The 144,179-nt window shown below is 46.3% G+C and overlaps 4 protein-coding genes across 13 annotated transcripts in view; 3 read left to right on the plus strand and 1 right to left on the minus strand.

Moving 5' to 3' along the window:
• Window positions 1-2,498: 2,498 nt before the first annotated feature.
• LOC115204536 (glutamine--fructose-6-phosphate aminotransferase [isomerizing] 2) lies at window positions 2,499-24,937 on the plus strand. Of its 2 annotated transcripts, XR_003880380.1 has the most exons (20): window positions 2,499-2,615; window positions 4,481-4,588; window positions 5,206-5,310; window positions 7,188-7,313; window positions 8,483-8,541; window positions 9,208-9,342; window positions 10,588-10,649; window positions 12,810-12,892; window positions 13,506-13,623; window positions 13,847-14,010; window positions 14,646-14,741; window positions 14,958-15,055; window positions 21,066-21,186; window positions 21,282-21,439; window positions 21,659-21,773; window positions 21,981-22,108; window positions 22,997-23,164; window positions 23,358-23,519; window positions 23,677-23,780; window positions 23,817-24,937. XR_003880380.1 is itself a non-coding variant. In XM_029770192.1 (19 exons), the coding sequence occupies exons 1-19, from the start codon at window positions 2,609-2,611 to the stop codon at window positions 23,719-23,721; spliced, it is 2,058 nt and encodes a 685-aa protein (XP_029626052.1). In that variant the 5' UTR covers window positions 2,499-2,608; the 3' UTR covers window positions 23,722-24,937. The 2 variants fall into 2 exon arrangements, 1 of the variants encoding a protein (XP_029626052.1); XM_029770192.1 differs by having other exon boundaries at window positions 23,677-24,937.
• Window positions 24,938-27,486: 2,549 nt separating this feature from the next.
• LOC115204538 (mitogen-activated protein kinase 9) lies at window positions 27,487-71,232 on the plus strand. Of its 2 annotated transcripts, XM_029770197.1 has the most exons (12): window positions 27,487-27,712; window positions 29,559-29,715; window positions 29,931-30,060; window positions 30,256-30,314; window positions 37,010-37,148; window positions 41,108-41,273; window positions 41,481-41,552; window positions 41,974-42,156; window positions 42,377-42,501; window positions 44,900-44,963; window positions 69,728-69,799; window positions 70,164-70,303. In XM_029770197.1, the coding sequence occupies exons 2-12, from the start codon at window positions 29,600-29,602 to the stop codon at window positions 70,301-70,303; spliced, it is 1,266 nt and encodes a 421-aa protein (XP_029626057.1). In that variant the 5' UTR covers window positions 27,487-27,712; window positions 29,559-29,599. The 2 variants fall into 2 exon arrangements, with proteins under 2 accessions (XP_029626057.1, XP_029626058.1); XM_029770198.1 differs by lacking the exon at window positions 27,487-27,712 and having other exon boundaries at window positions 29,600-29,715; window positions 70,164-71,232.
• Window positions 71,233-72,901: 1,669 nt separating this feature from the next.
• On the minus strand, window positions 72,902-82,697 carry LOC115204537 (rho GTPase-activating protein 24). Of its 3 annotated transcripts, XM_029770195.1 has the most exons (8): window positions 82,507-82,697; window positions 81,982-82,189; window positions 81,582-81,714; window positions 81,319-81,392; window positions 77,714-77,835; window positions 76,189-77,257; window positions 75,233-75,434; window positions 72,902-75,180 (listed from the first exon to the last, which is right to left on the minus strand). In XM_029770195.1, the coding sequence occupies exons 1-8, from the start codon at window positions 82,598-82,600 to the stop codon at window positions 75,160-75,162; spliced, it is 1,923 nt and encodes a 640-aa protein (XP_029626055.1). In that variant the 5' UTR covers window positions 82,601-82,697; the 3' UTR covers window positions 72,902-75,159. The 3 variants fall into 3 exon arrangements, with proteins under 3 accessions (XP_029626055.1, XP_029626056.1, XP_029626054.1); XM_029770196.1 differs by having other exon boundaries at window positions 72,902-75,434; window positions 81,582-81,711; XM_029770194.1 differs by having other exon boundaries at window positions 72,902-75,434.
• A 30,128-nt stretch (window positions 82,698-112,825) lies between these two features.
• Window positions 112,826-144,179, plus strand: part of LOC115204539 (collagen alpha-1(XXIII) chain) — a 90,764-nt gene continuing 59,410 nt past the window's right edge. For all 6 annotated transcript variants that reach the window (XM_029770200.1, XM_029770199.1, XM_029770203.1 and 3 more), the window contains exons 1-2: window positions 112,826-113,359; window positions 115,593-115,662. In XM_029770200.1, the coding sequence (XP_029626060.1) occupies window positions 113,081-113,359; window positions 115,593-115,662 (349 nt within the window). In that variant the 5' untranslated portion in view covers window positions 112,826-113,080. The remainder of the gene's footprint in view (window positions 113,360-115,592; window positions 115,663-144,179) is intronic.

A 144,179-nucleotide genomic window follows, 5' to 3' on the forward strand; every position in this document is an offset into this window, starting at 1 on the left:
CACACTCAACAACACACTCATCAACACACTCATCAACACACTCAACAACACACTCAACAACACACTCACACAACACACTCAACAACACACTCACCAACACACTCACCAACACACTCACACAACACACTCACCAACACACTCACCAACACACTCAACAACACACTCAACAACACACTCAACAACACTCAACAACACTCAACAACACACTCACCAACACACTCAACAACACACTCAACACACTCAACAACACACTCAACAACACACTCAACAACACACTCACACCAACACACTCACACAACACACTCACCAACACACTCAACAACACACTCAACAACACACTCACCAACACACTCAACAACACACTCACCAACACACTCAACAACACACTCACCAACACACTCACCAACACACTCACCAACACACTCAACAACACACTCACCAACACACTCAACAACACACTCACCAACACACTCAACAACACACTCACCAACACACTCAACAACACACTCACCAACACACTCAACAACACACTCACCAACACACTCAACAACACACTCACCAACACACTCAACAACACACTCAACAACACACTCAACAACACACTCACCAACACACTCACACAACACACTCTCACACAACACACTCAACAACACACTCAACAACACACGCAACACACTCAACACACTCATCAAATCAAATCAAATCAAATTTATTTATATAGCCCTTCGTACTCATCAACACACTCACACAACAACACACTCAACAACACACTCACACAACACACTCAACAACACACTCACCAACACACTCAACAACACACTCACCAACACACTCAACAACACACTCAACAACACAATCAACAACACACTCAACACACTCAACAACACAATCAACAACACACTCAACAACACACTCACACAACACACTCTCACACTCAACAACACACTCACCAACACATTGACACATCCAGATGAACACATGTACAGGATCTACTCACAGCCACAGCATCAGTTGGTCTAGCTGGCCGCACCATCCCACATAGACATGTCCACAAGAGGCAGAGGTGCTCTTCTGCATGACTACTGATGACGGGGTTGTCCCCTGGTCTACACTGGACTAGGGTGGGGAGCTTTGTGTAAAATCAAACAATGACAACTCTATGCTATATCCTCCTGGACCACATTAAAATGTTATTGGACACACTGATGACTATGCATTACCATGAAACTCATGAAACATTTAAAACCATTAGAATAACGTCTGCCATAGGGAATATATCCATTAAAAACAAATGGTCCATCTTTGAAAGCTATGTATCATTTTGTCTGTGTAAATGAGTAAGAAACAAAATATACATATTGCATTATTGTTGTGCTTTGATGTCTTAAACTCTGACACTCCCATCATCCCATCATTTGTCTAATATCTCATATATTCTCTTGAGGAGTACTTTACCTTGATGAGAATAAACTCTTTGGTGAAATTATGATACTCCAGATCCGGCTATTAGGAAAAGTATCCTGTATCATGTGTGTGTGGTTTGGTTTGACTATTCTTGTGGGGACCAGAAGTCCTCACAAGGATAACAAAACAAGGAGAATTTTGTTATGGGTTAGATTTAGTTTCAGGGTTAGTGTTAGGGGTTAAGATTAGGGTTGGGTTATGGGTTAGGGAAAATAGGATTTTGAATGGGAATACATTTTTCTGTCCCCACAAGGATAGTAAAACCAATGTGTGTGTGTGTGTGTGTGTGTGTGTGTACTTGTTTTCCTACATTATCAGGACCCCAATGTCCTCACATTTCAACCGAATGTAGTGAAAATGTAGGAAAACAATAGCTTTTTTGAAAAGTCAGGACTTTTGTCAGGTCCTGAATTTGTTCAAATGCTATTTTAAGCTTAAGGGTTGGGGTTTTGGGGGTAGGGTTAGGTTAAGGGTTAGGTATTTAGGGAAAATAGGAATGATAATGGTCAAATATGTTTACACTCCAGATAGTCCAGAAATATGTCCAATTGGATGTTTTGGTGCCTATAGGGCAATTCAGACCTTAATACTGATAAATGAGTTTGTTTCCTATGATCGTGTTTTGTATTTCTGTTTTGCATTGTGTATTTGTATTTGATGTGTATATTTTTGTAATTACAAGGCTCATCTGTAAAAGAGACCTTGGTCTCAGCATGAACCCCTGTCAAAATAAAGGTTAAAGTGGCAATATGTAATTTGTTAGTCGGCCCAAATTCACATAAAATTGTTAGTTATAGATCTATCATTCTACTTGAAAGCAAGTCTAAGAAACGGTAGATATGTTCTATGTGTACTATTTCTATGCTTCCAGTTATTACGTTTTTGTTTTTGTGTCTATTACTTTTGGTTTTGTACACCAGCTTCAAACAGCTGAAAATACAATATTTCTGTTTATGGGAAATATATTTCACAGCGGCTTAGAGGGTACAATGATCCCCCCCAAACAAGTTGTCAAGGAAACAGGGGGCGGGGTACTGGGTTCCTACACGCCTTCACTTTAAAAGTTGTAGCCCGACATCTCTGAATATCTTCCACAACATCCAAGACAGTTTTCACTTGAAAGACTACGGTATTCTGTTGGACCATGTGTGGTAAGGCAAATATGTACTATTTCGTGACTATTATGATTATTAGCTAGATAACTTCTTAGCAAATAGCAGTAACTAACACAGCTGGCTAGCTCGCGGATGGGATACAGGTTTATGTCAAATTGACGTCTAAAGTAATGTTTTGTTGTTGTATTTTAGCTAACGCTAACTCTTTTCCTAACCTTAACCTGTTTCTTTATAACCCGCTACGTTAATTACCCTAACCTCCTGCGTAAGTTCTCCTACCCTGCTATGAAAAGTCCATTTTTTTAATGATCAATTCTGACATGAGAGTATCATCTCGACGTTCTCCTCGGGATACAGACCGTGGCCACATTAACAGTTATGCCCACGACCTCATAATGTATATAATAGATCTTTATAATTGTACTGCCATTAAAATGCATATTCATTGGTATTTGTGGAAGTTTCTGCACGCATTTGCATTACTGACCTATGTCGTTTTGTGTCATACTAAACATGACTAACATTACTAACCTTTACATTACTAACCTCAACATTACTAAAAAAAATAATTAGATAATTCACTAATGTTTGGCTATTGAAAGTTAGAAAATACAGTGTGGCATCCCGTATGTAAAACTCGACCGACCACACCTGGACTGCTCTGTTAAACACAGAGCTTTGCATATAGCAGTTAGACCTGGGTCTCTGAAAGGAGCTCATTTTCACGGATGAAACAGCTGCCGTCAAACTGCTACAGACGTTGGAAATACAGTGAGCTCCAAAGGTATTGGGACACTGACACAGTTTTTGTGTTGTTTTGGCTCTGTACTCCAGCACTTTGGATTTGAAAGGATACAATGACGATGAGGTTAAAGAGCAGACTGTCAGCATTAATATGAGGGTATAGTCATCCATGTCGGGTGAATCGTTTAGAAATTACAGCCATTTCTGTAAATAGTCCTCCCATTTTAAGGGACCAAAAGTATTGGGACAAATTCACGTACACTGTATGTGTATTAAAGTAGCCGAAAGATTAGTATTTGGTCACATATTCCTAGCACATAATGATTACATCAAGCTTGACTCTACAAACTTGTTGGATGCATTTGTTGTTTGTTTAGGTTGTGTTTTCAGATGATTATGTGCCCAATAGAAATTAATGGTAAGTAATATGGATGCTACCATGATTACAGATAATCCTGAATGAATGGTGAATAATGATGAGTGAGAAAGTTACAAAGTTACAAATATCATACCCCCAAGACATGCTAACCTCTCACCATTACCATAACAGTTGAGGTTAGCATTTTTTTGGTGGTGGTGGTGGGGGGGATTATAATTGTGCGTCTAACTTTCTCACTCATCATTATTCACAATTTATTAAGGATTATTCATAATCATGGTAGCATCCACATTAATTTAGAAGTGTTTAGAAACATTCTATTCTTATTCACAATAAAAGTGACTCCAAATGACACAATACATTATTTACCATTCATTTCTATTAGGCAACAAATGAATCTGAAACAATCAAAACAAACGGTTCACCCGATATGGATGAAAATACCCTCCAATTAAAGCTGACAGTCTGCACTTTAACCTCATAGTCATTGCATCGTTTCAAATCATCCAAAGTGCTGGAGTACAGAGCCAAAACAACACAAAATGTGTCACTGTCCCAATATTTTTGGAGCTCACTGTAGATCCAGCCCACTGACTCTTCATACCAACCCATTCAATGTAGCAAAGATGCAACCCCATGTATAATATAATGGTTTGAGTCTAAGACATGTAATGTGGGATACTGGCCGTTGTGAATCATGTTAGTTTGTTATTTCTTGAATATAACACTTTTGTGCTTGTTGAAAAATAAAACAACTTGTCCCTTTTATTTCTTGCAGGAATTTTTGCCTACCTGAACTACAGAGTGCCACGGACAAGGAAGGAGATCTTTGACACGCTGGTAAAGGGACTGCAGAGACTTGAGTACAGGGGATATGACTCTGCAGGTAAAAAAAAACATCATGTTATGGTCTTAGGTCTTATTTGATCTCAATCATAGACGAGAGACAGTCTCCCTGAGGCCAAGGAAGATATCTTGTCTCCACATAGCCTCTTGATAAAGTCCAACAGGACACTATGGTTCAGGGTTGTAATAATCTCAGTTAACCCAGAACTAAATTATTGTGTAATTTGATGAGATGCTCATGTTTACATAGTCTGCCCACCAGTGTTGTGTTCGAGACCACCTAAAGCGAAATTCTGACAAGCGCGACAAAGTTAGAAGATATTTTTCAATGAAAGTAAAGGACCTTAATGTTACTAGTGAAGTAGGAAGCCCAGGTTTCAATAGGCAATAAGTTATGAATGGGTTATGAGGGAGTGTGGATATTTGGCCTGGCGAAGTGGTTTTATGAGCTGATAATTATTACATTTTTTTTGCTTAGCTGGCCTCGGGAAGACATTATGAGTTCTCATTGTTCGAGACCGAGTCAAGACCGAGTAAAAATGTATCTGACACAGAGACAAGGCTGAGACACTCACTATGTGGTCTATATTACAACACTGCCATCCCAAGAGATTATGGTTGTAATAGATTCATTTTTTTTCTGCGTTTGGCTTTCAGGTGTCGGAGTGGATGGCCCTAGGAGAAATGACAATGGTGACAAGGTCAACATTTGCCTGATCAAGAAGAGGGGGAAGGTCAAGGCTCTGGATGAGGAGCTCTACAGTAGGCTGAACTCTCTACTCTCCCTCACTACACTCCTACATTAAGCTGAACTCTACTCTCCCTCGCTACTCTCCTACATTAAGCTGAATTCTCTACTCTCCCTCGCTAAACTCCTACATTAAACATTAAGCTGAACTCTCTACTCTCCCTCGCTACTCTCCTACATTAAGCTGAATTCTCTACTCTCCCTCGCTACTCTCCTACATTAAGCTGAACTCTACTCTCCCTCACTACACTCCTACATTAAGCTGAATTCTCTAGTCTCCCTCGCTACTCTCCTACATTAAGCTGAACTCTCTACTCTCCCTCGCTACACTCCTACATTAAGCTGAACTCTCTACTCTCCCTCGCTACTCTCCTACATTAAGCTGAACTCTACTCTCCCTCGTTACACTCCTACATTAAGCTGAACTCTCTACTCTCCCTCGCTACACTCCTACATTAAGCTGAACTCTCTACTCTCCCTCGCTACACTCCTACATTAAGCTGAACTCTACTCTCCTACATTAAACATTAAGCTGAACTCTCTACTCTCCCTTGCTACTCTCCTACATTAAGCTGAACTCTCTACTCTCCCTCGCTACTCTCCTACATTAAGCTGAACTCTCTACTCTCCCTCGCTACTCTCCTACATTAAGCTGAACTCTACTCTCCTACATTAAACATTAAGCTGAACTCTCTACTCTCCCTTGCTACTCTCCTACATTAAGCTGAACTCTACTCTCCCTCGCTACTCTCCTACATTAAGCTGAACTCTCTACTCTCCCTCGCTACTCTCCTACATTAAACATTAAGCTGAATTCTCTACTCTCCCTCGCTACTCTCCTACATTAAGCTGAATTCTCTACTCTCCCTCGCTACTCTCCTACATTAAGCTGAACTCTCTACTCTCCCTTGCTACTCTCCTACATTAAGCTGAATTCTCTACTCTCCCTCGCTACTCTCCTACATTAAGCTGAATTCTCTACTCTCCCTCACTACTCTCCTACATTAAGCTGAATTCTCTACTCTCCCTCGCTACTCTCCTACATTAAGCTGAACTCTCTACTCTCCCTCGCTACACTCCTACATTAAGCTGAATTCTCTACTCTCCCTCGCTACTCTCCTACATTAAACATTAAGCTGAATTCTCTACTCTCCCTTGCTACTCTCCTACATTAAACATTAAGCTGAATTCTCTACTCTCCCTCGCTACTCTCCTATATTAAGCTGAACTCTCTACTCTCCCTCGCTACTCTCCTACATTAAGCTGAACTCTCTACTCTCCCTCGCTACACTCCTACATTAAGCTGAATTCTCTACTCTCCCTCGCTACTCTCCTACATTAAGCTGAATTCTCTACTCTCCCTCACTACTCTCCTACATTAAGCTGAATTCTCTACTCTCCCTCACTACTCTCCTACATTAAGCTGAATTCTCTACTCTCCCTCGCTACACTCCTACATTAAGCTGAATTCTCTACTCTCCCTCGCTACTCTCCTACATTAAGCTGAATTCTCTACTCTCCCTCGCTACTCTCCTACATTAAACATTAAGCTGAATTCTCTACTCTCCCTTGCTACTCTCCTACATTAAACATTAAGCTGAATTCTCTACTCTCCCTCGCTACTCTCCTATATTAAGCTGAACTCTCTACTCTCCCTCGCTACTCTCCTACAGTGGGGGAAAAAAGTATTTGATCCCCTGCTGATTTTGTACGTTTGCCCACTTACAAAGAAATGATCAGTCTATAATTTTAATGGTAGGTTTATTTGTACAGTGAGAGACAGAATAACAACAAAAAAATCCAGAAAAACGCATGTCAAAAATGTTATAAAAGGATTTTGACACACACATATTGATGTTTTAGTCTGATCGTTGATTGTGTGTGTGATCAGAGAATGACTCCATTGACCTGGACATTGAGCTGGACACACACTTTGGCATTGCTCACACCCGCTGGGCGACACATGGAGAGCCCAACGCTGTCAACTGCCATCCACACCGCTCCGACAAGAACAACGGTAAGAACACACTCGTACTGTAGGATCCCACATTAGATGGTGAGAATTGCTGAAGCAATGTTAGTACAGTATTAAGCGGTTTGTAAACACACTATAATGCAGTCATTCACTAAATACAAGAGAACCTTGGTACAATATAATGTGTCCCCATAGGCTTTACATTGCAGCCCCTGAAAGAGCATCTTGAAAACAGTCATCTGCTTTACCATTTAGAGGTTGTTAACTGGCCCCTGTTGTTGCCTTCATTTAATGGGCCCTGTTTTCCTTAAGGAAGAGAAACTCCGGAAAGCAGATGAAAACTTTAAAGAGAAAGGTGTCAGGGGTCATTTTTGCTAGATAATGAGATGGCTTAACGCCATGCTGTCTGATGTATTGCCTGGTGTCCTAGCCTGCCTGAGCTTTCTCCTGAGGCCTATGCAGATATGCTTGAGTTCACCTTAGAGAGTAGCTCCATCATGATAGTAAATCATAAAGGAACCAGGATGTTCTCCTATGACAGGGATCATCAACTAGATTCAGCCGCAGACTAATTTTTATTTTTTAAGTATTTTTTCTATTGAGTGGATGGTTGGGTGGCCAGAACATAATAATTTGTAGACCGCAAATTGACCGCAAGAAGCTTAAACAGATATAATATTTGACTAATACATAATAATTTGAATCCTTGCTTACATTTGTATAGGATCACGTGTCTCTCTATAATGGGTGGGAATACTTAGATTTCCAAAATTAAAATCACTTGGAGCTGATTTCCTGGTCCAATAATGGAAATAATAATAATAATATATTGGCTCAGAAAACTATTGGCCAAATAAAACCACCCGTGGGCTGCCAGTTGTGGAACCCTGGCCTAGGACATAAAACAAGAGAGACTGTGACCTTAAATACAAGCATGTTTGTGCTTCTGCATGTACATTGCTTGCTCTTTGAGGTTTTAGCCTGGGTATCTGTAAAGCACTTTGTGACAAGTGCTGACGTAAAAAGCTTTATGAAATAAAATTGATTGATTGTTTGAAAGACTAGTTAGAGCAGAGTAGATATTTACTTACAATAATTACACTGTAGCTATTAACCCATGTTTGACACAAGATAATGTTACGCTGTCACAGAGGAATAGGTATTCTGTGAATGCCAAATATTTGACATGTGATCTCTGTTCTTCACCTTAGAATTTGTTGTGATCCACAATGGCATCATCACTAACTACAAGGAGCTCAGGAAATACCTGGTAAGTTGTGAGAACACACAAGGCATTCCAATTTGGACATTTATTTACACACCTTGAACACATTATTGCTACTAGACCTTTGTGCACGGGTATACAGCTCTGTACAGACGTCATAAACCAGAAGAAGTGTCGTTTTACAAGTGTAAAGACCACACAGACACGCCCTTAGGCCGTTGGTCAGTAGGCCCAATAGAGATCATGTATGTGGGGTTTGTTTGTAGACGTTAGCTAATGTTATTTAATGAAAGGACAGTATTCTATTTCTGTAGCGTGGATGTATAAAGGTGTTGACGTAGAAATGGAATCGATAGAACTGGCCTCCCCATTCAAGTCAATGGTGGCATAATGGGTGGACTGGCAGCCATTGCGAGTGTACCCATTAGTTTACCAGTGAAATTACCAGGGTCTATCTACTTCACTTGCTTTGGCAATGTTAACATATGTTTCCCATACCAATAAATCCCCTTGAATTGAATTGTCTTGTCTTTGCCATTCATGGATGCGTTATGTCAGGGTCTGCATTGCTATTTCATTAGCCAGACTGAGCTAATAACTGAGACTGACAGTTAGGCTACATCTCTTATTTTTGTTGAGAGAAATCTTGTCTGTTTTGAAGGTTGTTGTGTCTGTAACTAACAGCAGTGTTTTTTTGTATACTGCCGTCAGAAATCCAAGGGGTACAAGTTTGAGTCAGAGACGGACACCGAGGTCATCCCCAAGCTGATTAAATATGTCTATGACAACAGCGAGAACGATTATGTGTCCTTCTCCACCCTGGTGGAGCGCGTCATCCAGCAGCTGGTAAGCCTCATGGAGGGGTGTGGGTTCTTCTGGGAAAATCTCACTATATGACCACACACAATTAACAGTCCTGTCTGCATGTGGTCTGGTAGTTGATTATGTTGTGACAAACAAACTGAATTCATTTAGGATATGTCAGCTGGGGTTGTATGTTGCAATGTCCGTCCGTCCGTCCGTCCGCCCCCCCCCCCCCCCCCCTCCGTCTGGCTTGTTTTACTGTTTCCCTTTAACCACATCGCATAATCAACAGCAGTTGTCCGTATGTAGCAGCTAACCTAATGCCCTCCACAACCTGAAAGGAAAAGGTTTTTAGGGTCTAAAAGTCCTGCTGTGTTCAGTGTGCTGGGATCTGGTTGAGTCTGGTTTTAGAAGTGGCCCTGAAAGATGACCTAATATCCTGAATATCAGCCCACCCCACCCAACTACCCCAGAAGAAAACGAAGACCTCACTCTGTAGCTTCAATAAAAGAAGGGGAAAGTTGAACAACGAGATTAGCTCTTGGCATAATTGAAAACAGACTGAATCATAAGCTGTGTGTGTGTGTGTGTGTGTGTGTTTATTTGTTTTACATTTCTCCTCCCCTCTCAGTTTGGCCAATGAGAGAGCTCAGGGCTAGGGAGCAGAGTAGTGCTTCCACAGAGAGGCCTCTTATTCCTCCTACAGCCTGAGTGCGTGGAGCTCAGGTTCTCTGCTTCCCAGCGTACCCCATCTATCACCCTGCCTCTCAGCGTACCCCATCTCCTCACCTTACTGGGCCCCTGGGCTGGGGTTTAGGCGAGGGATAGAGGGAGGAGGGATGGAGGAGGGAGCATAGTGGCTGGGCTGGGGTTTAGGCAGGGGATAGAGGGAGGAGGGATGGAGGAGGGAGCATAGTGGCTGGGCTGGGGTTTAGGCAGGGGATAGAGGGAGGAGGGATGGAGGAGGGAGCATAGTGGCTGGGCTGGGGTTTACGCAGGGGATAGAGGGTTCAGCTGATTTGCCATAGTTTCCTATCTTTTTGTCCTCTATCGCTTTCCTTTGACTGATGTCTATTGGGTTTAGCCCGTCTAGGGACTGATGTCAGACATGAGTGCAGGCTATGAAGTTTAAACATTATAGTGCATCTGACTTTTGTTGATGACTCATTGTGTCAATATCATCCTGTCCTAAATGAGATCATATTGGATGTGAATTCACTGAGGTCTACAGGATGTAATTTCTGACACTGCTAACTTGCTGTACTCCTTTTGTCTCTTCTCTCCAAGGAAGGGGCTTTTGCTCTGGTTTTCAAAAGCATCCACTTCCCGGGGGAAGCTATAGCCACCAGGTCAGTATGATCCCTCTGACATTTCTCTACTCGGCCACATCACTTCTTTCTCACACGTTCGCCCTGCCTACCAGAACACTTTACCTTCCATTATAGATTGACCCCCTGCCTGACCTCTAACCCTGTTGATGATCTCAAGGGTTGCATAATATCCTGTAGAACTCTCACTAAGCACAAAGTTCCATGAAAGTTCAAGTGGAAGCCCCTGAATCAGGGAATCTGATCCTGTTTCAAAGAGTTCGGTCACCACATGCCCACTATAATGCAATGTTCTGGTTTAGGTGAAACGGTAAAGCCAGGTATGAACAAATCAGCTGAACCCTCTATGTAAGAAACCAATACAAGTTTTGTCATCCTTTTTATCAGCATAATGTTAACTGTAAAAGTGGCACATTACGCACAGTAAGCAACACTGTTCACTGTGTGTCTGCCTGTGTGTGTGCAATTTAGTGGTTGTGTGTGTTTTGTGTTAGTTAAGATTTCTCCTCCCCTCTCAGTTTTCAAATGAGATCGCTCAATGGGCTAGGGACCAGAGAGGAGCTTTTCCAGAGAGGGTTTGTAACGGGCGTCGTAAGGATTGGACCAAGGTGCAGCGGGAACGTGTATACTCATCTTCTTTAATTATTGAAAAGAAGGAAAAAAAAACACGTATACAAAACAACGAACGACACTAACAGTCCTGTCAGGTGCATAGACACAAAACAGGAGACAACTACCCACAAATCCCATAGAAAAAACACCCCTCTTAAATAAGACCTTCAATTAGAAGCAACGAGGAGCAGCTGCTTCCAATTGAAGGTCAACCCCATTAACTAAACATAGAAATAGAAAGACTAGAACTAACATAGAAAAACACTAACCTAGAACATAGACCAAAAAACCCCGGATCACATAAAACAAACACCCCTCTTACATAAGTACATAGCCCAACAAACCCCAAACCACATAAAACAAACACCCCCTGCCACATCCTGACCAAACTACAATAACAAATAACCCCTTTACTGGTCAGGACGTGACGGGGTTCTTATGCCTCTTTCAGCCTGAGTGGGCTAGGGACCAGAGTGGAGCTTTTCCAGAGAGGGTTCTTATGCCTCTTTCAGCCTGAGTGGGCTAGGGACCAGAGTGGAGCTTTTCCAGAGAGGGTTCTTATGTCTCTTTCAGCCTGAGTGGGCTAGGGACCAGAGTAGAGCTTTTCCAGAGAGGGTTCTTATGCCTCTTTCAGCCTGAGTGGGCTAGGGACCAGAGTGGAGCTTTTCCAGAGAGGGTTCTTATGTCTCTTTCAGCCTGAGTGGGCTAGGGACCAGAGTGGAGCTTTTCCAGAGAGGGTTCTTATCCACTGAGTGTAGTTTGCTGTCTCTTGTCAGAGTTGCTTTCCAGGGGAAAGAATGGTTACAATTAAGTCATTCTACAAGTGTTTGTAGTTCCTCACCCCCTCTATCCAACAATGCCCTCCTTCATGGTATTGTTGCTTGATATTGGCCTCCTTTCCTTCCAGTTCTCTGCTGCCAATGACTGGAACGAATTGCAAAAATCACTGAAGCTGGTCTTATATCTCCCTCTCTAACTTTAAGCATCAGAATTTCTGCAGGCCCACGCCACTGGTCTAACCATAAATATTTCAGGGTATTATAATGAACAAAACAAGTGATTGTACAAGACCAAATTGAGTGATGTTTGTGGTGTGTGGGATGCTGTTGGCCTGTCTTTATAGCTGAGTGAACGGATGTGGTCTACTCTGTGTGGGAGAAAGTGGAGGGTGTGTTATGACTGCCTTTGTCTATTCTAAGAGGGCTGGTCTCAGACAGCGGTTTGATTTGGCCCAAAAAAATGTAGGTCTAGTTCATACCAGTTTCTCACATTGGCTCACTCGCTCATTCCAGCCTCAGCCTCTAACGGCCTCTGTCATCCTCTCTCACTCTCTCATTCCAGCCTCAGCCTCTAACAGCCTGTCATCCTCTCTCACTCTCTCATTCCAGCCTCAGCCTCTAACGGCCTCTGTCATCCTCTCTCATTCTCTCATTCCAGCCTCAGTCTCTAACGGCCTCTGTCATCCTCTCTCACTCCAGCCTCAGCCTCTAACGGCCTCTGTCATCCTCTCTCACTCTCTCATTCCAGCCTCAGTCTCTAACGGCCTCTGTCACTGTCATCCTGCCTTAGGAGAGGAAGTCCTCTGCTGATTGGCGTGAGGAGCAAGTATGAGCTGTCTATGGAACAGATTCCTATTCAGTACAACAGTACTGGTGAGTCCCTCATTGCCTTCTCTCTCTGGGTGCCTCTGGAAACTAGACCAGCTGTTGGCAGACAACTCTTGATGGTGGCAAACTGATACTTTTAGTCCTGGTGTTTTTAAGTATTCTCCTTTATAATTTGTAATACCCCTGTTGTGTATTGTAGCTGTAATGAGCATGTGGAGTTGTAGGTTGGGATTTGTGACCAGAGTTGCTTGTGCAATCTCGTCTGTATAGGTAAAGTGCTGTTTGTCATCAAGCATTGTCATCAAGCTTGACATTTTTATGAATTTATGTCAACTTCAGCTCTCAACTTTCTTGTGCTTGGAACCATGCTTTTGATAAATATGTTTTCATTTAGCTGAAAATAAACATGACTGATTTGAAATTAAGTGTAATATTAAGGAGGTGAAAAGGGAAACTTACCATAGACAAAATGTTAAGAACACACTTTCACCTTTTGGGTGAGCCTAAATAATATCTGTCTGTAATGTTTAGTGTCAATTACATTTCAAAAGGATTAGTAATGAGTTATGTTATAAGCTGTTATACAACGGAAGTTCCTTCTGGAAAAATACATTCTGTTCTATTATGTTCTGTCTGCATGACCCCGTCTACTTTCCAGGTCACTTTATAGAAGGCATCCAGCAGAGGAACTTCAGGAACAGGGTGGACAGCACCGTAGCCTTGCACTCAGTCAGTGACAGGAAGGCAGTGGAGTTCTACTTTGCATCTGATGCCAGGTGAGAGCCACGAGAACATGAATCTCCCCTCAACTGGATAACTAACCCCAGATGTAATTCATGTAGCTCTTCCAGTTCAATACTGATGGTGTTCTACACTCCTATCTACTGGCCGTCAACTGTCATTACATGTACTGTATATTACTGCCATGTTCCTTACACACTCTTATGGGAAAAAAACGGAGAAAACAACATATCTCTGTCCTTCCTGCTTCACCCCTAGTGCCGTCATTGAACACACCAACAAGGTAATCTACCTGCGGGATGATGACATAGCAGCGGTGGCCCAGGGCAAGCTGTCCCTGCACCGTATGAGCCGCTGTGCCGGGGAGGACCCTAACCGGGCCATCCAGACCCTACAGATGGAGCTGCAGCAGATCATGAAAGGTCAGGGGTCATCACAACACACAGTCACACACTGATAACAAGAGCCATGTATTTAGAGAGTTGGAACTTTGAGGTTTCTGATGCATTGACATGACACTACAACATTCTATGGCAGCCATTTTAGTGGCCCGTTAACATGACATGGGGATTATTTAAACTATGGAACGGATTGACTAGAATTAGAACCATATTAGACATTCTAAAAGTTATCCCCACCCCTCTAAATACATGTCTCTGCTGATAACCATTCAGTGTACAGTAGATACGGCCAGGGTTATGCAGAGGTGCTGGGATAGTTAGAATTATTAAGCACTTAATAGCTATGTGCAGTTTTCAGAAATGAGTCAGAGCCTGATGCAGTCTTCTTTCACTTGGGGTCTGTCTGTATTCCTGGGTGATCTGTTATTGGGGTTGGTGTTGATGCATAACATGGATGTTTATATGTAGATATTCTTATTCATCCCTTTACATTTGTGTGTATTTGTGTGTGTATAAGGTAGTTGTTGTGAATTGGTTAGATTTTACTGCATAGTCGGAACTAGAAGCACAAGCTTTTTTCTACACTCGCATTAACATCTGCTAACCATGTGTATGTGACCAATAAAATTTGATTTGATTTGGATGTTGACTCACAGGGAACTTCAAAGCCTTCATGCAGAAGGAGATTTTTGAGCAGCCAGAGTCTGTCTTCAACACCATGAGAGGAAGGATCTGTTTTGACACCAACACAGGTATGGCATAGCCTGAAATCCACTCAATGTACTCCGTGTGATGCTAAACATGACGACGAGTGGCAAGGAGTGGAATGATAACTCAAACAGACTGGTACCCAGGCTAGGAATGGCACACACAGTACCCCAAACAGAAAACTTTAGAAATAGATCCGCAGCTGAAGATCAGAAAGGCATCTTGTTGTTTTGTGTCAGAGATGTGCTTTTGATCACCAGTGGTCCTGGGGGGGCTGAAAGACCATCTGAAGGAGATCAGGCGCTGCAGACGCCTCATCCTGATTGGCTGTGGGACCAGTTTCCATGCTGGAGTAGCGGTGAGTGCTAAACGGGTCGGGGGGGGGGGCAATTTGATAGACATTTTGCTGTAGACTGAGTAGGAGATTCACTAATTGACACTTGTGTGGGTGGAACGAGAAAGGTCCTGTATGGGTCCTGGTCCTGTATTGCTCAGTTGGAGCGGGACACTAATCCGGATACATATTAGAAACCTTTCGACGAGCCATCAAATATGCAAAGCATCAATACAGGACTAAGATCGAATCTAATTTCCTGCAATAATGTGTTATCATTTACACACTGTGTCACGTTTATTTTGTCTTAGTATGCCTCTTTCAGACATTTACATTTACATTTAAGTCATTTAGCAGATGCTCTTATCCAGAGCGACTTACAAATTGGTGCATTCACCTTATGATATCCAGTGGAACAACCACTTTACAATAGTGCATCTAAATCTTTTAAGGGGGGGGGGGTTAGAAGGACTACTTTATCCTATCCTAGGTATTCCTTAAAGAGGTGGGGTTTCAGGTGTCTCCGGAAGGTGGTGATTGACTCCGCTGTCCAGGCGTCGTGAGGGAGCTTGTTCCACCATTGGGGTGCCAGAGCAGCGAACAGTTTTGACTGGGCTGAGCGGGAACTGTGCTTCCTCAGAGGTAGGGAGGCGAGCAGGCCAGAGGTGGATGAACGCAGTGCCCTTGTTTGGGTGTAGGGCCTGATCAGAGCCTGAAGGTACGGAGGTGCCGTTCCCCTCACAGCTCCGTAGGCAAGCACCATGGTCTTGTAGCGGATGCGAGCTTCAACTGGAAGCCAGTGGAGAGAGCGGAGGAGCGGGGTGACGTGAGAGAACTTGGGAAGGTTGAACACCAGACGGGCTGCGGCGTTCTGGATGAGTTGTAGGGGTTTAATGGCACAGGCAGGGAGCCCATCCAACAGCGAGTTGCAGTAATCCAGACGGGAGATGACAAGTGCCTGGATTAGGACCTGCGCCGCTTCCTGTGTGAGGCAGGGTCGTACTCTGCGAATGTTGTAGAGCATGAACCTACAGGATCGGGTCACCGCCTTGATGTTAGTGGAGAACGACAGGGTGTTGTCCAGGGTCACGCCAAGGTTCTTAGCACTCTGGGAGGAGGACACAATGGAGTTGTCAACCGTGATGGCGAGATCATGGAACGGGCAGTCCTTCCCTGGGAGGAAGAGCAGCTCCGTCTTGCCGAGGTTCAGCTTGAGGTGGTGATCCGTCATCCACACTGATATGTCTGCCAGACATGCAGAGATGCGATTCGCCACCTGGTTATCAGAAGGGGGAAAGGAGAAGATTAATTGTGTGTCGTCTGCATAGCAATGATAGGAGAGACCATGTGAGGATATGACAGAGCCAAGTGACTTGGTGTATAGCGAGAATAGGAGAGGGCCTAGAACAGAGCCCTGGGGGACACCAGTGGTGAGAGCACGTGGTGCGGAGACAGATTCTCGCCACGCCACCTGGTAGGAGCGACCTGTCAGGTAGGGCGCAATCCAAGCGTGGGCTGCGCCGGAGATGCCCAACTCGGAGAGGGTGGAGAGGAGCATCTGATGGTTCACAGTATCAAAGGCAGCCAATAGGTCTAGAAGAATGAGAGCAGAGGAGAGAGAGTTAGCTTTAGCAGTGCGGAGCGCCTCCGTGACACAGAGAAGAGCAGTCTCAGTTGAATGACCAGTCTTGAAACCTGACTGATTTGGATCAAGAAGGTCATTCTGAGAGAGATAGCAGGAGAGCTGGCCAAGGACAGCACGTTCAAGAGTTTTGGAGAGAAAAGAAAGAAGGGATACTGGTCTGTAGTTGTTGACATCAGAGGGATCGAGTGTAGGTTTTTTCAGAAGGGGTGCAACTCTCGCTCTCTTGAAGACGGAAGGGACGTAGCCAGCGGTCAAGGATGAGTTGATGAGCGAGGTGAGGTAAGGGAGAAAGTCTCCGGAAATGGTCTGGAGAAGAGAGGAGGGGATAGGGTCAAGCGGGCAGGTTGTTGGGCGGCCGGCCGTCACAAGACGCGAGATTTCATCTGGAGAGAGAGGGGAGAAAGAAGTCAAAGCACAGGGTAGGGCAGTGTGAGCAGGACCAACGGTGTCGTTTGACTTAGCAAACGAGGCTCGGATGTCGTTGACCTTCTTTTCAAAATGGTTGACGAAGTCATCCGCAGAGAGGGAGGAGGGGGGGAGGGGGAGGAGGATTCAGGAGGGAGGAGAAGGTGGCAAAGAGCTTCCTAGGGTTAGAAGCAGATGCTTGGAATTTAGAGTGGTAGACAGTGGCTTTAGCAGCAGAGACAGAAGAGGAAAATGTAGAGAGGAGGGAGTGAAAGGATGCCAGGTCCGCAGGGAGGCGAGTTTTCCTCCATTTCCGCTCGGCTGCCCGGAGCCCTGTTCTGTGAGCTCACAATGAGTCGTCGAGCCACGGAGCAGGAAGGGAGGACCGAGCCGGCCTGGAGGATAGGGGACATAGAGAGTCAAAGGATGCAGAAAGGGAGGAGAGGAGGGTTGAGGAGGCAGAATCAGGAGATAGGTTGGAGAAAGTTTGGGCAGAGGGAAGAGATGATAGGATGGAAGAGGAGAGAGTAGCGGGGGAGAGAGAGCGAAGGTTGGGACGGCGCAATACCATCCGAGTAGGGGCAGAGTGAGAAGTGTTGGATGAGAGCGAGAGGGAAAAGGATACAAGGTAGTGGTCGGAGACTTGGAGCGGAGTTGCAATGAGATTAGTGGAAGAACAGCATCTAGTAAAGATGAGGTCAAGCGTATTTTGCCTGCCTTGTGAGTAGGGGGGGAAGGTGAGAGGGTGAGGTCAAAAGAGGAGAGGAGTGGAAAGAAGGAGGCAGAGAGGAATGAGTCAAAGGTAGACGTGGGGAGGTTAAAGTCACCCAGAACTGTGAGAGGTGAGCCATCCTCAGGAAAGGAACTTATCAAGGCGTCAAGCTCATTGATGAACTCTCCAAGGGAACCTGGAGGGCGATAAATGATAAGGATGTTAAGCTTGAAAGGGCTGGTAACTGTGACAGCATGGAATTCAAAGGAGGCGATAGACAGATGGGTCAGGGGAGAAAGAGAGAATGTCCACTTGGGAGAGATGAGGATCCCAGTGCCACCACCCCGCTGACCAGAAGCTCTCGGGGTGTGAGAGAACACGTGGGCAGACGAGGAGAGAGCAGTAGGAGTAGCAGTGTTATCTGTGGTAATCCATGTTTCCGTCAGCGCCAAGAAGTCGAGGGAATGGAGGGTAGCATAGGCTGAGATGAACTCTGCCTTGTTGGCCGCAGACCGGCAGTTCCAGAGGCTGCCGGAGACCTGGAACTCCACGTGGGTCGTGCGCGCTGAGACCACCAGGTTAGAGTGGCAGTGGCCACGCGGTGTGAAGCGTTTGTATGGCCTGTGCAGAGGGGAGAGAACAGGGATAGACAGACACATAGTTGACAGGCTACAGAAGAGGCTACACTAATGCAAAGGAGATTGGAATGACAAGTGGACTACACGTCTCGAATGTTCAGAAAGTTAAGCTTACGTTGCAAAAATCTTATTGACTAAAATGATACAGTACTGCTGGCTGGTGAAGTAGGCTAGCTAGCAGTGGCTGCGTTGTTGACTTTGTTTGAAAGTGTAGCTGGCTAGGTAACCTCGATAGTTTCAGTACTACACCTTATCATGATACAAAGGCAACTATGTAGCTAGCTAACATAACACTAATCAAGACGTTCCTTTGTAATGTATTTAGTTTCTACAATGCTGCTCGTCGGTAATAGTTGGCTAGGTTTGGAAATGGCGTCGCGGGGGACGAAAATAGCTGGCCAGCTAACCTCAATAATTACTCTAAACTACACAATTATCAAACTATGACAAAGACAACTTATTGACTAAAATGACTAAAATGATACAGTACTGCTGGCTGGTAAAGTAGGCTAGCTAGCAGTGGCTGCATTGTTGACTTTGTTTGAAAGTGTAGCTGGCTAGAGGTAACCTCGATAGTTTCAGTGCTACACCTTATCATGATACAAAGACAACTATGTAGCTAGCTAACACTAGCTAACCTGGCTAGCTAACCTCGATAATTACTCTAAACTACACAATTATCTTAGATACAAAGACAGCAAAGACAACTATGTAGCTAGCTAACACTACACTAATCAAATCGTTCCGTTGTAATGTATTAGTTTCTACAGTGCTGCTAGTCGGTAGAAGTTGGCTAGCTAGCTAGCAGACTAAGTAGGAGAACGGTGGCGCGGCGGACGAAAATAGCTGGCTAGCTAACCTCGATAATTACTCTAAACTACACAATTATCTTAGATACAAAGACAGCAAAGACAACTATGTAGCTAGCTAACACTACACTAATCAAATCGTTCCGTTGTAATGTATTAGTTTCTACAGTGCTGCTAGTCGGTAGAAGTTGGCTAGCTAGCTAGCAGACTAAGTAGGAGAACGGTGGCGCGGCGGACGAAAATAGCTGGCTAGCTAACCTCGATAATTACTCTAAACTACACAATTATCTTTGATACAAAGACAGCTAAGTAGCTAGCAAAAAAATTGCTCAGATCAAACAAATCAAACCGTTGTAATGTAATGAGATGTAATATTACCTGCGGAGCGGAGTGCAGCACGACTACTTTGCATCCCAAGTCTATGTAAGGTCTGTGAAGGTATATACTCACCTTGTCAGATCATCAGCCATTTAGAAGTAAATGCGTAACACTTCTCAAAGCGAGGCTCTTCGCTCTAAATATCTAAGTAGACTTCCTGGCATGAGAGAGTTGCGCTAGGAAGGCTTGTAACTCACTTTCAGACTGTCCAAGCAACAAAAAACTTTGACTTGACATAATTATTCTCCTTTTTGGCAGTTCTTACTTTCACTACTAGAGGGTGATCGGACAATTTCTGGGGGGTCTGCACTCCCAAAGTTGTTGACTGCTTTTGTGCTTGCCAGTTAGCTAGCAGTTCTCAGCTGTTAGCAGCCAATGGCTAGCAGTTTCCTACTGGCGATTTAAAAACGGATGATTGCCATAATTTCTTCAAGTCATTATTGAATGTAACAAATCAAGTCGTTGCCTGACAATTAAAAGGGACAGTGTTTTAATTGAAGTTTTAATTGAAGTTTTACGGTGTGCGGCTGCTCGGCCATGGAAACCCATTTCATGACGCTCAAGACGAACAGTTCCAGTGTTGACATTGCTTCCAGAGTCAGTTCGGAACTCGGTAGTGAGTGTTACAACCAAGGACAGACGATTTTTATGCGGTACGTGCTTCAGCACTCGGCAGTCCCATTCTGTGAGCTTGTGTGGCCTACTGCTTGGCAGCTGAGCCATTGTTACTCCTAGACGTTTCCACTTCACAATAACAGCACTTACAGTTGACTGGGGCAGTTTTAGCAGGGCAGAAATGTGACGAACTGACTTGTTCGAAAGGTGGCGTCCTATGACGGTGCCACTTTGAAAGTCACTGAGCTCTTCAGTAAGGCCATTCTACTGCCAATGTTTGACTATGGAGATTGCATGGATGTGTGCTCGATTTTATACATCGGTCAGCAATGGGTGTGGCTGAAATAGCCGAATCTACTAATTTGAAGGAGTGTCCACATACTTTTGTGTGTATATATAGTGTATCTACCTCATTTACCTGGTACCCGTGTATATAGCCAAGTTATTGTTACTCATTGTGTATTTATTCCTTGTGTTACTATTTTTCTCTCTGCACTGTTGGGAACGTCCCGTATGTAAGCATTTCACTGTTAGCCTACACCTGTTGTTTTAAGCATGTGACAAATAAAATGTGTATTTTATTTGGTAGAGCATGGCGCTTGCAACGTCAGGATTGTGGCTTCGATTCCTGAGACCACCCACACATAAAAAATGTATGCACACTTCACTGTGGGTCGTTTTGGATAAAAGCGTCTGGTAAATGGCTTATATTAAGACAAAGGACTCAAATAGTCCAGACTCCAGGCTGAACAGTCGGTTGTTCATAGATGAAAAATAGAGTGATTGATGATACCCAGCGCGGATAAATGAAACCCTTCCTTGATGCCTCTAGACCAGACAGATTCTGGAGGAGTTGACTGAACTACCTGTGATGGTGGAACTGGCCTCTGATTTCCTGGACCGCATCACTCCTGTCTTTAGAGATGACGTCTGCTTCTTCATCAGCCAGTCTGGTACGTGAGACTGCACATTATCTGGTCAGATATGGTGCTTGCTGCGATTGATTGTGTTTTGTTTCACAAGACGCTATGACTCCACCTCTTTCCAGGTGAGACAGCAGACACCCTGATGACGCTGCGTTACTGTCAGGGCCGCGGAGCTCTGACGGTGGGCATCACCAACACAGTGGGCAGCTCCATCTCCAGGGAGACAGACTGCGGCGTTCACATCAACGCCGGCCCTGAAATCGGCGTGGCCAGCACCAAGGTACACTACCACCACCACCACACTGCTGTCTGTTCACAGGGAAGCCTCAGTTAATGTGAGCTCAGTGGTGTCATACTGAGCACGGCGACTATATTGATATCATGATTCACATGTGTATCTAGGTTGAGGTTTGGAGGAGATGGTGTACTGTGTTTATGCGAGTGTCTCGTAGACTAGTGTTTGTGCATGACTGCTCACAGTGCCCCATACTTTCTCCAGGCGTACACCAGCCAGTTTGTGGCCCTTACCATGTTTGGTTTGATGATGAGTGAGGACAGAATCTCCCTGCAGAAGAGGAGACTGGAGATCATCAACGGATTGAGGATGCTGCCAGGTCAGCCTGACTCTCTGTGCCTCTCGTTACCCCCCCCCCCCACCCCCTATAACCTCCGCCCCTCTCATAGCCCCTGTCAACTCCTTATCTATAACTTCTAGCCACCCCTGTCATTTTACACTCCTTATCTGTCTACCTCCAATGCATTCCCTCACTGTGACGTCCTTGTGAGCTAATGCAGAATGTGTATGGTGTTCCTCTCCTCAGGGTTGATTAAGGAGGTTCTGACTCTGGACGACCAGATCAAAAACATTGCAAGCGAGCTGTACCAGCAGAGGTCCCTGCTGGTTATGGGCCGTGGATACAACTATGCCACCTGTATGGAGGGGGCGCTGGTGAGCACGGAAACTACTCTTCATGCAGGGCTCTCCAACCCTGTTCCTGGAGAGCTACCATCCTGTAGGTTTTCGCTCCAACCCTGTTCCTGGAGAGATACCCTCCTGTAGGTTTTAACTCCAACCCTGTTCCTGGAGAGATACCCTCCTGTAGGTTTTAACTCCAACCCTGTTCCTGGAGAGATACCCTCCTGTAGGTTTTAACTCCAACCCTGTTCCTGGAGAGATACCCTCCTGTAGGTTTTAACTCCAACCCTGCTCCTGGAGAGATACCCTCCTGTAGGTTTTAACTCCAACCCTGTTCCTGGAGAGCTACCCTCCAATGTGGTCTAGTGAATCCTTGTGGTGGGCTGGGTGCCTGCAGGCTGACTTTGGTCGTCAGTTGATCTCTGTTTCCTCCGACACATTGGTGCAGCTGGCTTCCGGGTTAAGCGAGTGGGTGTTAAGAAGCGTGGTTTGGCGGAGGACGCACGACTCGACCTTCGCCTCTCCCAAGCCTGTTGGGGAGTTGCAGCGATATGACGAGATCGAAAAGGGGATAAAAAAATAACCACAAAAAAATATAGGACGGTAAGCTCTCCAAGAACAGGGTTGGAGTTAAAACCAACAGGAGCTCCCGAGTGGCGCAGTGCTCTAAGGCACTGCATCTCAGTGCATCTACAGACACCCTGGTTCGAATCCAGGCTGTATCACAACCAGCTGTATTTAGGAGTCCCATAGGGTGGCGCACAATTGGCCCAGCGTTGTCCGGGTTTGGCTGGTGTAGGCCGTTGTTGTAAATAAGAATTTGTTCTTAACTGACTTGCCAAGTTAAATTAAAAAGGTCAAATAACTCTCAGTAGGACCAGATGGCTTATTGACTTTCATTTTATTATTTTCCTGTTACAGAAAATCAAAGAGATCACGTACATGCACTCAGAGGGCATCCTGGCTGGGGAGTTGAAGCACGGTCCACTGGCTCTCATCGACAAACATATGCCTGTCATTATGATCATCATGAAAGACGCCTGCTACACCAAGTGTCACAATGCTCTGCAGCAGGTCACTGCACGCCAGGTGAGACACACACACACACACACACACACACACACACAGAGGGGGGGAACTCTCTCCCTCTCTCTGACTTTGACATTCAGTAGCTTTTGTACCCCCTGCTATTCAAAAATAATTCACCTGAGGTAATATCACAATGGACAGAATAGTTTAATGATTATATCGTTATTGATGCTGTTTTTCCCCTTCCTGTCAGGGGCGGCCTATTATCCTGTGTTGCCAGGACGACCCTGAGATCACTAAGAATGCTTACAAGACCATTGAGTTGCCACAGACAGTGGACTGCCTTCAGGGCGTCCTCAGTGTCATTCCTCTCCAGCTCATGTCCTTCCACTTGGCTGTGCTCCGAGGATACGATGTAAGTCACCAGGCCCCAATGGTCCTCTGTTACAGCCGACAGCAGTCATAGTATGTGTTGTGTCTGAGGGTGTTTCTTAAAAAGCTGTGTGTGTGCTCTGTGTCTGTGCGTGTGCGAGACCTTAACACTAATGTAGATTTTCTTTCCATCTTCTCAGGTGGACTGCCCCAGGAACCTAGCCAAGTCTGTGACAGTGGAGTAACTACTAGTTTCAAACCAGTCAAAATACCGTAGTGCAGTCAGGCGTGTCTTTCTCTGTACTGTGTGTGTGTGTGTGTGTGTGTGTGTGTGTGTGTGTGTGTGTGTGTGTGTGTGTGTACTGTGTGTGTTGGCAGGTACTGAATGTGTAATTTTAACTGGGTATTTATCAGGGTTTGGGTCAATTTGAATTGAAGGCAGTCCATTCAGGAAGTAAACTGAAATTCCAATTAAATTATTGAGAAAATGTATTTTCAATGACTTTTCAATCAACTTAAAAGGAAAACCTATTTAAAAATGTTGGTATTTTCAATTAAAATCCTGAATTTACTGACTTCAATTTGAATTGACCCCAACCCTGGTATTTATGGTAGACGTTAAACTCTGAAGAGTCGTCATGACTAAAGTGGTGTGTTGGAGTTCTATCAGTGAGTTAAAATCAATGACGTTTTCTCAATAAGTGCCTTGTGAATGTTTTTTTTTTTAAATTTTATATATACATAAGGAAGGGACATCTATATTCTGTTTACTGCTCGGCACTGAAGCAAAGGAACAATGTCAGAGCCTATTGTTTACATTTAGTCTCGAAATGTTTACAGTTGTGCAATACGTAGACTGACAAGGACTAAAGTGTCTTGGTGTTTGTTTGTAATAGCTCGCACATCATTTAATTTGCATGATGCCTACTATACCTTTTTAAACAGTGAAGGAACAGTTGAATCTTAACATTACAGAAGGTAGAGAGATAATATGCTTTGACAATTATGTATTCCAACTCTCTATTCCTCTGTATTTGTTTGAGCCAAAGAGAAATCAAGCAAAGGACTATTGGCTATGTGGACAATTTCTCGTTTGATGTCCTCTTTACAACGGGAAGATTTCTGAGTACTTTGAGGCTGTTACTGTATAACGCCCTTATCATATGCAAACTATTTTAGACCAAACGCGTGTACATGTACATTGCGATATATGTTTAAAATTGTAGATATTTATTGTATTTTATATCTGATTATTAGTCTTACATGTCTAATTTTGAATAGGCCAGAATCTGTCCCCTAATTTTTGACTATGTATATTACTTTTTTAACATTTTTAAATACAATTATTTTTTTGCCTTTATGTTTGTGTGTGTGTGTGATGGTTTCCAGATCATATAGCTGAATGAAGACCAATATTCTCTTGATTTGATTTAATCTATATAAAAACAGTACCAGTCAAAAGTTTGGGGACACCAATTCATTCCAGAGTTTTTCTAATTTTAACTATTTTCTACATTGTAGAATAATAGTGAAGACATCAAAACTATGAAGTAACACATATGGAATCATGAAGTAACTCAAAGTGTTAAACAAATCAAAATATATTTTAGATTCTTCAAAGTAGCCACCCTTTGCCTTGATGACAGCTTTGCACACTCTTGGCATTCTCTCAACCAGCTTCACCTGGAATGCTTTTCCAACAGTCTTGAAGGAGTTCCCACATATGCTGAGCACTTGTTGTCTGCTTTTCCTTCACTCTGCGGTTCAACTCATCCCAAACCATCTCAATTGGGTTGAGGTCAGGTGATTGTGGAGGCCAGGTCATCTGATGTAGCACTCCATCACTCTCCTTCTTGGTCAAATAGCCCTTACACAGCCTGGCGGTGTTGGGTCATTGTCCTGTTGAAAAACAAATGATAATCCTACTAAGCGCAAACCAGATGGGATGGTGTATCGCTGCAGCATGCTGTGGTAGCCATGCTTGTTAAGTGTGCCTTGAATTCTTGGTCAAATAGCCCTTACACAGCCTGGCGGTGTTGGGTCATTGTCCTGTTGAAAAACAAATGATAATCCCACTAAGCGCAAACCAGATGGGATGGTGTATCGCTGCAGCATGCTGTGGTAGCCATGCTGGTTAAGTGTGCCTTGAATTCTAAATAAATCACTGACAGTGTCACCAGCAAAGCACCATCACACCTCCTCCTCCATGCTTCACTGTGGGAACCACACAAGCGGAGATCATCCGTTCACCTACTCTGTGTCTTACAAATACACGGCGGTTGTAACCAAAAATCTGAAATTTGGACTCTTAAGACCAAAGGACAGATTTCCACCGGTCTAATGTCCATTGCTTGTGTTTATTGGCCCAAGCAAGTCTCTTCTTAGTAATGTCCTTTAGTAGCAATTTGACCATGAAGGCATGATTTACGCAGTCTCCTATGAACAGTTGATGTTGAGATGTGTCTGTTACTTGAACTCTGTGAAGTATTTATTTGGGCTGCAATCTTAGGTGCAGTTAACTCTAATGAACTTATCCTCTGCAGCAGAGTCAACTCTGGGTCTTCCTTTCCTATGGTGGTCCTCATGAGAGACAGTTTCATCATAGCGCTTGATGGTTTTTGTGACTGCACTTGAAACTTTCAAAGTTCTTGAAATTTTCCACATTGACTGACCTTCATATCTTAAAGTAATGATGTACTGTCATTTCTCTTTGCTTATTTGAGCTTGGTCTTTTACCAAGTAGGGCTATTTTCTGAACACCACCGCTAACTTGTCACAACACAACTGATTGGCTCTAAAGCATTAAGAAGGAAAGAAATTCCATACATTTTAACAAGGCACAGCTGTTCATTGAAATGTGTTCCAGGTGACTACCTCATGAAGCTGGTTGAGAAAATGCCAAGAGTGTGCAAAGCTGTCATCAAGGCAAAGGTCTCAGTTGCAAATGAGAACTTGTTCTCAACTAGCCTACCTGGTTAAATAAAGGTTAAATAAATATATATAAAAAAGGGTGGCTACTTTAAAGAATCTCAAATATAAAATACATTGTTTTGTTTAACACTTTTTTGATAACTACATGATTCCGTATGTGTAATTTCATAGTTCTGATGTCTTCACTATTACTCTACAATGTAGAAAATAGTAAAAATAAATAAAAACCTTGGAAAGAGTAAGTGTGTCCAAACTTTTGACTGGTACTGTATATAACCATGAATAATATGTAACAATATTTATAGAAAAATAAATAATTATTACCATTATTTTTTGTTAATGTGTTTTATTTTGAAATCTTCAGTGTGCAACTTGAAGTGTTTACAGGAATGATGTCTGTAAACCTTGCATTGCTGATGCAATGTATTGGCCATTGAGAGGATTTGAAGCCACCTGTTGGCCATAATTGCACTCCCCAGTAGGAGTAGTCCACCATAGGAATGAATGGAATTCTACGGTATTTCAATTAATTGCTTTATGGACAAAATGACATGTATTAAAGTATTTTTTTTGTTGTAGTGGGGACAGTAACAGTAGTAATCTTCAGAAATTATATATTAAGGAAAATGCTAATATTTTTATTTTTGTATGTTTAGCTCACATAATATAATTTAAAAGTATGCATTAAAGTGTCTGTAATAGAACAAACATGGTAAAAATTAATGTCGACATTAATACATGCATTTCTAGAGCATCCAAAATATTTTTTGCAACGGTGAGGTAGTGCCAAGATGGACGCGCGGAGTATATTTATACATATTTTATATATATATTTTTATTTAATCTTTATTTAACTAGGCAAGTCAAGTATATACAACTCTTTGGTTCGCAATCGCAGACAGCATCATATATTTTGTCACAGTTGTTTGTGTGAGTTTGTGAACGGTCTGTCGGGATGTGTAGTTACAATATAACAAACTACTGGAGCTACATTGTATCAATTAACGTGCGCTAACTATTACTGCTACGCGATTACGTCATGCACGCTCGCTCGTGGCCACTCGTGGTACTGTGTGGAATTGCCCCAGCAGCACCCCTTCGCCTGCCTCCGCCCCACCGGTCATGCTACGGACAGGACCGCAACGTTTTCAGCCAAACTACAAGGAAACATAAACACAAAGTCGCCAATTTCACTGAACATACCAAGTGGAACGATTGTTCTTCTAGACACATCTGGTGGCGCGACATTTCATTTGGTTAGCGGGTGTACGCATGGGAGTGATCCGGCTAAAGAAAAGGCAGAAGGTAAAATCAGGCTATCGTTTTCATCCAGATTGTTCTTCGGCGCACTGTCTGCTGTGACTGGTACATTTACTGTTACTTTAGCTTTGCTATCGAGAAAATAAATGACAGGAATGAAATACAAAATGATGATACTGATAGCATTGAATATGTGAATAAGATACAAAACATGTTAGTCTAACTCTTTAATACTGTACATGTGAATAGGTTTGGCCTTTGTAGCTGGCAACCTGGGCTGAACGTGTCATGATGTCGGTATAGCAAGCATACTGAGTCATTCATTCGACTAGAATCAGTCTGCGATGCATCCAGGTAGCCTATTGAGGACAGAATGAAAATTCCTCAATATACAGTGACTGTGTGCCTGAGGTATAGAATGTTTGGCAACACTTACACATATTTTGTTCCATGGTAATTATTAGTAGGGAGTAGAATACTTTGTTTAAAAAAAAAGCATGTAGCCTACAATTTCAGGTAGAACCATAGTTATAGGCCACAGTTGGCTAAATCGTAGCAAGTTATTACATAGGTTATTATTATTACCGTGGTCTGGTGTAAAGTCAAATGTGCTCGAATGTTTTGTAGCTAATTAGCAAAATATAAAAATAACAAAAAATGTGTATCATGTAAATGCGAGAAATGAAAACATTATGACAGTCAGCCTCAAATAATATCTGGTTATTAGGCCAACTGAAAAGCCTGACTATGTCCGAGCTAGGCCTACAGTTGTTTAACTCACCCATGTCATCTTGCACAACACAGATGCCCTATAATCACTTCTGACCACTAGATCATATTATTTAAATGACATGTTGGCAACTGTGGGGTCATATCTAACCCGTGGGATGAACCAGTGGTTTACAGTTGGCAGCTGCCCATTGCGCCATTGCTGAGGGACCATGAGGCTTTTCTAGGTCACCATCTATCTACTAACTAGCCACAAGACTCTCGACATACTAGTGTATCTGTCTGCCCTTACCAACGTGTGTATGAGAGAGAGAGAGTGCATGCGTTTGCGTGTCTAACATAGGATTGACTGCAATATTTATTCCTGATTGTACGCGTCTCTTAACAGATCTGCATGCTGTTAGTTGCTGCCGATCTGAGCTCTACCTGACCAGGATCAGGTGAAACACAGCCTTGTCCTCCAGGCATTTCATTGTGAACGTTCCAAGGGGAGATGAATCATGCTGTTTTTCTTCTTTGTTTTATTCACTCAGAACAGCACAGCTTTATAACTTTGAATTCAGGATTTGTATGTAGATGTGGTGTATGCCACCCAAGCATTACATCTGCTGCTCCGGGTAGAGTTCTGCTACAGCCCACTAAGAGGGTACTGCTCACCCTGAGTCACATTCAGCATGCCCTCCACTCTGTCCATGTTATGGCTGACCGGCTCTGGGAACCATGGAAAAAAGGGAGAAAACAGGACAGAGTCATATCGCCCAAGGTTCCTCTATGTCATCCAGCATCACGCAGATTACTGTTATGGCCAAGAGAGATTGTGTAGGCGCCTGAACAGCGTTGTGTTTGTGTGTGTGTGTGTGTGTGTGTGTGTGTGTGTGTGTGTGTGTGTGTGTGTTTGCCAGCTAACAACGTCCACTATGTACCATAACTACATTATTAATTTTGTTTATTACATGCTATCATGCAACTATAATGACATAATGGTTCCACATGAATTGGTCTGTTATTTGTGAATCTTTCCTAATTTATAGTTATTTCCCTCTCTACTGTAGAACTAGTGGTAATAGTAGTAGTGCTATAACATGCCCTAATAACATAATCTGATATGATATTGGATGATATTATCATAATATTCGAATTCTTCTGTTCTCTCTCTCCTCAGGTTGTATCCTATTCGTTAGTGGCAGCACGGGGGGAGGAGCCATGAGTGAGGGGGAGGGGCTCTTCCACAGCGTGCAGGTGGGTGACTCCACCTTCACTGTGCTGACCCGCTATCAGCAGCTCCGCGCCATCGGCTCTGGTGCCCAGGGCATTGTCTGGTGAGTGGGCATGGCACTGCCACACTGTTATTTAAACTCCTCACAATCATCCTGCTGTTGCATTGACTGTGAACACGATGAGTCATTCCTTCAATAGACGATGGAATACTTTGTTCCACAGTAATCAAGGTGTGGTGTCCTATTTTCATGGAAAACAGTGATAAATCAGATGGTGTCTCCTCTCCTCCCAATCCTCTGTGTGTCTGTCTGTGTAGCTCGGCCCTGGACAGTGTCCTTGGGGTCCCTGTGGCGGTGAAGAAACTGAGCCGGCCCTTCCAGAACCAGACCCACGCCAAGCGGGCCTATAGGGAGTTGGTGCTGCTCAAGTGCGTCAATCACAAAAATGTACGTCACTGTGGACATACTCAGCTGTCCACGTATGTGGGTCTTTTAGACCTCATCATTATGGCGAATTCCTTTGTGTGTGACTTCATTGGCTAACTATACTGTATGTGTGTGTATGAAATTATTGATTTAGTCTTATATCACCAAATTAGTGTCATATTTCAGTCTCCTGATATATTGTCTCTTCTCCTCCAGATTATTAGGCTCCTGAATGTCTTCACACCACAGAATTCACTGGAGGAGTTCCAGGATCTGTAAGTCGGCTGCAGGCTCATACTTTTTGCTTATCCTTCTATGGTAAGCATTATTCTCCTCATCACTGCTGCGGGGCTGCACTGCCTCCTTCCTATGAGAGTCTGGTTGCTTGAGAGTGAGGATGCTTTGTAATCACAAGCTTAGTAGTGACCTTCAAAGCACATACACATTTTAACACATTATTATACGTAAAAAAGATCTACATGACCGTATTGCAGGAGACAGAGGAAATAACTGAGAAATAATCTCAGAGTAATATATAGAGGGATACCTTAAAATGAAAGTTGAAATAGTTTTCAGGAATAAAAGAGCTCATATTACGACTTCCGTTATGTATGTTATAAAACTCTAGATGTCAGTGGGTGGGGCTCCATAATGGAGGGGTCCTGGTTGGCTGGACCAGATGTAAGTACTGGAATCTTAGGAGTGGTTGTCCCATGAAGTTAGATAGAGGACTCTAGATGGATATAGGCAGTTTTAGCATGGACATTGATGGGGAGTAGGGCTGACCCCATTTAGTCGACTAGTCGATTGTTTGGTCGATAGTTTGGTCGATAGGCTGTTTGTCGACCAAGATCTTTTTGTTGTTGAGCACAACGAGACACCTGTCTGATTTGCTCCTGTCTCAGTGGACTAATCCATTGAGGAGACGGCAGGGATGCAACGTTCCAAGAATAAGGGGAGTGTGGCTCAGATGCACTAGGCACATCTCTCTCCAGCCATTTTGTGTGTATTTATTGTTTCATAACTTCATTATGAGCATTATTTGCTGTGTCTATCAATTCCCCATTACATATATCACCAGTAGTGGCCTACATTTACTGTTAATTCCCATAATTTCTAATCTGCAATGTTTATTTGGTTATGGTAATTTCTGTTAGGCTAATGCATTCAACATGTTAAACTCAGCAAAAAAAGAAACGTCCCTTTTTCAGGACCCTGTCTTTCAAAGATAATTCGTAAAAATCCAAATAACTTCACAGATCTTCATTGTAAAGGGTTTAAACACTGTTTCCCATGCTTGTTCAATGAATCATTAATAATTAATGAACATGCACCTGTGGAACGGTCATTAAGACACTAACAGCTTATAGACGGTAGGCAATTAAGGTCCCAGTTATGAAAACTTAGGACACTAAAGAGGCCTTTCTACTGACTCTGAAAAACACCAAAAGAAAGATGCTCAGGGTCCCTGCTCATCTGCGTGAATGTGCCTTAGGTATGCTGCAAGGAGGCATGAGGACTGCAGATGTGGCCAGGGCAATAAATTGCAATGTCCGTACTGTGAGACGCCTAAGACAGCGCTACAGGGAGACAGGATGGACAGCTGATCGTCTTCGCAGTGGCAGACCACATGTAATGGCACCTGCGCAGGATCGGTACATCCGAACATCACACCTGCGGGACAGGTACAGGATGGCAACAACAACTGCCCGAGTTACACCAGGAACGCACAATCCCTCCATCAGTGTCAGACTGTCTGCAATAGGCTGAGAGAGGCTGGACTGAGAGCTTGTAGGCATGTTGTAAGGCAGGTCCTCACCAGACATCACCGGCAACAACGTCGCCTATGGGCACAAACCCACCATCGCTGGACCAGACAGGACTGGCAAAAAGTGCTCTTCACTGACGAGTCGCGGTTTTGTCTCACCAGGGGTGATGCTCGGATTTACGTTTATCGTTGAAGGAATGAGCGTTACACCGAGGCCTGTACTCTGGGGCGGTGTGTCACAGCATCATCAGACTGAGCTTGTTGTCATTGCAGGCAATCTAAACACTTGCAGGTGCCTTGGTGGAAGAGTGGGGTAACAACTCACAGCAAGAACTGGCGAATCTGGTGCAGTTCATGAGGAGGAGATGCACTGCAGTACTTAATGCAGCTGGTGGCCACACCAGATACTGACTGTTACTTTTGATTTTGACCCCCCCCCTTTGTTCAGGGATACATTATTCAATTTCTGTTAGTCACATGTCTGTGGAACTTGTTCAGTTTATGTCTCAGTTGCTGAATCTTATTATGTTCATACAAATATTTACACATGTTAAGTTTGCTGAAAATAAACGCAGTTGACAGTGAGTGTCACGCCCTGACCATAGAGAGCCCTTGTTTCTCTATGGTGTGGTAGGTCAGGGCGTGACGAGGGGGTGTTCTAGTTTAAAATTTCTATGTTGGTGTTTTGGTTTGGTTCCCAATTAGAGGCAGCTGGTAATTGTTGCCTCTAATTGGGGATCATATTTAAGTAGCTATTTCCCCACCTGTGTTTGTGGGATATTGTTTTGTGTTTGTGCATGTGCACCACGTAGTCACGTTTCGTTGTTCGTTTATTGATTTATTTGCTTTTGCTTAAAGTTTCACTTTGTAATAAATATGTGGAACTCAACATCCGCTGCGCCTTGGTCCCGTTCTTACGACAACCGTGACAGTGAGAGGACATTTCTTTTTTTGCTGAGTTATTATTACAGTCGTTTACCGTTCTCGTTGCAAAGCTCACAACCTATGATACGCTTGTGAGGAACTATTTTTTTTATTACATCCCATTTAGGAGTTCTGTAAATGTATTCATTGTCTTTTGTTTGAAACGCCCCTGTCAATGTTGAGTAAGACACGCACCTGATTATGCATATGGAAGTAGGCCTAGGCTACCTGGCCTGATTGGTCTGATTAGTATAATTCCAGCTCTCTCCAATTCGATAACCACTCGGCATGAAAGGGGAAAATGTAATGCTCTTATCCAGTGGAAACCTCATAAAAAACTTGTGCACTTCTTATTCCTTGCACAAATAGCCTACAGCTATGTCTGGCCCGAGCTCACTGGCGGGGGAAACTCTGAGGGCCCAGAATATTTTATACAATGCTGCAAGTTTGCTAGCATGAGTTTTGGGCTGACAAAGTTGATAGTTGATACATTGTTGTAAGTTTGTTGCAAACAGGCCATGTGTAGCTAATGTGATTTTTATTTTTATCAGGATATTTTCTACCTGCAGGCTGCAATGTTTTATTTGTTGGCTTTATGTAGGCTATTTTTTTTACATTGTTGGTTATGGCAATAAACATTTATTTTAGATTTGTATAATTTTCATTTAGACTGAAATAGAATGTAGATTAACCACAGACAATGATTTTGAGATACAGACTATTAAAAATGAAACTGTTCCACAAAAATGTGCATATGAAAATCATAACTTTGGTAACAATCATAGATTGGTAGAAATGGTAAGATAAATTGGCACTCCAAATGGAAAAGGTTGCCGACCACTGGTGTAGCCTATTACTGGCAACTTCAGGAGCATAACGGCCAGCAGCTGCAGGAGGAGGGCCGGGAACAGGTTTATTTTTTTAATGTTTAGGCTATCTTGATCTCTGGCTCCCTCTTGAGTCATTTGTGTATCTTAATTATTCAATCAAACAGCGTGCTTGAAGCAAGTTCAGTAGATATACATAGAGTTGCACATTTTGGGGAATATTCAGAGGTGGAAACTTTTTCGTGGGAATTAACGGGAATATATGGGAATTAACAGAAATATAGGCAAATTAATATTGATGCCATTTAAATTTAGATGTTTGTTGCATTGGATATATTTATCATATCATATGGAGACGGAAACATAAACCTTTTACCTTATCATAAGTAGACATAATTGCAATTGATAAAATCCTTCCAATAGAAATCAAAAAAACTATTTAGTTACGAATTGAACTTTAATTAAATGAGTTGACTCTTCACATGGGATGATTTCACTGAACAACAAAAGAAAGGGAATATCGCATCTCCCAAAAACATTTTCAACATACATCTGTAAAATGATAGTCTAGAAACTAAAGCTTTGGTTGTCTTCCTCTCAGGCTTCCATGTCTTCTCCCTGGACCTCCACAATGTCCACACCTCTTGAAAATCAGACTCTGGGGCCTCATCTTCACTGTCACTTTCCAACCTTGTTGAGGATGGCTCGTTGTCAGGCTCAAAAAGCCTCAATGGCCACCAATTTTTCAACCCTGTTGCGTGCTTTGGTGTGTGTGTGTTCCCAAACAAGGACCAGTTGCGCTCTGAGGCGGCTGATGTTGGTGGGATTTGGAGGATGATGGAGGAAACAGGGGAAAGAGCCTCAGATCCACAAAGTCCCTTCCACCAGGTGGCTGATGAGATATGTTCGCACAACTGCCATATTGCATCTCCATCCCAAAGCCCTTGCTTGGAAGTGTACTTCGCCAGACTGCCAAGAACCTTGCCCTCATCCAGGCCAAGGTGGCGAGACACGGTAGTGATGACACCATAGGCCTTGTTGATCTCTGCACCAGACAGGATGCTCTTGCCAGCATACTTGGGGTCCAACATGTACGCTGCGGCGTGTATGGGCTTCAGGCAGACGTCTTCACGCTTTTTAAGGTATTTCAGAATTGCAGTTTCCATTGCTTGGAGCAACAGTGAAGTGGGCAGGGCAGTACGGGTTTCTTCTCTTACATCTGCAAGCAGAGTCGGAACATCAGACAGGATGGCATTGTCTCCCTCAATCTGTGCAATGGCTACTGCTATAGGTTTCAGGAGTTTCAGGCTGCTTACCACTCTCTCCCAAAATACATAATCCAGGAGAATCCTCTTGACGGGGCTGTCCATATCGGCAGACTGTGATATGGCCATTTATTGGAGAGACTCCTTCCCCTCCATGAGACTGTCAAACATGATGACAACACCACCCAATTGAGTGTCGCTGGGCAGCTTCAATGTGGTACTCTTATTCTGTTCACTTTGCTTGGTGAGGTAGATTTCTGAAATAACTTGATGACCCTTCACATACCTAACCATTTCCGTGGCTCTCTTGTAGCGTTTATCCATTGATTTCAGTGCCATGATGTCCTTGAGGAGCAGATTCAATGCATGAGCAGCACAGCCAATGGGTGTGATGTGAGGGTAGGTCTCCTCCACTTTAGACCAAGCAGCCTTCATGTTCGCAGCATTGTCTGTCACCAGTGCAAATACCTTCTGTGGGCCAAGGTCATTGATGACTGCCTTCAGCTCATCTGCAATGTAGAGACCAGTGTGTCTGTTGTCCCTTGTGTCTGTGCTCTTGGAGAATACTGGTTGAGGGGTGGATATTGATGTAGTTAATTATTCCTTGCCCACGAACATTCGACCACCCATCAGAGATGATTGCAATACAGTCTGCTTTCTCTATGATTTGCTTGACCTTCACTTGAACTCTGTTGAATTCTGCATCCAGCAAATTAGTAGATAAAGCATGTCTGGTTGGAGGGGTGTATGTTGGGCGAAGAACATTCAGAAATCTCTACAGCTCTACACATTGCCTGTGGCTCAGTTGGTAGAGCATGGTGTTTGCAACGCTAGCATGGTGTGTGGAATTGAACCCAGGGTTATGGGTTCGATTCCCACGGGGGGCCAGTACTAAAAAAAATAAATGCATGCATGAAATGTATGCATTCACTACTGTAAGTTGCTCTGGATAAGAGCATCTGCTAAATGACTAAAATGTAAATGTAAGCATCAGAAGTGAACCAGTTGCATACACAGCTTGAGCAAGACATTCATCAGCATTTCTCTGACTACATTCCTTCATTGAATCCAAGAAATTTCTGGTTCCAGGAGGACCATGAGCTGTTGCTATCGATAAGGTGTCTGATTCATCATTTTCACCTCGAATAGAAGTAGAGGGACTTTTGTCAGAGGTTGCTTGTTGTGAGCGTTTACGGAACTTTATGCACTTGGCCAGATGATTCTGCATTTTTGTTGCATTCTTCGCATATGATTTGGCACAGTATTTGTAAATGTACACAGCTTTTCCTTCTACGTTAGCTGCAGTGAAATGTCTCCACACATCAGATAGTGCCCGTGGCTTTTTCCTGTATAGATTTGAAAAAATAAATAAACAATTCCATGTACATGTAAATATTTAAGCAGTTAGATTAAAGAACTCCTTTGTAAGATGTTTTAAAATGAAACATGTATGGACACAGGTGAATTAACACTCCTCAGTTAGCAGGCTCAAGCAAGCTAAAACCCACATGGTAGCAAAAACTAACTAGCAGAAATTGTTAACAAGTTAGAATTGATTTAAACACGTTTTGCTGTAGACTACTATTTATTAGTTAACACAAAATCATGTATGTCATATAAAATATATTCACCCCACCCAGTATTGTAATCAAAACTTACCAGAAAGCATGTAGTCCTTGGCTCAGACAGTGTAGTAGTGTGGGCTCAATAGCATCTTATTACTGTGCAAGATCTTGAGAATCAGCTGTACATGTGATGGAAGAGTGCACTGCACATGTGATGGAAGAATGCACTGTGCATGCAGAGGGTTGCAATTCCATTGAATTGGGGATAGTTTAACCAAAATATGCCACAAGACCTAGAATTGCCTTATGTGTATCCCACAAAAAAAGGTACACTGTTATAAGCTGACTTTTTAAATAAATTTAAGCAAAATTCCCCATATTCCAAGGCTTAACTTCCCATGGAAAATTTCCGGAAAGTTACCGACGCTTTGCAACCCTGCATATACAGAAGTTTATTTTATTAAAACACATATGGTGTTTCTATATATGGAAAAATGCACGTTTTACAATTTCGTTTAAATGATTGGTCGAAAGAAAAGACGATTCTCGGTTGACCATTAGGCACAGCCCTAATGGGGTAGTCTATCTAACTCTATGGGTGGTCCCCTGTCTGTTTGCCAGTTACCTGGTGATGGAGCTGATGGATGCCAGTCTGTGCCAGGTCATCCACATGGATCTGGACCATGAGAGGATGTCCTACCTGCTCTACCAGATCCTCTGTGGCATCAGACACCTGCACTCCGCTGGCATCATCCACAGGGTCAGTCATTGGCTGATCATAAATGGTTGTGAATATGTGTTGTATGCAGATAATAACATAAGCCATGTATACATCTACTGTACTTGCCTAACATATTGATTTGAATTTGTATTACATCATCATTATCATCCCCACCATCATAACCATCACCATCATCATAACCACCATCATCATCACCACAATCATAACCATCATCATCACCATCATCATCACTACCATCATAACCATCATCGTCACCACCATCATAACTATCACCACCATCATAACCATCATCACCACCACCATCATCATCACCACCATAACCTTCACCATCATCATCATAACCATCATAACATCATCATCATAACCATCATAACCACCATCGTCATCACTACCATCATAATCACCATCATCACAACCACCATCATCACCACTATCATCACCACCATCATAACATCATCACAATCATTACCTTCACCATCAACACCACCGCCATCTCCACCACCACTATCATAACCATCACCATTGTAACCATCACCAACATAACCATCATCATCATCACCACCATCATCATCATCACTACCATCATATCCATCATCATCACCACCATCATAACCATCATCACCACCACCATCATAACCATCACCGTCATCACCACCATCATAACCATCATCATCACCACCATAACCATCCACATCATCATCATCATCATAACCATCATCACCTCCACCATCATCACCACCATCATCATCACCATAATCACCACCACTACCATCATCACCACCATCATATCATCATCACCACCATCATCATCACCACTACCATCATAACCATCATCATCACCACCATCATAACCATCATTCACCGCCATCATAACCATCACCACCACCATAATCACCACCAGCATCATAACCATCACCACCATCATAACCATCATTCACCGCCATCATAACCATCACCACCATCATAACCATCATAACCATCATCAACATCATCACCACTATTATCACCATCATCACCACCATCATAACCACCATCATCATCACTACCATCATAATCACCATCATCAACACCATCATCTTCACCAAAACCATCATAATCATCACCATCATCATAATATCATCATCAACATCATAACCATCATCATCACCACCATCATCACTACCATCATCATCGCCACCACCCTCATAACAATCATCATCACCACCATCATCACTACCATCATCATCACCATCATCATCACCACCACCATCATCACCACCATCATAACCATTATAACCATCATCAACATCATCACCACTATTATCACCATCACCACCATCATCATAACTATCATCAATACCATCATAATCACCATCATCACCACCATCATCTTCACCAAAACCATCATAATCATCACCACCATCATAATATCATCAACTACATAACCATCATCATCTCCACCATCATCACTACCATCACCACCACCACCCTCATAACAATCATCATCACCACCATCATCCCTACATCATCATCACCATCATCATCACCACCATCATCATAACCATCATCATCACCATCATGACCATCATCACCACCATCATCATAACCATCATCATCACCATCCTTACCATCATCACTACCATCATCACCACCATCATAACCATCATCACCACTATCACCACCATCATAACATCATCACCACCATCATCATAACATCATCATCATGACCATCATAACCATCATCATGACCATCATCACCGCCACCATCATAACCATCATCATCACCACCATCACCACCACCATCATAACCATCATCATCATGACCATCATCACCACCACCACCATAACCATCATCATCACTACCATCATAATCACCATCATCACCACCATCATCTTCACCAAAACCATCATAATCATCACCACCATCATAATATCATTATCAACTACATAACCATCATCATCTCTACCATCATCACTACCATCATCATCACCACCACCCTCATAACAATCATCATCACCACCATCATCCCTACCATCATCATCACCATCATAACCATCATCATCACCATCATCATCATAACCATCATCATCACCATGCTAACCATCATCACTACCATCACCACCATCATAACCATCATCACCACTATCACCACCATCATACCATCATCACCACCATCATCATAACCATCATCATCATGACCATCATCACCGCCACCATCATAACCTTCATCATCATGACCATCTTCACCACCATCATCATAACCATCTTCATCATGACCATCATAACCATCATCATCATGACCATCATCGTCACCACCATCATAACCATCACCATCAACACCACCGTCATCACCACCACCACCATCATAACCATCACCATCATAACCATCATCATCATCACCACTGCCATCATAACCATCATCACCACCACCATCATATCCATCACCATCATCACCTCCACTATCATAACCATCATCATCATGACCATCATCACCACCATCATAACCATCATCACCACCACCACCATCATAACCACCACCATAACCATCACCATCAACACCACTATCATCACCACCATCATAACCATCATCACCACTATCATCACCACCATCATAACCATCATCACCACTCTCATCACCACCATCATAACCTCATCACCATTGTGACCATCATCGTCACCACCATCATAACCATCATCATCACAATCATTACCTTCACCATCAACACCACTGCCATCACCACCACCACCATCATAACCATCACCATCGTAACCATCACCATCATATCCATCATCAACACCACCGTCATCACCACTATCATCACCACCATCATAACATCATCATCACCATCGTGACCATCATCATCACCAGCATCATCATCACCACCACCATCATCACCACTATCGTCACCACCATCATAACCATCATCATCACAATCATAACCATCACCATCATAACATCATCATCACCATCATGACCATCATAACACCACCACCACCACCATCATAACTATCACCATCGTAACCATCACCATCATCATCACCACTACCATCATATCCATCATCATCACCACCATCATAATCATCATCATCACCACCATCATCACCACCATCATAATCATCATCATCACCACCATCATAACCATCATCATCACCACCATTGTAACCATCATCATCATCACCACCATTGTAACCATCATCATTATCACCACCATCGTAACATCATCATTATCACTACCATCGTAACATCATTATCACCACCATCGTAACCATCATCATAACCATCATCATAACCATCATCATCATGACCATCATAACATCATCACCACCACCATCATTACCACCATCATCACTACCATTGTAACCATCATCATCATCACCACCATCATAACCATCATCATCATGACCATCATCACCACCATCATCACCACCATCATCATCATGACCATCATCACCACCACCATCATTACCACCATCATAACCATCATCATCATGACCATCATAAACATCATCATCATGACCATCATCACCACCACCATCATTACCATCATCACCACCAGGCTATCTGCATTGTGTCCCACCACCCACCAACCCCTCTTTTACGCTACTGCTACTCTCTGTTCATCATATATGCATAGTCACTTTAACCATATCTACATCTACATACTACCTCAATCAGCCTGACTAACCGGTGTCTGTATGTAGCCTCGCTAACTTTATAGCCTCGCTACTGTATATAGCCTGTCTTTTTACTGTTGTTTTATTTCTTTACCTACCTATTGTTCACCAAATACCTTTTTTACACTATTGGTTAGAGCCTGTAAGTAAGCATTTCACTGTAAGGTGAAATGTGCTGAATACCTGTTGTATTCAGTGTACGTGACAAATAAACTTTGATTTGATTTGATAACCATCATCATCATGACCATCATCACCACAAGCATCATAACCATCATCATCATCACCATCAATTTATCAACTTTGTTTGTATCTCCTCCAGGACCTGAAGCCCAGTAACATAGTGGTGAAGTCTGACTGTACTCTGAAGATCCTGGACTTTGGGCTGGCCAGAACAGCCTGCACTAACTTCATGATGACCCCTTACGTTGTGACCCGATACTACAGAGCACCAGAGGTCATCCTGGGCATGAAGTATAAAGAGAATGGTAAGAAATGCTCAAGGATATTACCTTCTATTCTCAATCTCACCAACAGGATAAAACACTATTAGTTACTTGATTATAAATGTCCATCTTGCACTGTTGACCATCTATGGCTGTTCTCCTTTTACCAGCAGCAAGGGTCCACATATGACTGGTTATGGTGCTGTGTGAGATGAATGTGTGTGATCTCTATGTTTGTTTTCCTCCAAGTGGACATCTGGTCAGTGGGATGCATCATGGGAGAGATGGTGAAGGGCAGCGTTATATTCCAGGGCACGGATCGTATCCTTACCCAGTCGATCTATGACTCCCTATATGCTGTCTTTACATCTAGAATATTACCATTTTGTCTGTGTGTTTAAACTCTATTTGGTTCACTTTTAGAGACATTGTATTATGTGTCTGCCAGGTTGACTTCCGCATGGCAAGGTCAGGCATGTCGGGATGTTCTTCCCCACATTCAATTGAAACAACAACATCAGCTAGCTACTTCCTTAGCATACAGGCATGTCATTCACATTGATGAATTGATGGTCCGTACTAACTCGAAAAGTCTGGATCCTAATTGCTAAAGCCTCTTGCTACTGCTGTGTATGGTGCAATAATCAATATCCCATTTCCTATGTTTCTGAACCTCCCCCTGAGGTATAACTAGGTGTTTTGCATTAGTTTGTATATGTGTCCTGAACCAGCTCCCTATCAGACATTGACCAGTGGAACAAGGTGATTGAGGTTCTGGGCACGCCCCCCATGGAGTTTATGAACCGTTTGATGGAGACTGTGAGGAACTATGTGATGAACAAGCCCCAGTACCCAGGGGTCAGCTTCTCTCAACTCTTCCCTGACTGGGCCTTCCCGGCAGAGACAGAGCAGGATCAACTCAAGAGTAAGACTTATACCACCTACAGATGTCTACATACATTCTCTTTCTCTCTCTCTCTCTCTCTCTCTCTCTCTCTCTCTCTCTCTCTCTCTCTTTCTCTCTCTCTCTCTCTCTCTCTCTCTCTCTCTCTCTCTTTATTGTTTAGCACCTTCCTACCTGATATGCTTCTGACTGAAATATGTTGACAGACATTGGAATATTTTCTGCCTTGTTATCGCTGCAGCCAGTCAAGCACGGGACCTGCTTTCCAAGATGCTGGTGATTGACCCAGAGAGCCGTATTTCAGTGGAGGATGCCCTGGATCACCCCTACATCCACATGTGGTACGACCCAGGAGAGGCTGATGCGGTGAGTCTGGCTATAATATAATAGTAAGATAAGCCATTTAACAAACAATCATGCAGTCATACATTTGTTATGGGTGGTCCCAGGAATCAAACCAACTATCCTGGCTTGGCAAGAGCCTTGCTTTACCAACTGAGCTACAGCGCATATCAAATACTTCAGTCAGAAGCATATAAGATAGGAAGGTGCTCATCAATGAAAAGTTTAAATATTGAGAGAGTGAGAGACTATCCTAGCAACGTGATCTGAAGAACTGTAATATCCTGTTTCCCCAAGTAGTGGCTGAACAAGGACATATTAATTATAAATCTAGCTGTTTTTTCTATACATCTGCAGGACAGAAAGCTCAGGGGAGGTGGTATGTGTCTCTTTGTTAACAATAGCTGGTGTGCCATAGCTAATTTTAAGGAAGTCTCAAGATTCTGCTCGCCTGAGTTAGAATACCTAATGATAAGCTGTAGACCGTACTATTTACCAAGAGAGTTTTCATCTACAGTTGAAGTCGGAAGTTTACATACACCTTAGCCAAATACATTTCAACTCAGATTTTCACAATTCCTGACATTTAATCCTAGTCAAACTTCCCTGTTTTAGGTCAGTTAGGATCACCACTTTATTTTAAGAATGTGAAATGTCAGAATAATAGTAGAGAGAATGATTTATGTCAGATTTTATTTCTTTCATCACATTCCCAGTGGGTAAAAAGTTTACATACACTCAATTAGTATTTGGTAGCATTGCCTTTCAATTGTTTAACTTTGGTCAAACATTTCAGGTAGCGTTCCACAAGCTTCCCACAATAAGTTGGGTGAATTTTGGCCCATTCCTCCTGACAGAGCTGGTGTAACTGAGTCAGGTTTGTAGGCCTCCTTGCTCGCACACGCTTTTTCAGTTCTGCCTACAAATTGTCTATGGGATTGAGGTCAGGGCTTTGTGATGGCCACTCCAATACCTTGACTTTGTTGTCCTTAAGCCATTTTGCCACAACTTTGGAAGTATGCTTGGAGTCATTGTCCATTTGGAAGACCCATTTGCGACCAAGCTTTAACTTCCTGACTGATGTCTTGAGATGTTGCTTCAATATATCCACATCATTTCCCTTCCTCATGATGCCATCTATTTTGTGAAGTGCAGCAGTCCCTCCTGCAGCAAAGCACCCCCACAACATGATGCTGCCACCCCCGTGCTTCACGGTTGGGATGGTGTTCTACGGCTTGCAAGCCTCCCCCTTTTTCCTCCAAACATAACGATGGTCATTATGGCCAAACAGTTAAATTTTTGTTTCATCAGACCAGAGGACATTTCTCCAAAAAGTACGATCTTTATCCCCATGTGCAGTTGCAAACCGTAGTCTGGCTTTTTTATGGCGGTTTTGGAGCAGCCTTTCAGGTTATGTCGATATAGGACTCGTTTTACTGTGTATATAGATACTTTTCTACCTGTTTCCTCCAGCATCTTCACAAGGTCCTTTGCTGTTGTTCTGGGATTGATTTGCACTTTTCGCACCAAAGTACATTCATCTCTAAGAGACAGAATGCGTCTCCTTCCTGAGCAGTATGACGGCTGTGTGGTCCCATGATGTTTATACTTGCGTACTATTGTTTGTACAGATGAATGTGGTACCTTCAGGCATTTGGAAATTGCCAAGGATGAACCATACTTGTGGAGGTCTACAATTTTTTTTCTGAGGTCTTGGCTGATTTCTTTTGATTTTCCCATGATGTCAAGCAAAGAGTCACTGAGTTTGACGGTAGGCCTTGAAATACATCCACAGGTACACCTCCAATTGACTCAAATTATGTCAATTAGCCTATCAGCAGCTTCTAAAGCCATGACATCATTTTCTGGAATTTTCCAAGCTGTTCAAAGGCACAGTCAACATAGTGTATGTCAACTTCTGACCCACTGGGATTGTGATACAGTGAATTATAAGTGAAATAATCTGTCTGTAAACAATTGTTAGAAAAATTATCTGTATTGACCCTCTTTGCACTAACACTTTTGACTCATCACATACGCTGCTGCTACAGTTTATTATCTATCCTGTTGCCTAGTCACTTTATCTCTACCTATATATACATATCTACCTCAATTACCTAGTACCTCTGCACATGGACTCTGTACTGTTACCCTGTGTATATAGGCAAGTTATCATTACTCATTGTGTATTTATTCCTTGTGTTATTATTTTATATTTTTATATTATTTTAAAACTGAAAAAGTTATCTGATTTGTTGGGAAGCATTTCACTGTTAGTCTACACCTGTTGTTTATGAAGCATGTGACAAGTACAATTAGATTTTCTATCCCTTTGTTTGTGTCAAGTTCTTGTAACACATATTTGGGCTCACACGATCCAACTGTCTATAACTGTCTGTGTATGCTGTGATTACGTCTGTAGCCACCACCACAGATATCTGATAAACAGCTGGAGGAGCGAGAACACAGCATTGAACAGTGGAAAGGTATGACAACGGTTTTGTTTGTATTTTACCTTACTGTCCCTTCCCCGACAGCCATTATAGAGCTTCTGCCACCTCTCTGTACAAGGATGGTTTATGTGTTTATGTTTTGGCAGCCCATAGCCTGCCTTCCATCAGCCCATAGCCTGCCTTCCATCAGCCCGTAGCCTGCCTTCCATCAGCCCGTAGCCTGCCTTCCATCAGCCCGTAGCCTGTCTTCCATCAGTCCATAGCCTGCCTTCCATCAGCCCATAGCCTGCCTTCCATCAGCCCATAGCCTGCCCTCCATCAGCCCATAGCCTGCCTTCCATCAGCCCATAAACTGCCTTCCATCAGTCCATAGCCTGCCTTCCATCAGCCCATAGCCTGCCTTCTATCAGCCCATAGCCTGCCTTCCATCAGTCCATAGCCTGCCTTCAGTCAGCCCATAGCCTGCCTTCCATCAGTCCATAGCCTGCCTTCCATCAGCCCATAGCCTGCCTTCCATCAATCCATAGCCTGCCTTCCATCAGTCCATAGCCTGCCTTCCATCAATCCATAGCCTGCATCCGTCAGCCCATGGCCTACCTTCAGTCAGCCCATAGCCTGCCTTCCTTCAGCCCATAGTCTGCCTTCAGTCAGCACATAGCCTGCCTTCAGTCAGCCCATAGCCTGCCTTCCTTCAGCCCATAGTCTGCCTTCAGTCAGCACATAGCCTGCCTTCCATCAATCCATAGCCTGCCTTCAGTCAGCCCATAGCCTGCCTTCAGTCAGCCCATAGCCTGCCTAGCTCATGGCCATCCTTCAGTCAGCCCATAGCCTGCCTTCAGTCAGCCCATAGCCTGCCTTCAGTCAGCCCATAGCCTGCCTTCCTTCAGCCCATAGCCTGCCTTCCATCAGCCCATAGCCTGCCTTCTATCAGCCCATAGCCTGCCTTCAGTCAGCCCATAGCCTGCCTTCAGTCAGCCCATAGCCTGCCTTCAGTCAGCCCATAGCCTGCCTTCAGTCAGCCCATAGCCTGCCTTCAGTCAGCCCATAGCGTTCCTTCAGTCAGCCCATAGCCTGCCTTCAGTCAGCCCATAGCCTGCCTTCCTTCAGCCCATAGCCTGCCTTCAGTCAGCCCATAGCCTGCCAAGCTCATAGCCTGCCTTCAGTCAGCCCATAGCCTGCCTTCAGTCAGCCCATAGCCTGCCTTCAGTCAGCCCATAGTCTGCCTTCAGTCAGCCCATAGCCTGCCTTCAGTCAGCCCATAGCCTGCCTTCAGTCAGCCCATAGCCTGCCTTCAGTCAGCCCATAGCCTGCCTTCAGTCAGCCCATAGCCTGCCTTCATTCAGCCCATAGCCTGCCTTCCTTCAGCCCATAGTCTGCCTTCAGTCAGCACATAGCCTGCCTTCAGTCAGCACATAGCCTGCCTTCCATCAGTCCATAGCCTGCCTTCCTTCAGCCCATAGTCTGCCTTCAGTCAGCACATAGCCTGCCTTCAGTCAGCACATAGCCTGCCTTCCATCAGTCTATAGCCTGCCTTCAGTCAGCCCATAGCCTGCCTAGCTCATGGCCATCCTTCAGTCAGCCCATAGCCTGCCTTCAGTCAGCCCATAGCCTGCCTTCCTTCAGCCCATAGCCTGCCTTCCATCAGCCCATAGCCTGCCTTCTATCAGCCCATAGCCTGCCTTCAGTCAGCCCATAGCCTGCCTTCAGTCAGCCCATAGCCTGCCTTCAGTCAGCCCATAGCCTGCCTTCAGTCAGCCCATAGCGTTCCTTCAGTCAGCCCATAGCCTGCCTTCAGTCAGCCCATAGCCTGCCTTCCTTCAGCCCATAGCCTGCCTTCAGTCAGCCCATAGCCTGCCAAGCTCATAGCCTGCCTTCAGTCAGCCCATAGCCTGCCTTCAGTCAGCCCATAGCCTGCCTTCAATCAGCCCATAGCCTGCCTTCAGTCAGCCCATAGTCTGCCTTCAGTCAGCCCATAGCCTGCCTTCAGTCAGCCCATAGCCTGCCTTCAGTCAGCCCATAGCCTGCCTTCAGTCAGCCCATAGCCTGCCTTCAGTCAGCCCATAGCCTGCCTTCAGTCAGCCCATAGTCTGCCTTCAGTCAGCCCATAGCCTGCCTTGAGTCAGCCCATAGCCTGCCTTCCTTCAGCACATAGCCTGCCTTCAGTCAGCCCATAGCGTTCCTTCAGTCAGCCCCTAGCCTGCCTTCAGTCAGCCCATAGCCTGCCTTCAGTCAGCCCCTAGCCTGCCTTCAGTCAGCCCATAGCCTGCCTTCAGTCAGCCCATAGCCTGCCAAGCTCATAGCCTGCCTTCAGTCAGCCCATAGCCTGCCTTCAGTCAGCCCATAGCCTGCCTTCAATCAGCCCATAGCCTGCCTTCAGTCAGCCCATAGTCTGCCTTCAGTCAGCCCATAGCCTGCCTTCAGTCAGCCCATAGCCTGCCTTCAGTCAGCCCATAGCCTGCCTTCAGTCAGCCCATAGCCTGCCTTCAGTCAGCCCATAGCCTGCCTTCATTCAGCCCATAGCCTGCCTTCCTTCAGCCCATAGTCTGCCTTCAGTCAGCACATAGCCTGCCTTCAGTCAGCACATAGCCTGCCTTCCATCAGTCCATAGCCTGCCTTCCTTCAGCCCATAGTCTGCCTTCAGTCAGCACATAGCCTGCCTTCAGTCAGCACATAGCCTGCCTTCCATCAGTCCATAGCCTGCCTTCAGTCAGCCCATAGCCTGCCTTCAGTCAGCCCATAGCCTGCCTAGCTCATGGCCATCCTTCAGTCAGCCCATAGCCTGCCTTCAGTCAGCCCATAGCCTGCCTTCAGTCAGCCCATAGCCTGCCTTCCTTCAGCCCATAGCCTGCCTTCCATCAGCCCATAGCCTGCCTTCTATCAGCCCATAGCCTGCCTTCAGTCAGCCCATAGCCTGCCTTCAGTCAGCCCATAGCCTGCCTTCAGTCAGCCCATAGCGTTCCTTCAGTCAGCCCATAGCCTGCCTTCAGTCAGCCCATAGCCTGCCTTCCTTCAGCCCATAGCCTGCCTGCAGTCAGCCCATAGCCTGCCAAGCTCATAGCCTGCCTTCAGTCAGCCCATAGCCTGCCTTCAGTCAGCCCATAGCCTGCCTTCAATCAGCCCATAGCCTGCCTTCAGTCAGCCCATAGTCTGCCTTCAGTCAGCCCATAGCCTGCCTTCAGTCAGCCCATAGCCTGCCTTCAGTCAGCCCATAGCCTGCCTTCAGTCAGCCCATAGCCTGCCTTCAGTCAGCCCATAGCCTGCCTTCAGTCAGCCCATAGTCTGCCTTCAGTCAGCCCATAGCCTGCCTTGAGTCAGCCCATAGCCTGCCTTCCTTCAGCACATAGCCTGCCTTCAGTCAGCCCATAGCCTTCCTTCAGTCAGCCCCTAGCCTGCCTTCAGTCAGCCCATAGCCTGCCTTCAGTCAGCCCCTAGCCTGCCTTCAGTCAGCCCATAGCCTGCCTTCAGTCAGCCCATAGCGTTCCTTCAGTCAGCCCATAGCCTGCCTTCAGTCAGCCCATAGCCTGCCTTCAGTCAGCCCATAGCCTGCCTTCCTTCAGCCCATAGCCTGCCTTCCATCAGCCCATAGCCTGCCTTCTATCAGCCCATAGCCTGCCTTCAGTCAGCCCATAGCCTGCCTTCAGTCAGCCCATAGCCTGCCTTCAGTCAGCCCATAGCCTGCCTTCAGTCAGCCCATAGTCTGCCTTCAGTCAGCCCATAGCCTGCCTTCAGTCAGCCCATAGCGTTCCTTCAGTCAGCCCATAGCCTGCCTTCAGTCAGCCCATAGCCTGCCTTCCTTCAGCCCATAGCCTGCCTTCAGTCAGCCCATAGCCTGCCAAGCTCATAGCCTGCCTTCAGTCAGCCCATAGCCTGTCTTCAGTCAGCCCATAGCCTGCCTTCAGTCAGCCCATAGTCTGCCTTCAGTCAGCCCATAGCCTGCCTTGAGTCAGCCCATAGCCTGCCTTCCTTCAGCACATAGCCTGCCTTCAGTCAGCCCATAGCGTTCCTTCAGTCAGCCCCTAGCCTGCCTTCAGTCAGCCCATAGCCTGCCTTCAGTCAGCCCATAGCGTTCCTTCAGTCAGCCCATAGCCTGCCTTCAGTCAGCCCATAGCCTGCCTTCAGTCAGCCCATAGCGTTCCTTCAGTCAGCCCATAGCGTTCCTTCAGTCAGCCCATAGCCTGCCTTCAGTCAGCCCATAGCGTTCCTTCAGTCAGCCCATAGCGTTCCTTCAGTCAGCCCATAGCCTGCCTTCAGTCAGCCCATAGCCTGCCTTCCGTCAGCCCATAGCCTGCCTTCAGTCAGCCCATAGCCTGCCTTCAGTCAGCCCATAGCCTGCCTTCAGTCAGCCCATAGCCTGCCTTCAGTCAGCCCATAGCCTGCCTTCCTTCAGCCCATAGCCTGCCTTCAGTCAGCCCATAGCCTGCCAAGCTCATAGCCTGCCTTCAGTCAGCCCATAGCCTGCCTTCAGTCAGCCCATAGCCTGCCTTCAGTCAGCCCATAGTCTGCCTTCAGTCAGCCCATAGCCTGCCTTGAGTCAGCCCATAGCCTGCCTTCCTTCAGCACATAGCCTGCCTTCAGTCAGCCCATAGCGTTCCTTCAGTCAGCCCATAGCCTGCCTTCAGTCAGCCCATAGCCTGCCTTCAGTCAGCCCATAGCGTTCCTTCAGTCAGCCCATAGCGTTCCTTCAGTCAGCCCATAGCCTGCCTTCAGTCAGCCCATAGCGTTCCTTCAGTCAGCCCATAGCGTTCCTTCAGTCAGCCCATAGCGTTCCTTCAGTCAGCCCATAGCCTGCCTTCAGTCAGCCCATAGCCTGCTTTCCGTCAGCCCATAGCCTGCCTTCAGTCAGCCCATAGCCTGCCTTCAGTCAGCCCATAGCCTGCCTTCAGTCAGCTCATAGCCTGCCTTCAGTCAGCACATAGCCTGCCTTCAGTCAGCCCATAGCCTGCCTTCAGTCAGCCCATAGCCTGCCTTCAGTCAGCCCATAGCCTGCCTTCAGTCAGCCCATAGCCTGCCTTCAGTCAGCCCATAGCCTGCCTTCAGTCAGCCCATAGCCTGCCTTCAGTCAGCCCATAGCCTGCCTTCAGTCAGCTCATAGCCTGCCTTCAGTCAGCACATAGCCTGCCTTCAGTCAGCTCATAGCCTGCCTTCAGTCAGCCCATAGCCTGCCTTCAGTCAGCCCATAGCCTGCCTTCAGTCAGCCCATAGCCTGCCTTCAGTCAGCCCATAGCCTGCCTTCAGTCAGCCCATAGCCTGCCTTCAGTCAGCCCATAGCCTGCCTTCAGTCAGCCCATAGCCTGCCTTCAGTCAGCCCATAGCGTTCCTTCAGTCAGCCCATAGCCTGCCTTCAGTCAGCCCATAGCCTGCCTTCCTTCAGCCCATAGCCTGACTTCAGTCAGCCCATAGCCTGCCAAGCTCATAGCCTGCCTTCAGTCAGCCCATAGCCTGCCTTCAGTCAGCCCATAGCCTGCCTTCAATCAGCCCATAGCCTGCCTTCAGTCAGCCCATAGTCTGCCTTCAGTCTGCCCATAGCCTGCCTTCAGTCAGCCCATAGCCTGCCTTCAGTCAGCCCATAGCCTGCCTTCAGTCAGCCCATAGCCTGCCTTCAGTCAGCCCATAGCCTGCCTTCATTCAGCCCATAGCCTGCCTTCCTTCAGCCCATAGTCTGCCTTCAGTCAGCACATAGCCTGCCTTCAGTCAGCACATAGCCTGCCTTCCATCAGTCCATAGCCTGCCTTCCTTCAGCCCATAGTCTGCCTTCAGTCAGCACATAGCCTGCCTTCAGTCAGCACATAGCCTGCCTTCCATCAGTCTATAGCCTGCCTTCAGTCAGCCCATAGCCTGCCTAGCTCATGGCCATCCTTCAGTCAGCCCATAGCCTGCCTTCAGTCAGCCCATAGCCTGCCTTCAGTCAGCCCATAGCCTGCCTTCCTTCAGCCCATAGCCTGCCTTCCATCAGCCCATAGCCTGCCTTCTATCAGCCCATAGCCTGCCTTCAGTCAGCCCATAGCCTGCCTTCAGTCAGCCCATAGCCTGCCTTCAGTCAGCCCATAGCCTGCCTTCAGTCAGCCCATAGCGTTCCTTCAGTCAGCCCATAGCCTGCCTTCAGTCAGCCCATAGCCTGCCTTCCTTCAGCCCATAGCCTGCCTTCAGTCAGCCCATAGCCTGCCAAGCTCATAGCCTGCCTTCAGTCAGCCCATAGCCTGCCTTCAGTCAGCCCATAGCCTGCCTTCAGTCAGCCCATAGCCTGCCTTCAGTCAGCCCATAGCCTGCCTTCCTTCAGCACATAGCCTGCCTTCAGTCAGCCCATAGCGTTCCTTCAGTCAGCCCCTAGCCTGCCTTCAGTCAGCCCATAGCCTACCTTCAGTCAGCCCCTAGCCTGCCTTCAGTCAGCCCATAGCCTGCCTTCAGTCAGCCCATAGCGTTCCTTCAGTCAGCCCATAGCCTGCCTTCAGTCAGCCCATAGCCTGCCTTCAGTCAGCCCATAGCCTGCCAAGCTCATAGCCTGCCTTCAGTCAGCCCATAGCCTGCCTTCAGTCAGCCCATAGCCTGCCTTCAATCAGCCCATAGCCTGCCTTCAGTCAGCCCATAGTCTGCCTTCAGTCAGCCCATAGTCTGCCTTCAGTCAGCACATAGCCTGCCTTCAGTCAGCACATAGCCTGCCTTCCATCAGTCCATAGCCTGCCTTCCTTCAGCCCATAGTCTGCCTTCAGTCAGCACATAGCCTGCCTTCAGTCAGCACATAGCCTGCCTTCCATCAGTCCATAGCCTGCCTTCAGTCAGCCCATAGCCTGCCTTCAGTCAGCCCATAGCCTGCCTAGCTCATGGCCATCCTTCAGTCAGCCCATAGCCTGCCTTCAGTCAGCCCATAGCCTGCCTTCCTTCAGCCCATAGCCTGCCTTCCATCAGCCCATAGCCTGCCTTCCATCAGCCCATAGCCTGCCTTCAGTCAGCCCATAGCCTGCCTTCAGTCAGCCCATAGCCTGCCTTCAGTCAGCCCATAGCGTTCCTTCAGTCAGCCCATAGCCTGCCTTCAGTCAGCCCATAGCCTGCCTTCCTTCAGCCCATAGCCTGCCTGCAGTCAGCCCATAGCCTGCCAAGCTCATAGCCTGCCTTCAGTCAGCCCATAGCCTGCCTTCAGTCAGCCCATAGCCTGCCTTCAATCAGCCCATAGCCTGCCTTCAGTCAGCCCATAGCCTGCCTTCAGTCAGCCCATAGCCTGCCTTCAGTCAGCCCATAGCCTGCCTTCAGTCAGCCCATAGCCTGCCTTCAGTCAGCCCATAGCCTGCCTTCAGTCAGCCCATAGCCTGCCTTCAGTCAGCCCATAGTCTGCCTTCAGTCAGCCCATAGCCTGCCTTGAGTCAGCCCATAGCCTGCCTTCCTTCAGCACATAGCCTGCCTTCAGTCAGCCCATAGCGTTCCTTCAGTCAGCCCCTAGCCTGCCTTCAGTCAGCCCATAGCCTGCCTTCAGTCAGCCCCTAGCCTGCCTTCAGTCAGCCCATAGCCTGCCTTCAGTCAGCCCATAGCGTTCCTTCAGTCAGCCCATAGCCTGCCTTCAGTCAGCCCATAGCCTGCCTTCAGTCAGCCCATAGCCTGCCTTCCTTCAGCCCATAGCCTGCCTTCCATCAGCCCATAGCCTGCCTTCCATCAGCCCATAGCCTGCCTTCAGTCAGCCCATAGCCTGCCTTCAGTCAGCCCATAGCCTGCCTTCAGTCAGCCCATAGCCTGCCTTCAGTCAGCCCATAGTCTGCCTTCAGTCAGCCCATAGCCTGCCTTCAGTCAGCCCATAGCGTTCCTTCAGTCAGCCCATAGCCTGCCTTCAGTCAGCCCATAGCCTGCCTTCCTTCAGCCCATAGCCTGCCTTCAGTCAGCCCATAGCCTGCCAAGCTCATAGCCTGCCTTCAGTCAGCCCATAGCCTGTCTTCAGTCAGCCCATAGCCTGCCTTCAGTCAGCCCATAGTCTGCCTTCAGTCAGCCCATAGCCTGCCTTGAGTCAGCCCATAGCCTGCCTTCCTTCAGCACATAGCCTGCCTTCAGTCAGCCCATAGCGTTCCTTCAGTCAGCCCCTAGCCTGCCTTCAGTCAGCCCATAGCCTGCCTTCAGTCAGCCCATAGCGTTCCTTCAGTCAGCCCATAGCCTGCCTTCAGTCAGCCCATAGCCTGCCTTCAGTCAGCCCATAGCGTTCCTTCAGTCAGCCCATAGCGTTGCTTCAGTCAGCCCATAGCCTGCCTTCAGTCAGCCCATAGCGTTCCTTCAGTCAGCCCATAGCGTTCCTTCAGTCAGGCCCCATAGCCTGCCTTCAGTCAGCCCATAGCCTGCCTTCCGTCAGCCCATAGCCTGCCTTCAGTCAGCCCATAGCCTGCCTTCAGTCAGCCCATAGCCTGCCTTCAGTCAGCCCATAGCCTGCCTTCAGTCAGCCCATAGCCTGCCTTCCTTCAGCCCATAGCCTGCCTTCAGTCAGCCCATAGCCTGCCAAGCTCATAGCCTGCCTTCAGTCAGCCCATAGCCTGCCTTCAGTCAGCCCATAGCCTGCCTTCAGTCAGCCCATAGTCTGCCTTCAGTCAGCCCATAGCCTGCCTTGAGTCAGCCCATAGCCTGCCTTCCTTCAGCACATAGCCTGCCTTCAGTCAGCCCATAGCGTTCCTTCAGTCAGCCCCTAGCCTGCCTTCAGTCAGCCCATAGCCTGCCTTCAGTCAGCCCATAGCGTTCCTTCAGTCAGCCCATAGCCTGCCTTCAGTCAGCCCATAGCCTGCCTTCAGTCAGCCCATAGCGTTCCTTCAGTCAGCCCATAGCGTTCCTTCAGTCAGCCCATAGCCTGCCTTCAGTCAGCCCATAGCGTTCCTTCAGTCAGCCCATAGCGTTCCTTCAGTCAGCCCATAGCGTTCCTTCAGTCAGCCCATAGCCTGCCTTCAGTCAGCCCATAGCCTGCTTTCCGTCAGCCCATAGCCTGCCTTCAGTCAGCCCATAGCCTGCCTTCAGTCAGCCCATAGCCTGCCTTCAGTCAGCCCATAGCCTGCCTTCAGTCAGCTCATAGCCTGCCTTCAGTCAGCACATAGCCTGCCTTCAGTCAGCTCATAGCCTGCCTTCAGTCAGCCCATAGCCTGCCTTCAGTCAGCCCATAGCCTGCCTTCAGTCAGCCCATAGCCTGCCTTCAGTCAGCCCATAGCCTGCCTTCAGTCAGCCCATAGCCTGCCTTCAGTCAGCTCATAGCCTGCCTTCAGTCAGCACATAGCAGGCCTTCAGTCAGCTCATAGCCTGCCTTCAGTCAGCCCATAGCCTGCCTTCAGTCAGCCCATAGCCTGCCTTCAGTCAGCCCATAGCCTGCCTTCAGTCAGCCCATAGCCTGCCTTCAGTCAGCCCATAGCGTTCCTTCAGTCAGCCCATATCCTGCCTTCAGTCAGCCCATAGCCTGCCTTCCTTCAGCCCATAGCCTGCCTTCAGTCAGCCCATAGCCTGCCAAGCTCATAGCCTGCCTTCAGTCAGCCCATAGCCTGCCTTCAGTCAGCCCATAGCCTGCCTTCAGTCAGCCCATAGCCTGCCTTGAGTCAGCCCATAGCCTGCCTTCCTTCAGCACATAGCCTGCCTTCAGTCAGCCCATAGCGTTCCTTCAGTCAGCACATAGCCTGCCTTCAGTCAGCTCATATCCTGCCTTCAGTCAGCCCATAGCCTGCCTTCAGTCAGCCCATAGCCTGCCTTCAGTCAGCCCATAGCCTGCCTTCAGTCAGCCCATAGCCTGCCTTCAGTCAGCCCATAGCCTGCCTTCAGTCAGCCCATAGCCTGCCTTCAGTCAGCCATAGCCTGCCTTCAGTCAGCTCATAGCCTGCCTTCAGTCAGCCCATAGCTGCCTTCAGTCAGCCCATAGCCTGCCTTCAGTCAGCCCATAGCCTGCCTTCAGTCAGCCCATAGCCTGCCTTCAGTCAGCCCATAGCCTGCCTTCAGTCAGCCCATAGCCTGCCTTCAGTCAGCCCATAGCCTGCCTTCAGTCAGCCCATAGCCTGCCTTCAGTCAGCCCATAGCGTTCCTTCAGTCAGCCCATATCCTGCCTTCAGTCAGCCCATAGCCTGCCTTCCTTCAGCCCATAGCCTGCCTTCAGTCAGCCCATAGCCTGCCAAGCTCATAGCCTGCCTTCAGTCAGCCCATAGCCTGCCTTCAGTCAGCCCATAGCCTGCCTTCAATCAGCCCATAGCCTGCCTTCAGTCAGCCCATAGTCTGCCTTCAGTCAGCCCATAGCCTGCCTTCAGTCAGCCCATAGCCTGCCTTCAGTCAGCCCATAGCCTGCCTTCAGTCAGCCCATAGCCTGCCTTCCTTCAGCCCATAGTCTGCCTTCAGTCAGCACATAGCCTGCCTTCAATCAGCACATAGCCTGCCTTCCTTCAGCCCATAGCCTGCCTTCCATCAGCCCATAGCCTGCCTTCTATCAGCCCATAGCCTGCCTTCAGTCAGCCCATAGCCTGCCTTCAGTCAGCCCATAGCCTGCCTTCAGTCAGCCCATAGCCTGCCTTCAGTCAGCCCATAGCCTGCCTTCAGTCAGCCCATAGCCTGCCTTCAGTCAGCCCATAGCGTTCCTTCAGTCAGCCCATAGCCTGCCTTCAGTCAGCCCATAGCCTGCCTTCCTTCAGCCCTTAGCCTGCCTTCAGTCAGCCCATAGCCTGCCAAGTTCATAGCCTGCCTTGAGTCAGCCCATAGCCTGCCTTCAGTCAGCCCATAGCCTGCCTTCAGTCAGCCCATAGCCTGCCTTCAGTCAGCCCATAGCCTGCCTTCAGTCAGCCCATAGTCTGCCTTCAGTCAGCCCATAGCCTGCCTTCAGTCAGCCCATAGCCTGCCTTCAGTCAGCCATCAGCCCATAGCCTGCCCTTCAGTCAGCCCATAGCCTGCCTTCAGTCAGCCCATAGCCTGCCTTCAGTCAGCCCATAGTCTGCCTTCAGTCAGCCCATAGCCTGCCTTGAGTCAGCCCATAGCCTGCCTTCCTTCAGCACATAGCCTGCCTTCAGTCAGCCCATAGCCTGCCTTCAGTCAGCCCATAGTCTGCCTTCAGTCAGCCCATAGCCTGCCTTGAGTCAGCCCATAGCCTGCCTTCCTTCAGCACATAGCCTGCCTTCAGTCAGCCCATAGCGTTCCTTCAGTCAGCCCCTAGCCTGCCTTCAGTCAGCCCATAGCCTGCCTTCAGTCAGCCCCTAGCCTGCCTTCAGTCAGCCCATAGCCTGCCTTCAGTCAGCCCATAGCGTTCCTTCAGTCAGCCCATAGCCTGCCTTCAGTCAGCCCATAGCCTGCCTTCAGTCAGCCCATAGCCTGCCTTCCTTCAGCCCATAGCCTGCCTTCCATCAGCCCATAGCCTGCCTTCTATCAGCCCATAGCCTGCCTTCAGTCAGCCCATAGCCTGCCTTCAGTCAGCCCATAGCCTGCCTTCAGTCAGCCCATAGCCTGCCTTCAGTCAGCCCATAGCCTGCCTTCAGTCAGCCCATAGCCTGCCTTCAGTCAGCCCATAGCCTGCCTTCAGTCAGCCCATAACGTTCCTTCAGTCAGCCCATAGCCTGCCTTCAGTCAGCCCATAGCCTGCCTTCCTTCAGCCCATAGCCTGCCTTCAGTCAGCCCATATCCTGCCAAGCTCATAGCCTGCCTTCAGTCAGCCCATAGCCTGCCTTCAGTCAGCCCATAGCCTGCCTTCAATCAGCCCATAGCCTGCCTTCAGTCAGCCCATAGTCTGCCTTCAGTCAGCCCATAGCCTGCCTTCAGTCAGCCCATAGCCTGCCTTCAGTCAGCCCATAGCCTGCCTTCAGTCAGCCCATAGCCTGCCTTCAGTCAGCACATAGCCTGCCTTCAGTTAGCCCATAGCGTTCCTTCAGTCAGCCCCTAGCCTGCCTTCAGTCAGCCCATAGCCTGCCTTCAGTCAGCCCATAGCCTGCCTTCAGTCAGCCCATAGCGTTCCTTCAGTCAGCCCATAGCCTGCCTTCAGTCAGCCCATAGCCTGCCTTCAGTCATCCCATGGCGTTCCTTCAGTCAGCCCATAGCGTTCCTTCAGTCAGCCCATAGCCTGCCTTCAGTCAGCCCATAGCGTTCCTTCAGTCAGCCCATAGCGTTCCTTCAGTCAGCCCATAGCCTGCCTTCAGTCAGCCCATAGCCTGCCTTCAGTCAGCTCATAGCCTGCCTTCAGTCAGCTCATAGCCTGCCTTCAGTCAGCACATAGCCTGCCTTCAGTCAGCTCATAGCCTGCCTTCAGTCAGCCCATAGCCTGCCTTCAGTCAGCCCATAGCCTGCCTTCAGTCAGCCCATAGCCTGCCTTCAGTCAGCACATAGCCTGCCTTCAGTCAGCCCATAGCCTGCCTTCAGTCAGCCATAGCCTGCCTTCAGTCAGCCCATAGCCTGCCTTCAGTCAGCCCATAGCCTGCTTTCAGTCAGCCCATAGCCTGCCTTCAGTCAGCCCATAGCCTGCCTTCAGTCAGCCCATAGCCTGCCTTCAGTCAGCCCATAGCCTGCCTTCAGTCAGCCCATAGCCTGCCTTCAGTCAGCCCATAGCGTTCCTTCAGTCAGCCCATAGCCTGCCTTCAGTCAGCCCATAGCCTGCCTTCCTTCAGCCAATAGCCTGCCTTCAGTCAGCCCATAGCCTGCCTTCAGTCAGCCCATTGCCTGCCTTCAGTCAGCCCATAGTCTGCCTTCAGTCAGCCCATAGCCTGCCTTGAGTCAGCCCATAGCCTGCCTTCCTTCAGCACATAGCCTGCCTTCAGTCAGCCCATAGCGTTCCTTCAGTCAGCCCCTAGCCTGCCTTCAGTCAGCCCATAGCCTGCCTTCAGTCAGCCCCTAGCCTGCCTTCAGTCAGCCCATAGCCTGCCTTCAGTCAGCCCATAGCGTTCCTTCAGTCAGCCCATAGCCTGCCTTCAGTCAGCCCATAGCCTGCCTTCAGTCAGCCCATAGCCTGCCTTCCTTCAGCCCATAGCCTGCCTTCCATCAGCCCATAGCCTGCCTTCTATCAGCCCATAGCCTGCCTTAAGTCAGCCCATAGCCTGCCTTCAGTCAGCCCATAGCCTGCCTTCAGTCAGCCCATAGCCTGCCTTCAGTCAGCCCATAGCCTGCCTTCAGTCAGCCCATAGCCTGCCTTCAGTCAGCCCATAACGTTCCTTCAGTCAGCCCATAGCCTGCCTTCAGTCAGCCCATAGCCTGCCTTCCTTCAGCCCATAGCCTGCCTTCAGTCAGCCCATAGCCTGCCAAGCTCATAGCCTGCCTTCAGTCAGCCCATAGCCTGCCTTCAGTCAGCCCATAGCCTGCCTTCAATCAGCCCATAGCCTGCCTTCAGTCAGCCCATAGTCTGCCTTCAGTCAGCCCATAGCCTGCCTTCAGTCAGCCCATAGCCTGCCTTCAATCAGCCCATAGCCTGCCTTCAGTCAGCCCATAGTCTGCCTTCAGTCAGCCCATAGCCTGCCTTCAGTCAGCCCATAGCCTGCCTTCAGTCAGCCCATAGCCTGCCTTCAGTCAGCCCATAGCCTGCCTTCAGTCAGCACATAGCCTGCCTTCAGTCAGCCCATAGCGTTCCTTCAGTCAGCCCCTAGCCTGCCTTCAGTCAGCCCATAGCCTGCCTTCAGTCAGCCCATAGCCTGCCTTCAGTCAGCCCATAGCGTTCCTTCAGTCAGCCCATAGCCTGCCTTCAATCATCCCATGGCGTTCCTTCAGTCAGCCCATAGCGTTCCTTCAGTCAGCCCATAGCCTGCCTTCAGTCAGCCCATAGCGTTCCTTCAGTCAGCCCATAGCCTGCCTTCAGTCAGCTCATAGCCTGCCTTCATTCAGCTCATAGCCTGCCTTCAGTCAGCACATAGCCTGCCTTCAATCAGCCCATAGCCTGCCTTCAGTCAGCCCATAGTCTGCCTTCAGTCAGCCCATAGCCTGCCTTCAGTCAGCCCATAGCCTGCCTTCAATCAGCCCATAGCCTGCCTTCAGTCAGCCCATAGTCTGCCTTCAGTCAGCCCATAGCCTGCCTTCAGTCAGCCCATAGCCTGCCTTCAGTCAGCCCATAGCCTGCCTTCAGTCAGCCCATAGCCTGCCTTCAGTCAGCACATAGCCTGCCTTCAGTCAGCCCATAGCGTTCCTTCAGTCAGCCCCTAGCCTGCCTTCAGTCAGCCCATAGCCTGCCTTCAGTCAGCCCATAGCCTGCCTTCAGTCAGCCCATAGCGTTCCTTCAGTCAGCCCATAGCCTGCCTTCAATCATCCCATGGCGTTCCTTCAGTCAGCCCATAGCGTTCCTTCAGTCAGCCCATAGCCTGCCTTCAGTCAGCCCATAGCGTTCCTTCAGTCAGCCCATAGCCTGCCTTCAGTCAGCTCATAGCCTGCCTTCATTCAGCTCATAGCCTGCCTTCAGTCAGCACATAGCCTGCCTTCAGTCAGCTCATAGCCTGCCTTCAGTCAGCCCATAGCCTGTCTTCAGTCAGCCCATAGCCTGCCTTCAGTCAGCCCATAGCCTGCCTTCAGTCAGCCCATAGCGTTCCTTCAGTCAGCCCATAGCCTGCCTTCAGTCAGCCCATAGCCTGCCTTCCTTCAGCCCATAGCCTGCCTTCAGTCAGCCCATAGCCTGCCTTCAGTCAGCCCATAGCCTGCCTTCAGTCAGCCCATAGCCTGCCTTGAGTCAGCCCATAGCCTGCCTTCCTTCAGCACATAGCCTGCCTTCAGTCAGCCCATAGCGTTCCTTCAGTCAGCCCCTAGCCTGCCTTCAGTCAGCCCATAGCCTGCCTTCAGTCAGCCCCTAGCCTGCCTTCAGTCAGCCCATAGCCTGCCTTCAGTCAGCCCATAGCGTTCCTTCAGTCAGCCCATAGCCTGCCTTCAGTCAGCCCATAGCCTGCCTTCAGTCAGCCCATAGCCTGCCTTCCTTCAGCCCATAGCCTGCCTTCCATCAGCCCATAGCCTGCCTTCTATCAGCCCATAGCCTGCCTTAAGTCAGCCCATAGCCTGCCTTCAGTCAGCCCATAGCCTGCCTTCAGTCAGCCCATAGCCTGCCTTCAGTCAGCCCATAGCCTGCCTTCAGTCAGCCCATAGCCTGCCTTCAGTCAGCCCATAACGTTCCTTCAGTCAGCCCATAGCCTGCCTTCCTTCAGCCCATAGCCTGCCTTCAGTCAGCCCATAGCCTGCCAAGCTCATAGCCTGCCTTCAGTCAGCCCATAGCCTGCCTTCAGTCAGCCCATAGCCTGCCTTCAATCAGCCCATAGCCTGCCTTCAGTCAGCCCATAGTCTGCCTTCAGTCAGCCCATAGCCTGCCTTCAGTCAGCCCATAGCCTGCCTTCAATCAGCCCATAGCCTGCCTTCAGTCAGCCCATAGTCTGCCTTCAGTCAGCCCATAGCCTGCCTTCAGTCAGCCCATAGCCTGCCTTCAGTCAGCCCATAGCCTGCCTTCAGTCAGCACATAGCCTGCCTTCAGTCAGCCCATAGCGTTCCTTCAGTCAGCCCCTAGCCTGCCTTCAGTCAGCCCATAGCCTGCCTTCAGTCAGCCCATAGCCTGCCTTCAGTCAGCCCATAGCGTTCCTTCAGTCAGCCCATAGCCTGCCTTCAGTCAGCCCATAGCCTGCCTTCAGTCATCCCATGGCGTTCCTTCAGTCAGCCCATAGCGTTCCTTCAGTCAGCCCATAGCCTGCCTTCAGTCAGCCCATAGCGTTCCTTCAGTCAGCCCATAGCCTGCCTTCAGTCAGCTCATAGCCTGCCTTCAGTCAGCTCATAGCCTGCCTTCAGTCAGCACATAGCCTGCCTTCAGTCAGCTCATAGCCTGCCTTCAGTCAGCCCATAGCCTGTCTTCAGTCAGCCCATAGCCTGCCTTCAGTCAGCCCATAGCCTGCCTTCAGTCATCCCATAGCCTGCCTTCAGTCAGCCCATAGCCTGCCTTCAGTCAGCCCATAGCCTGCCTTCAGTCAGCTCATAGCCTGCCTTCAGTCAGCTCATAGCCTGCCTTCAGTCAGCACATAGCCTGCCTTCAGTCAGCTCATAGCCTGCCTTCAGTCAGCCCATAGCCTGCCTTCAGTCAGCCCATAGCCTGCCTTCAGTCAGCACATAGCCTGCCTTCAGTCAGCCCATAGCCTGCCTTCAGTCAGCCCATAGCCTGCCTTCAGTCAGCCCATAGCCTGCCTTCAGTCAGCCCATAGCCTGCTTTCAGTCAGCCCATAGCCTGCCTTCAGTCAGCCCATAGCCTGCCTTCAGTCAGCCCATAGCCTGCCTTCAGTCAGCCCATAGCCTGCCTTCAGTCAGCCCATAGCCTGCCTTCAGTCAGCACATAGCCTGCCTTCAGTCAGCCCATAGCCTGCCTTCAGTCAGCACATAGCCTGCCTTCAGTCAGCCCCTAGCCTGCCTTCAGTCAGCACATAGCCTGCCTTCAGTCAGCCCATAGCCTGCCTTCCATCAGCCCATAGCCTGCCTTCCATCAATCCATAGCCTGCCTTCCATCAGTCCATAGCCTGCCTTCCATCAATCCATAGCCTGCATCCGTCAGCCCATGGCCTACCTTCAGTCAGCCCATAGCCTGCCTTCCTTCAGCCCATAGTCTGCCTTCAGTCAGCACATAGCCTGCCTTCAGTCAGCCCATAGCCTGCCTTCCTTCAGCCCATAGTCTGCCTTCAGTCAGCCCATAGCCTGCCTTCAGTCAGCTCATAGCCTGCCTTCAGTCAGCTCATAGCCTGCCTTCAGTCAGCACATAGCCTGCCTTCAGTCAGCTCATAGCCTGCCTTCAGTCAGCCCATAGCCTGCCTTCAGTCAGCCCATAACGTTCCTTCAGTCAGCCCATAGCCTGCCTTCAGTCAGCCCATAGCCTGCCTTCCTTCAGCCCATAGCCTGCCTTCAGTCAGCCCATAGCCTGCCAAGCTCATAGCCTGCCTTCAGTCAGCCCATAGCCTGCCTTCAGTCAGCCCATAGCCTGCCTTCAATCAGCCCATAGCCTGCCTTCAGTCAGCCCATAGTCTGCCTTCAGTCAGCCCATAGCCTGCCTTCAGTCAGCCCATAGCCTGCCTTCAATCAGCCCATAGCCTGCCTTCAGTCAGCCCATAGTCTGCCTTCAGTCAGCCCATAGCCTGCCTTCAGTCAGACCATAGCCTGCCTTCAGTCAGCCCATAGCCTGCCTTCAGTCAGCCCATAGCCTGCCTTCAGTCAGCACATAGCCTGCCTTCAGTCAGCCCATAGCGTTCCTTCAGTCAGCCCCTAGCCTGCCTTCAGTCAGCCCATAGCCTGCCTTCAGTCAGCCCATAGCCTGCCTTCAGTCAGCCCATAGCGTTCCTTCAGTCAGCCCATAGCCTGCCTTCAGTCAGCCCATAGCCTGCCTTCAGTCATCCCATGGCGTTCCTTCAGTCAGCCCATAGCGTTCCTTCAGTCAGCCCATAGCCTGCCTTCAGTCAGCCCATAGCGTTCCTTCAGTCAGCCCATAGCGTTCCTTCAGTCAGCCCATAGCCTGCCTTCAGTCAGCCCATAGCCTGCCTTCAGTCAGCCCATAGCCTGCCTTCAGTCAGCTCATAGCCTGCCTTCAGTCAGCACATAGCCTGCCTTCAGTCAGCTCATAGCCTGCCTTCAGTCAGCCCATAGCCTGCCTTCAGTCAGCCCATAGCCTGCCTTCAGTCAGCCCATAGCCTGCCTTCAGTCATCCCATAGCCTGCCTTCAGTCAGCCCATAGCCTGCCTTCAGTCAGCCCATAGCCTGCCTTCAGTCAGCTCATAGCCTGCCTTCAGTCAGCTCATAGCCTGCCTTCAGTCAGCACATAGCCTGCCTTCAGTCAGCTCATAGCCTGCCTTCAGTCAGCCCATAGCCTGCCTTCAGTCAGCCCATAGCCTGCCTTCAGTCAGCCCATAGCCTGCCTTCAGTCAGCCCATAGCCTGCCTTCCTTCAGCCCATAGCCTGCCTTCAGTCAGCCCATAGCCTGCCTTCAGTCAGCCCATAGCCTGCCTTCAGTCAGCCCATAGCCTGCCTTGAGTCAGCCCATAGCCTGCCTTCCTTCAGCACATAGCCTGCCTTCAGTCAGCCCATAGCGTTCCTTCAGTCAGCCCCTAGCCTGCCTTCAGTCAGCCCATAGCCTGCCTTCAGTCAGCCCATAGCCTGCCTTCAGTCAGCCCATAGCCTGCCTTCAGTCAGCCCATAGCGTTCCTTCAGTCAGCCCATAGCCTGCCTTCAGTCAGCCCATAGCCTGCCTTCAGTCAGCCCATAGCCTGCCTTCCTTCAGCCCATAGCCTGCCTTCCATCAGCCCATAGCCTGCCTTCTATCAGCCCATAGCCTGCCTTAAGTCAGCCCATAGCCTGCCTTCAGTCAGCCCATAGCCTGCCTTCAGTCAGCCCATAGCCTGCCTTCAGTCAGCCCATAGCCTGCCTTCAGTCAGCCCATAGCCTGCCTTCAGTCAGCCCATAGCCTGCCTTCAGTCAGCCCATAACGTTCCTTCAGTCAGCCCATAGCCTGCCTTCCTTCAGCCCATAGCCTGCCTTCAGTCAGCCCATAGCCTGCCAAGCTCATAGCCTGCCTTCAGTCAGCCCATAGCCTGCCTTCAGTCAGCCCATAGCCTGCCTTCAGTCAGCCCATAGCCTGCCTTCAGTCAGCACATAGCCTGCCTTCAGTCAGCCCATAGCGTTCCTTCAGTCAGCCCCTAGCCTGCCTTCAGTCAGCCCATAGCCTGCCTTCAGTCAGCCCATAGCCTGCCTTCAGTCAGCCCATAGCGTTCCTTCAGTCAGCCCATAGCCTGCCTTCAGTCAGCCCATAGCCTGCCTTCAGTCATCCCATGGCGTTCCTTCAGTCAGCCCATAGCGTTCCTTCAGTCAGCCCATAGCCTGCCTTCAGTCAGCCCATAGCGTTCCTTCAGTCAGCCCATAGCCTGCCTTCAGTCAGCTCATAGCCTGCCTTCAGTCAGCTCATAGCCTGCCTTCAGTCAGCACATAGCCTGCCTTCAGTCAGCTCATAGCCTGCCTTCAGTCAGCCCATAGCCTGTCTTCAGTCAGCCCATAGCCTGCCTTCAGTCAGCCCATAGCCTGCCTTCAGTCATCCCATAGCCTGCCTTCAGTCAGCCCATAGCCTGCCTTCAGTCAGCCCATAGCCTGCCTTCAGTCAGCTCATAGCCTGCCTTCAGTCAGCCCATAGCCTGCCTTCAGTCAGCACATAGCCTGCCTTCAGTCAGCTCATAGCCTGCCTTCAGTCAGCCCATAGCCTGCCTTCAGTCAGCCCATAGCCTGCCTTCAGTCAGCACATAGCCTGCCTTCAGTCAGCCCATAGCCTGCCTTCAGTCAGCCCATAGCCTGCCTTCAGTCAGCCCATAGCCTGCCTTCAGTCAGCCCATAGCCTGCTTTCAGTCAGCCCATAGCCTGCCTTCAGTCAGCACATAGCCTGCCTTCAGTCAGCCCATAGCCTGCCTTCAGTCAGCCCATAGCCTGCCTTCAGTCAGCCCATAGCCTGCCTTCAGTCAGCACATAGCCTGCCTTCAGTCAGCCCATAGCCTGCCTTCAGTCAGCACATAGCCTGCCTTCAGTCAGCCCCTAGCCTGCCTTCAGTCAGCACATAGCCTGCCTTCAGTCAGCCCATAGCCTGCCTTCCATCAGCCCATAGCCTGCCTTCCATCAATCCATAGCCTGCCTTCCATCAGTCCATAGCCTGCCTTCCATCAATCCATAGCCTGCATCCGTCAGCCCATGGCCTACCTTCAGTCAGCCCATAGCCTGCCTTCCTTCAGCCCATAGTCTGCCTTCAGTCAGCACATAGCCTGCCTTCAGTCAGCCCATAGCCTGCCTTCCTTCAGCCCATAGTCTGCCTTCAGTCAGCCCATAGCCTGCCTTCAGTCAGCTCATAGCCTGCCTTCAGTCAGCTCATAGCCTGCCTTCAGTCAGCACATAGCCTGCCTTCAGTCAGCTCATAGCCTGCCTTCAGTCAGCCCATAGCCTGCCTTCAGTCAGCCCATAACGTTCCTTCAGTCAGCCCATAGCCTGCCTTCAGTCAGCCCATAGCCTGCCTTCCTTCAGCCCATAGCCTGCCTTCAGTCAGCCCATAGCCTGCCAAGCTCATAGCCTGCCTTCAGTCAGCCCATAGCCTGCCTTCAGTCAGCCCATAGCCTGCCTTCAATCAGCCCATAGCCTGCCTTCAGTCAGCCCATAGCCTGCCTTCAGTCAGCCCATAGCCTGCCTTCAGTCAGCCCATAGCCTGCCTTCAATCAGCCCATAGCCTGCCTTCAGTCAGCCCATAGTCTGCCTTCAGTCAGCCCATAGCCTGCCTTCAGTCAGACCATAGCCTGCCTTCAGTCAGCCCATAGCCTGCCTTCAGTCAGCCCATAGCCTGCCTTCAGTCAGCACATAGCCTGCCTTCAGTCAGCCCATAGCGTTCCTTCAGTCAGCCCCTAGCCTGCCTTCAGTCAGCCCATAGCCTGCCTTCAGTCAGCCCATAGCCTGCCTTCAGTCAGCCCATAGCGTTCCTTCAGTCAGCCCATAGCCTGCCTTCAGTCAGCCCATAGCCTGCCTTCAGTCATCCCATGGCGTTCCTTCAGTCAGCCCATAGCGTTCCTTCAGTCAGCCCATAGCCTGCCTTCAGTCAGCCCATAGCGTTCCTTCAGTCAGCCCATAGCGTTCCTTCAGTCAGCCCATAGCCTGCCTTCAGTCAGCCCATAGCCTGCCTTCAGTCAGCTCATAGCCTGCCTTCAGTCAGCTCATAGCCTGCCTTCAGTCAGCACATAGCCTGCCTTCAGTCAGCTCATAGCCTGCCTTCAGTCAGCCCATAGCCTGTCTTCAGTCAGCCCATAGCCTGCCTTCAGTCAGCCCATAGCCTGCCTTCAGTCATCCCATAGCCTGCCTTCAGTCAGCCCATAGCCTGCCTTCAGTCAGCCCATAGCCTGCCTTCAGTCAGCTCATAGCCTGCCTTCAGTCAGCTCATAGCCTGCCTTCAGTCAGCACATAGCCTGCCTTCAGTCAGCTCATAGCCTGCCTTCAGTCAGCCCATAGCCTGCCTTCAGTCAGCCCATAGCCTGCCTTCAGTCAGCCCATAGCCTGCCTTCAGTCAGCACATAGCCTGCCTTCAGTCAGCCCATAGCCTGCCTTCAGTCAGCCCATAGCCTGCCTTCAGTCAGCCCATAGCCTGCCTTCAGTCAGCCCATAGCCTGCTTTCAGTCAGCCCATAGCCTGCCTTCAGTCAGCACATAGCCTGCCTTCAGTCAGCCCATAGCCTGCCTTCAGTCAGCCCATAGCCTGCCTTCAGTCAGCACATAGCCTGCCTTCAGTCAGCCCATAGCCTGCCTTCAGTCAGCACATAGCCTGCCTTCAGTCAGCCCCTAGCCTGCCTTCAGTCAGCACATAGCCTGCCTTCAGTCAGCCCATAGCCTGCCTTCCATCAGCCCATAGCCTGCCTTCCATCAATCCATAGCCTGCCTTCCATCAGTCCATAGCCTGCCTTCCATCAATCCATAGCCTGCATCCGTCAGCCCATGGCCTACCTTCAGTCAGCCCATAGCCTGCCTTCCTTCAGCCCATAGTCTGCCTTCAGTCAGCACATAGCCTGCCTTCAGTCAGCCCATAGCCTGCCTTCCTTCAGCCCATAGTCTGCCTTCAGTCAGCCCATAGCCTGCCTTCAGTCAGCTCATAGCCTGCCTTCAGTCAGCTCATAGCCTGCCTTCAGTCAGCACATAGCCTGCCTTCAGTCAGCTCATAGCCTGCCTTCAGTCAGCCCATAGCCTGCCTTCAGTCAGCCCATAGCCTGCCTTCAGTCAGCCCATAGCCTGCCTTCAGTCATCCCATAGCCTGCCTTCAGTCAGCCCATAGCCTGCCTTCAGTCAGCCCATAGCCTGCCTTCAGTCAGCTCATAGCCTGCCTTCAGTCAGTTCATAGCCTGCCTTCAGTCAGCACATAGCCTGCCTTCAGTCAGCTCATAGCCTGCCTTCAGTCAGCCCATAGCCTGCCTCAGTCAGCCCATAGCCTGCCTTCAGTCAGCACATAGCCTGCCTTCAGTCAGCCCATAGCCTGCCTTCAGTCAGCCCATAGCCTGCCTTCAGTCAGCCCATAGCCTGCCTTCAGTCAGCCCATAGCCTGCTTTCAGTCAGCCCATAGCCTGCCTTCAGTCAGCACATAGCCTGCCTTCAGTCAGCCCATTGCCTGCCTTCAGTCAGCACATAGCCTGCCTTCAGTCAGCCCATAGCCTGCCTTCCTTCAGCCCATAGCCTGCCTTCCGTCAGCTCATAGCCTGCCTTCAGTCAGCTCATAGCCTGCCTTCAGTCAGCACATAGACTGCCTTCAGTCAGCTCATAGCCTGCCTTCAGTCAGCCCATAGCCTGCCTTCAGTCAGCCCATAGCCTGCCTTCAGTCAGCCCATAGCCTGCCTTCAGTCAGCCCATAGCCTGCCTTCAGTCAGCACATAGCCTGCCTTCAGTCAGCCCATAGCCTGCCTTCCATCAGCCCATAGCCTGCCTTCCATCAATCCATAGCCTGCCTTCCATCAGTCCATAGCCTGCCTTCCATCAATCCATAGCCTGCATCCGTCAGCCCATGGCCTACCTTCAGTCAGCCCATAGCCTGCCTTCCTTCAGCCCATAGCCTGCCTTCAGTCAGCCCATAGCCTGCCTTCCGTCAGCCCATAGCCTGCCTTCAGTCAGCCCATAGCCTGCCTTCAGTCAGCACATAGTCTGCCTTCAGTCAGCCCATAGCCTGCCTTCAGTCAGCCCATAGCCTGCCTTCAGTCAGCCCATAGCCTGCCTTCAGTCAGCCCATAGACTGCCTTCAGTCAGCACATAGCCTGCCTTCAGTCAGCCCATAGCCTGCCTTCAGTCAGCCCATAGCCTGCCTTCAGTCAGCACATAGCCTGCCTTCAGTCAGCCCCTAGCCTGCCTTCAGTCAGCACATAGCCTGCCTTCAGTCAGCCCATAGCCTGCCTTCCATCAGCCCATAGCCTGCCTTCCATCAATCCATAGCCTGCCTTCCATCAGTCCATAGCCTGCCTTCCATCAATCCATAGCCTGCATCCGTCAGCCCATGGCCTACCTTCAGTCAGCCCATAGCCTGCCTTCCTTCAGCCCATAGTCTGCCTTCAGTCAGCACATAGCCTGCCTTCAGTCAGCCCATAGCCTGCCTTCCTTCAGCCCATAGTCTGCCTTCAGTCAGCCCATAGCCTGCCTTCAGTCAGCTCATAGCCTGCCTTCAGTCAGCTCATAGCCTGCCTTCAGTCAGCACATAGCCTGCCTTCAGTCAGCTCATAGCCTGCCTTCAGTCAGCCCATAGCCTGCCTTCAGTCAGCCCATAGCCTGCCTTCAGTCAGCCCATAGCCTGCCTTCAGTCATCCCATAGCCTGCCTTCAGTCAGCCCATAGCCTGCCTTCAGTCAGCCCATAGCCTGCCTTCAGTCAGCTCATAGCCTGCCTTCAGTCAGTTCATAGCCTGCCTTCAGTCAGCACATAGCCTGCCTTCAGTCAGCTCATAGCCTGCCTTCAGTCAGCCCATAGCCTGCCTCAGTCAGCCCATAGCCTGCCTTCAGTCAGCACATAGCCTGCCTTCAGTCAGCCCATAGCCTGCCTTCAGTCAGCCCATAGCCTGCCTTCAGTCAGCCCATAGCCTGCCTTCAGTCAGCCCATAGCCTGCTTTCAGTCAGCCCATAGCCTGCCTTCAGTCAGCACATAGCCTGCCTTCAGTCAGCCCATTGCCTGCCTTCAGTCAGCACATAGCCTGCCTTCAGTCAGCCCATAGCCTGCCTTCCTTCAGCCCATAGCCTGCCTTCCGTCAGCTCATAGCCTGCCTTCAGTCAGCTCATAGCCTGCCTTCAGTCAGCACATAGCCTGCCTTCAGTCAGCTCATAGCCTGCCTTCAGTCAGCCCATAGCCTGCCTTCAGTCAGCCCATAGCCTGCCTTCAGTCAGCCCATAGCCTGCCTTCAGTCAGCCCATAGCCTGCCTTCAGTCAGCACATAGCCTGCCTTCAGTCAGCCCATAGCCTGCCTTCCATCAGCCCATAGCCTGCCTTCCATCAATCCATAGCCTGCCTTCCATCAGTCCATAGCCTGCCTTCCATCAATCCATAGCCTGCATCCGTCAGCCCATGGCCTACCTTCAGTCAGCCCATAGCCTGCCTTCCTTCAGCCCATAGCCTGCCTTCAGTCAGCCCATAGCCTGCCTTCCGTCAGCCCATAGCCTGCCTTCAGTCAGCCCATAGCCTGCCTTCAGTCAGCACATAGTCTGCCTTCAGTCAGCCCATAGCCTGCCTTCAGTCAGCCCATAGCCTGCCTTCAGTCAGCCCATAGCCTGCCTTCAGTCAGCCCATAGACTGCCTTCAGTCAGCACATAGCCTGCCTTCAGTCAGCCCATAGCCTGCCTTCAGTCAGCCCATAGCCTGCCTTCAGTCAGCACATAGCCTGCCTTCAGTCAGCCCCTAGCCTGCCTTCAGTCAGCACATAGCCTGCCTTCAGTCAGCCCATAGCCTTCCTTCAGTCAGCCCATAGCCTGCCTTCAGTCAGCCCATAGCCTGCCTTCAGTCAGCACATAGCCTGCCTTCAGTCAGCCCATAGCCTGCCTTCAGTCAGCCCATAGCCTGCCTTCAGTCAGCCCATAGCCTGCCTTCAGTCAGCACATAGCCTGCCTTCAGTCAGCCCATAGCCTGCCTTCCTTCAGCACATAGCCTGCCTTCAGTCAGCCCCTAGCCTGCCTTCAGTCAGCACATAGCCTGCCTTCAGTCAGCCCCTAGCCTGCCTTCAGTCAGCACATAGCCTGCCTTCAGTCAGCCCATAGCCTGCCTTCAGTCAGCACATAGCCTGCCTTCAGTCAGCCCATAGCCTGCCTTCAGTCAGCACATAGCCTGCCTTCAGTCAGCCCATAGCCTGCCTTCTATCACTGTGAGTCAAGGACACCTTTCCTTTCATTTCTTCCAGAGCTGATCTATGACGAGTTGATGGACTGGGAGGAGAGGAACCAGAATGGAGTAATGAAGGAGGACTGTGCAGGTGAATGACCACGGATACTGTGTGCTTCTGACACATGCACTGCCTGTTGCTGAGGGGCTTTAGAAATGACATTTACAGTATACCTTCCCCGATGTTCACTGTTGGTGAGATCATCTTGGTCCTTATAATCTTACTCACTTTCTCTAAGCCCAAAAATGAAGACAAATGTTTTTGTTCTCAAGAGAAGGTCAGGATGTGAGTCACACTGTTATATGTTTTGATGATGTCATACTGTGTATCACTTCATGGGCCCTTATCTCTCTCTCTCTCTCTCTCTCACACTGTCTTTCTCTCTCACTGTCTTTCTCTCTCTCTCACTGTCTTTCTCTCTCTCTCACTGTCTTTCTCTCTCTCTGTGCTGTAGATGAAGTGGTGAACCACAGTGCTACAGCATCCCAGTCGTCCTCTACGAGTGACTTCTCCTCAATGTCCACTGAGCAGACCTTGGCCTCTGACACCGACAGCAGCTGTGTTGACACCCTCACGGGGGCGCTAGAGGAGTGACAGTGAGCCTCTTTCCACCCCGACATCTCTGTTTCTTTTTCAATCATCACTAATTATCCATCTTCTTAGGTAGCACTTTTCACATGACTTTATACTGTCTATTTTTACTTTGGGTCCCGCTGGATAGTAAATCATACAACCGCTTTTGTTCTTTAAACTGAAAATGATTCAGTTTTAAATTGAACTCTCTCTGTCACTCTTTCCCTATCTCTGTTGTAAATAGTCCATTCATACTGTACCATCGATCAAATAAGTCATGCACCTCTAGACTTGTTGTCCAAGCCAAGAGCACACACTGTTCAATGTGTAGTTTGACCACCTACAGTTTCAGTATAAAGTACTGTATATGCATTAAACTAGGGCTAGGCTATAATGTCTTATGACTGTTTTGTCATCGGAAATATCTAATGATGAACAAAAGACGTTGCTGCATGTTACTAAAAATGAATACTTGACTACACATATAAACAGCTGTGATGCAAGATCTTCATGTATTTCCATCCAGAGGACATTAGCCTCCTCTGTGTGAAGAAACAGTACTTGGCTCTTGTCTGGGTTTTTCCTCATGAGGGTAAAGAGTGATACGTTTTATGCATGTTATGTGTGTTCATGTACATAAGTATCTATCTATACTGTATACTGTGTGTTTAAATGTATTGATTGTTGTGATGCTGAGACTGGGTTTTACAGCTGATCCAAATATGCTGAGGCATACAAACTGTACAAAATACATTCATTTATTTTGGAACGAACTATTGTTAAAATGCAATGGGAAACATTTCAGAAATTCGTTGATGTTTGAAAGATGTATTATAATGAAACTGAATGGGAGAAAAGGCGAAGAACGGTGGATACATTGCACTTTCTAGACAATTTCATCTTAAAGTCATTCCAAGAAAAATATTGATTAAAAGAGGGATACAATCATGCATTCAGTTCTTTTTCAGATTTTTTCTAAAAATTGTATGACTATCCAAACTCCCCCTAAACACAAGCAACGCGCAAGTGTGCCATCTTCCCATCAGTCTTGAGTCTGCATTTTTTTCCTTTTCTGTGCAGCTCTGTCCTCCAGATACACTCTCATTCTCAATCCTTCAATGGGCAATGTTGAATCTAGCCTGTAATGCTTTACTGTGTGTTGATTGATTTCATAGCGATACGTCTGTTTGGAACCTCTAGACCCTCAGTGTGGTGACAGGAGAAATGTTCCAGGGGTAACTAAACACAGGTCTCACCACTGATAGTTAGCTTTCTTTCATTGTGTTCTTTTCCAGCCCATTACTGGTGTCCAGAGCAGTCTCAATGCTGGACCATTAACTGACAGGTTTGATACCGTGCGTCATGTATGTTTGAGAGTACAGTGGACATTCTCCTTGGGACTTGAAAATCAACACTGGCGAGACCCACATTGACTTAGGAATCTTGATAATTCTGGACCTCGATGTCCTGAGAAAGAGCGTTGTGATACCTGACCGACAGATCCATACTAATGTCTTTGCCTCAGTCCTGCTGGGGACAAACTGGACTGGAGCTGTGTTCATGGTGGCAGTCTGCTGGGAACAAACTGGACTGGAGCTGTGTTCATGGTGGCAGTCTGCTGGGAACAAACTGGACTGGAGCTGTGTTCATGGTGGCAGTCTGCTGGGAACAAACTGGACTGGAGCTGTGTTCATGGTGGCAGTCTGCTGGGAACAAACTGGACTGGAGCTGTGTTCATGGTGGCAGTCTGCTGGGAACAAACTGGACTGGAGCTGTGTTCATGGTGGCCCTGAGAAAGATACAATGCATTCGGAAAGTATTCAGATCCCTTCACTTTTTCCACATTTTGTTATGTTACAGCTTCTAAAATGAGATGAAATTGTTAGTCTTATTCTAAAATGGATTAAATACATTTTTTTTCTCATCAATCTACACACAATATCCCATAATGACAAAGCGAAAACAGTTTATTTTTTTAATGAAATAAATAAATATATCTGAGAAAGATCAACTCCATGGAGCACACAACACCGCCCCACAACCTCCCAAGGGCTTTTTTTCTCTGGGTTATTGTTTTTCACTGAGTGAATCTAATGTGTGAGGGACATTGAGTGGGGTTGTGTGTCCCTGGTTTGTGCAGTGTAGTAATATACAAGGCTGAAATCTGAATATGAGTCTGACAATTTTGCTCCTGTTTACTAAGATATGGGGCAGGTCGACTCTTAAATCAACATTGTAAGGTCCCAATCAGTGATGTAGTGGTAAGAGAAAGAAGTGGGTAAACTCTGATCGCCAGGCCGCCGTGAAAAAAGTCACGCTCCCTTTCAATACATTTTTTCCGCAAAAGGTGGGTAAAGTGTCGGGCAAAATAAAAAGGTGGGTAAAGTGTCGGGCAAAATAAAAAGGTGGGTAAACTGTGTTTACTTGTGTTTACAGTCCACTGGTCCCAATCATACTGACCAAACCCTGTGTTTACAGTTCACTGGTCCCAATCATACTGACCAAACCCTACTGGTCTATGTTACCTTATGTCTTTATCTCTATCACTCATTTTGTTATCAAACAATCAATACAGACACTTTGTCTGGTTTGCTGTTTAATGCAATCAAACTTGTTTAATACACATTTCTTCAAGACATAGATACATAGTCAAGTCTATAAACTGGAGGTAGAATCTGTTAGATTGGCCTGTCTCTACTGCTTGTGTTCTCTGCTGTGTAATGCCATGTATGGACGCCCACTGGTGGTCTTATTCAGAGATGCATCACTGATGACTCCTTAAAGGTGCTACACATAAGATTTTTTCTTCACATTTTTGCATTGTAATTTAAAAAAATGTCCATAATGTATCTGCCGGTAATAGTGAAATGATAGTGTGTCGCAGTATTACTGACCCGCCAGTGTTGTGATTGGCTGGTGTATTCGCCTATTGATTTCTTCCGCCACAGCGGCATCAAACTAGGAAAGCTGTTCTGACTTTGTGGCTGGGATATTTAGTGGAAATTACTCATTTCCTGGTTGAGAAAATTCTACACGGTTGGCTCAATTTCAGTTTATGTGAAAAAACAAGCACTGAATAGTGACCAAAACTGCTGTTTGATGCTGGTGGACCAAAACCAAAAGTAGCTTTCGTTTTGGTCCACCAGCTTCAAACAGCTGTAAAAATGATATGGTTTATTATTGAAAAGATATTTCACAGCAATTTAGATGGTACATTTATTCCCTACACTATGCAGTGCTTGTTTTCTCACATAAGCTGAAATTGAGCAAACAGTGTAGAATTTTAGCAACCAGAAAATGACAAAGCAATTTCCACTAAATAACATAGCTACAAAGTCAGAACAGTTTTCCCAGTTTGAAAACAGATGCTGCACCGGCAGGAGAAATCAATAGGTGAATATCACAGCCAATCACAACACTGGCGGGTCATTAATACGGTGAAACACCATCATTCCACTATCAGTACCGGATGTATTATGGAAATTTTTTCTGAAAAAACAATGCAAAAAGAAATCCTATGTGTAGCACCTTTAATATGTTCCATTATATTCATCCTGTCTGAAAAATATGCAAAAACTCAAGAGATGATTATCATTTGACATCAAAGGAGGACAAAATGAATTCTGCTAAATAAAATGCTATTGCTATAGACAGGATCTATTGCTTAAGTCTTTGGTTATTTTATTTCATACAAGTGTGTGTGTTTGCGTGCTTGCATGCGTGTTTCAGTGTGTGTGTGCGCGCAAGTTCCTCAGCAAAATGATTTAGTAAAAGTATGTTTTATTATTCAGGACGTTAATATTGCACTATACATATTTGTTTTGTGGAAAAGCTACAGGGTATTTTCAAGTGGTGTACTGTTAAAAGCTGTGACTCACCCTGCCCTGTCATAACGAAGTGAAATAGTGTTCAGATAGGTCCCAATTTATAATCCTTCATATTTATAGCAGTGTGAAATACCTGCATCAATAATATGAGTCTGTTCTTAGATACCCTCATAGACAAACTCAGAACATGACCTCAATACTTGGAAGCACTAAATCAAATCCTATTTAAGATCAGCTTTCACACAGTGTCGAAATGGCTGTGGGATCTTGTCAGAGACTGGGAATAGTACAACTTCTCTGCGTTTCAACACCTTGTTTGGGCCTCACATTCAAATCTGGACCTTGAAGCTAGTTCCAATGCCCCCCCCATTCTTCCCTTCTAAGCAGGGACATATTTAGACCTGGGGCACCAGGTGGGTGTAATGAATTATCAGGTAGAACTGAAAACCAGCAGTACTCCGGATCTCGTAGGGTCAGATTCTATGAGACTGTTATGTTACTTCCCAGATCTCTTTCAAAACTTTTCCTGTGTGGCTCAGGACAGACTGGCTGGGTCTGGGCCTCTCTATTATATCAATGGCCAGGCCAGCTGTCAGCCATCCATTGTCTCCAAGTTTTGATTATGTATGTTATAGGGCTCATTTTAGTCATAGACACATTTAGTGAGCTCAGTAGCTTATGTTTCTTGTCTGTCTCCATCGTCTCCAGTCCACCTCATTCTGGTCTGGTCTGGTGGTCAATATGTCTGGTTGAAAAATGTCCAAGGCATCAGAGCAGAGCTGTCTATCTCAGCAGGTTCCATCTCAAAACTGTCTTAGAACCATCCTCAAAACATGTACAACTCATTAAGAGACAAATCCAATATGGATTAATCATGGCAACAGACAGTTCTCTCTGTATTCCATTCAGATGGATGGTGTTTTCTCCTGATACTGCTCTTGTAGTGCTCTGATAATGGCATCTTTCTCTAATCTGACTGGCCATCAGAAGCTCTGTAAGATATGCTTGCTCTTCCTGGCCTCAGCGCTCAGCTCTCCAGGGGTGCTAACCCTAACCTTCGCTCTTCCTGGCCTCAGCGCTCAGCTCTCCAGGGGTGCTAACCCTAACCTTCGCTCTTCCTGGCCTCAGCGTTCAGCTCTCCGAAGGTATCAAAGAACTGCTCCATCTCCCTCTGTAGAGTGGTGTTGCGGCGGTCGGCGTCGGCCCGGGCACGCTCCACGTTGCGGATCTTGATCTCGGCCACGCTGTACCAGCGGCGCTGCTGCTCCAGGCTGGTCCGCAGTCCCACCACCTCCCCCTGGAGGGCCTCGTTACGCTTCTCCAACCTGGGAGAGACAGGACACAGAAGGACAGGGAGTCACACACAGAGGTTTCACTCTGCTGGTACTACAGGACTGTGGTGTAACATGGAACATGTAGGACTAATATCATGTTATTGTAACCTGACACATGTTGAAGACTATATAGACTACACTGAGTGTACAAAACATTAGGATCACCTTCCTATTCTTGATGAGTTGCACCACCTTTTACCATCAGAACAGCCTCAATTCGTCGGAGCATGGACTCTATAAGGTGTCAAAAGCATTTCACAGGGATGCTGGCCCATGGTGACTCCAATGCTTCCCACAGTTGTGTCAAGTTGGCTGGATGTCCTTTGGATGGTGATGGACCATTCTTGATAAACACAGGAAACTGTTGCTTGAAAACCCAGCAGCGTTGCAGTTCTTGACACACACAAACCGGCGCACCTGGCACCTACTACCATACCCCATTCAAAGGCATCTTAATCTTTTATCTTGCCCATTCACCCTCTGAACTGTATACATACACAATCAATGTCTCAATTGTCTTGAGGCTTAAAAATCCTTCTTTAACCTGTCTCCTCCCCTTCATCTACACTGATTTGAAGTGGATTTAACAAGTGACATCAATAAGGGATCATAGCTTTCACCTGGTCAGTCTATGTCATGGAAAGAGCAGGTGTTCCTAATATTTTGTACACTCCCTGTAGCATGTATATAGACTGTTGACAAGGACTGCTGTTGCATTGGCATGGTTTATTCACAGTTCTATTACCTCTGGATCTTGGCCTCGAACTCAGCCCTCTGCCTGGCCATCTGTTGTCTGAGGCCAGTCAAGAGCCAGTGCATGGCCTGGGAGGCCGGGGGGACGCGGAGGTCTGGAGGAGCAGAGGGCAGGAAGACCTCCGAGCTGCCCGTGCTCAGGGGGGCATCAGTGAGGGCAGAGGAGGAGGCTGGGGAGTTAGGATGGAGGTCCTCGTCTCCTGGGTCAGTCCTGAAGGAGGGGAACCTAGTGGACCCTCGTCCTGGGCTGGTTCTGACCACACCACTCCCACTGTCTTCCAGGGACAGAATCTCACAGGAAGACCAGGAGCTTCTGGTGTCTACCATGCTGGCCGTGCCCACCTCTACCTCCACTGGGCCAGCAGGGCTGCCCCAACCACCATCCGCAGCCACCTCCTCCATGCGTTGTAGTGTGTCCAGGTTGTCATAGACAGACAGAGTACTGTCCTGAGCCTCACTGCTACCACTGGTGCCAGTGGTCCCCTGTTCTGCAGCCCAGCTGGGATCCTCTGGGTCCCTCCAGCCAATGGGCAGCATGCTGCTGGGTTCTGGGGCAGCCTGTAGCGTCACTGTGGAGGCAGAGGTTGTGAGTTGGGAGGCAGGGTGGGGGCTGTCTGCGGTCTCAGTGGACTGGGACAGAGTGTATCTGTGGTACAGAGGCCCAGAAGCAAGACTCACTGGAGAGAATACCTCAGCTGGCTGCTGCTGGTGGTCTGTGATGGACAGCCGTGTGGCTAAGCTGGTTTTATCTGGGTATTGGGCCGACCCTCTCCTCTTAGGGATCAGAGGCAGGGAGAGCTGGCGGGAGCAAGGGGAAGGATGATGAGCTAGCTGTTGTTGGGGGAGGTGCTCAGCTGTTATGCCCAGCCTGTAATCATGCGGCTGGGTCTGGGCAGTTGGCTGGATGTGCACCCCCTGGAATGGGTCTCCTTTCCATCTCTGACATGGGTAAGAGTCAGGACGTGAAGAGCCAGGGGCCTCTATGTCTCCCCCCTCCCTGGAAAAAAGGCACTGGTGCTCCCTGATCAGCTCGGACATAAGCTGCTGCACCACGGCTGCCCCTGGGGGGGGGGGGGGACAGACAGACAGACAGACAGACAGACAGTGAGTAACAGCTGGACACATACAGTACAAACAGCATCACATGGCACATAGTATGTTACACAACAATGTGTTGATATAAACACTGTCTCAAGGACACACGGGCAGACAGACAGACACTATCTTTATCTCCCTATATCTGTCTCAGTCTGTCTTCACTGGCTCTGTATCTGTAGGCTAGTTCTGTCTGGCTCTGATCCATGTCTCTTTCTCTGAATAACACTCTCACCAGTGGAGGCTGGTGGGAGGAGCTACAGGAGGACGGGCTCATTGTACTGGCTGGAATGGAATAAATGGAATGCTATCAAATATATGGAAACCGCGTTTGACTCCGTTCCTTAATTTCAATTCCAGCCATTACAATGAGCCCATCCTCCTATAGCTCCTCCCACCAGCCTCCACTGACTTTCACACACCTTCAATGATACTCTCAGGATCTTCAGCTTTGGGTCGTAGGATGTTTGGGCCAAAAACAGTAGCCAGGTTCTGGGTGCTCATCTTGTTGCTGCTAGAATAGGACTGGACTTCGTTCAAAAACCTGTATTGGCAGTGATTTATCTGTGTGAGACTTGGGCAAAGTCGATTTTGTCACATCTGCTACATAACATACAGAAATGTGTCATGGTTGAACAGATGAGGCTGTATGGCGTATGTTGTGACTGGGCCACAGGTCAATTCTATTGGGTCGTTCCACCTCTAAAAGTCCAAGAAAGAGGATTTCAACACCCACTATCTCAGATTGTTCTGAAATCGTTTCTGTTGTTAGAAACAGATAAGATTAGCATTTTTGCACCATTATTTTTTGGAGATACATATCATTTGATCTCTGAGAAATTAAGCTAATTGATTTCACCCAAATTTGTCATTTTAATTTATAGCATTCATTCATATGGTCCCGTGTGGCTCAGTTGGTAGAGCATAGTGTTTGCAACACCAGAGTTGTGGGTTTGATTCCCATGGGGGACCAGTACCAAATACGGAGAAAAAAATTATGAAATGTATGCATTCACTACTGTAAGTCGCTCTGGATAAGAGCATCTGCTAAATGACTAAAATGTAAACAAATATAATATTCAAAAAATATAGTAACTAACATCTGATTTGGATCAACCTTTTTTAAACAATGAGTTAGACATGAAGAACACACAAAAATGGTCAAAGCCATGCTTCATGTCCAAATCATCCTGAAGTAGCTAAAAATTGATTGTGTAACTCAATGATGTTACTTGGATATGAAACGTGAAAATGCTAGTATAGGTACCATTGACTTGCATTGGATTTCTGCCACAAATGAAAAGAAGTCAGCATTTGAAACAGTGGCCAGGTAAATAAAACCAAAGCATGGATTGCTGTCATACCTTGTCCATAAACTGCTTACAGGGTATGGAAACCAATATGTCATTTGGTAATATGGGTGAACTATTAATCCCTTTAACATTGAGGGGGGAATTCTTTAAAAAATAAATAATAATAATAGCAGGAACAGCTATTTATGGGACATAAACCTAACAACTTCAATAACTGAACAGGGGGGAAAAAAACATCACTAAATTCACAGAGAATATATCACATAGGATGAAGAAACTCCAAGCCGCAGCTTCATACTACTAGTCAGATATACTGTATACTTTCTGTAAGGATAGGATTGGCGTTGGTTGTGGGGTGTGGGGGGATTTCTGGGTGGCTTTTGACAATCTATTTGGATTCCACGTCTTACTCATTGTTATAAAAAAAGTTTGGTCCAAATCGGATGTTGGGTACTATATTTATTGAATATTATATGAGTTCTATAACTTAAAATGCAATCAATTAGCTTAATTTCTCAGATAATTATGTTTCAACAAAATTATGTTGCAGGAATTCTATCTAATCTTATCTGTTTCTAACTACAGAAATGATTTCAGAACCATCTGAGATGGTGGGTGTCATGGTTTGTTGAAATGACATAAAACGACCCGATAGTGCAGGAATCATCAACTAGATTCAACTGCAGGCCGATTCTTCTTGAGCTAGATGGTCAGAGACCGGAACATAATTCAAAATCATTTGTAGACTGCAAATTGACCGCGAGAAACAAAAATAGATATAATATTTGACTCAAATAGAATCATTTCAAACCTTGCTTACGTTTGTATACGATCACATACAGTGCCTTCGGAAAGTATTCAGACCCCTTGACCTTTTCCAAATTTTGTTACATTACAGCCTTATTTTCTAATTGATTAAATTGTGTTTTTTTTCTCATCAATCTACACACAAGACCCCATAATGATGAAGCAAAAAATTTGTTTAAAAATGTTTTCTAATTCATTAAAAATAAAAAACATTTATCACATTTACATAAGTATTCAGACCCTTTACTCAGTACTTGTTAAAGCACCTTTGGCAGAAATGACAGCCTCCAGTCTTCTTGGGTGAAATGCTACAAGCTTGGCACACCTGTATTTAGGGAGTTTCTCCCATTCTTCTCTGTAGATCCTCTCCAGCTCTGTCAGGTTGGATGGGGAGTGTTGCTGCACAGCTATTTTCAGTTCTCTCCAGAGATGTTAAATCGGGTTCAAGTCCGGGCTCTGGCTGGGCCTCTCAAGGACATTCAGAGACTTGTCCCGAAGCCACTCCTGCGTTGTCTTGGCTGTGTGCTTAGGGTTGTTGTCCTCTTGAAAGGTGAACCTTCGCCCCAGTTTGAGGTCCTGAGATCTCTGGAGCAGGTTTTCATCAAGGATCTCTCTGTATTTTGCTCTGTTAATCTTTGCCTCGATCCTGACTAGTCTCCCAGTTCCTGCGGCTGAAGAACATCCCCACATTATGATGCTGCCACCACCATGCTTCACCTTAGGATGGTGCCAGGTTTTCTCCAGACGTGACACTTGGCATTCAGGCCAAAGAGTTGAATCTTGGTTTCATCAGACCAGAGAATCTTGTTTCTCATGGTCTAAGAGTCTTTAGGTGCCTTTTGGCAAACTCCAAGCGGGCTATCATGTGCCTTTTACAGAGGAGTGGCTTGTGTCTGGCCACTCTACCATAAAGGCCTGATTGGTGGAGCGCTCCAGAGATGGTTGTCCTTCTGGAAGGTTCTCCCATCTCCCCAGAGGAACTCTGGAGCTCTGTCAGAGTGACCATTGGTTTCTTGGTCAACTCCCTGACCAAGACCCTTCTCCCCCGATTGCTCAGTTTGTCCAGGCAACCAGCTCTAGGAAGAGTCTTGGTGGGTCCAAACTTCTTCCATTTAAGAATGATGGAGGCCACTGTGTTCTTGGGACCTTCAATGCTGCAGAAATGTTTTGGTACCCTTCCCCAGATCTGTGCCTCGACACAATTCTGTCTCGGAGCTTTACGGACAATTCCTTCAACCTCACGGCTTGGTTTTTGCAATGACATGCAATCTCAACTGTGGGACCTTATATAGACAGGTGTATGCCTTTTCAAATCATGTCCAATCAATTGAATTTTCCACAGGTGTACTCCAATCAAGTTGTAGAAACATCTCAAGGATGATCAACGGAAACAGGATGCACCTGATCTCAATTTCGAGTGTCATAGCAAAGGGTCTGAATACTTATATAGATATGGTATGTGTTTTTATTTTTTATAAATTTGCTAAAAAAAATACTGTTTTCGCTTTGTCATTGTAGGGTATTGTGTGTATTTATTTAATCAATTTTAGAATAAGGCTGTAAAAATCAAAGAAGTCTGAATACTTTCCGAAGGCACTGTATATCTCTCTATTATGCGTGGGAATACTTTGGAACAGATTTCCAACATTAAAATCACTTGGATGTCCAACAATAAACAAACAAATAAAAATAAATCAAATACAATATTTTTTTATATTGCTCAGAAAAGTTGAGGTGCCTAATAAAATCCCCGCGGCCCGCCAGTTGGGGAACCCTGCTTTTGTGATTCAATCCATTTCCATTCATTGCTTTGGAAATGCGTTAATCGTGAGGTATGTTGTATGCAGATTTGACCTTATCTTGATTTGAGATAATTGTTGTAAATTACAGGTAAACGGTAGACTTACTGGCAGATGTAGTTGAGCAGGTTGAAGTTAGCCACTGGAAGTTGATGAAGAAGATGCCGTAGTTCTGTCAAACTCTTGGAGACACAGGCAAAGATATTGTTGTAGGTAGTGCGCTACGCTGCTTCTATCACAATATTAACCATTGGTGGAGTTTATCAATTACATTTCTCCCTTGGACTTTTAGATCAGCGGTGTTCTGTCTTCATCTGTTTATCCGATGCATCTCAGCATGGCCTGCATGATATGGCTGGATGGAGACTTACCTGCTTCCTCTCAGAGGAGATCTTCTTGCCACACACCAGGAAGTCCTGGTATCTAGAGAAGGGCACCAGTGGCTCTGGCAGCTCCCGCAGATACAGCTTCAGGAGAGACGCCACGGTGTGCACGTCTGTACTGCTAGGATGACAAACACACACGCACGCACGCACGCACGCACACACACACACACACACACACACACACACACACACACACACACACACACACACACACTTAAAATACAGCACATCACTACCAGTGTATGTGGGTGAGCAACTACATATAGTGAGACATCCAGACATACCTGGAGCATATGTATAACTTTATGAACTTGATCTGTTTGCTTTGGAACTGCAGTGTTTGCAATCAAGCAGAACCTGTTTGTGTTGACTGGAGAGCTCTTACCTGTCAAAGGAGGGCTTCTCCCCAGCGTCGAAGGCATCCTGCAACTCTTTAACCAGCGTGGCCTGGCCTGGCTGGCGGAACAACCCCACCTCCAGAAGACCCCGCTCCCGGATAAAGTCCACACACTGCTCCACCACCAGCGGTGCCATGTTTACCCCGTAACGCCGCTCATACAGAACCGTCTCCTCCAGCCGCTGGCCAAACACGCCTGAGAGAGACAGAGAGGAGAGAGAGAGAGACAGAGAGGAGAGAGAGACAGAGGAAAGAGAGAGAGAGGAGAGAGAGAGAGAGAGGATTTAAGATCACCCAGGCTAATTTAATAAACAGATGATTCCAGAGTTTGATGGTTCAGGGATTTTCTTTCCTTTCCTCAGACAAGTGAACTCAAACCCTCCATACCCGCAAACCACCTATCTACACAGCCTGCCTCACACTGCAGCTCTGTGTGGGTCTCTGTGTGGGTCTCTGTGTGGATGCCTGTGTGTGGTTCTCTGTGTGGGTCTCTGTGTGGTCTGAGAAACTCACGCCTCCTGAAGCTCAGAACCCGCTTGATCTTCCTGTAGGCTGAGTGGGACAGGTAGCTGCTGGTCCTGTACACTGTCGCCTTGTTCTCCGGCATCTTCGCTTTTCTCTTCACACTTATTTTTTCTCCGTCCAGATCTCTCTCTCTCTCTCACCGTCCAAATCTCTCTCTCTCTCTCACCGTCCAGATCTCACTCTCTCTCTCATTGTCCAGATCTCTGTCTTTCTCTCACTGTCCAGATCTCTCTCTCTCTCTTTCCCCACCCAGATATTTCTCTCTCTCTCTCTCTTTCTCCTTCCAGATCTCCCTGTCTCTCTCACCATCCAGATCTCTCTCTCCTTTTCCCCTCTTTTCCTCCACTCTTTTCTTTCTGGCCAGCTGGGCTGTTTGATGGGGGATTATGAGAGGACCCAGATGGCTTGTGACAGCTCGGCGCTGCGGAGACCAGTGTGTGTCTTCGCCCACTTTTATCTACCTCTTTTTGTTTTGTAAACTCTCTCCTGGCTGGTACTCCGTGTTATGTCTATTCTCTCCCTCCCTCCTCCTCTCCCTCTCTTTAGGTAAACAGATAAGGCTCCTTGCTCTGATGACTCAAGAAATGAGGGGGCAGACTTTCCTTGTCAATGCTCAACAGTGGTCCCTGAGCTCAACTACGTGACCTCATCAGATAAATGAGCATTCCAATGGAAAGAATTTCATTCTACAAGAAGAGGCATTATAAAGTGCCAGACACATCAAAAACTCACAATCACTGAGGCATAGAATGGAGCAAACATCCCAATCAATTGAACAGCCACAGGAATATGAGCAATGTCAAAAAGTAATATGGAATGTTGAACTTTGGTAAGTAAAATCTCCACTTCATTTTTGGTGGTTAATGTCTCCTCTTCAGAGTCTTAAGTAAAATAATTTGACAGGAGATTTGAGAGTCCAGTAATACTACATGTTCTACTGATAACACAGGTCCCTTTTATCACCACTGAACATTGGAATGTCAGAAAAGTTCTTCCACACGTTGTTGCTGAATCCAGATAAAGAGTGTCGAGGGGGCACTTGTGGCTCGGCTCCTCTCATGCACACCTCCGCCTTGGTTCCCAGGGCTCAAGTCCTTTTTTAGGCTGCTAAACTTATCTCAATCTGGTTAGCATTGAAAAATACAGAGGAACTACTTTCAGGCTGGATTGTGTTGACAAAGGAATCCACTCAGTCCCCTCCCCAGCCCACTCCCCAGCCCCCTCCCCAGCCCCCTCCCCAGCCCTCTCCTCAGTCCCCTCCTCAGCCCGCTCCTCAGCCCCCTCCCCAGTCCCCTCCTCAGCCCCCTCCCCAGTCCCCTCCCCAGCCCCCTCCCCAGTCCCCTCCTCAGCCCCCTCCTCAGCCCCCTCCCCAGTCCCCTCCTCAGCCCCCTCCCCAGTCCCCTCCCCAGCCCCCTCCTCAACCCCTCCCCAGCCCCCTGCCTACTCCACCGGTCTTTTATCTACCCCTCCCCTCCACCCCCCGTATGAAACTATTCCCCACCATACTCACAGGAGCATCACCGGGAATCATCCCTCTGTGGCTCCTGTCTCTCCCCACCCAATAATCATTAACAAGGGAGAACAGTGTCAGAGATTGACAAAAAATAAATGAGTTAGAATGATTTCTGTCCCCCCCCACTCCCCTGTGTCCCCCCACTCCCCTGTGTCCCCCCACTCCCCCACTCCCCTGTGTCCCCCAACTCCCCTGTGCCCCCCCCCACTCCCCTGTGTCCCCCCCACTCCCCTGTGTCCCCCCACTCCCCTGTGTCCCCTGTGTCCCCCCACTCCCCTCTGTCCCCCCACTCCCCTCTGTCCTCCCACTCCCCTGTGTCCTCCCACTCTCCTGTGTCCCCCCACTCCCCTGTGTCCCCCCCACTCCCCTCTGTCCTCCCACTCCCCTCTGTCCCCCCACTCCCCTGTGTCCCCCCCACTCCCCTGTGTCCCCACACTCCCCTGTGTCCTCCCACTCCCCTCTGTCCCCCCACTCCCCTGTGTCCCCCCACTCCCCTCTGTCCTCCCACTCTCCTGTGCCCCCCCCACTCCCCTGTGTCCCCCCACTCCCCTCTGTCCTCCCACTCCCCTCTGTCCTCCCACTCCCCTCTGTCCTCCCACTCTCCTGTGTCCCCCCACTCCCCTGTGTCCCCCCCACTCCCCTGTGTCCCCACACTCCCCTGTGTCCTCCCACTCCCCTCTGTCCCCCCACTCCCCTGTGTCCCCCCACTCCCCTCTGTCCTCCCACTCTCCTGTGCCCCCCCCACTCCCCTGTGTCCTCCCACTCCCCTCTGTCCTCCCACTCCCCTCTGTCCTCCCACTCTCCTGTGTCCTCCCACTCCCCTCTGTCCTCCCACTCTCCTGTGTCCTCCCACTCCCCTCTGTCCTCCCACTCCCCTGTGTCCCCACACTCCCCTCTGTCCTCCCACTCCCCTCTGTCCTCCCACTCCCCTCTGTCGTAGCATACTACTTTGCCTGTTGGCTGCCAGCCCCCTCAAAATAACTTTCCACTGAGCCCCTTATGAACTACCCCTCTCCCCCTGTAGTCCAAGCCTCTGTGGGACGACGCTGGCCCCTGATGAGCCCCATGCAGCCCCAGCTGAGTCTAGCTCAGAAAAATAAAGATGTTAATTAGGTGGTTGTGTGGCCTCAGTGAGCCTCTAATCTTTGAAGATCTCTCTCCTGGACGACGTCTCCTGGATGACGTGTGTGTCAGAGAGAGACAGTAGGCTCAGGGATGAAGCAACTAACTGCTCCGGGACGGTGCAAGGAATCCATTGTGAATGTTCACCTCTCTTGTGAAATGTGTTGCTGGGCATTGATCCGGCTCAGGGGTCAGATTTATATGGTAGGCACTGTAGGCACACAACACAAGTACATAGTCTAAAGACATTTAAGAGCTTAAGGTCTTTACAGGCCGTAAAGTGTATTTTGACCCAGTGAATTCCCTCCATGGTGGCCTGATGCTCAAATATTACAGGATTACAATGTCATTATTACTCAGGTCTGGATAACAATCAATATTTCTCCACACAAGGAAATTCAGCACTAGGCCTGCATGTCACATGGGCTAGTTCAGCTTAACCTGTGAAGTGTGTGTGTGTGTGTGTGTGTGTGTGTGTGTGTGTGTGTGTACTCCCGTGCTCTATTTGCAGACCTCTAGGTAGAGCCCCCTATGTTTCGTGCCTTGGCCTTGAGACTGATGGGGCTTGAAGGGGAGCTGGCCCCTCTCTGGGTAACTATGGTGTGAAGCCCAGGCAGCCACCCAGCTAAGGTAGACACACAGCTGTGCCCACCAAGGGTGAAGAGGAGTTGAGGCTGATGAATGCACACACACACATGGTTGACTGGAAGAGTCAGACTCTGGTCAGTTCAGGAAGTCTGTTGAACTAAAATGCATTAAACAATGTAACGTGACCAAATGATATGGTAGACAGTGAATTGATTGTTTGAATCTTGCTGGAGAGCACGTGTTCTATTCCTGGCAAACCAAACCTGAGTTTTCAAATCCAGCTGGATTTGTAAACAGTTGCCTTGGTCTACCGTTTCCAGTGAGAGACAGTGAGAGCGTCAAGTGTATGCATTTGAGTGATGTAGGCTAATAAGTGTGTAACAGTGTAGTAGTATTGTTCTAGTGAAGTTACCTGTAAAGGGTATCCAGACACCCTTGTTGAGGGTCTTGAGCCACTCCTCTCCCTGACCACAGCTGTTGGAGAGGAAGAAGTATGAGCCAGGGCTGACCAGTACATCTCTGTTCCCACCTGTGGTGGAGGGAGGGAGGGAGCGAGGGAGGGAGGGATGGAGGGAGAGAGGGAGGGAGCGAGTGAGCGAGGGAGGGATGAAGGGAGAGAGGGAGGGAGGGAGCGAGTGAGCGAGGGATGGATGGAGGGAGAGAGGGAGGGAGCGAGTGAGCGAGGGATGGATGGAGGGAGAGAGGGAGGGAGCGAGTGAGCGAGGGATGGATGGAGGGAGAGAGGGAGGGAGCGAGTGAGCGAGGGATGGATGGAGGGAGGGAGAGAGGGAGGGAGCGAGTGAGCGAGGGATGGATGGAGGGAGAGAGGGAGGGAGGGAGCGAGTGAGCGAGGGATGGATGGAGGGAGAGAGGGAGGGAGCGAGTGAGCGAGGGATGGATGGAGGGAGAGAGGGAGGGAGCGAGTGAGCGAGGGATGGATGGAGGGAGAGAGGGAGGGAGCGAGTGAGCGAGGGATGGATGGAGGGAGAGAGGGAGGGAGCGAGTGAGCGAGGGATGGATGGAGGGAGAGAGGGAGGGAGCGAGTGAGCGAGGGATGGATGGAGGGAGAGAGGGAGGGAGCGAGTGAGCGAGGGATGGATGGAGGGAGAGAGTCACAGACAGACAGACAGATAGCAAAGACGTGACGCACCAGGGTTATGAGTGTGTTTAGTTTGAGTAGACTGTGACTGCAGGCCACTGATGACCTCTACTTCAAATCAAATGTTATTGGTCACATACACATATTTAGCAGATGCTATTGCAGGTGTAGCGATAATACTTCATATTTTTCTGAGACGAGGAACAGCAGACAAGTTGTATTTATTGTTACTGTCCAGGGCCACAATTACCCTACGGATGGATCAATATGCCTGTCATTACAGATGACGTGCAGGTTGCCTCCCAAATGGTACCCTATTACCTATCTAGTGCACTACTTTTGACCAGGGATAGGGCTCTGTAGTGCACTAGTTTTGACCAGGGATAGGGCTCTGTAGTGCACCACTTTTGACCAGGGATAGGGCTCTGTAGTGCACTACTTTTGATCAGGGATATAGGGCTCTGGTCAACTGTAGTGCACTATATAGGAAATATAGGGCTCTGGTCAACTGTAGTGCACTATAAAGGGAATATAAGGCTCTGGTCAACTGTAGTGCCCTATATAGGGCTCTGGTCAACAGTAGTGCACTATATAGGGCTCTGGTCAACAGTAGTGCACTATATAGGGCTCTGGTCAACTGTAGTGCACTAAATAGGGCTCTGGTCAACTGTAGTGCATTATATAGGGCTCTGGTCAACTGTAGTGCACTAAATAGGGCTCTGGTCAACTGTAGTGCACTAAATAGGGCTCTGGTCAACAGTAGTGCATTATATAGGGCTCTGGTCAACAGTAGTGCACTATATAGGGCTCTGGTCAACAGTAGTGCACTATATAGGGCTCTGGTCAACTGTAGTGCACTATATAGGGAATTGGGTTCCATTTGGGACGCAGTTGTTGTTGTACTGTGTCCTCAGTAGATCTGCAAAAATGATGTCCACTCTTTTTCTGACTGGGATTGATTGGACGTTTAGTCTTCTCTCATTGCCGTGTATTTTAAGCATGGTTTAGATATGCCCCAACCAACCCCATCTCCATGTACTGCAGGTCTCTGGATTAGAAACCCCTGAAGTAAACTAAGTCATCAAACTACCTGACCAGTTTGATCAGTGTATTTTACGCTGTGAATACGAGATAGGACGAGCAGTGTAACGAGGATACTTTTACACACTGTACATAGATGTAGAGGTCAATGAATACATGTAGCCAATAAAATCTTAAACTACATCACATTAACGCTTGTGCTAATGAATTGACTGCTGATAGTGCAGATCAGGGGCATTTCATCTCTCCTTCACTCATACAGAGAGAGGGACAGACTGTGTGTGCATGAACTGGTATACGCAGTGTCAGTGTCTGTCCTCTCTGCCCGTCTCCACAGGCCCAGAGACTGACATCCTCTCATATAGTCATACCACAGCACCAGTCAAACATGACTAATCCCCAAAGGCCAATACAGATAACACTGTTTTACATTCCACAATCTCACCCGTCTCCACCTCTCTCCGCCTCTTTTTGAAATCTTTTTGTTCATCTTTGAAGAGTGTAGGTGCTGGGAAAAGCAGTGTAGGATCCCTATGTACACAAAGGAAGGGGGCTTTCTTGGAAATAGCAAGTGGGGGTGTTGTAGTAATGTTTAATGATCTTTATCTGCCAGCCTCAGAAGAATGGTTTTCAGATACCACGTGTGATTTATGCTTGCCGACTGAGCTGTTGGGATTTATTCCAGTCAATTAAAGGGGCAATTTTTCTATAATAGTGCAGGACATGTGATTCTGGCTCCTCACGGTCACTGTGTCCTTTCAGGTGGAGTGATCGCTGGACAATGGCCTGGCAGAATCAGATGGTTATTCTTTATCTTTAAGTACTTCTCGGATTCAACAAGGGAAGAAGAACTCAATGATTTTCATAATTTAATTAATATGCTTGCTGCCTTTTTTAAATACATTTTTCTATAGAGATATTAATCACGTTATGGGGTTCTGGAGACAATTAAACTGTGCTCTCAATTCTGCTCACATTCTTTCTGGAAAAGAGTTTGGTGATTCATTTCAGGGAAGCCACTTTTCTTTTTGACGTGGTAGAGTTGAACCCGCTCATTGAACCCGCTCATGCACTACTGAGAATGAATCAGACCAGGAATCAGCTACTTGGGAAAAACGTAAATACTTTACTGAATAATTGAGAACATAACGATACAGAAAACTTCAAACCAGCAAACACTTGCACTTGAAACTCACACGGCGGAAACAAAGGAAACTGAAATAAAGAACTAACAAAGGGAAACAGAAAACACACCTCTCTTAAAGGGGAAACAATAATGAAATAATAAGACGCCTGAGTACAATAAAAGTCTCTAGGGCGGCCTCTGCTGCCAGGAGGAACCATGACAGTACCACCCCCCCCCCCCCCCCCCCCCCCCCCCCCCCCTAGGAGCAGTTCCAGCTGCGGAGCCATGACGACAACCACGTAGTTGTTTGAAGTCTCTAACAAGACCCGGATATAGGAAGTTCCAGGCAGGCACCCAAACCAGCTCCTCGGACATAGCCCTCCCAATCCACCAGATCCTGCAGGGTCCCTCGAACCCTCGAACCTCCAGACGCCGATCCGTGTAGGCCGGGCGGCTATCCACAAGACAAGGGGGCGGAGGAGCAGGTTTGGAGGGAGAGAAGGGACTGGTCCTTACCAGCTTGAGATGGGAGACATGAAAGGACAGACAGACCCTCATGGACCTGGGAAGTTGGAGAAGATAGGTGACTGGGTTGATGCGACTCAGGACCTTGAATAGTCCTATTTACCTTTATTTAACTAGGCAAGTCAGTTAAGAACAAATTCTTATTTTCAATGACGGCCTAGGAACAGTGGGTTAACTGCCTTGTTCAGGGGCAGAAAGACAGATTTTTACCTTGTCAGCTCGGGGATTCAATCTTGCAACCTTTCGGTTACCTGTCCAACGCTCTAACCACTAGGCTACCTGCCACCCTAGGTAGCGAGGAGCGAGCTTCCATGAGTCCACCTTTAAGGGAAGATCATGGGTAGACAGCCACACCTGTTGACCCGGTCACAGGAGCCGAAGAGGTCTTCGGTGTCAGTTTGCCTGATGATGGTGTCAGGCAGAGGATCGGAGGAAGGAGGATCGCACGTTTGATCCAGGTGCGGCAACATGGTCGAATGAATGCCTCAGCCCAGACAAGGAACTTGCTCCAGTTGCTGGCCTGGGTGGAGACGAAGCAGTGGAGGAACTTCTCCAGCTCCTGGTTGGCCCGCTCAGTTTGACCATTCGACTGTGGGTGGTACCCAGAGGAGAGACTCACCGATGCCCCCAACAGGGAACAGAAGGCCTTCCAATACCGTGCGATGAACTAGGGCCAACGATCTGAGACAATGTCCTGGGGAAGTCTGTGTAGTCGAAAGACATGGGTAATCATGAGATCAGTGGTCTCCTTTGCTGAAGGCAACTTGGGTGAGGCGATTAATTGGCTGCGTTGAAGAACCGATCGACAACCACCAGGATAGTGGTAAGCTCTTGAGATGGAGGTAACCCTCTGATAAAGTCTACAGACAGATGAGACCAGGGCCGGCTAGGGATGGGCAGAGGTTGAAGCAGCCTGGCCGGTCGCTGATGTGAAGACTTGCTTTGGGCACAGATGGAACAGGCTGCAACAAAGGATCTCACATCCTCAATCATGTTGGACCACCAGAATTTCTGCCTCAGGAACTCCAGTGTCTGATTAACCCCTGGATTCCCAGTTAATTTCGAGGAGTGTCCCCATTGTAGTACTTGGGACCGGGCTGATTGCAGAAAGTAAAATCTGTTAGTGGGTCCCCCGCCGGGGTCAGGTTCTCGGGTCTGGGCTTGTCGGGCCGTGGTCTCAATACTCCATATTACAGGGGCCATAATGCGTGAGCTGGGTATGATGGGCTTGGGATCCCTTTCCTTGTTAGAGACATCGTGTTGGCGGGACAGGGCGTCTGCTTTCTGATTCTTGGATCCTGAGCGATAGGCTAGTGTGAAATCGAACCTGTTAAAAAACAGCCCACCTAGCCTGGCGAGCGTTCAACCTCTTGGCTTCTTGAATGGAGACCAAGTTCTTAAGGTCCGTCCAGATCACGAAAGGATGTGGTGCCCCCTCCAACCAGTGTCCCCACCCCTCAAGGGCCCACTTGACTGCCAAGAGCTCCCGGTTGCCTACATCGTAGTTGCACTTGGAGAGAATGGAGCATGGGTGCAGTTTCTTGTCCTCCTCATTCCGCTGTGAAAGGACCGCCCTGGCTCCGGTGTCCGAGGCGTCCACCTCCACCACAAAGGGACGAGTCGGATCAGGATGAACGAGGATGGGTCCAGAGGTGAAACATCCCTTGAGCTCTATGAATGCCCTGTCAGCCTCAGCAAAAACGGGTCTGGGACTTGTGGGTTAGGACTGTGAGAGGCGCTGCCATCGCACCAAAGTTGAGTATAAAACGTCTGTAAAAATTGGCAAACCCGGAACCTCTGGACCTGATTTTCACTAGATTGTAAGCATTGCAGAGGTCCAGTTTGGTGAAGAATTGGGCCCCTTAGACCAACTCCAATGCGAAGGACATCAGGGGTAGGGGGTAGCGAATCTTGATTGTAATCTGGTTCAGCCCTCTGTAATCGATGCAGGGACGCAGGCTTCCATCCTTCTTACCCACGAAGAAGAAGCCTGCATCAGCGGGGAATGTAGAGGGGCGAATGAAACCTGCCTCCAGCGACTCCTGGATGTAATTGTCCATTACTGCTGCTCCATGGGTCGAGAGGGAGTACACATGACCCCAGGGAGGTGTGGCACCGGGTAGGAGTTCTATGGCACAATTGTAAGGACGATGAGGGGGAAGGGTGGCGGCCTGCCTCTTACTGAAAGACTCCCAGAGGTCGAAGTATTCGGGAGGGAGATTGGGAAAGTATTGGTCTTCAAGGGATGCAGGAGGACATGGCAAGGGCTCTTGGTGGGGGTCTTAGACATTTAGTCTGGCAGTCCTTACCCCAGTCTAGGTGGTGTCCCGTGGACCAGGTAACTAGTGGGTTATGTAGCGCTAGCCAGGGTTACCCTAGGATAAAGGAGTTCTCGGGAGCACTGATCAAGAGAAAACTAAGAGTCTCAGAGTGGTTCACCCAAACCTGCAGTAGAATGGGCTTGGTCTGATATTCCACCTGACCGGAGCTAATGGGGCATACATGGAGGGCTTGAATCTGCAGAGGGATGGGACATTTCACCCAGGGAATTTATAGCATCAATGAAATTATCTGCGGCCCCGGAGGCCACAAAGGCTTGAATCTGGTACTGACGGTTGTCCCAGTGGAGGGTTGCGGGTAGTGACAGACGGTGACTGGGTAGCCGGGAGGTAACTGCACAGCTCGTCAGGGTCTCCCCCTGTCCTGGCGAGCCCTGGTGTTTCCCATCAGCTCTGGGCATGTAGCACAGAGATGGCTGAGACGTCCGCAGTAGTGGCAGCAGCCTTCGCACATGCGCCTGTCACGCTCCTGTGGGCTCAGACGTGTGTGACCCAGCTGAATGGGATCCTCCATGCTGGGCTCGGTGGGCTTGGGTTGCTAAGGAATCCGGAATGCTGGAGTGGTGTCAAAAGAGAGCTGTCTCACCCGTTCTCGGATGCGGTTATCAATTCTGATTGCCAGCGTTATCAGGGACTCGAGGTCCTCTCCCAGTTCCCGAGCGGCCAGTTCATCTTTGATGGAGTTAGACAGACCCTGGTGGAAAGCGGTAACCAGTGCCTCCACTCTTGGTGGCGAGGGTGCGGAACTCAATGGCGAAGTCAATCACTGGTCTGGCCCCTTGGCGGAGGTTGAACAGTCGGCTGGCCGCTTCTTGTCCGCCGACTGGGTGGTCGAAGACTCGTTGCAGCTCGGCAGTGAAGGCTACTATGGATCTGCAAGATGGTGGCTGCTGTTCCCACATCGACTCAGCAAGTGACCAGAGGGTCCCTGAGATTTGGGAGAGCTGTTCTTGCTGCCGTCCTAACTGTGCTCCTTGGTGGGCTACCACATTCCGGATCTGGGTGATCGGTGCTGGGTCCATATTGGAGGTTAGTTCTTGCTGTGATGTGGCAGAGAATGAATCAGACCAGGAATCAGCGACTTGGGAAAAAAACGTAAATTCTTCACTGAATAATTGAGAACGTTAACAATACAGAATACTTAAAACAACAAACACTAGCACTCAAAACTCACATGTGGGAAACACACAGGAAACTGAAATCAAGAACTAACAAAGGGAAACAGAAAACACACCTCTCTTAAAGGGGAAACAATCAGGAAATAATAAGACACATCTGAGTACAATAAAAGTCTCTAGGGCGGTCTCTGCCGCCCTCTGGTGTCAGGAGGAACCATGACATTCTTCACAAGGCCAGCGATGTAACATAATCCCATCTAAGGATCTTATCAATACCTACAGTTCTACTGTAAGGGCCCAGGCAGGCACTGTGGGGCTGAGTGACTCTGAATACAAGGCAGGTAGTAACTCTGACTGTGCTGCAGGTAGTCTAGCGCTTAAGAGACCTTGGGCCAGTAACCGAAAGGTTGTTGGTTTGAATCTGTCGATGTCACCTTGAGCAAGGCACTTAATCTAATTGCTCTGGATAAGAGTGTCTGCTAAATGATGTAAATGCATTCCTCTGCCTACTCTGTGATAACAGATCTGAGCAGATCTACATGTGATCTGGGTGCACTGTATGTGATCTCTATCAGGCACTAAATCATTTAAATCTATTCAGGAAACTTCAGTGATTTAATTCCAATACTATTTAGTGTAATGCATCACAGTATGGGCTAGAACAAGCCTTTTCTAACAAAAGTTACTCTCTAGCCCAGCCATACTCAACTGATGGACCACAGTCCGGATCCGGACCCAGAGTTAATACAGACCATGGGTCCCGACTTAAAAAAAATTATTATAATTGAGGAACTCAGTCAGGTTTTCAACTTACTGCTGTTGAGAGTTGTAAATAGTAGAATGCACAAGGTTCATTATTTTTTTTAAATGAGCAGTTTTCCTTTTGCTATGTCATTCACTGACTGACCTTATAGAGCTATTTATAACCAGACATGTCCAGTTGATCTACTACTAACCCAGGTCAGATAGCTGGTTAGCCTAACTTACCTGTCTATCTAAATATATTTATTATATAAATAAATCATGCTGAGGTTACGTGCCCCAAAAAAAGGGTCCGCGACCCCCATGGGGCCCCAATTGATTTTGTTGATTCACTCAGGTATCATATGAACACACATAAGACATGGCAAAATGTGTAGAATTGCAGGAAATTAGGATTAAAACTGCAAATCTGTCTCTTCACCAACAAGAGGAGTGTGAACAGTTTGAACATCTTAGGGTCGCATGGGTTGCGAATTTTAGTTTTTTTATAATGCCGATAAACGTCAATATCCCTCAGGACCTTTGCCACCGGATTGTAGTTGAGTAACTCTGCTGCAGCCTGCTTGCTCCACATTCCTGTAGAATGATGCTCAAACCTCTAGTCCTTTGTGAGACGACTGTCTATCTCATCCTCTGTGTCTCATCTCGTCATCCCCTACCCACTCTTAGCTCATTATTTTGAGTACCCCCACTCTCCCCTTCCTCCCCCTCCCCTATCTGTCAGGTTGCTGCTGTAAATCAGTGGTCTGGTTAATACAGCTTCGATGTACTCTTCCTCTCCTGCCTCCTGCCCCACCTTCCCCTCTCCCCACTGAACCCCAATGAACATGCACTGATGTCACTCAAGGGCTGCAAGACACTAGATCACTATTTCACTCTCTGGTTCCCCTGGGACCCTCATGTTATTTGCCTGTGAGTGTGAGATAGGGCTCGGTACATCAAGACTCCGACTGGGATTTAATTAACCTCCTTTGTGTTGCCCTCCTCTTACCATCAGCATTCCATTGGGATATAGTAAAATTAGAGCTGTTTAAGCATGGTCTGTACACTCTGAAACATCTGTCTTACACATGAACAGAACTGTGATGACCACACTAAGGACATCAGTGCAAGCATTTCATTTTCAACAAGTAAAAACAGTAGGTGAAAGATTCTTCATCACTTACACGTTTGCCTTGAGTTTAGCTTTATTGATGCACAGAATGGAAAAAGCTATATGAATGGTACACTGATGGATTTCAAATGCTTGGAGAATAACCCTACATTTGGCTTTTTCACTATGGTTAAAGGGAAGCATGCTTACTTTCTGCTGAATATGAGGAAACGGTCACATAGTAGAGCCGTCCAAGCCAGGTTAAAGTGAACCAGATCTGTCTCATGATGATGAGTAGTCTGACAGGATGAGTATGTGAGGCGAGGGTTGACACCTCACTCACCTTTCTGAGCGGCACTGTCGTACTTCCAAGACTTGAAGCAGGTGAGTCCCATACTGAAGGTCTGTCCAGCTCTAGTAATCACCTATCCTAGCCAACAACCCAGTCCTCTAAGCACATGTAATAATCCAATTGATTTTGCATGTATCACACGTTTACCTTCCACTGACAGCACTCCCTACCAACCCAACATCCATCAGGGAAGGCTCCCTAGTACTGCCATGGCCTGGATCCCCGCACATTCCTCCCTCTCTTTCTCATTCTCACTCTCTCTTTCTCCCTCCCTCTCTCTCTCTCTCTCTCTCTCTGTCTGACTCTGTCTCTTTTTACCGCTTTCCTGCTGTGTCCCTCCTCATCCACCTCATCGATTAACCAAACAGCCCCATCCCTTTAGCCGTGCTGCAGGGCCAGTTCCAGGCATAAGCGACATAAGCGGTCACTTAGGCCCCCCCCCCCCCCCAAATTTTTTATTTATGAATTAAAATCTCAATTTACTGTTGAGAGTTAGAATAGTAGAATACGCAAGGTGCAATTTCCAAATGTGGTTGTGCATCAGCAGTTTTTCTCTCGTTATATCAGTCACTGACAGTCACTCAATTAGCATGTCAGTGGTAAATTAGTCTAGCCACTAGCCAGCTATCTAAACTTGTAGTAATCATTGCTGAATACTAACAAGGCATGCAGGGCACCTGCCCAGGGGCCCTGAGGTCCAGGGGGTCTCCGTTGATTTTGTTATGCACTCTCCCTCTATCATTAACATGGCATAAGTCATGGCAAAATGGGTAGAATTTGTTTATCTCTGCTCCATGGCAAAATGGGTAGAATTGCATGAAATTTGTTATAAAATGTCACACTTTTCTCTCCTCCCAATGGCAAAATGTGTAGAATTGCATGAAATTTGTTATAAAAATGCAACATTTTCTCTCTGCCCCATAGCAAAATGTGTAGAATTACAGAAGACGTGCTTTAACCTTCTACTGCAGTGGGCTAAATCAGGGTCACACAGAGTGTTTCTGGGTAGTCTCAAACAAACATCACACACATGGTTATGGGCTTTAAAAAAAGAAGACACCTTTACCATGTCAGATATAGAGTTGAAATGTATTGAATCTTGAGTTTGCATTTTATTACACTTTATATATTACACTTTATATATATCACAGAAGACTGAGATATAACAAAACTGCTTGACAGAGAAACAATGGATTTTCATCGTTTTTATTTGATTAATTATTTTATGTTTATTGATTATGAAATTATGAAAAATATGACTGGCAGTCCACCCATGAGGCCAGTAGGTCATTTGACTGCAGGAAAAGGATACAACTGCACAAATCTCTCCACCCCATGACAAAATGTGTAGAATTGCAGGAAATTAGCTATAAAACGTACAAAAAAGTATCTCTGCCCCATGGCAAAATGAGTAGAATTGCATGAAATGTATTGTAAAATCTAAAATGTTTCTCTCTGTCCATTGACAAAATGTGTAGATTTGCTACATGCTTTAAAACTGTAACATTTTCTCTATGCCCCAAGGAAAAATGTTTCAAAATGCAAGAAATTAACTTTAAAAGTCAAACGTTTCTCTCCACCGTCAGGAGGGAGGGACACTAAAATGTTTTGCCCGCGAGGTAGGGGGGGCCCCCCAACCAAATCTCGCTTAGGGCCCCTAAAAGGCTAGAGCCAGCCCTGCTGTGCCGTGTTGGGTTGGCGGGGACCTACAGTGGAGGGTGGGGTTGGGCGGGGCCCTCTGCAGCAGACCAACCTACACTGGCCGCACACGCAGAGGCAAAGCATGGCCTCAGCATTCCTCAACCAACTGTAATTATTTCAGTGCCGTGTCACAGGCGGAGGCAATTTCCCTAATGCACAGCCCACCCCACCCCACCCCACTACACCCCACCCCCCCAGCTCTCGATGTGCGCCGCCCTCACCCACACACAATGACTCAAGGGTTTATCAAGACGCAAGCGGGTGCCCGGCATGTTCAACTTTTGAACCGTCGTCCATTACGCTAAGAGGAGCCTCTCTCTCTCCTCCTCTCTCCACCTCTCTCTCCTCCTCGCTCTCCTCCTCTCTCTCTCTCTCTCTCCCCCTCTCTCTCTTCCTCTCTCTCCACCTCTCTCTCTCCCCCTCTCCCTCCTCCTCTCCCCTCCATCCCTTTGGCTCTCTCCCATAGCATTTTGGATTTATGATCCTAGCCTGACAGATGCTCAGGAATATATTGATCCTGACAGAGAACCACTTAATTTGGCGGGAAGAGTCCTCCTCCTCAGCAGACTTTACTGATGCCAGCAGACTTGATGCCTGAATCTGTGTGGCTTGGCTAGAGTGGAGTAATGTGACCAGGTGCCAGTCTATGAATGACACAATGATAAGGGTACCATGAGACCATTAAACACACATCTGTCTAGCTACTGCTTTAAAGTTGTTGTCCATCTTCTTACTCCTGTTATGGGAGCTAGTAGTGGTCCTCTGTAGCTCAGTTGGTAGCTCATGGCACTTCTAATGCCATGGTAGTGGGTTCGATTTCCACGAACACCCATATGTAGAATGTATGAATGCTTTGGGTAAAAGTGTCTGCTAAATGGCATATATTATTATAGATAGACGACGAGGAGATCACAATACAATTATCTTTTTGATGCTTGCTTCTCTTGTTAGGATTTGAATTCGTAAAGTGAAACCAGTTAAATGCAGGTCTTTTGTTTTTACCTTTATTTAACTAGGCAAGTCAGTTAAGAACAAATTCTTATTTTCAATGACAGCCTGGGAACAGTGGGTTAACTGCCTTGTTCAGGGGCAGAACGACAGATTTTTACCTTGTCAGCTCAGGGATTTGATCTTGCAACCTTTACAGTTACTAGTCCAATGCGCTAACCACTAGGCTACCTGCGCCCCAGACTTAACTGTACTGCTGGCATATAGACTTCTGGTATTGGCCATGTTGGCTAATGTGTGACAAAAAACTGATCAAGTCCCCTAGTGTGACCACAAGAGGGAGAGTTGCAATTACCACTGAGAGAATTCAATTACCTTTGTGTCAATACACGGGACTCACACTCTTTATGCGAGAGGGGTCAGAGGATGCTCTTCAGAAGATTAAAGCAGTCACTCCTCCCATCCCACCCCACCCGACCCCACTCCACCACTTGTCGTTTTCACCCCATATTCTACTCTTTACTGACATGGAACTGTTGGTTTAAGAGGTGCTGCTAGTGGTTTCCATTTACATTACCACACATGCCTTTAGCTATCTTCCCTTCCACTTTCTTTGGGGTAAAGAGGTCAGTCTCACCAAGTGATGAAGTGTAGGCTAAGTGGTCAAACTGAAATTGACCTCGCATTTAAATGAATTAAACAATTTGCTCCAATAACTCAGCTATATTTCCTGATGTTAGATTTTGAATCATACTCAGGGTTTTCCAAATGAACCAAAACAAAACTGCACGACATTGACAAACAGAATTGTCTTTGTGCACAAATTTGCTTACATCCCTGTTAGTGAGAATTGCTCCTTTTCCAAGATAATCCATCCACCTGACAGGTGTGGCATATCAAGAAGCTGATTAAACAGCATGGTCATTACACAGCTGCACCTTGTGCTGAGGACAATAAAAGGCCACTCTTAAATGTGCAGTTTTGTCACACAACAAAACGCCACAGATGTCTCAAGTTTTGAGGGAGCGTGCAATTGGAATGTTGACTGCAGGAATGTTCACCAGAGTTGTTGCCAGAGAGTTTAATGTTAATTTGTCTACCACAAGCCGCCTCCAATGTCGTTTTCGAGGATTTAGCAGTACGTCCAACCGGCCTCACAACCGCAGTGTAACCACACCACCCCAGGACCTCCACATCCAGTTTCTTCACCTACAGGATCATCTGAGACCAGCCAAGCGGACAGCTGATGAAACTGAGGAGTATTTCTGTCTGTAATAAAGCCCTTTTGTGGGGTAAAACTAATTCTGCTTGGCTGGGCCTGGCTCCCAAGTGGGTAGGCCTTTGGCTGCGCCCCTGCCCAGTCAAGTGGAATTCATAGATTAGGGCCTGATTAATTTATTTCAATTGACTGATTTCTTTATATGAACTGTAACTCAGTAAATTCGTTGAAATTGTTGCATGTTTCATTCATATTTTTGTTCAGTATAGATCAGAAGCTGAGCAATTACCAGAGCAATTCACAGATGTGTAAAACAGTCTAAAGGTACACTACATGGCCAAAAGTATGTGGACACCTGCTTGTCAAACATCTCATTCCAAAATCATGGGCATTAATATGGAGTTTGTCCCCCTTTGCTGCTATAACAGCCTCCACTCTTATGGGAATGCTTTCAACTAGATGTTGGAACATTGCTGCGGGGACTTGCTTCCATTCAGATACAAGAGCATTAGTGAGGTCGGGCACTACTCGCAGTCGGTGTTCCAATTCATACCAAAGGTGTTCGATGAGGTTGAGATCAGGGCTCTGTGCAGGCCAGTCAAGTTCTTCCACACCAATCTCAACAAACCATTTCTGTATGGACCTCGCTTTTTGTACAGGGGCATTGTCATGCTGAAACAGGAAAGTGCCTTCCCCAAACTATTGCCACAAATTTGGAAACACAGAATCGACTAGAATGTTATTATATGCTGTAGGGGTAAGATTTCCCTTTACTGGAACTAAGGGGCCCGAACCATGAAAAACAGCCCCAAACCATTATTCCTCCTCCATCAAACTTTACAGTTGACACTATACATTCGGGCAGTTAACGTTCTCCTGGCATCCGCCAAACCCAGATTTGTCCGTCGGACTGCCAGATGGTAAAGCGTGATTCATCACTTCAGAGAACGCATTTCCACTGCTCCAGAGTGCAATGGCGGCAAGCTTTACACCACTCCAGCCGACGCTTGGCATTGCGCATGGCGATCTTAGGCTTCTGTGTGGCTCCTCAGCCATGGAAACCCATTTCATGAAGCTCCCGACGAATAGTTCTTGTGCTGCATTGCTTCCAGAGGCAGTTTGGAACAGTGAGTGTTGCAACCGAGGACAGATGATTTTTATGCGCTATGTGCTTCAGCACTCGGCGGTCCAATTCTGTGAGCTTGTTTCGCCTACCACTTGGCTGCTGAGCTGTTGTTGCTCCTAGATGTTTTCACTTCACAATAACAGCACTTACAGTTGACCAGGACAGCTCTAACAGGGCAGAAAATTGACGAACTGAGGTGGGATCCTAGGACAGTGCCACGTTGAAAACTACTGAGCTCTTCAGTAAGGCCATTCTACTGCCAATGTTTGTGTATGGAGATTGCATGGTGTTTTGCTCAATTTTATACACCTGTCAGCAACGGGTATAGCTGAAATAGCCGAATCCACTAATTTGAAGGAGTGTCCACATACTTTTGGCCATGTAGTGTATATTACCAGCATTCAAATGTACATCTCTGTTTACACTTGAACCGGCTCGGTTGAAAAGCAGACCTCTGAGTAGAGCTGTAACCATTTTTATAAAATAGAGGGAAACTCTGCCAGCACATTTACTTCCCCATGTCCATAAACTGTCTTTGGCATCAGCCGAGTCACGTCTGGTCAATATGTTTGTGCGTCAAGACTAAATGGCTTTCTCATTTTTCAAGATTAGAATTCGATTAGAAAACGTATTTGTCCATTAAATTACACAGCATGGAAACTTTTTTTAAGCAAGGTATCTTACTTGACAATGAACAGGACCTTTTGGTTTCCAGGTTGTGTGTGTTTTAATTGTAGTCTGCCTCTTCGGCCACAGCTGTCACCTTGACTCTAAGAGGCTGGAGTGCAGGGAGCGGAGGGCCGGCGAGCCCAGTGTGGAGCAAGAGAGTCAGAGATGGTGCAAAGGGTGAGCTGTGCAAGGAGCGGAGGAACAGAGACTTGCACCACTACAGCAAATCCTCCACACGCAGTGGCCGGAGCCACCAGAGCAGTTGCATACCACACCGCTCCCACAGCCAGGGGGTGCTCTGACTTGATATGGTACTCTCATCACTCCCTCTCTAACTCTGTCTGTGGATTTGTTTGATAGTATAGTAGAACAGTAATCATGTACCATTGATCATTTTGTTATTGGGGTTATTTGAACTTGCATAGTTATTTGGAACTAGTTAGTCAAAACAGTGCTATGCATTATTATTATTATTATTATTATTATTATGATTATTTGTATTATTATTATTTATTTTATTTTATTATGAGTATATTTATATATATATTCTTCTTTTATTTTTTATGTTATTATTATAATTGTTATTATTATTATATATTTTTTTTAACAATCAGTGAAAGCTAAGATTGAGATATTAATTTCAGCACAAATATTAGATGCTGTGCTCCATAAAACTCAGCCATTTAAATTGTGGATGCTGTCCTACTGCGCTTCTAATTTCTTGAAAGAACTTTCTCTTTTTCAGTTCCCACTATGACACGGAGCACAATGCCAAAATGGTAAATAGTCTGGCCGCTGCAAGTTTTGAGAAGACGCACATACTGTACGTCTGCTGCTGCTGATCGGAGGCTTTCCCGGTCTAGAAACGAACAGGGAGACGATTAGGTATATTATCATCCTCTATGAACTATGAACTGTCAGTAGAAAGATCAGAACACCCCTACCCAGTCGATATGGCTAGATCACAGATGGGCAACTGGTGGCCATTGATCATCAGTTACATTAAAAACTGCAAACATTTGCCTCCGCCCCATGGCAAGACGTGTAGAACTACAGTAAATTCAATTTAAAACGTAAATGTTTTCTCTTTGGTGTCATGAGGCGGGCCGCTAAAAGGTTTTGCAGACCCACGAGCCACTGCGGCCTCTCATGATGAGTTCTGTTTTTTTTGTGGCCCCCAACCCCATCAAAGTTGCCCATCGGTTTTCTCACGGAAATGTCTGTAGCGTCCAAACGGTTTGGCCTATAAACTACTATGGCCACTCTATGGAAAGGAGAGACGCTCACGAACATGATGGTGTTCTTCGTTTTGCTCTCACCTGAAGGTAACCCATACAAACGAATGGAAGTATGGAGGTAATTTTGTGCCCAACAAAAATATGGGTTTAAATGTGGAAAACAAAAATATATATTTCCTGAGCTTTCTTAAGTGTCCTACAAATAGGACAGACACTTCCAAACCTTATTCTGTAACGTTCGTCGTTATAGAGGGACCAAGGCGCAGCGGAGGTTTGGTTCATCATCATTTTTATTAGAACGGTGAACCAGCAAAACAATAAACGATACCATGAACGAACAGCTTCACAGGCTACGAATAGCAATGCAAATACAATTCCCCACGAACAGCGTGGGGGAAAATGAACTTAAATGAGATCCCAATCAGAGACAACTAGCGACAGCTGTCTCTGATTGGGAAGACAGAAACCAACATAGAAATACTCCCCAATAGAGCCAACACAAGGCTCCAACGCAAAACAGAAAACAAACACAGGAAAACCACCCAACATAAACCACCCTGACCCAAAACACCTGAGTTCACCCGGTCAGGGCGTGACAGTACCCCCCCCTCAACGGTGCGTACTCCCGGCGCACCAAACTTAAGTCTATTAGGGGGGGGAATCCGGGTGGGCGCCTCACCCTCGGTGGAGGCTCTGGCCCCGGGCGTGTTCTCCCCCCCGCCTCCACCTTAGCCCTACCTCTCTGGCCCGGACTGGACCACTGTGGAGCGGCATGCCCAGGCTCTGGAGCGGAGCCGTCGCCCGGAACAGGATTGGGCACCGGTGGACCGGACCCGGGCCGTGCCGGACTGGGAACACGCACCACTGGTTTGGTGCGGGCAGCAGGGACGGGCCGGACAGGACTGGGGACACGCACCACTGACTTGGTGCGGGGAGCAGGGACGGGCCGGACAGGACTGGGGACACGCACCACTAACCTGGTGCGGGGAGCAGGAACGGGCCGGACAGGACTGGGAACACGCACCTCTGACTTGGTGCGGGGAGCAGGAACGGGCCGGACAGGACTGGGGACACGCACCACTAACCTGGTGCGGGGAGCAGGAACGGGCCGGACAGGACTGGGGACACGCACCACTAACCTGGTGCGGGGAGCAGGAACGGGCCGGACAGGACTGGGGACACGCACCACTAACCTGGTGCGGGGAGCAGGGACGGGCCGGACAGGACTGGGGACACGCACCACTGACTTGGTGCGGGGAGCAGGGACGGGCCGGACAGGACTGGGGACACGCACCACTAACCTGGTGCGGGGAGCAGGAACGGGCCGGACAGGACTGGGGACACGCACCACTAACCTGGTGCGGGGAGCAGGGACGGGCCAGACAGGACTGTGAACACGTACTGGTGCCCTGAAGCGTGGAGCCGGTTTAGCCACTCATCCTGGCTGGATGCCCATCCTAGCACGGCATGTGCTGGGCATGTCCACCGGACGTACCGGGCTGTGCGGGCGCACTGGCGACACACCGCGCAACTCCGCTTCCCGTGGCCTGGAGCGGGGAGCAGGGACGGGCCGGACAGGACTGTGGACACGCACCGTGGGCTTGGTGCGGGGAGCAGGGACGGGCCAGACAGGACTGTGAACCCGTATAGGTGACCTGTAGCGTGGAGCTGGTTTAGCCACTCGTCCCGGCTGGATTCCCATCTTAGCACGGCATGTGCTGGGTCTGTCCACCGGACGCACTGGGTTGTGCGGTCGCACTGGCGACACAGCGCGCAACTCCGCATACCAGGGCTCCTCCTCCAGATCTTCCCTCTGCAGGTCCTCAATCAACTGCCTCATCCTCGTCTCTTCCTCCGCCGTCATCCCCCACGAGAGCAGTGGTCTGGGCTCTTCCTCTGCCCTACCGGACCACCCCATTAGCCCCCCCCCAAAATTTTCTTGGGGCTGTTTTCCGGGCCTCCTCGACCGCCGCCTGCGACTCCGTCTACCGGCTGGCTTTTCCTCCTCGACCTGGGAGTCCGTCCGCCAGGGTCCTTTCCCCGACATGATCTCCTCCCAGGTCCAGAACTCCTTTCCCTCGCGAGCCCATCTCTCGCGCTCCTTTTCCTCCCGCTGCTTGGTCCTGGTTCGGTGGGGAATTCTGTAACGTTCGTCGTTATAGAGGGACCAAGGCGCAGCGGAGGTTTGGTTCATCATCATTTTTATTAGAACGGTGAACCAGCAAAACAATAAACGATACCATGAACGAACAGCTTCACAGGCTACGAATAGCAATGCAAATACAATTCCCCACGAACAGCGTGGGGGAAAATGAACTTAAATGAGATCCCAATCAGAGACAACTAGCGACAGCTGTCTCTGATTGGGAAGACAGAAACCAACATAGAAATACTCCCCAATAGAGCCAACACAAGGCTCCAACGCAAAACAGAAAACAAACACAGGAAAACCACCCAACATAAACCACCCTGACCCAAAACACCTGAGTTCACCCGGTCAGGGCGTGACATATTCCTAATGACGGATTTTTTTGCTGTCTTTTTTTAACCATTATTTTTCCCATTGTTATTCATTGCCTTTCTATGGGCAAAAGTAATAAAGTCCAAATGCAATATTTTATCAAATCATTTTATTATTTTTTGGGGGGGATACCTCAAGGGGTCCTAAAATTCAAAATCAAATAGCTTGTCACGCCCTGACCTTAGAGATCCCTTTTATTCTCTATTTGGTTAGGTCAGGGTGTGACTAGGGCAGGTAATCTAGATGTTGTATTTCTATGATGGCCTGATATGGTTCCCAATCAGAGGCAGCTGTCTATCGTTGTCTCTGATTGGGGATCATATTTAGGCAGCCTTTTTCCACCTGTTGTTTGTGGGATCTTATTTTGAGTTTGTGCATGTTGCACCTCTGTCATCATGGTTTGTTGTTTGTTAATAGTTTATTGTTTGTCTTGCCAAGTTTCACATAATAATAAAGATGTGGAACAATACTCACGCTGCGCCTTGGTCCTTCTCTACGAACGAGCGTGACAGTAGATCCCACCTCAACTGGACCAAGCAGCGTGCCCGGGAGGAGATGGTATCCTGGTCTTTGGAAGAGGTTGAGGAGAGAATAGCCTGGACTTTGTAGGAATTATTGGAGAGATATGAAAGCCTGCTGGGGAAGCAGGTGGAAGCAGCGAAGGAGCATCAATGATGACTCCGGGGTTCGCAACCACGACGCAATCACGAGAGGCAGCCCCCAAAATATTTTTTGGGGGGGCACACGGGGTGGTTGGCGGAGCCAGGTTTCAGACCAGAGCCAACTCCCCGCACTCGCTTTAAGGAGCGTGTGACCGTTCAGGCACCATGTTATGCGGTGATGCGCAATGTGTCTCCTGTGCGCATTCACAGTCCGGTGCGCTCGGTGCCAGCTCCTCGCACTTGCCGTGCGAAAGTGAGCATTCAGCCAGGACGGGTTGTGCCGGCTCAGCACTCCTGGTCTCCAGTACGCCTCCTCGGTCCAGGATATCCTGCACCGGCTCTACACACTGTGTCGCCAGTGCACCTTCACTGCCCAGTGCGTCCTGTGCCAGCGCCCTGCACTTGCCGGGCTAAAGTGAGCATTCAGCCAGGACGGGTTGTGCCAGCTCTACGCTCCAGACCTCCAGTGCGCCTCCACGGTCCAGTATATCCTGCACCGGTTCTACGCACCAGGTCTCCAGTGCGCCTCCACAGCCCAGTACGTCCTGTGCCTGCTCCTTGCACTCTCCCTGAAGTGCGTGTTCCCAGTCAGGTATGTCCTGTGCCTGCTCCTCGCACTTTCCCTCCAGTGTGCCTTCACCGTCCAGAGCTTCCGGCGACAGTTCCCAGTCCAGAGCTTCCGGCGACAGTTCCCAGTCCAGAGCTTCCGGCGACAGTTCCCAGTCCAGAGCTTCCGGCGACAGTTCCCAGTCCAGATCTTCCGGCGACAGTTCCCAGTCCAGAGCTTCCGGTGACAGTTCCCAGTCTGGAGCCTCCTGCGACGACCCACGGTCCGGAGCTTCCGGCGACAATCCTCGCACCAGAGTCGCCACTGAGGATGGCGGATCCGCAGGCGGAGCGGGGTTTACGTCCCGCACCGGAGCCACCACCGAGGCTAGATGCCCACCCGGACCCTCCCCTATAGAGTCAGGTTTTGCGTCCGGAGTCTGCACCTTTGGGGGGGGGGGGGGGTACTGTCACGCCCTGACCTTAGAGATCCCTTTTATTCTCTATTTGGTTAGGTCAGGGTGTGACTAGGGTGGGTAATCTAGATGTTGTATTTCTATGTTAGCCTGATATGGTTCCCAATCAGAGGCAGCTGTCTATCGTTGTCTCTGATTGGGGATCATATTTAGGCAGCCTTTCCCCACCTGTTGTTTGTGGGATCTTATTTTGAGTTTGTGCATGTTGCCCCTCTGTCGTCACGATTTGTTGTTTGTTTATAGTTTATTGTTTGTCTTGCTAAGTTTCACATAATAATAAAGATGTGGAATGATACTCACGCTGCGCCTTGGTCCTTCTCTACGAACGAGCGTGACATTGCTAAAGAATCCATGGCATGATCATCTTAACAATTCCATATGTTAGCTTAGCACCCCGTTCATGCTGCTTCAATCTGGTAGCTCCCAGGACCAAAACAGCGGAGAAGTTTAGCTTTACGCTTCAACACACTCAGTTGCTGCGGAAATTGACCCACTACTACTGTTTACTTTGTGAATTTACGTCATCTCGCTGTCTACCGTCACAGCTAGAATCATTAGTTGTTACACCAATTTTTTGACAAATTATTCATGATATATACCCATTGATTCTTGAAGAATATAACTTTCATAAATTCCTCAAGAGCTTAGTTCAAAATACAAGCTTGTTTTATTGTTTGTTAACAATGTACAGTACCAGTCAAAAGTTTGGACACACCTACTCATTGAAGGGTTTTTCTTTATTTGTACTATTTTCTACATTGTAGAATAATAGTGAAGACATCAAAACTATAGAATTACACATATGGAATCATGTTGTATCCAAAAAAGTGTTATACAAATTATATTTTAGATTCTTCAAAATAGCCACCCTTTGCCTTGATGACAGCTTTGCCCACTCTTGGCATTCTCTCAACCAGCTTCACCTGGAATGCTTTTCCAACAGTCTTGAAGGAGTTCCCACATATCCTGAGCACTTGTTGTCTACTCTTTTTTCCGACTTCCTGTCCAACTCATCCCAAACCATTTGAATTGGGTTGAGGTCGGGTGATTGTGTAGGCCAGGTCATCTGATGCAGCAGTCCAATACTCTTCTTGCTGGTCAAACAGCCCTTACACAGTCTGGAGGTTTTGGGTCATTGTACTGTTGAAAAACAAATGATAGTCACACTAAGCACAAGCCAGATGGGATGGCGTATCGCTGCAGAATGCTGTGGTAGCCATGCTGGTTAAGTGTGCCTTGAATTCTAAATACATCACTGACAGTGTCACCAGCAAAGCACCCCCACACCATCACATCTCCTTCTCCATGCTTCACGGTGGGAACTACACATGCAGAGATCATCCGTTCACCTACTCTGTCTCTCACAAAGACACGGTGGTTGGAACCAAACATTTGAAATTTGGACTCATCAGACCAAAGGACAGATTTCCACCGGTCTAATGTCCATTGCTCATGTTTCTTGGCCCAAGCAAGTCTTCTTCTTATTGGAGTCCTTTAGTAGTGGTTTCTTTTCAGGGCTATCTTCTGTATACCACCCCTACCTTGTCACAACACAACTGATTGGCTCAAATGCATTTAAGAAGGAAAGAAATTCTATAAATTAACTTTTAACAAGGCACATTTGTTAATTGAAATGCATTCCAGGTGACTACCTCATGAAGCTGGTTGAGAGAATGCCAAGAGTGTGCAAAGGTGTCATCAAGGCAAAGGGTGGCTACTTTGAAGAATCTAAATATAAAATATATTTTCATTTGTTCAACACTTTTTTGGTTACTACATGATTCCATATGTGCTATTTCATAGTTTTGTTATCTTCACTTTTATTCTACAATTTAGAAAATAGCAAAAATAAAGAAAACCCTGGAATGAGTAGGTGTGTCCAAACTTTTGACTGTTACTGTATTTAAATAAGGTATTTCTGGTTTTTGTTTTTAATAAATTAGCAAAAATGTATAAAAACCTGTTTTTTCGCTTTGTCATTATGGGGTATTGTGTTGAGATTGTTGAGTGAAAAAATATTTGTATCAATTTTTGAACAAGGCTGTAACATAACAAAATGTGGAAAAAGTCAAGGGGTCTGAGTACTTTCCAAATGCACTGTATATGACATGTACCATGCAGTTTAGAGACCACAATAGAAATAAGTCACTGACTTTATTGTGTTATCTTAAAATGTGTTAAAATATATATTTACTGTGTTTATGTATTTTTTTTCAATCAGTCAGTTCAGTAGCAACTAGCACCATTTTGCGAATCAGAAATACTACAATACAATCACTGGAACACCCTCAGAATTGATCTGCACATGTCAAATTAAATACTATACAACTAGATGGTGTTTACACTAAAAAGTGTCTGTTGTCCCCGTAGCAATACATTCTGTTTCTAATGTGTGCCAATACATTTCTGTTGTCCCCGTAGCAATACATTCTGTTTCTAATATGTACCAATACGTTTCTGTTGTCACCATAGATTACATTCTGTTTCTAATGTGTACCACTATGTTTATGTTGTCCCCGTAGCAATACATGTCCTCCAAGAACTCAGACCATGATTAGCTGTTGGACCTGATCCACAGTATGATGGAGTATGACGTGTCCAGGAGGCTCACCCTGGAGGAGACCATCTGGCACCCATTCTTCCATTCCATAAGGAAGGAGGGGAAAAAGTGACCCTGAAGATCACAGAACACACTAGCAGGGTTGGGGTCAATTCCATTTCAATTCCAGTCAATTCAGAAAGTACGCCAAATGTTCTTCATTGAAAAAGCAGTGTACTTCCTCAATTGACTGGAATTGACCCCAACCCTGCCCACCACTCTACATTTCTCTACTCCAAGGGAGATTTCTATAGACTGCATCAGTCTGCTGTCTCAGATTATTACATCTGACTAATGTACATACAGATTGTGTTCACCTGCCCGTTTCCAAAGCATTTATTTGACATTTTAGTCATTTAGCAGCCACTCTTATCCAGAGGAACTTACAGTATTGAGACCATACATTTTCATACTGGTCCCCCTTGGGAATCAAGCCAACAACCCTGCCATTGCAAGTGCCATGCTCTACCAACTGAGCTAAGTTTAAGACAACTTGACTCCGGTTGATCCCTGTTGATTTGTGAATACAATTATTTAGCATGATATATCCATTTTCGATGTGTTTCTTCACAACAAATGAACACTTTCTTTACTTCAGGTTAATGGATTAGCTTTTAGAATATTGTCAGCCACATTGACGTTAATAGGGAAAAAATATTGCTCATAAAAGTTGTTGTTATTGATTGATAGACATTATTTGTTGGTAGTTTAAAGTCAGTAGGATAAACAGTGATGGGAATGTGTTCTGCTGGTCTGCTTGTAGTAGTCCTAGTCATCCAGTAGATGGCAATACAACCCCCCTCGAATACATTGCCTTCAGAAAGTATTCACACCCCTTGACTTTTTCATCATGTTGTTGTTACAGCCTGAATTTAACATGTATTACATTTAGATTTATCCAGAATACAAAGTGTTAAATTTGGGGCAAACCCAATAAAATACATTACTGAGTACCACTCTCCATATTTTCAAGCACAGTGGTATCTGTATACTTGTAATTGTTAAGGAACGGGGAGTTTTCAGGATAAAAAAGGAACGGGGAGTTTTCAGGATAAAAAAGGAACGGGGAGTTTTCAGGATAAAAAAGGAACGGGGAGTTTTCAGGATAAAAAAGGAACGGGGAGTTTTCAGGATAAAAAAGGAACGGGGAGTTTTCAGGATAAAAAAGGAACGGGGAGTTTTCAGGATAAAAAAGGAACGGGGAGTTTTCAGGATAAAAAAGGAACGGGGAGTTTTCAGGATAAAAAAGGAACGGGGAGTTTTCAGGATAAAAAAGGAACGGGGAGTTTTCAGGATAAAAAGGAACGGGGAGTTTTCAGGATAAAAAAGGAACGGGGAGTTTTCAGGATAAAAAGGAACGGGGAGTTTTCAGGATAAAAAAGGAACGGGGAGTTTTCAGGATAAAAAAGGAACGGGGAGTTTTCAGGATAAAAAAGGAACGGGGAGTTTTCAGGATAAAAAAGGAACGGGGAGTTTTCAGGATAAAAAAGGAACGGGGAGTTTTCAGGATAAAAAAGGAACGGGGAGTTTTCAGGATAAAAAAGGAACGGGGAGTTTTCAGGATAAAAAAGGAACGGGGAGTTTTCAGGATAAAAAAGAAACGGAATGGAGTTAAACACATGCAAATTCCTAGAGGAAATCCTGGTTCAGTCTGCTTTCCACCAGACACCAGGAGATGAATTCACCTTGCAGCATGACAATAACCTAAGATACAAGGCCAAATCTACACTGGAGTTGCTTACCAAGAAGCCGATGAATGTCCCTGAGTGGCCGAGTTACAGTTTTGACTTAAATCTACTTGAAATTAAATCTACTTGAAAATGGTTGTCAGGCAATGATCGACAAACAATTTGACAGAGCTTGAAGATTTTTGAAAAGAATAATGGACAAATGTTGCACAATCCAGCACAGGAGGCTGCCGGAACGTAACTGATGGAATGGCATCAAACACTTGGAAACCATGTGTTTGATGTATTTGATACCAATCCACTTATACCACTCCAGTCATTACCACAAGCCCATTCTCCCCAATTAAGGTCCCACCAACCTCCTGTGCTGGAAAGCTCTTAGAGCAGGGGTGTCAAACTCATTCCATGCAGGGCCTAGTGTCTGGGGTTTTTTGTTTTTTCCTTTCAATTAAGACCTAGACAGGTGAGGGGAGTTCTTTACTAATTAGTGACCTTAATTCATTATTGAGTTACAAAGGAGGAGCGAAACCCAGCAGACACTCGGCCCTCCATGGAATGAGTTTGACACGTGTCTTTGGCTGTGTTTAGACAGGCAGCCCAATTTCGGATAGTTTTTTCTATCATTGGGGTATTGACCAATCAGATCAGCTCTGAAAAAGTTCTGATGTAGAAAGATCTGATGTGATTGGTCAAAAGAATTGGGCTGCATGTGTGAACACAGCCTTAGATACTTACCCAGAAATTCTCACAGCTGTAATCGCTGCCAAAGGTGCTTCTACAAAGTCTTGACTAAAGGGTGTGAATACTTATGTAAATGAGACATTCCTGTATTTCATTGTCATTAGATTAGAAAAAATGTCCAAAAACATGTTTTCACTTTGTCATTATGGAGTATTGTGTATATACGCGTGAGAAAAAAATAGATTTAATCAATTTTGAATTCAGGATGTAACACAAAAACATGTATTGGTGATATTGGATGTATTGGTGATAGATTGACAGTATGGCTGAGGCGGTATGGCTGAGGCGGTATGGCTGAGGCGGTATGGCTGAGGAGCCCACGGTGGTTCAACTCATTCCGGATTTATTTTGACAAGGGATTAACCCATGTCTGTCAGCTATAGATGGCTTCCAGTTTTGGCTCCAATACAATCCAATTTTAAACACATGTAAAAGTGTGGTTGAACTACTATTTTAAATTGATTGAATGTGGAATGTTAACACTGAGGTCTGTGGTTGCAGACTACCAATTAAAGTTTACCAAAGTTTACCAAACTACCAATAAAAGTTGATTTTAATTTCTTTAATAGTTTTAACAGGGATGTTGGTTTGTGAACAGCAGCAAAAACACAGTCACAAACAACAATTAACTAGTAGTACAGAAAAAGGAAACTAGTAAAACAGGTGAAGTGTTTTCATGAAGGCTAGTCTATTTTGTAATTTTACCCACAAATGGTGGGCAAAATGTTATCGAAGGACAGCTCCGCCATTAATCTCACTGACTAGACACACTGTATCATGTGCAGTTTATTTGGAATTTGTATTTCCTTATTTTGTCATTGTTTGCATTTTATTGCTGGAGTTTTGATAAGAAGGCCCCGGCCTGTACATTAGCACATGGCTACAGAAGTGCTCTAATCAAAGGTTTTAGATCGGTGTGGAGTCTTGCTGCCTTTGGTCCACCATGACACTGTTGTCAATGTATCACCAATACCTCCACTCTTATTTATAGAGTTTATCTCATGATCTCAACAAAACACCTTTTGTTATGTTGTGATCATGAGATAAATAAATCATGATCTCCACATAAGGAGGGAATAATTGTTTTATTCATTTGCCCTCTCTGGCTTTCTGTAGATTTTGAAATAGGAGATGTATTTTTTGTTTTAACAACCTTTGAATAAATAACATTGAGTGCTACGTCCCCTTTCATGGTTATGAAGTGATACGAATTTCATATTTCAATTATTTTCTCAAAGCACACAACACTGAAATGTATTGTATATTATGTCAAATGTTTATGTCTAAAATCAATTAATGTTTTCACTAGGCTATTGTTTTTTTATGGCAAATTCATTGGGTAAGAATAAGAGTTTAATTACTCTGGTTTTCAATCCATGTATTCACCAGAGAGATGCATTCTTAGGCAGACTCCTTTTATTGAGTGGATAAAGTGATAAAGAACGATAAAGAACGATTTAAAGGGTATTTGGCATCATGTCTGTGACTGGTCCAAATCGCGTGAGCGCAACCTTAGCCTACACAAGTCCTCGTGCAGCTGTTGTTGCACGCTGTTGCGTCCCTTCATGTAGCCACAGTTGCGCAAAGATTAAACATTCATTCTTGTGATGGCTCCGCTACAGTAACAAACTCGGATTACAACAATCGAAATATTTCTAATAGGAAATTTGACATAGAGGAAAATAGCCTATAATTCATTAACTATTCATTTTTTGCAGTTTGCACAAATAACTTTACTGCAGATGCCAGGATGGGATCCCCAGCAAAATCTGACGAAAAGACCATGGAATCAATCAACAACAACAGCCACAAATCCAATTTTTCACATTGTTTAGGCGGGCTGCCAACCGTATTTTGCGTCATGTTGTCGGTGTGTTCTATGGCGTTTTGTTTTTTGGTAAACTTCAGGACATCTCACCTGGAGTACAGAGTGCAGATTTTGGAGATGGAGAGAATGTCCCTGATCACTTCCGATGAGAATGGAACAGTACCTGGTCTTCAGGATATCATTGAAAAACTTGTGCACGAGGTGAGGTTGATGCAAGATCAGATGCAATATTTTGAAATGATTATCTCTCACGTTAGAATGAGCCTACATTAAGGTTGCCTATTTCATCACAACATTGTAGCCGATCACCATAATCATGTAGGAACATTACCTAATTAATCTATCTTAACAACTCATTTGACACCTCAATTCAGACTGATTCGGTAAATTGGAGTCCAATTTGACATCCGTTAAAAAACGATTGTCTTGTACTACCACTAAAGAACAATTAACATGCACGATGGGTGGTTACACTTACAGTGGGAATGACACCCTTGATAAAGATGAGCAAAACAGACTGTATATATAAAAACAATACAAATATCCTGAGCTGTATTGTACGCTGCAAAAAAAATGGGAAATTATATTTTATACAAATTCTGAAGAACATACGCACATCCAGGTACTTTCCGCAGGTGCGGGAGTAGTAGGAAAACTAATAGAAAACCGCACACTGCTGCTCGTGCTCCCAGGTGTCAACGTCATTAATAGCAACGTTTGACCCTTAGGTCACGGATGCCTGATGAACGGACACCTACGGGTGGAAACGTTGTTATAAATAAATCACCACCTGCATGAGCAGCAGTGTGCCGCGTTTTCCTTTCTGTTTTTCAAATCATATTTCTACTAATACAATTGCTCAGTGAAATAGATTTTGTTTAACAACTAATGTATATCTTTTCTCATAAAGGTTGGGGTCAAAATGATTGACCCCTCTGTTTTCAATACCTTTCAGTACCTCACCTTGGGAGGATAATGGCACTGACCCACAGGGCACAGACTTCAGTTCAACATGTAGTTTTGATTTCCATTTGGTTGAGTCCTCAACTAACGTGAATTCAACGTGAAATCAACCAAACATTTCACCATGTTATTGGATTTAGGTAAACAGTTGAGTGAAAAAATACTAAATGTCCTTACATTGATGATTTTTTTCAAATCCAATTAGTTTTCCACTTTGATTCAACGTCATCATATTGATTTTGGGGGGGTTGAAATGAAGTAGAAACAACGTTGATTCAGACAGTTTTTGCCAAGTAGGGAGCCTTTTTCTAAAATGTTTTATGAGTTGGAGAACACATTGGGAGGGATCTTAGACCATTCCTCCATACAGAATCCCTCCAGATTCTTTTCAGACCCTTAATCTGCTGTAGAAGTCCATTTTCATGTCATCTGACTGAAGCACCGGTTCCAATCCAAGTGCCAATGTTGTTTAGCAAACTGCAGGTATTTACATTCATCTCAAGGGGCTCCCTAGTGGCGAAGCAGTCTCAGGCACTGCATTTTAGTACTGGAAGTGTCACTACAGACCCTGGTTCAATTCCAGGTTGTATCACAACCGGCTGTGATTGGGAGTCCCGTAGGGCGTTTACATTTTTGTGATGAAATGAAAATAGAGCTCTTTGGCCACGCACACCAGTGGTGGGTTTGACGTCAAAATGAGAATGCATGAGCAGAACAGAACCCCCTACTTACTGTAAAATATGTTGGTGGATCTATGATGTTATCGGGCTATTTTGCTTCCACGGGTCCTGGGGCCCTTGTTAAGGTCAACGGCATCATGAACTTTACCCAGTACCTGGACATTTAAGCCCAAAATCTAGTTATCTCTGCATGGAGATTTAAACTTGGCCGCAGGTGGATCTTCCAGCAAAACAATAACCCCAAGCACACATCAAAATCTACAAAGAAATGGTTAATTGGACACAAAATCAGCATTTTGTAATGGCCATCTCAGTCTCCGGACTTGAAACCTATTGAAAACCTATGGTTTGAAGTGAAGAGTGCAGAACATAAGTGCAGACGAAGGATATGAAGGATCTGGAAGGATTCTGTATGGAGGAATGGTCTACGATCCCTCCCAATGGGTTTTCCAGCTCATAAAACATTTTATGAAAAAGCTCAGTGCCTTTATCCTCATAAGATGATGTGTTGAAAGGTATTGAAAACAGCGGTGTCAATAATTTTGACACCTACCTTTAAATATAAAAAAGCAATACTACTTGTTGAACACAATCTCTTTCTCTGAGCAATTCTATTAGTATAAAATAATATATTTTCATTTTTTTTTGCATACAATATAGCTTAGTATTTTCATTATTTATTTTAAACAGTCATTTTTGCTCATCTTTCTCAAGGGTGTCAATAATTTCAGGCCCTACTGTACATCTAACATCTCACATTATTCACTGTGGCTCTTGTTGTCTCCTTTCAGAGACTGACCAAAGCACTGCCCAAACTTCGCACTGCCAGGGACGTCATTCAAGAGTGCTCCTGTCCTCCAGGTATGTCCCCTGCCCTATGAAAGGCTTCTAAGCCCAGGTTTATGGAAGGAATTGAGAATATTCAATAGGGAACTTGGGGCTGAGGAAGCATGGGGCTGAGAGGGAACATGGGGCTGAGGAAGCATGGGGCTGAAGGAACATGTAGCTAAGGGAACATGGGGCCCAGGGAACATGGGGCTGAGGAAACATGTAGCTAAGGGAACATGGGGCCCAGGAAACATGGGGCTGAGGAAATGTGTGGCTAAGGGAACATGGGGCCCAGGGAACATGTGGCTAAGGGAACATGAGGCTGAGAAAACAGAGGGCCCTGGCAACCTATGTTTAGGGAACATAGTCATAGTCCCACATAGGCTAACAATGTGGAGTTCTCTCCATAGTTATCTGTTGTACCTTCGTAGTTTCCCTCCTTACAATGAAATTCTTAAAAAACTGCCTATATACAGCCTATAAATAACAGCCTATAAATAACAGCCTATAATAAGATGTATAGAAAATCTCAAGGACAGACGGACAGTAACACATGTGTACGCTGCTGCATGTATTGAAGGTGAGAAAGTTTATTTGATAATGCAATGTAACTGAATTTCCAGAATAAGAAGAATATTCAAAATGAAAAAAGTTGGTCCAACTGTCTGTCTCTGGTTCTCACTACAGCACTCTTACTGCAGCCCTATTTGTTCAGTCTCATCTCAATGTTTTGGTCTCCTTGGTAACGTACTGTATGCCATCATTCTCTATAACAGTCCTGCCCCATTACCTACTGTATATTTGGTGAATCCTATATTTGGAGAAGCAGTGCAGTCTTGCGATCAGTACTCACTGCTCATCATGTGTTGAGAATAGTAGAACAGTGACATTATAGGCCAACTGACACTGTGGTCAAGGCCACAAGTTGAATAATTTCATAGATTTTATACAGCAAGAAGCCCTCACATGTGGAAGTTATAAAAAGGAAAATGTGGTTTTCAGATCCACAGAGACTGGTTGACAGCCTGGATTTATTGAGCAAGCTCGGCCATAGAACATTAAGATTTATAACCGTCCATTGAATGACAGCGGAGAAGACAGGGTAGTCTTAACCTTGTATGAATAAGTACACCCTTTTCTCTCATCTTTCATTTATTTTCCCCAAATGTAGTGTTTCGCTTGAAACGAGAATGACAGGTATCCTAAAGAATAAAGTACAGTACGTGTCTCACCATTGCTTTGAAGCATAATGTCTGTCTCTATGTGATTTCACAGCATCATAGCTCACTTTTAATTTGTGGGGCCACAGGTAGCCTATTGGTTAGAGTGTTGGGCAAGCAACCAAATGGTTGTTAGATCAAATCCCTGAGATGACAAGATAAAAATCTGTTGTTCCACCCCTGAACAAGGCAGTTAACCCACTGTTCCTAGACCATCACTGTAAGTAAGATTTTTTTTCTTAACTAATTTGGCTAGTTAAGTAAAGGTTCAAAAAATGTAATAATAATAATTCCTCCATTGTACAGCCTCTGCAACATGGGGCAAGATTAATTCATTGGCATTGCCAACATTCAGAGATGGAATGGTTTCATTTCAGTGGGACCTGCCCGAAGGTAGATGACCTAAGTTCAACCCCTCATCGGGAACTGAAAGGATAATGCTTGTGCAACCTCATGACCATTGGTTTGAAGAGCATTGGCCTCCCAATTAAGAGGTTAGACCCAAATGGAAGACTGAATTCTGGACTGAGAGGCTGGAGGTCTGAGGACTCACAAAAGGATCTATTTGGCCATAGCTAGGTTGGCCTCAGGAAAACACTTAAAAGGGTAGACAAAGGATGGAGATGGCGAGGGAACCTGAACTAATGACGCTAACAATGCCTGTTAATGGCCTCCTGTCTATGCTAGCTGCACACTCAAATGTCAATTGGTTCGATTTTCATTGACAGGCAGTGCTTGTGCGTTGGTTCTTTGCATCTCAAGGAATTAGCACTTTGTTGTGAAGGAAGGAAGGCTCCATTGTTGGTATAACAGACAGGCTTTGTAACCCTCCATCCTGAGAGAGGGATACTGGTTACCTTGCGTCCGTTCAGATTAAAGTTTGTTCTGGTTTATGATAAATTTTGGTTAAAGCTCAACACACCGGTGGGATTGTCAAACGCTTGCCTGCCGATAGTACTTTGCACCTCTGAACAGAGTGTCGGCAGTCAATCTCTTTCGTGTTCACACAGCAAAGACCTTGGAAGTCATCAGCCATTCAGCCTTGTTAAAACACTCCAAACCAGAAGGTGGCAGTAGCTTTATTTAGCAATGCATAGCCGTGCATATTGCTTATGGTCTAGATCCCACGCTATCTGTGCTAATGTTTCTATTTTGTAGAAAGCCCTTGTTGATACTATCCAGATGGCGACAGCTAGATAATTACCTAGCAAGATGACGAAGAAACTATTTAATTCCCTCTCCATAATCCCATACTGCCAGTGCCAGCCCATAGTCAAATATTTAGCTAGCTAGCTAACGTTAGCATATTTGCTAGCTAGCACAACATAGTTGTTGTTAGCTAAGGACACTGCACTCGGCAGCTAACACAGGCAGCTGTTTCATGGAAACTAGCTAATCCATTGGGATTTAATTATAATGTCAATACTAGCTACAGTGGTTGGCTAGCTTGGGGAAAGTATTTAGTGTTGTGTGCATTGTGTCTGTGCACTTAGCTAGCTACCATCCCATAGCCTAACATTGCATATGAAGTGTCACTGGCTCATCTGTGGATGTATGAAGAAAATTGCCTATTTTTTATTTATTTTTGGCTCCCCCACGTGGGGGTTCGGGCTCAAAGTTAAGCTGTTGGCCACTGACGAGCATTGCAGTTCTACAAGTAGAATTGGTATGTTCGTTGCTACCAGGTTGACACACAGCAGGTACCGCTTTTGTTCTAGCAAGAAAAGGAACGGCCTCCCACTGTGATAAGTACCTACAGGCAGTCTATTGGCAGTGAGATTCTCGCTGTGTTTCATGCTTTACAGAATGTAAACCCGGTTCTCTGAAGGAGATGAGTGAGACATCTCACTATGGGACAAGCCCTTGTGTGGGTCCTTTGCTGGAGCCTTTTTCATCTATCAGCTGAACCTTCTCCTTTCTTTCAGTACCACAGAGCATATTTAACTCCGGTCCACGATGCAGGTGGTCCTTTACTCTTCATCACTGAATCTTTTCACCTATGGAACTGTGGGAAAAGCTAGTCTCTGTACAAATGTTGACATTGTGCATCTCTCAAAGAGACATTGGAATATTTCAATAGACAACTTCTTGAGGGGCTTGAAGTGGAGGCCTCACATTAACATCTGTTTTCTTTGGTGCTGGTTTGTGACGGACTAAACAGGCAAATGGCTCTGGAACAAGACTGTCTTACTCTTACTGATATACCTTTGGGTAGGTCATGTAATTTATGCATAATACGTGTGTGTATTATCTAGCTAGTGCCTAAAGGAATGTGGTTTGATGTACTCAAACCTCAGACCACTATGTCAAATACCACTTGTGTACTGATAGAACTAAACAAAAAACAAAGCCTTTTTCGGTGGATGGCTTATTGCCTATAATACTTCACATATCACCTAGGCAGTACATGTATAGTATACAATGTGTTTATTACTCTATTGTAACCTTTATTTACAGAATACTCTACCATAACCTTTATTTACAGAATACTCTATCGTGACCTTTATTTACAGAATACTCTACCATAACCTTTATTTACAGAATACTCTATCGTGACCTTTATTTACAGAATACTCTATCGTGACCTTTATTTACAGAATACTCTACCATAACCTTTATTTACAGAATACTCTATCGTGACCTTTATTTACAGAATACTCTACCATAACCTTTATTTACAGAATACTCTATCGTGACCTTTATTTACAGAATACTCTATCGTGACCTTTATTTACAGAATATTCTACCGTGACCTTTATTTACAGAATACTCTACCGTGACCTTTATTTACAGAATACTCTATCGTGATCTTTATTTACAGAATACTCTACCATAACCTTTATTTACAGAATACTCTATCGTGACCTTTATTTACAGAATACTCTACCATAACCTTTATTTACAGAATACTCTATCGTGACCTTTATTTACAGAATACTCTATCGTGACCTTTATTTACAGAATACTCTACCATAACCTTTATTTACAGAATACTCTATCGTGACCTTTATTTACAGAATACTCTACCATAACCTTTATTTACAGAATACTCTATCGTGACCTTTATTTACGGAATATTCTATCGTAATCTTTATTTACATAATGGAAGCCAACTCAGAGAAGTCCGATGCTGTAGCATGGGACTGTTTCACTGCTAAGCCTGTGGCCATAATAGACATTAAGAACTTGAGTGTGTGCTGAAAAAAACTTTTAATATTGTAGGTTCATGTAATCTTTTATAAACCTATTGTTTTTCATAACTAGAGCTTGATATTACATTCTGAAGATGGAGAAGAGAGAAGGGGAGCGATGCTGAGACAGGGGAAGAGAGAGAGAGAGAGATGGCGGGAGGGAGAAGTGTTTAGCGTAACTGTTCTGTGACCTGTGCCTCAAGGCTTCAAGGGATGTAAAACCAGTTACCGGCACACGTCCACTGAGCGGGTCAGAGAGCAGCGCTCAGAACAGGCGAATCAGCCCGGATAACTGTGCCTCTTAACAATGTAATACCCATTTTATAGGACTTCCCTGGGAGAGGCCTGTAAGCTGTAAAACCTCCTCCAGAAGCTGCTGTGAATGTATATATGTGTCGGACTCTTTGTATATGTTTGTGCTCACACATGCACGGTTTGTATGTGTTGTAGAATCCCTCCTCCACACTACAGGGGTTTGTTACTTCTCCTCGACCCCTCATGCTTTTAACCAAAACGTGATAAATACAACCTCAAAGAATACTCCCTAAATTGGAATGAAAACATAGATAACTAGAGAGGGGAGTGAATTATTTTTAAACAGCTTAGTTACTTGACAAGGTAATCCTTACAAAAAAAGATAATGGGCCACATGATTTCTTAGGGGGATCAAAAATGCAATCTACATGTTGGCTATCAGTGTGGACAAATATGCCTGCGTGCCTACAAACGTCCATGTTTTAAAAAGGAAATGGAGTCTTGAGTCAGGGGGGTTTATTGAAATAACCAGTCTGTACATATTTGTCTCAAAATATGGGTAAAAGAAGCAATAAAAGCGTGGTCCTGTAACGTCCCTTATTGAAAGCATCTGTCCAACGGGCTGTTACGGCATTTGGCTGGCTTTCAGCCCCGCTGTAAAATCTCTCTCCCTCTTTTCTCCTCAACATTTCACAATTTCATTGAATAAAAGGTGGGGTCTTTTATTCTCTGAGATGGAAGGGGTATGGGAACAATTATGGCATGTTAAGTTTAATTATCCAGAATCCTAGGTGATTGTTTGAATTGTTAATCGTGTGGCAGATTGAGAGAAATACCCCTCTCTCACTGGGTATCTCTAGGGGTAGTAAATCCTCAAATCAGGATATGCCCGCTCATTCGTTTTAGGTGGATGTTTTTTACCCCCCCACTAAGCTGCTCTGTCCCTTCAGAGTTTTGCAAGGGAAGCCTTATCATTCACTACAACATAGCTTTTATGGTGGTACTGAAATAGACACAGTCCTTGTCACTTAAATCCATGTTTTATTTGTATGTGTGGTACACGCTTTGCATAGCTTTCATTGCTCTTTGCTTTCTAAACATTTCATTCTGTCCTACATATATTTTGTCTCCCAAAAGGTATTGGCTTTAGATTGGACTTGGCAGGACTGTTGCTGTCATAATTTGTTAAACAAGCGTTAAAGTGCTTGTTAAGCATGTGCTGTGGACTCACAAAGGTCTGGGGGAAACATGTCCTGTGGCCTCAGAAAGGTCTGGGGGAAACATGTCCTGTGGCCTCAGAAAGGTCTGGGGAAACATGTCCTGTGGCCTCAGAAAGGTCTGGGGGAAACATGTCCTGTGGCCTCAGAAAGGTCTGGGGAAACGTGCTGTGGCCTCAGAAAGGTCTGGGGGAAACGTGCTGTGGCCTCAGAAAGGTCTGGGGAAGCATGTCCTGTGGCCTCAGAAAGGTCTGGGGAAACATGTCCTGTGGCCTCAGAAAGGTCTGGGGGAAACATTTGCTGTGGCCTCAGAAAGGTCTGGGGAAACATGTCCTGTGGCCTCAGAAAGGTCTGGGGGAAACATGTGCTGTGGCCTCAGAAAGGTCTGGGGGAAACATTTGCTGTGGCCTCAGAAAGGTCTGGGGAAACGTGCTGTGGCCTCAGAAAGGTCTGGGGAAAACATGTGCTGTGGCCTCAGAAAGGTCTGGGGAAACGTGCTGTGGCCTCAGAAAGGTCTGGGGGAAACATGTCTTCACGGTTCACAGGCTGGTCCTACACCACAGGTATTCCTGCCATACACACCAGTTCTACACACCAGTCATCATCAGCAAAGTTGTTTACACAACGTTGACTGCTTTGTAGTCTAATAAAGTTAGATGTGTCATTTTATGTTTGTGGTTTGTGTGTGTGTGTTTGTATGTGTTTTTCAGAGAGAGTGTGTGTGTGTGTCAGAGAGAGCGAGATAGATTGTGTGTGTGTGTGTGTGTGTGTGTGTGTGTGTGTGTGTGTGTGTGTGTGTGTGTGTGTGTGTGTGTGTGTGTGTGTGTGTGTGTGTGTGTGTGTGTATGGAAGTGTGTGTGTGTGTGTGTGTCAGAGAGAGAGTGCATGTGTGTTAATGCGTGCAACTGAGTCTGTTTGTCCCTGTCTATATCTGTATATCTGTGTCCCTGTCTTTATCGGTTTGTCCCTGTCTATATCTGTTTGTCCCTGTCTATATCGGTTTGTCCCTGTCTATATCTGTTTGTCCCTGTCTATATCGGTTTGTCCCTGTCTATATCGGTTTGTCCCTGTCTATATCTGTTTGTCCCTGTCTATATCTGTTTGTCCCTGTCTATATCTGTTTGTCTCTGTCTATATCTGTTTGTCCCTGTCCATATCTGTTTGTCCCTGTCCATATCTGTTTGTCCCTGTCTATATCTGTTTGTCCCTGTCTATATCTGTTTGTCTCTGTCTATATCTGTTTGTCCCTGTCCATATCTGTTTGTCCCTGTCCATATCTGTTTGTCCCTGCCTATGCAGGCCAGATTGATATCTTTAAGTCTTTTCCCTTATAAAAATCATCTTGACTTGTTCTCATCCATCAACACAGGTACTGTAGACCTCCCTCCCAGCAACAAGTTGTTCAAACAGATTTGAAAGGTAATTTAGAGTGACAGCCCTCTACTCTCTGATGTATGGCTTTACATGACTCAACGGTGTCCAAAAGAAACAGTTCCCTATCAGAGCTCTCCTTTTTCGTTGTGTTGCATCACCTACCACTCTTAAGATACTGTATTTACCCCTGGAACGGTCTCAGGTATTCCCACACCTTCCTCCTTGGCCAGGGAGTGTAAGTTTCAAAGAAGGATCCCTGGATCTCCAAGAGGCTCCTCCTTGACCAGGGAATCTAAGTTTCAAAGAAGGATCCCTGGATCTCCAAGAGGCTCCTCCTTGACCAGGGAATCTAAGTTTCAAAGAAGGATCCCTGGATCTCCAAGAGGCTCCTCCTTGACCAGGGAATCTAAGTTTCAAAGAAGGATCCCTGGATCTCCAAGAGGCTCCTCCTTGACCAGGGAGTCTAAGTTTCAAAGAAGGATCCCTGGATCTCCAAGAGGCTCCTCCTTGACCAGGGAATCTAAGTTTCAAAGAAGGATCCCTGGATCTCCAAGAGGCTCCTCCTTGACCAGGGAATCTAAGTTTCAAAGAAGGATCCCTGGATCTCCAAGAGGCTCCTCCTTGACCAGGGAATCTAAGTTTCAAAGAAGGATCCCTGGATCTCCAAGTGGATTCCCCAGAAGAAATCTGAAAGAGGGTGTGATTGCAGATGTCACCCGGCATGCTGTCAGCTTGTGTGAGCCTGCTGCTGTGTGTAAGAGCCTGATCAGTTTCAGCGCCGCCAGCTTTAATCTTAAATGCAAATCTCTCAAATACCTCCAGTCAGCCAGAGAATTTAGGTTTTTTAGTTTTCCTCCATCTGTGTGGCAGCATGCCATGTTTCTTCACAGTTTAACATCAAGCTCTGCGTGACCCCTGATGTTACCACTGAGATGTTTTTGTAGCCGGGCTGGAGACCTGTAGACTGTGGACTGCTGTTTCCTGCCTGGGGACTTGACTGCGTTTATTATTGTGTTGTTGTTGTTGTATAAAGTGGATGTATAAAGGTTTGTGTTTGGCTGCCCAGAGCCCTGTCTCTTAGCCTGGACTGCTCATACACACACATCCAGTTTATTTAGCTCCTCTCTCTGTTTACTTTTTTCACCTGTTTCATAGTGTTCCATTGCCAAATCTCACCATGTTGATATCATTTAGTTTATCGCAAAATTAAACACAATTTAAAAGGTTAATTTAAAAACTAAAATGTTATTCAGAGTGTGTACAGTGCCTTGCAAAAGTATTCATGCCCCTTGGCGTTTTTCCTATTTTGTTGCATTACAACCTGTAATTTAAATGGATTTGTATTTGTATTTCATGTAATGGACATACACAAAAAATTATAAGAAATTAAAAACAGAAAAGTGTTGCATGCATTTGTATTCACCCCCTTTGCTATGAAGCCTCTAAATAAGATCTGGTGCATCCAATTACCTTCAGAAGTCACATCATTAGTTAAATAAAGTCCACCTGTGTGCAATCTAAGTGTCACATGATCTGTCACATGATCTCAGTATATATACACCTGTTCTGAAAGGCCCCAGAGTCTGCAACACCACTAAGCAAGGGGCACCACCAAGCAAGCAGCACTATGAAGACCAAGGAGCTCTCCAAACAGGTCAGGGACAAAGTTGTGGAGAAGTACAGATCAGTTTAGGGTTATAAAAAATATCAGAAACTTCGAACATCCCACGGAGCACCATTAAATCCATTATTAAAAATGAAAGAATATGGCACCACAACAAACCTGCCAAGAGAGGGCCGCCCACCAAAACGAATGGACCAGGCAAGGAGGGCATTCATCAGAGAGGCAACAAAGAGACCAAAGATAAACCTGAAGGAGCTACAAAGCTCCACAGTGGAGATTGGAGTATCTGTCCATAGGACCGCTTTAAGCTGTACACTCCACAGAGCTGGGTTTTACGGAAGAGTGGCCAGAAAAATAAGCAAACATGTTTGGTGTTTGCCAAAAAGCATGTGGGAGACTCCCCAAACATATGGAAGAAGGTACTCTGGTCAGATGAGACTAAAATTGAGCTTTTTGGCCATCAAGGAAAACGCTGTCTGGTGCAAACCCAACACATCTCATCACCCCGAGTCTACCATCCCCACAGTGAAACATGGTGGTGGTAGCATCATGCTGTGGGGATGTTTTTCATCGGCAGGGACTGGGAAACTGGTCAGAATTGAAGGAATGATGGATGGCGCTAAATACAGGGAAATTCTTGAGGGAAACTTGTTTCAGTCTTTCAGAGATTTGAGACTGGGACAGAGGTTCACCTTCCAGCAGGACAGTGACCCTAAGCATACTGCTAGAGCAGCACTCTAGGGGTTTAACGGGAAACATTTAATTGTCTTGGAATGGCCTAGTTAAAGCCCAGACCTCAATCCAATTGAGAATCTGTGGTATGACTTAAAGATTGCTGTACATCAGCGGAACCCTTCCAACTTGAAGGAGCTGGAGCAGTTTTGCCTTGAAGAATGGGCAAAAATCCCAGTGGCTAGATGTGCCAAGCTTATTGAGACATACCCCAAGAGACTTGCAGCTGTAATTGCTGCAAAAGGTGGCTCTACAAAGTATTGGGGGGGGGGGGGGTGAATAGTTATGCACGCTCAAGTTTTCAGTTTTTTTGTCTTATTTCTTGTTTGTTTCACAATAAAAAATATTTTGCATCTTCAAAGTGGTAGGCATGTTGTGTAAATCAAATGATACGAACACCCCAAAAATCTATTTTAATTCCAGGTTGTAAGGCAACAAAATAGTAAAAATGCCAAGGGGGTGAATACTTTCGCATGCCACTGTACAGTAACCATAGCAACCGTATTTGGATTTAATTTAAAAAATCTCAATTCTCTTTTGCATGACAAGTATCCTTTAGATGGGCATTGGGCATTGATTTAACTATATTAAAACTAGCAAATTGTTCCAGATTATTATTATCAGTCAGTCCTATGTTTGTGAGGCAATGCTGTGATCTACAATGCCTGGCAATGGAAGTCTTTGTGCAGAATAATGGCTCCTGATAGTGGATGTACAGTGCATTCGGAAAGTATTCAGACCCCTTCACTTTTTCCACATTTTGTTACGTTACATCCTTATTCTAAAATGGATAAAATATTTTTTCCCTCATCAATCTACACACAATACCCCATAATGACAAAGCGAAAAAAGAAATACCTTATTTACAATGGTATTCAGACTGTTTGCTGAGGTCAGGTGCATCCTGTTTCCATTGATCATCCTTGAGATGTTTCTACAACTTGACCTGTGGTAAATTCAATTGATTGGACATGATTTGGAAAGGCACACACCTGACTATATAAGGTCCCACAGTTGACAGTACATGTCAGAGCAAAAACCAAGCCATGAGGTCGAAGGAATTTTCCGTAGAGTGTCGAGGCACAGATCTGGGGAAGGGTACCAAAAAATGTCTGCAGCATTGAAGGAAGTTTGGAAACACCAAGACTCTTCCTAGAGCTGGCCGGGGAGAAGGGCCTTGGTCAGGGAGGTGACCAAGAACCCAATGGTCACTCTCACAGAGCTCCAGAGTTCCTCTGTGGAGATGGGAGAACCTTCCAGAAGAACAACCATCTCTGCAGCACTCCACCAATCAGGCCTTTATGGTAGAGTGGCCAGACGGAAGCCACTCCTCAGTAAAAGGCACATGACAGCCCACTTGGAGTTTTCCAAAAGCCACCTAAATGACTGTTATGCCATGAGAAACAAAATTCTCTTGTCTGATGAAACCAAGATTGAACTCTTTGGCCTGAATTCCAAGTGTCACGTCTGGAGGAAACCAGGTATCGCTCATCACCTGGCCAATGCCATCCCTATGGTGAAGCACGGTGATGGCAGCATCATGCTGTGGAGATGTTTTTCAGCAACAGGGTCTGGGAGACTAGTTAGGATCGAAGGAAACATCAATGGAGCAAAGTACAGAGAGATCCTTGATGAAAACCTGCTCCAGAGCGCTCAGGACTTTCACCTTCCAAAAGGACAATGACCCTAAGCACACAGCCAAGACAACGCAGGAGTGGCTTCGGGACATGTCACTGAATATCCTTGAGTGACCCAGCCAGATCCCAGACTTGAACCCAATCGAACATCTCTGGAAAGACCTGAAAATAGCTATGCTGCGATGCTCCCCATCCAACCTGACAGCTTGAGAGGATATGCAGAGAAGAATGGGAGAAACTCCCCAAATACAGGTGTGCCAAGCTTGTAGCGTCATACCCAAGAAGACTCGAGGCTGTAATTGTTGCCAAAGATGCTTCAACAAAGTACTGAGTAAAGGGTCTGAATACTTATGTAAATGTGATATTTCTGTTTTTTATTTTTAACACATTTACAAACAATTCTAAATACCTGTTTTTGCTTTGTCCTTATGTGGTATTGTGTGCAGATTGATGAGGAAAAAAACTATTTTATACATTTTAGAAGAATGCTGTAACGTAACAAAAAAATGAAAAGTCAAGTGTTCTGAATACCTTCCGAATGCACTGTATTTTTTTGTTTGTTGCCGAAACTGGCAAAGTCTTTATAAAAAAGCCTAACTGTTGTTGGGGACTATTTTGGATAGTTTGCGTGCTGAGGTTGTTTTCTGATGACAATCTCCTAATAATATGTACGCAGTGGAGGTGGCATTGGTTGGGGAGATAGTTGGACTAATCCCCTTCCCTATCTCCCCTTCCCACTCTCCCATCTCCATTGAAGAGGCACTTCAGACATTGTTGACACTGAGCGCTTCACTAGGATGTTTTCACTGTTGTTTATTTGTTTCACCTCCCCAGAGAAAAACACATGGTTTGGTGTCCGATCGCATAATGAAGTGCTGACAGAATCGCGTTAGTTTATCCTTGTCGGGGTTACTAACACCTGATAGAGTATGTACAAACTCTGTTGTCACATCGAGATTAATAACATCATGGTCTTTGGTTGACTGAAAAAAAATGTGTCTGTTTGCCATTTCTTCGTTTTTCAAAGTACTTTCCCTCCCACTCCCACTTGCTAGTTCAAGGAAGTGTAACGGTAAAGCCCTTTTATGTGAAATCTCATGGGGCAATGTTGTGGGTGAATTTGAGTTTTTATCACAGATTGTATTACATTACGATCACATTGCAGATATGCAAAACTTATACCAACTGGGACCTGAGCCAAATGTGAAATGGTGGTGCAATTTGATCATATTCTTGACTCTGGAAAGAAAAAAAATTGTTCAGGTGTGAAAGAAAGGTGTGACATTACGAAGCACTTCGTCCCACTTTGCATTACCATCAACAACCAACGTATTTCCAAATACTGTGTCTAGTATCTACATGAATGGTCATTCTACTTGTGGTTTGTAGGTTTCTGTAGTACTGGTGACTCAGACAATCACAATATTGACTTGTCAGGGCCTGTGGCCTAACAGGGACCTATAGGCAACCCCAGGGTGTTAGTTGTGATCCTATCCAAACACCCTAACCAGCATGTCATTCTATGTCAGCACGTCACAACTGTGTGAAGGAAGTGTGTGTGTTATCCCCGACAGATTTGCTCTGTTTTCCTCCCACATCACGCAGTTAAACAACCATTGAGCAAAAACATTTTATGAGGGTCCAAATTGATGAGGTTAGACAGCCCTGTGAGTATGTTGTGTTATCACTTGAGTTCACTGAGAAAATACTTGTGACACCTTTAGAGAGAGATCGATAACAGTGGATTAGGAACATCACACTGACTGGACAACCTCCTTTATAGTGATATGTCTAACCCATAGAGATAGATAGAGTTCTCATCTTTGTATCTGTGGTCATGGTATCTGTGATGTCTCCATTTCAAAGTAGTCCATTTAAAAAAATTGTAAATAGCATGCAACTTACTTTGTTGATTTACCACCGGCAGTACAACCAATATTGTGTGTCATTCATTCATTGTGGCCATTAGATGGAGGTGATATAGCTTAAAGCCATTACAAACCTTACAGATGTAGGATTGTAATTTGATTGCTCTTTTGTTGCTGAGAATTTTCAGAAAGGAAATGCAAACATTTAGTGTATTTGAGTTTGAAAAGCATTCTAAAGTTTGTAATTTCCACTTTAAAATTCAGATATTTACCAAACAAAAATTGTCCATGATTATTTTCCTGCTGTAGCAAACTGGCTCAATTTAAAAGCCTACATCTGTAGGCATCCCAATTTGAAGATGAAGACAATGCTCTGATCATTGGCTGATTGCTGCCAACCCATAGGAATCCCCACACAGTTAACTACTTTAAAGGTGGAAGCCCTCAAAGGCAATGTCCAATGTCTAGAGTCCTCTATATATCTCTATGGTCTAACCAGACCCGCAAGATCAAATGGTTATGTCAACTGACCAGTCTCCTCCCTCTCAGTTTGGAGGAACACCATGAAGGGTCATTGGCTGGTCAGGTTTAGTAAACAAGTCAGCCTCCTCCAACAATGACTTTTAGCCAATTACATAAAATGTATGACCTGACTGATTCATGTTTTTCCTGTAAATAGTTTAACAAACTACTGGGATTTAGGGAATGGTTGTTTTATCACCACAGTGGAGTTGTAGGGATTTGGATTCTGATAGCTCAGATGTGTTTATGCTGCATACCGGGTGATGTGTTTTTCCAACCTGGTCTCACAGCATTTCGTATTTTGTACGTAGATCCGAGACACTCTATATAGTATGATATGTTACGCTCCGTATGGTATGTATTAATTTGTGGATGTCCATAATCCATTCCATATGATATCTTACAAATTACAATTTGTATTATATGTTGCGAATTTGCTAAATATGCAATATGTTATGAATTTTCTAAACATCTATATGTTATGAATTGGCAAAACTTATGATATGTTACGAATTCTATCTTGGTGGCTAACGTTAGCTAGCTGGCTAACATTAGCTAGGCTAGGGGTTAGGGTTAAGGTTAGGGTTAAGTTTAGGAGTTAGATTAAAAGGTTAGAGTTAGGGATAGGAGAATGATTAACTAAAAGGGTTAGGGGAAGGTTTAGCTTACATGCTAAGTAGTTTAAAAGTAGCTAAAAAGTAGTAAGTAGTTGAAAATTTGCTAATTAGTGAAAATACTAAAGTTGGCGATGATGAGATTCGAACTCACAACTTTTGGGTTGCTAGACATTCGCATTATACTTTCGTTTTTGCCTTAAGAAACCATCTGTCTTATGTAACCACACCAAATGTAACATATCATACTCATTTGAGTATCCCGGATTTACATTTACTATGTTACATCTAGTCTATGAGACCAGGCAGTTTTTTCAGTGTGTCTGTCAGTCTGTGTATGGATCTACTCTACAATCTGTGTGAGTGTGTATGGTGGACTGTGGGGGAGTATGTGTGACCTGTTGGGCATCTGTCTGCTCAGCTTGGGACAGCAGGCCATTCCTCTCCATCAGCACCATATCTGTCACCACCCCCCCCTCCTCCTCCTCCTCCTCCTCCTCTCCTCCCCCAGTAGGGGCTGACACCTGGGGGATCTGGCTTCTCTCCAGACTGAGGACATACTGACGAGCCAGCCTCGAGGTCAAACCGTTTTGTATGAGGTTAGAAGTCAGAGCGACAAAGGGGGTTGCATATGTAAGAGTTAGATTGAAAGTGAAAATCGTAAAGTATGTGACCAACCTTTAGCATGACAGACTCCTTTTACTAGTTTGATTCCTGTTAACGCTCTTATCTCAAAGTTCTTACTGTGGTTTAAAGTGATGCTCCTGAACCTTTGTATAGTTTCAGCCAGTAGTTTTGAAAGTAGTGCTCACGAGCCAGAACGGGTCTCCATTTTTTGTGTACTACGTCATCAAATTGTCTACTATGTCATCCATTTTCTATGATATTTTACATTCTGCAAATGTTTGTATATCTTATGTTATGTTATAAGATATACATTTCTATAATATGTTATGAATTTGTTGTACTTAAGATCCCTGACTGCGTATTTAATACATTTACATGATACTCATCCCCTGCTACTTGCAGTGTGGTCTAAAGCTGTGTTCCTCATCATGGCGTCAGTGTGTTTAATGGCTCCTGGTATCTGCTTGTCCTGGATCAGTGGATCAGGGGCTGGACCATAGACTTAATCAGTAGGACCTTAATCTGGTATTTGACATACCAATCAGCTAAAATGTCTGACAAACTGTGTCATTCTGATGCATAGGGACTATAAGACATCAGCCTATCTAGGGTTCCATATCTATGGGCTGCACAGACAAGCAGGCTCGGGTAGCCCGACTGACAGACAGTACTGCTTGCGAGCTGGCCAGATAGTAAGAACATCACTGCAGAGATTTTTTATCAGGGACAAAGTCTTGGAAATAAAGGAGACAGTAAATGTCAGAAACTAGCCAACTGAAAAAAAAGGATCCTTTTTTCTGTGGCTCATCAATGGCCTCTGGAGCATATTAGAGTCAACCCTGACCTTTTACTGGTCATCTTTATCATCACCTCGTCCCATCCCTGAATCTCATAAAGACCAACAGTGACATCACAATGTGTTCCGACTACTTCCACTTCCACACATTTCCCATTATGTCGGGGGTCATACGATATGACAATGTATAAACTGATTCCAGACCTGCTTGGGTGTCATGTGAGACTAGAGGAATTCTCACTGTGCTGGGGCGCAGATGTATGGATTAGTTAACCGTACGAATGTCACCATGCCGCACATGAGTGATGCATGTTCCTGAGCTAGATTCCTCCCAAGTGACACAGCGTCCTGAAAGACAGGTGGGCTGTACGGAGAGAGGGGACAGTTAAATTAGGAATCAACACTTGCTGGGTCACAAGTTTATGTGTTATTGACAAGAAAGCTCTTCCTTTATTAATCCATTCCACTTTAGACCTAAGAAATTGCTTACCGTATTGGTTTGTTGCACAGGAGGCTGGTGAGGGGAGGCTCATAATAAGGGCCAGAACGGAGGGAGAGGAATCAAACCCCTGGAAACCATGGAAACCATGCGTTTGATGTATTTGATACCGTTCCCCTTATTCCACGCCAACCATTACTATGAGCCCGTCCTCCCCAATTAAGGTGCCACCAACCTCCTGTGGTTTGTTGTGAACTTGTATTGTGCATGTGGTGCCAACACTTAACCCACCAAGTCCTCATCCCCTAATGTATAAATTCCTCACACACCATCTTAGATGTAGTTTGCTGGGGTGGGTGTAATCTCTCTTGGACAGACTATGGAAACATAAATGGTATTGAGCATCGGACCATGCTTTGCCAGATGGTATCGAGCATCTGAACCGGGACCACCCATATGTAAAATGTATGCATGCATGACTGTAAGCCGTTGTGGATAAAAGCGTCTGCTAAATGGTCTAACAGATTTTCGTTAAAGTGATGCTCCAAAGGTTTTGTATCATTTCAGCCAGTAGTTTTGAAAGTTGTGCTCATGAGCCGAAATGGGTCCCCGAAGATTCTGCACGATTGTGTACTACATCATCAAATTGTGTACTACGTTATCTATTTAGTTTATGTAAAAAATGGCTAAAATTATATGATATTTTGCAAATTCCAATTCATACAATATGTTACGAATTTGTAAGTGCTTAAGATCCTGATTGCATCTTTAACTGAGATTAGGGTGGGTGGGGTGGGATTGTTAAGGATAAGGAACAAATCCCAGTTTAATCTCCACTCTGGGCCAGATGAGATGGACTGGCAGCAGTGGAATGTGGTTGTATCACCTAGTTATCTTAAGATGAATGCATTAACTTGTATGCCGCTCTGGATAAGAGCATCTGCTAAATGACTAAAATATCAATTGTAATGAATGTCGGTTTCTACCTTGATGATGAAAGCCATGGTTCTGAGATGGCCAGGCCACCACACTATGCATGGAATGCCTCATTGCCATTAGAGATCTCTGCAGCAGTAACCGGAGGGGCTCAGAGCAGAGCACATACATTTACTGTGCTGTCATGGCATGGGAACATGGACAGAGCAGACAGACATTTCAGCACCAAGCCCCACCGTTGGACTATCAGGATATGGTTATGTCAGTGTGTTCCACCGATCCACATTCTTAAGTGCTTTAATCTCTGAGGAGAACTTTAACTGCCCCAATTAAGCAAACAGAAAATACAATTTAGGAGCAGTTATAGCTTTAAATAAACCTTCAAACATGACTCTGCCATTATAAGTGATTTTAAAAGGCTATTTGTTTCTCATTTCCTGACAATGAACATTGGTGTGTTTTTTTCAGAGGTGCACATGTTTAAGATAGGAGGCACCTGCTGTCCATTAAGTAAAACAACAATGTTTTTTTTCCCGCAGTTTGCCTTGGAATATAAACTATAGTAGGTTACTGCCTACTGCATAAAAAGTTACATATATTTTACTTGATTATTGAATGTGTTTAAGAGTTATGAATAACCTTTAAAACTATATAAATTGTTACTATTGGTACCTTGGTTTTTCCGCTTTGGATGTAGAATGGTGGTTACATGCTCTTAATGAGAAAGATATCAGATTTTGAATGGCTTGAGTGAACCATGCCACAGCCTCAGGCAGGTAGAGAGTTTCAGACTGAATGCTGAGCAAACGAGCACCTGCTTTTCATTGTCCTAGAAACTTTTCATGAGTAAATATCACGAAGGCCTTTATTAGATTGCTGCATGCCTTTGGGAAAGCTGTATGCACCCATGAGATGTCCTGTAATTCTGGACTGGTCATTTCTGTGGAGCTTCCGGAGAAAATGATTTCATTTAGAACGTACTCATACTGTACACTTTTTGTCCTCTAGCACAATGTCCTAAGTCCCAACACAATCATTCTCAGTCACCAGTCATTTTCCAACATTGCTAGAGCAGTGCCTGTTTGGTTCGTGTGTCTTACGTTGTCTTGAATGCAGTGGTACAGCATTGTCTGACGTCAGATAGCGCAACAATTCCATCTGCAATGTGGGTAGAGGGATGAGCAACGTGTAAGGTGGTACAGTACAGTACAGTACCTCTGGGCCAGAACCCTGTGCAGTATCTGTGTGGTCCCTCACTACAAGTAACTCCCCCAGCTCTCTTTAGCTCGACCATGTTAAGAGTTGGCCCCACAACAGCCCAGAGGCACACCGCAGTAGGGGCATTGTGCAATGAGACTTTCTCTTATAGTATTTGGAGGGAGGGAGATAGGGGGAGACAGTGCAGTGGAGAGGTCACCTTGCTGAGTCTTATTTGGATCCCAGCCCACAATGTAAGAGAAGGGGAGTGCAGGACTCCTCCATGCCTGGGGTCCATATATCTCCTTCACAAACACAGTTTCACCACCACTGTACTCACAGGAGGCTGTTGAGGGGAAAAGAGCGTCTGCTAAATTACTAAAATGTACATGCAATAATAATGGCTGGAAAGGAGAGAATGGAATGGATTGAATGGAATGGAATGGACTGAATGGAATGGAATGGACTAAATGGAATGGAGTGAATGGAATGGAATGGACTGAATGGAATGGAATGGACTGAATGGAATGGAATGGAGTGAATGGAAAGGATTGAATGGAATGGAGTGAATGGAATGGAATGGAGTGAATGGAAAGGATTGAATGGAATGGAGTGAATGGAATGGAGTGAATGGAATGGAATGGAGTGAATGGAAAGAAGAGAATGGAATGGAGTGAATGGAATGGAGTGAATGTAATGGATTGAATGGAATGGAGTGAATGGAATGGAATGGATTGAATGGAATGGAGTAAATGGAATGGATTGAATGGAATGGAGTGAATGGAATGGAGTGAATGGAATGGAATGAATGGAAAGGAGAGAATGGAATGGAGTGAATGGAATGGAGTGAATGGAATGGAGTGAATGGAATGGAATGGAGTGAATGGAATGGAGTGAATGGAATGGATTGAATGGAATGGAATGGAATGGAGTGAATGGAATGGAGTGAATGGAATGGAGTGAATGGAAAGGAATGAATGGAATGGAATTAATTGAATGGATTGAATGGAATGGAGTGAATGGAATGGATGTAATGGAAGGGATTGAATGGAATGGAGTGAATGGAATGGAGTGAATAGAATGGAGTGAATAGAATGGAGTGAATGGAATGGAATGGATTAAATGGAATGGATTGAATGAAATGGAGTGAATGGAATGGAGTAAATGGAATGGGTTGAATGGAATCGAGTGAATGGAATGGAATGAATGGAATGGAATGAATGGAATGGATTAAATGGAATTGAGTGAATGGAATGGAGTGAATGGAATGGATTGAATGGAATGGATTAAATGGAATGGAGTGAATGGAATGGACTGAATGGGATGGAATGAATGCATGGAATGTATGGAATGGATTGAATGGAATGGACTGAATGTAATGCAATTAATTGAATGGAATGCATGGCATGGAATGGAATTCATGGAATGGATTGAATATAATTGATTGAATGGAATGGTATCAAGCACTTGGAAACCATGTATTTGATGTATTTGATACCATTCCATTAACTCCGTTCCAGCCGTTACTATGAGCCGTCCTCCTACAATTAAGGCGCCACCAGCCACCTGTGACCGTCCTCAGCAGGCTGATTACTGCGTCAGGTGATTCATGAGAGTTTAAGTATCGTACGCAGTACCTCTCTTGAAAAAAAACCTGTGAAGAGAGATTAAATGTTGTTTCATTATGTTCTATGATAATTTCAATACAACAGCTGCAGCAGAACTGTATTGCTTTGGTGTAATCACTGCAGCTGCATTCTTCCTGATTACGGTAGATTGGACCTGTAGTGCTAGGTTACTGCTAAAGAGAGGATAGAATTAGCCAAAGCATTTCCTACCATGTCTAATAGGGTTTTAATGGTTGGGGATTGCTGCGGGGTGGTTTGTGGAATCGGTTGTTGGTGTTGTAAGTTCTCTCTGAGAGTGGTCTGCTGGTTCTGCTGGGGCTAGGGACCCTTTGTCACCTCTATGGTTAGGGTTCCTGTATTGACTGGAACCCGGTCCCGCTGGTGTTGTTCCTCATGCTGTTGTTTATTTGGCTCTCTGCAGGAGATTGTGGTGAGTTAGCGCCACCACACCGCTTCATCGTGTTGGTAGAGGCCCAGGAATTTCAAATAAACTCAACACAATATGGTACCATTCTGATCACTACGCTGATTCTCAGGGTGGATCCATGGTCTTTCCTCTCATATCCTGCACTGTTTACACATAACTACTATGTTTTAACTTTAACGGTCTGTATTCATTAGTCTTTCATTGTAAGGAAATTAACCTTCAAAGCCTTGATCCTTTCGGTCAATTTATGAGCACTGATCTCCCTCGGTCTCTCTCTCTTTGTCCCTCTCTTTGTCCCTCTCTTTGTCTCTCTCTCTGTCTCTCTCTCTGTCTCTCTCTCCCTGTCTCACTCTGTCTCACTCTGTCTCTGTCTCTCTCTGTCTCGCTCTGTCTCTCTCTGTCTCTCTCTCTCTCTGTCTCTCTCTCCCTCCCTCTGTGTTCCTCTCTCTCTCTCTCTCTCTTTCTCTCTCTCTCTCTCTCTCTCTCTCTCTCTCTCTCTCTCACACATCTGTCTGTATCCTATTATCACTATGCTCAGCCACAGAGGAACTGCTTGCGTGTAGTTAAGAGAACTGAGGCAGAATAAACATTAACACCAATCATGCTTTCTCTGCCGTCCAAGAAAAAAGGAACAAATAACCAGCGCCATATGGTTCCTTCCTTCCCTGTCTCCCTTCCCTGCCACTCTCCATTGTTCCTACTGCTGTAGCTGCTTTATAAAGTCACATGGCAATAACAGGAAGCTGCATACTAATAGACACAAACAACTGGCATCCCGTTAGCAAGGTTTTACTTAGTGGTTGTGTAACGTGTAGACTAGAGCCCTCAGGTCTAATGGTGATAGCTGCTCTGATGGCTCCATGGAGAGCTCAGGTCAAGAGCTTAGGGAAGAGCTGGCTCAGAGGCCATGAGGAAATGACCAAACACAAGCATGGAGGACTGAGGCTTTACAACAAGGGGGAGGGGTTTAGGACTGATCAAGGATTACTGTGGACTTGACCCTTGAACTCCAGAAAGCATGTGGTTCAGCATAAAACCACTTCTGTCAGAGCAACATGATCTCTCTCTATGTGTGTGTGTGTGTGTGTGTGTGTGTGTGTGTGTGTGTGTGTGTGTGTGTGTGTGTGTGTGTGTGTATATGCAGGGTGGTCCGTGTACGTGTGTACGCCCATGTGTATGTGTGCACCATAGCAGAGGTTTGATTGGTGAAGCAGTTTGATCAAAGCCTGCCATCCCATCGTGAGTATCAGACAGTCTCAGCCTTTACCCTGCACTCCTCCCTGACCTCACCATCCCTCCCATTAGCTGCCGTCTGGCTGGAAGCATTCTGTTAGCATTAACTTTCCTGGGATGGTGTGTCCTGCCAGGTGTGATGGCACATCCTCCTCATATATCATGGTGAGAGGTGAGATGTTGCACCCTGAGAACAGATGGAGGCGGTTTGTCTTTGTTACTACAAGTGACCCCACATCTGGACCTCTCGGATGGACGGTTCACTGAGGAGACGGGTCACAGTGTGGGGGAGGCGGCGTGACCGGTGTGGAGCAATGATTTATTATCAGTTTCAAAACTATTGTTATAATTTTCATATATATTTTACATTTCTGGAAGGTGTACCATTTGGTTTAGGCTTGACACTTTGATTGACTTTCAATGTCTCTCTCCTTTGTATGTATTTTGGTACCAGACTGATATCACACTGTGAAGGTTATTCTGAACCTGATATCACACTGTGAAGGTTATTCTGAACCTGATATCACACTGTGAAGATTGTTCTGAACCTGATATCACACTGTGAAGGTTGTTCTGAACCTGATATCACACTGTGAATGTTGTTCTGAACCTGATATCACACTGTGAAGGTTGTTCTAAACCTGATATTGTTGTTTTGAACCTGAGAGGTACACTACAAAGCAGGATCAATGCGTTAACTAGCTTACTTTGAAGAACACCCAGCAATAACCATATATTTTCTGGTTCATTAAGAAAGTATCAAGGCACAAGGTGAGACACAAATGCAGACACAGGAAGCAGATGGTTGGAGTCTTACAATGTTTATTAATCCTAAGGGGTAGGCAAGAGAATGGTCGTGGACAGGCAAAAAGGTCAAAACCAGATCAGAGTCCAGGAGGTACAGAGTGGCAGACAGGCTCGTGGTCAAGGCAGGCAGAATGGTCAGGCAGGCGGGTACAAAGTCCAGAAACAGGCAATGGTCAAAACTGGGAGGACTAGAAAAAGGAGAAAAAGGAGAATGCAAAAAGCCGGAGAACGGGAAAACGCTGGTTGACTTGGAAACATACAAGACGAACTGTCACAGAGAGACAGGAAACACAGGGATAAATACACTGGGGAAAATAAGTGACACCTGGAGGGGGTGGAGACAATCACAAGGACAGGTGAAACAGATCAGGGCGTGACAGAAAGCTAAACTTAGATATGTGTTTTTGGTTATTGAGTCAATGAGACCATGCAAATGTTATATATATATATATATAAAGCTACGTTATTTCAGAACATTAAGCAAGTTACCTGGCTAAGTCATTGATCCTACCTGGCTAACTCATTATCCTACCTGGCTAACTCATTGATCTTACCTGGCTAACTCATTGATCTACCTGGCTAACTCATTATCCTACCTGGCTAACTCATTGATCTTACCTGGCTAACTCATTATCCTACCTGGCTAACTCATTGATCTTACCTGGCTAACTCATTGATCTACCTGGCTAACTCATTATCCTACCTGGCTAACTCATTGATCTTACCTGGCTAACTCATTGATCCTACCTGGCTAACTCATTTATCCTACCTCCTAGAAGGCTATTTGGCATATGTTGCTAAGCAAAAAAGACAAGGCCAAAATTAAACACTGTCCTATTGACATTTTTCCCTCCCGACAAACAACACTATCAAATCACATTTTATTTGTCACATACGCCGAATACAACAGGTGTAGACCTTACAGTGAAATGCTTACTTACAAGCCCTTAACCAACAATGCTTTAAGAAGTTTTTAAGAAAAATAAGTGTTAAGTAAAAAATAGAAGATAAAAAATAGAAGTAACAAATAATTCAACAGCAGCAGTAAAATAACAGTAGCGAGGCTATACATGGATATAGTGGGTACCGGTACAGAGTCAATGTGCGGGGGTACAGGTTAGTCCAGGTAATTATAAAGTGACTATACATAGATAATAAACAGAGAGTAGCAGCAGCGTTATGTGACATATTGAGAAAATGTGTGCACAAGGCATTTTTGTTACTTATGACTTATTCATGTCTGTCAGACGAAAACAATAGATGACTCACCAGGGAATAAAATAGCGAGCAAAGTCTCTTGGTATTTAAACTATTTTTGTGACATATATTTAGTTGAGTAGTAAGATGATATTATATGTGTGATGTTTGACTCACATCTAAACAGGATATGTCTCATCAGGTCATGGACAGACAGTTGCCTAGACACACTTTCTTAGTGCCATGAACTCTGCTTTATAATTGCATGTTTTATTGTAAATGTTTATATGCTTTGGTTTTTAAATGTCCATCAAATAGGATACTAGACCTCTCACAAGTTTCTGTCACGTTTTGCTAGTCCCGAGTAGTCTTAATCTACATCTTCATCATGATTTTAATGGAGTCCCTGCACACCTGCCACTGTTAGGTAGGAGGCAGAGAGGGGAGAGTTATCCACCGCAGGGTTCTGTCTCACTGTTAGGTAGGAGGCAGAGAGGGGAGAGTTATCCACCGCAGGGTTCTGTCTCACTGTTAGGTAGGAGGCAGAGAGGGGAGAGTTATCCACCGCAGGGTTCTGTCTCACTGTTAGGTAGGAGGCAGAGAGGGGAGAGTTATCCACCGCAGGGTTCTGTCTCACTGTTAGGTAGGAGGCAGAGAGGGGAGAGTTATCCACCGAGGGTTCTGTCTCACAAGGATTCCGAATGAGCACATCTCCAGGTGCCTGACTCATAGACTGTATACATGTAATGTAAACCATGGTTTATCACATCTCCAGGTGCCTGACTCATAGACTGTATACATGTAGTATAGTGTAAACCATGGTTTAGCTCAGCTTCAAGTGGATATGATACGCATTTATTTTTTCCTCTGTACTGCATCAACAAGTGAGCAGCTAATGCCTAAAACTGATAAACCTCTCCTCAACTGTCAACCCCTTGTTTGCATACTATACCTAACTGTAACTTGGCCCGAGTGGAAGAGAACCTTGTAGGGTGGATTGGGGCAGAACAGAAAGGAGTGCTGCTTCTGCTGATGTGTGTTCAACATCTGTTTTTTGACTCACCGCTTACTCCTTTTATTTTCTCCAGCACCCAAAGTACGTACGCCATTTAAATTTGTCCGCTTTGTTTTCTCAATTAGGTCCAGGAGGGGAGCTTTAGTCAAGAGGGCTTGTGGTTATGGTTTGTGTAAATTCACTGTAAACGTTGCTCTTTAGTCTGCTGAGGGTGCAGGAATTCACCGGGCCAGGTATAGCTGACCTCCCGTCTGCAGGGGGCTGGCGTCTGGGGGGGGGGGGGGGGGGGGGGCCTCGGGGGGCTGCTGTGTCAGTGTGTGTGGTGTGTGAGACCTCAGTCTGGCTCCACTCTGGCCTCAGCACCAGGCCACGCAACGGACCAGACTCCTGGGAATGAACTGGAATCAATCTCTCTACACATTCCATTTCTCACATGGGATAGGCTATGTCTTCACTTTTCTGCTAGTGATTGTGCACCGGTTTAGTGAGTAAATAGATTGTTCGGGGGAAAATGTGTACTAGAGAAAGCATGAAACTTTCAAGAATGCAAAGTTTTTGGGTTCCATTAGCTCCAGTCTAGACTCTTTAGACAAGACGTGTGATGATTATATAGAAGTTGATTCAGTGAGGATCATTTGTTTCCTGCCAAAGCTACATCCCAGCTGCTGATACCATGGTTAACATATTGTGAACAGCTTGCATGGCGACCTGCATTGCTTGCTCTGACACTGTTGTCTGCCCTTGGCCTTGCGGTCACAGGAAATGAGCGCTCTGTGATTCCCAGTCATTTCCTCTGTCTGTGGTGTAGGGGGCAGGCGTCACTCTCTCACTCCTGTCCCTGGCTCTAATGGGAACCAGGGGTGTGATACTGTTCTATCTCCTACACTGTCTGTCTGTGGGGCTCACCCTGTGGTCAGACCTGTCACCAGTGAGAGATAGCAGTTGGAATGGGTTGTGACTGGCTAACTGGTTTATATTACTAGTCTGGAGACGCAGGGGGCTATTAATCACTCCTGTTGTGGTTTTTAGCACTTCAGAAATCCAGGTTTATTCAGAGTGAGCTGCTGTGAAGAAGAGGAACTGAACCCCAAAGGTATAGAGAAGGGGAAGAGGTTTTGGTGGTTTTGAGAAGGGAGCCATGGTGTCTGGGTGTGCAAGCATGCACAAGCTTAATGAAGGCATCTACTATTCAATAGTCAACTTGAAACGTAAGTGTTGGTCGGTTTAGTATGAGTTTGGTCATCCCCCTGAGATCATAGAGGAACGATTTTCTGAGTTCAATCTGTTGGACTACATTCTGCATTGACACGATACTGTGAGCCTGTATCCACTCTCTCCAAGTTCATTTCCTTGACCTTTTACTTTGGACTGCTCATGTAGCAGAATAATAAATAAAGATGCTAATATTATGGCTACTCCAAAATGTTTACTGTCTTACCCCTAGCTCTGAGTGTGTAGAGTTTATCTAACTCCACAGGATGCTCCTAGATAAATATATGGTTTAATATGGAGCCAAGTGGCTAGCTTTGTTCCAGATTAGTGTTTGTCTGATCAGAGGCCAACAAGCCTTAGGAGGACCTCATGTTGGGTTTGACACATCGTTATGAGATTATATTATGAGATTATATTATGAGATTATATTATGAGATTATATTATGAGATTATATTATCCAGAAGATCTGAGTCAGTTGTAGTTCGCTACTTACTGTTTGTTTCAGTGAACGCCATGACACGTGTGCCATTTTTCACAGAGGAATGAAATGGATACTGCCTTTCATAAAAATGTCTCATATCCTCGGTTGTTCTTACTCTTCTGGTTTTGTTGTGTTCCTTCATCCTGCGGTGTCTTGCTTTTCTCTTTTTATGCAAGACAAGAGCCAATATATGTGTAGACAATACAGGCACAGACTCAGTGTCTCCTTAGTGCTCAGTGCTGCAGAGGTCTGCTTTCTCAACTGGGCCTTCGTAGACCCTGCAAGTCACAGACAGAGAGAGAGACAGAGAGAGAGAGAGAGAGAGAGAGAGAGAGAGAGAGAGAGAGAGAGAGAGAGAGAGACAGAGAGAGAGAGAGAGAGAGAGAGAGAGAGAGAGAGAGAGAGAGAGAGAGAGAGAGAGAGAGAGAGAGAGAGAGAGAGAGAGAGAGAGAGAGAGAGAGAGAGAGAGAGAGTACAGACTACAGTAACTAGGTGAGGGAGACTCTGGGTTGGGACAGTCTTGGACGAGTAATGAACTGTTCAATGTGTGTGACTTCAGAGATTAATCAGGTTGTCTTCAAGTTAGCAGTGAGGTGATTCTTCTTTCAGTGGACTGTGGATGGCCTTAAGGGCTGGGAATTGCCAGGGACCTCACAATACTATATTGTCACGATACTTAGGTGCCATGTCATGTTTTTTATTTGTATTGCAATTCGATACTGCAATTTTATTGTGATTTGATGTTCCAAACATATTTCTCACTATATGTCTGCTGCAGAGGAATAAGAGAGAGCCATGAGAAAACACGTTTTGGGAGATAAGAGTACTTAAAACATGTTGGCACACCATTTTTGTTGTTGTTGTTGTTTTTTTTTAAAGTTTTGGTGCAGGTACGGCTGACTAGCAATAGCTAATGTTAACTACCTAGCAACTACTATTTTATTTGTACAATTCGATACACGGAGTCACAGTATCGATATAAAATCGCCAAAAATAATATTGTGATACTCTACTGTATCGATTTTTTCCCACATCACTAGTAGCCTTAGGTGGCCCATACTATGTGTCTTGTCAAATAAATGAAAGATGATTTGTTTCACTATGGTCGGATAGCATTATACAATGGTTAGTGGCAACATAATTATGCCATTGTCTGTAAGGACATACATGTGTGATTCATGTTCCCACATACATGTGGTTCAGATCAGTGAGGGTCTGTCCCCCAGAGTGGCCTGATGCCACCCAACAATGCTTAACAAGGCGCGGAAGTGGTTTCCCTTCGTTTCTCACTCTCTCATTTATACATCGTTTGTTCCCTTTGGATGAACAGCGCCTATTCCTGAACAGGTTTCATTCATTATCAAACTTCAAAGGGCTCCGCAAACAAGAAAAAAGCAAAATGGCTTTATATTCCAAATTTGAATGGAATTGAGACCAGATGAAATGCCACTATTAGTTTTATTAAAAAGCAAGTGGTTCATTAAAGATTTAAGTGCATCTGATAACCTGACAACTGGCTCTCAGTCATGTGTAAATGTATATTGCAATTCATTCAGGACATCCATCCAGAAGTGCTAAAGTTGTTTGAATAGGTAATGCTGTTTTCCATGGCTAATTATGGCTAATTGCAGACTCCTTTCTGTAGGTCAAATATACATCGACGTCACTACCTCAGGGGTCAAATCTGACGCATAGGCTAAGCAAACTGTTGTCTGTGTGTATCTGCTGGGGAGGTTCTGTGTTTGACAACAGGGTTAGGGGGTATCTCTGCCTGTCAGTCAGGACAGCCCTGTGTTAGATGTTCCTCCTGGGTGGAGAGTGAGACAAAACCCACGTTGTGATAGTCACATATGTCTGATAACTGCTGCATGGGGTTTCCCTAAGAGCAGGGCCGGATTGCCGACTGGGTCCGCAGGGCACTTGCCCAGGTGCCCTGACCACCAGGGGACTCCCACTGATTTTGTTAAAGTTTGAGTCACTCAGCATAACAACACGGCATAAGCCATGGCAAAAGGTGTAGAATTGCAGGAAATTTGCTTTAAAACTGGAATCCTTAACGGTGAAACTGCCACATCCGTTTGCGATATTACAACAACAAAGCGCTTACTGAAAACAACTCTGTTTTTTCCCCTCTGATATCCCTGCACGCGCGATAGAAGATCATTTTTTTGCCATGCTGCGCAACGCCCCACAGAAACAATAACAGAACACGGATGAGTCAATGCCGCATTTTACAATTTTGCCAAAATCAACGCAAAAGAAAAGTAATCTTAGAAATTCAGCAGGCTGTGGTGTGAAAT

Source organism: Salmo trutta, chromosome 12, assembly GCF_901001165.1.
Source record: "Salmo trutta chromosome 12, fSalTru1.1, whole genome shotgun sequence".
Classification (NCBI taxonomy): Eukaryota; Metazoa; Chordata; class Actinopteri; order Salmoniformes; family Salmonidae; genus Salmo; species Salmo trutta.

Bases quoted from the DNA above. Each gene is read 5' to 3' on its own strand.
- LOC115204536 (XM_029770192.1), top strand. The intron at 21,774-21,980 runs GTCAGCCTGACT...TCCTCTCCTCAG, and splicing joins CGGATTGAGGATGCTGCCAG to GGTTGATTAAGGAGGTTCTG. The intron at 22,109-22,996 runs GTGAGCACGGAA...TTCCTGTTACAG, and splicing joins CCTGTATGGAGGGGGCGCTG to AAAATCAAAGAGATCACGTA.
- LOC115204538 (XM_029770197.1), top strand. From the start codon at position 29,600: ATGAGTGAGGGGGAGGGGCTCTTCCACAGCGTGCAGGTGGGTGACTCC. The intron at 41,274-41,480 runs GTAAGAAATGCT...TTTTCCTCCAAG, and splicing joins CATGAAGTATAAAGAGAATG to TGGACATCTGGTCAGTGGGA. The intron at 42,502-44,899 runs GTGAGTCTGGCT...TTACGTCTGTAG, and splicing joins ACCCAGGAGAGGCTGATGCG to CCACCACCACAGATATCTGA.
- LOC115204537 (XM_029770195.1), bottom strand. From the start codon at position 82,600: ATGCCGGAGAACAAGGCGACAGTGTACAGGACCAGCAGCTACCTGTCC. The intron at 75,435-76,188 runs GTAATAGAACTG...TGTCTCTCCCAG, and splicing joins TTCGAGGCCAAGATCCAGAG to GTTGGAGAAGCGTAACGAGG. The intron at 75,181-75,232 runs GCCAGGAAGAGC...CTGAGCGCTGAG, and splicing joins TCGGAGAGCTGAACGCTGAG to GCCAGGAAGAGCGAAGGTTA.